At 39.2% G+C, this 144,179-nt stretch overlaps 2 protein-coding genes across 6 annotated transcripts; both read right to left on the reverse strand.

Annotated features, from left to right (window-relative positions):
* Nucleotides 1–63,995: 63,995 nt before the first annotated feature.
* On the reverse strand, nucleotides 63,996–74,906 carry FMR1NB (FMR1 neighbor). The gene is made up of 6 exons (XM_075720781.1): nucleotides 74,837–74,906; nucleotides 72,665–72,778; nucleotides 70,953–71,090; nucleotides 68,100–68,196; nucleotides 64,688–64,833; nucleotides 63,996–64,025 (listed from the first exon to the last, which is right to left on the reverse strand). Exons 1-6 carry the CDS (start codon nucleotides 74,904–74,906, stop codon nucleotides 64,012–64,014), a joined length of 579 nt encoding a protein of 192 aa, XP_075576896.1. The 3' UTR covers nucleotides 63,996–64,011.
* A 4,288-nt stretch (nucleotides 74,907–79,194) lies between these two features.
* On the reverse strand, nucleotides 79,195–113,352 carry FMR1 (fragile X messenger ribonucleoprotein 1). Of its 5 annotated transcripts, none has more exons than XM_075720889.1 (15): nucleotides 113,168–113,352; nucleotides 104,540–104,592; nucleotides 103,389–103,482; nucleotides 102,282–102,353; nucleotides 101,856–102,004; nucleotides 100,606–100,699; nucleotides 100,399–100,515; nucleotides 95,198–95,368; nucleotides 95,028–95,106; nucleotides 92,094–92,203; nucleotides 88,613–88,699; nucleotides 85,903–86,098; nucleotides 84,620–84,799; nucleotides 83,151–83,233; nucleotides 79,195–81,307 (listed from the first exon to the last, which is right to left on the reverse strand). In XM_075720889.1, exons 1-15 carry the CDS (start codon nucleotides 113,216–113,218, stop codon nucleotides 81,146–81,148), a joined length of 1,698 nt encoding a protein of 565 aa, XP_075577004.1. In that variant the 5' UTR covers nucleotides 113,219–113,352; the 3' UTR covers nucleotides 79,195–81,145. The 5 variants fall into 5 exon arrangements, with proteins under 5 accessions (XP_075577004.1, XP_075577001.1, XP_075577000.1 ...); XM_075720886.1 differs by having other exon boundaries at nucleotides 84,620–84,724; nucleotides 113,168–113,262; XM_075720885.1 differs by having other exon boundaries at nucleotides 79,195–81,256; nucleotides 113,168–113,262.
* Between the last annotated feature and the right edge of the window lie 30,827 nt (nucleotides 113,353–144,179).

Here is a 144,179-nt window from a genome sequence, read left to right on the forward strand (position 1 = left end):
CTCTGGCTGCTTCACAGATAGAGTGCAGGACCTTTTCTCCAAGTCAGTATATCATGTCCTGCATCTGTACTAGGAACAATCTGAATGGTTTCTACGGCACTGAACAAGACATAATTTCAATGAGTAAGACTGGTAAAGTCATTAGTGGCTACACACAGGCAGTATGGTGGTCAAACAGTCATTCTGTGCTCAGGATTTCTATTCTACTGCCAGTCTCTAGTGTAGACAGTATGTCACATCTCTCTGCTCTGCTCAGACAGCCATCGCCCCTGGCTACTTTTATCACCATTCTGGTAGTGTGGTACCTGCCACTTCTGTTTTACTAATTACACATGCATGGTTCAGTTATGCGATACCGATCATATATGCAAACACACACAACAGAACTGTAGCAATTAAGGGGAACAGCAGTGGTGACTTAGAAGAAGATAGAAATCTGTGTTATAGTATTTGTAATTTGTCCCCAAAATTTCTGTTCTGGAGCCACAGTTGCAAGTACCAATGGATCAGTTCCTGGGCAAGAACCACTGCACTTTCAAATTACTCTGCAGAACAGTAATGAAGAGAAAACTTAATTTATTTCAATTAAGGAGGTTTATGAGTTATTACTTACAAGGTTTGCTAGCAACCATAAGAGTGACTGCCACTATATGGGTTTTTTTTTTGAACTCCAGCTGAGCCACAGAAGCAGAAGGTTATGAAAAGCTACCTGACTGATGTGTTGAGCTCCTGGATTTCTACCATGCTAGGATTGAGTGATCTTACAGCTTAGTAATGACAGGAATGATTACCTCTCAGGATGGATGTAATGCTACATTTCAGGGCTTAGGTGCATAACTGCTTTCCTCTTATTATATCTCCCTTTTGTACTCAATGTATTCTAGTCAACGGCACTGTAATTTCCCAGGCAACTCCTGCTTTCATAAGAAGCCCTCCTAATGACTCTGCCTTGCCTCATTTTCTCCTCAAAAAAATGAATAGTTCCCCTGCCCTAAGCAAAGCCTGTTTTTATTTTCCCTCCTTTATTTTTGTGCTTGCTGTGATGGACCTTAAAGATCTGGCCATTTTCAAAAGTTAATGAATTCAGTGCTGAGGAAAAGCTCCATGCCATCAGCCTGGGATGGTGCAATACCACAGCTATCCACAGGACCCTGGTGCTGGGTTCCAGACTCTGCTGCCTGCAGTGCATTCCCCCAGCAGTAACTAGATATTACTGGGAAGAACCAGCCAGCACGAGGACGGCTAATTTCTGGCCCCTCTAATTGCAGCATGTTGTGGGGACTTTAAGCAGAGCATTGGACATGTGGACTCCAGGGCAAGAGAGGGATGTAACCTGCAGACCCCTGTAAACTGAGGCGGGTAAAATAGAGTACAGTCACCAGCCCAAAACTAAAGACAAAGTCTATGTAAGAGCTGCAGTCATTTCAGACTTGGATCAGTCACTTGGCATGAAACATCCTCTACGTCAGCCATCCTCCAACGTCAGATATTTCAAGTACACTGCCTCCTCACTTTTTTTGCTGTTCGTTATTTTAAATGTTGTCTGTGAGACTTTAGAAAGCAATTCTCATGCTGATTCTCCACAGATATTTATCAGCTACAAAATGCAGTATCAGATCTACAAGCGCTGACAGATCCCTCCGTACCAAGCTGGTTTGCCCTTGTTTGGTAAGGTATGCAAGATTTATTCCTTTAGCCACTTGTTACACAAGGCAGGTATTGAAAGGCAGTCAGCATTCCTGGATACATTCATGATGACGAGGGAAATCCTCCAAGTCACAGAAGCCAGACGGTCAAAATCAAGCACTTTACTCACTGTTGCATCTTCAAAAATCTCCTCCTATATTTCACAGAGCTTCATTATTTTCTCTCTCTCTCTACTGTGCAAAGCCATAGAATATGATAGCTACTATTTTCTTTCCCTGTTCTCCTCCGCTAATCGTTATTTCCTCCCAGTAAGTAACATTTTCAAAATGCTAGTATTTGTTTTGTACTTACTAGCTTTTTCTAACATATGCCCAAATAAAGAAGCTGACAGTATAAACGACACTTGCAACCTCATTTTTGCTTTCACTTCATGCAGAACATATTCATACTCACGGCACACTCACTAAAGCACAATGTCCCTTTAAATCACTCTTGAACATAATATCTTTAAAGCACTGATTAAGTAGTTGCCCCTATCAATGTAACTACTGCCTGCTAAGTGTGCTGTTAAATCAGCAGCTCATCAAATGGTCTAATGCTAGGATGTAACAAGTTTCTGATGGCGTTGTGCTCCTTCAAAGAAAAAGCATTTTTTTCATCACCCTCTTAGTCACCTAATTTGACTGAGATCTAAGATCCTAATGCATCAGTCTTGTTAATTCTCTTGCCAGTACATAAGAAATTGAAGCAATAAACCACAACCTGTTTGTAGTGGTGCTAACATTATTATGTAGTACACCAGCTGACAAGAGCACCGCTTTTCCATCAAACTTCAGCGAACACAACAAGCCTGTAGCTCTTGGGAGTGTCTATCTTGTCACGTCTTTTTTCTTTTCTTCTTCTTTCTAAACCACTGATGACTCACCCAAAGCGCTGACCCTACATTCACTCTACTCAGTGTTGGGTTTTGCATTGTAAAACACTGACACAGTCTCTCATTTCTATTACACTTTCTCTTTGAGTGATGCTACCATTTATGTATCACTAATGTTAAGACTCCAACTCAAATGAGCAGATGCTAAATATGCCAGGAGAACTGTCAGAAAAAATGTCTTTAAAATTTAAAAAAAAGGTTAAAACAATACTTTTCCTCTAATCTGACTCCACTAAATGGTTGAACATTTTTTGTTTAAATGTAAAAAAAAAAAAAGAAATAACTCAGGCAAATAGCATCTCTTTCAAAACGTCAGATGTAAAGCTGAAGTTTGGCAAAGTTGTATATACAACTATAAATATAACACAGCATATAATAACATGCAGCGCTGAGGAACTGTAAGCATCAGTGATAACAGCTCACCCTTGACAAACTAGCTTCATCATAAAGAAAGAAGTTCGATCTCAAAATTGGACACAAAAGCTAATGTAAGCAAAGTGCTCTGTAAAAACCTCAATGAAAAGTATACAGAATGAAAACCATAAGACAGGATTTTAATGGCAGCTTTGTCTGAATAAAGGCTACAGCATTCCAGCCCTTAGGAGTCGTGGTGGTGCTGATGCATGGGAAAAGGGAGAGAGTGAGTTCTTCTGAGGGCTTTTTTTTTCACCTCTTACATTTGGGGCAAATACTGAGTTGTTTCCTCCTTTCTGCAACCCGGTTTTCCCATCCTTAATTATAGTGCATTGTTTCCTCCCAGAAAAAAACTACACCCTTCTGCATTTGCCAAAACACGCATATTCCCCGTTGGTGGTTGTTAGAGATACCCTACTAGTATATAACTTTCCATGTGAGGGCTGCCATGGTAACACAATTTACTGTATACCAGGGTTAATATGTGCATAGACACAGAATAATGTGCAGACACACAAATTACTGCTTCCCTATGGACTGCTTCTTCTGGCACTGATTTTGTTGCTGTTGTTGGACACATGCTTTATACATTAAAGCCAGAAAAAACCTCTTTGCATTTGATCTTGTATGCTGACTGTTAGGATATATAACAGAAATGTGTTCTTTACACTTGGAGGGGGAAGAGGTTGCAAAAATCGCGAATGCATTTATGCTCATGAAAATGCTATATGCAAGAGAAGTAAATTCTGAACTGATCTCCAGGCATTTTTACATATGGCAAACAAATGGGCAATTGTTTGTTAAAGGTCCAGTCCACTCGCAACGGCAAAAAGTTTTTTATTCTAAATAAGGAAAGTATCATTTGGAAAAAATAAATGAATGAAGCAAAATAAAAGCTTTGCAAAACAGCAATGGGATTTCCTACTCTGCAGCTGTGTGCTATTACCAGCTATAGTATATCACTCAAATGCTGCTTTTAAAGGGGTAACTGGCAGCCTGCAGGGATTAAGATTGAGAATTTGCAATTCATCATCTTTATTTGGAAGTCTGGTAGCTTGCCTGCCCAAATTAAATACTTTCTCTATCACAAGTATACTTTTCAATTAGTTAGAAACATGGACTGCATTTGATTTCAATAAATAAACAAATTATAAACTCTTGAATCTTTATTAATTTAAATCAACAGTTTAAAATTCAGTCTTGCAAAGTACATGACACTCCGAAATATCTTAATATAATTATGCCAACTTACTTTTCCGATTATCAGAGTCTCAAACATTAACTCAATTGCTACAAATACAGCGTACTTCACGCAGGCTGTCAGCATCAAGCTCCTTTAGGATTTTGCCACAGAAATTTTGCTAAGGGTGACACTGAAAGCAGAATCAGGCCCACATGTTTCCACCTTCTTTCTTTTTTGTCTCCTGAGTGCAGATTTGCAGTTAGGACTAACATTATTTTTTCTGTTTAGAAGACTCCCAGTAATTTGCAGAAGTGGATTTGCAACCAGAGTAGACTGGAACTCTCACTGCTATTTTCAGCACTGTTTATAGCATTCAGGCAAGACAAGGGAGAAAGAAAAAAGAAAAAAAAAAAAGAAATCATATGAATTAAGAAACTACGACTTCTATCACAGGTTAGCTGACGTATGCATAGGCAGGAAAACAAAAATACAGTGGAGACTGGAGGAGTGGAGCCTGTTGCTTAGATTACAGGCGTTGATGCAATCACTGAAAATCCCGCTTGGCTGTCTGCACTGCAAGACCCGCTCATGCATTTAACACACAGTCCGCTCACTTTTATATGTGAATATAGGTGCACACATAGGTACTTATTTACACAGGCACAGCGGTGTGTTCATGCATCCATATACTTTTGCAGGTCCTGGACTCTACAGACCCGGTTCAGTTGCAGTAGGTGTCATGCATACGTGTGGAAAACTTGTTTCCTGAAAGGGCTTGAGAAGGTACAGAAAGTAGCAGTATCCTTGATTTAACTCAGCACCATGTTTCTAAGATGGTTATTGACATTATTGGGTGAGCAGTGTGGTTAATAACAAAAATTAATACAGTGCAAACCTCTTCTCATCTGACTGAATAATTTCTGGAGTATGAGATGGAGGCTCTGGCAGTCCTAGGAACCCTTGGAAATTTTGGTTTGCAAAGTTTCCATGGACTTTACAAGAGATTGTAAGATTCCCAAGGGTGCAAGACAACATATCATGCATCATCACGATCTCTTGCAGACAAGCGACTCATGGGTGCTTAGAAGCTATATAGCTGTGGGGGTTCAGTGTCAGCCCAAGGCGTAGTAATTCAGGTTCAATGTCATGCTGGCAATAGCTACATGATTTTCCTCGCAGATAGAGTCTTAAAAGTACAAATACCTTTTGCTTTGAGTAGGATTTAGTGTTTCTGGAAACCCCACCCCTAATTTCCACTTCACGGGTGTACAGACCTGCTTCCAACCCTGTGGCTAGACAACAGCTCCTACAAATTCCTGCATGAAGCTCTTTGCTACCGCTGAATTCTCCCAGCCCCAGGCTCCTAAGGAGATCATGGGCCCCTTTGTTTTCAGTACTGGATTCTCCATTAAAGCCATGAACACTAACGGCTTGAACTCCAGTTAATGAAACATAACCACACAACTGGAGGTATTCAGCTATCGGCACAAAGGAGAGAAGAAATAAATCCAGATAAAATGAATAAGTGCTATATTGCAGCGGTTAAATGACTAAACCAGCAAGGACCAACTGCACATCAGACTGTTCTTCCTTTAGTGAAAGGAAGTGTGCTGAGAGGAAATCTCCTTCGGTAACCATAAACACAGCGTAAAAGCACACATAGGACACCACGTATTATTCGCCAGCTATAATTGCTTCCTGTCAGAAATGGACAAACAGGCAAAAGTCATTAGTCTGACTTCTCCCTGGGTTTTACCAAGGAGACAGAAACTTAACATCCGAGGCCAAGCGTGAAGCACTCCAAGCTACCCATGGAAACGGGCAAAACGCGAGCTGGCTCCCGACGCTGCAGGGTGCCCCAGCCCGGCCTCCTCCAGGGCACCCAGCCTGCCCCGCAGCCTCTGCCCAGGGGACGAGCCAACCGCGCTGCTCCGGCAGCACAGGGCCTCATGCAAACTGCACCCCTGGGTGACACTGTGGTGCCCATCACTTTCAGTGACTGACTCTTCGGGTCAGGCCCCACAAGTGTCCCCAGCTCACAGCCCCTCGGTGCAGCCCAGCCACCGGGGAAGGTTCTTCTGTGCAGCGCTGGGGTCAGAGGTGCAAGCCAGCAGCCACTTTTGGCACATTGACTTGCAGCAGTTTGGGAATACTGTTAAACTAAACCACATACAAATGGTTTTGTCCTTTGTAGATCTCCACATGTTAGGTAGAATTTAGCCTTAATAAAAGACCATCACTTACTCAACCATGGTTTTGGAACTTATACATAATACAAACGCATGATTTGTTCCCTTTTTGCTTACGTGTAACATGACGTGATACTCATCTTCAAATAAGGAACAATAGCAACTTCATATATGGTTTTACAAAACAACACTTTTCCTTTGTCTGACACCTGCCCCCAAAACCAAACGAGAACCCAAACCAACAAGCTGACAGATCAGTCCAAACTAAGTCATATTTTTGTGTGCAAACAATTGGTTGCTCATCACTAACCTAGTCGAAAGTTTATAAATACCACAGAGAAAACAGGTTCATTCTTCCTTTTTAGTGCTGTAGAAAAACAACATGGTGGCTTGATTCCATAAATTACAAACAAAAATCATTGAAAACTGCGTGCTTTCTGTATTTTATTACACAGGAGAAATATACTCAAATGCATCAAGAAGCCCCACATATGATGGGTAGTTCTGGACTGAAATTCTTTATTGGCACGATCTAACATTCACTAGGCATTTCAAGAGAAATTCCCCGCTGGCCTTACTTGGCAGTGGCTGAGGTCGTGTTTTGTCCAAGTTGTGCCAGCCTCTCCCCAGGCGTCCCTGAGGAACGGCAGTGGCCGTGCTGGGGGGTCTGGTGCCGATCCTCCTAATGGCCACATGCGAAGCTGACAGAAATTGACCAATTTATATTTTTAACTCCATCTGTGGTTTTTAATTCATTCATAATTTTTTTTTTCTCCTGGCGAGTTTTTCAAAACTCTTTCCGGTAGTTTCTCTGGCATTTATGAAATACTGCACTAAGAATGAAAGGAGGCTTTTCAGGACATCTCTGCTGTGTATGGTAGCGCATGTGTCTGCCTGCAGACACATTGCTGTGTGGTTCATTTAAAAACTGAAACAAATGCATCGAACACATTTCAGACTAAATATGATTATTCATTTTCCCCTTTTTCCATATTCATGGATTTTTTTCTAAAAAGAACACCCCATCATCTTTCACCAGTAAAAGAAGAACTTTCCCCTGCAGAGTCATGATCCAAGAAACTACTAAACTTCAGGATGGCTTTGGTGCCACTCAGTTCAAGGTCAGGAAATGATATGTGCAGTACCTGAGTTTTCGTTGTGTTGTATACCGCCTCAGAGAGATAACTGAAAGTAACTATTTCTGCAGTTGTGAAGCCTAATAATAGAGAAATGCTTTCACAAAACAGGCAAGTGACTTCAAAATAAAAATCAAATTCAAAGCTGAAGAAACTCATTAAACCCAGGACCAGTTCCTAGGGGGATAAAAAAAAAAAAAAAAAGGAAAAAAAGCACACTGTCTCTACTGTGTGGGTATTGTACATGTTCATCCAATTTTTGAGTGCTATAAAATCGGTTTAAATATAAAGTGCAGGTTAAATTTCCAAGCTGTGTTTCAGGAAAGGCCTTTTCAATGTGTCCTCATGGGAAAATCACGCCAGAGCTTAAGTGGTGACATTTGAGAAAGCAGGAAAGTTGCACAGTATGAAATTGTCTGACTGTGGAAGAGAAGAATATGCTATTTACTATGATAAGTACTAGTTATGTCCAATCATTCAGAATTTACACTTTAATGCTTGCAAGGGGAATGCAAGCTACTTAGGTTGCAATTAAATGCACCTTAGGCTATTTAAGTGATGAAGAAATAGTAGGAGAAACGTAAAAGAAGTCCTACAAGTGAGCTATGAGAGGGGCAAAAAAGCAGCTCTTAATTTTTTATGACAGACATAACAAGGTGGATCAGAAAGCACAGACACATTGCAGACCTCAGATTCTGGAAGAATAAGGCAATGAGTTAAACACCAGCAAGCAGACTGGTCAATATTATTTCTGAAAGTGTAAACTACACCCACAATTTCTTCTAGGAGTACTGAGAAGAGGCCAAAGCCCGCTTTTAGACTGATATTGTAACAACTATTCTCATGCAAAATTTGACTCACTATCTCAGGAAAAATAAATGTTTCATACTGAAAGTCTTTTTAGAGGGGGACTCCGGCTTGACACCACTCTGGTCTGTACTCCCTCATGTACATCTCAAAGACTGCAGGAAAGGTTGCAAGAATCCGCAGAAAACAAGAGCTGCGCAGAGCATGCCAATGGAAAGCAGAACCACTTGAGCAGCAATACCGTATTCTTCCAGCTACCTACCCATTCACAAAAGGAAAAACAACTGCATTTACTGACTGCACCAAAACACAGTTTACAATAGACTCCACTTAGAAGCATGTAGATCTTCCCAAAAGTCATATCGGAAGAAATTAAAGTTACAGGTCTCAGTTTAAATATGCACATTTGCAAACTTGCCCACACTTACAGCGCCAGTGAATCTCCAGCTTCTTTCTCTTTTACAGAAAGGTGCAAGACATGTTAAGCCAAGAAAAATAAGCTTGCCTGTGATTCTTCACTCTGCTGCATGGGTACAAAATCCTCAGAACCTGAATAAATAGCATCACTTCAGAGTTACGCTATGGTAAGATCAGTCTGAGTCCCAGTAGATGTGTGTTTTGAAGCAAACCTGTTTTACAGTCATTATTTTTAATGACTATACCTGAATTAATTTCAACTGTTTGCAAAAGAATGCTATCTGTGGATTTCAGAGAACAAGTGACAGAACTGCATAGGTTTCTATGCTGTTTATGTCCTCTTACCTACTTGAATCTTCTACAGACATGGGGAGAGGGCAGAAGTGACAACGTGTACCTAAACTGTAGAGGTTCTTAGTTTTACATCTTTCATAAAATTTTCCTACTCCATGCCATCTCACTGACTATTAGACTGGTGATCTGAGTATAGTATCTGCGATTATTGCATTTGGTCTTAGTGTAGAAGTGAGAGCAGCATCCAATAAATCCGTATGTGTAAACTCCTGCACAAATATCAGACTCCTGATTCAGTGTGTGTAAACTCAAATGGTGCTAAATACTTTCTTTTGACATAACACTGTACTGACTCACTTTCCAGGCTATGCTTCTCAGGAGTAGTTGGAAGTTACACACCTCAGCTCCACAACTCTTGAGAACAAAGCCTCTGTGTAAAACAGAGGACATAGCCAGATCACAGATTAAAATAAAAAAAAGTGATTAAAACACCAACAGCATGTAAAGCTTTTCCTTATTCAGTACTACATTATGCAAACTGTAAGCATCCACGTACGGGCATGGTCGCCAATAATAAATAATGATGAGAGGTTCGGTTTTCAAGTTGTATATAATACTGAAAATTTGGCTAATAGTTTTGCACCTGTGTACTATAATTGCAGGTTTCTCTTAAATTTTAATGCAATTAATTAACATACGATTAGCATATTTTATTTAAGGAATGGAAGAAAGGTTACGTTTTGCTTCTTTTGGATTTGGAAGAGAGACACTTTACTATGAAACACTCATGGAAAAATACTGACTATCTATATCACAACTGGTTCAAAAAGAAAGTGATGTTTTTAACAGTTGTCACTCCAGCAAGAACTAGTATCAAGACTTCCATTACTTTTGTCTAATCAGTGAATATATAGTTACAAATTATTCATATACCTGCAACTACATTCATAAAGCTTCAGTAGGCACTATTTCCAACAACAGTTTAGATTGCTTAGAATAAATTATAAATGTAACATTCATTAGTTAACACAGATTCCCAGTAACATCACCACCAACAGTGTTAAAAGAAACTTCATGAAGTTTCATCATGAGATACAGCATAGCAGAATAAAGAAAACAGAGATGAGTATTTCATTACCAACTGAAAAATTGTTGAAATATAACTGATAAATTTGTCAAGGTTTGCATGCGAGTAACAGTCTTCTCATTTATTTATTTTGGTTAGCTATATTTAATGGATACAGTAAGAAGAAGTTGAGTGGCATTTCAAAGAGGAGGAGGGATCATTAGAAATAATAAGTTGCACTTCAGATAGTGGTGAAAGCTAGCATTCCAGCTTAATTTGTAAAAGCATTTAAGAGACTGGATGGTGCTTAGAAACAAAGGCAAAGTACATCAGTGTCCAGAAGCTGAATGCATTATAGACAGTCATTTTGAAAGCCCAACTCTTCCTCCTAGTTGGGTTGATAAGAGCAAGAAATACTGCAGTATCATAGACTCATAAAACTCTGGTTATAGATCTGTAAACCCAAATGTTTACCTTCCAAAGCTCATGAAGAAAAGAAAGAGGATTGTGTTTGAAAGGCTGATGTTGAGTAGGTTCAGTAGCACCTCCCACAATGGACTATTCTGCTCTTTGCTATGGATTTTATGTGTTCTGCTTAAGTTTGAGAATTGATAAACAGATGGTGAAACTGATGTTCTGCTACAGGTCTCTTCTACAATCTTCTCTTTCCCTATGTATTTCCTATGATTTTTTTTTTCTACAGTATGCTGCTCTCTTCCACTTATTTCTTCTGTTCCATTTATTTAATTTATAAAGTTGAGGGAAGGAATGAGAAGAGACAACACATGGCTAGCAGTGGTTTACTGAGAAAAATGTATCATAGAAAAGAATAATCAAAAAGAAATTGGGTTATAGTTTTCAATATATTGAAATCCATGATCACATTTTCCTCCCTCTAGCAACTATTCAAAAGGTTTGGCCAGTTCTCAGGAAAACTCCCTCATGTGCTCATGAATTTATGGCTATTTTTTAAGATTTCAATGCCCAGTGGAATACAGGTACCATGGCAAATCATGACCATAGAGGAAGAGAAGGCAGTCTTTCAATCTACTCAGGGTCACTTACTTGAAGACTGAATTAATTTGTCCTCTGTATCAACAAAGATGCAGTGAAAGAAGAGCACATGAAATTTGCTGGAACTCATTCAAGACATGGAGTTCCATTTCTAGGCCATATGCCCTGAAAATCACTGAGGCAATTTTCTCATATATAAAAGGGGTTGAATTAAACCAATCTTTCCCTCAAAGACATTATGAGGTTAAACACAATGTTATTTTCATTTAAAAAATACGTCATGCACTGAGAAAATATTGCACTTTTCCTGCAAAATATTGCATTTCTAATATGACTAGGGGTCCTAGAACAAAAGAAGAGTGCAGCAGGAATAATATTCTATTGATAGTTGTGCTTATCCCATAAAATTTCACAAGTAACACTTTTCTCCTTGATTAATACAGCCCCAAAGGCCTTTGTTTCAAATATTATTTCTAATTATTCACGGTTTGTAAATGCAATCACAAATAAAGATGTGAGGAAAGCAGGCTTACTGTTTAATGAATTGGATGGAAACACTGAACTTTAAACATGTAAAGAAATGGATATGAACACTCATATCTCCAGTCTAACAACACTCATATGTCCAGTCTAACAATTAGATTTTGTGAGAGGTAGGATTTTCTTTTGCTTGGTAATATCTCTACACACAGTGTCTTTACTCACAATGAGCAGAATACAAGATAAAAAATAAAAATTCTGTGAAAAATAGAGGTGAAGGTGCTTATTTTTTATTGAGTTTTCCTATTAACTCTGTACAGGATGAGTGCTTACCAGCAACCCCACTGAGATCTGTGGGGGTGAAATCCGTGCTAGGTCTTGGGCTGCAAGTACTACTGGGTATTTGCACACCAGCAGAGCAGGTCCAACTTCCTTGTAGCGAAGACTTAAATGCTCATGAAATCCTTGGCCTTTCTTGTTTATAGATTGAAGTGTGCTGTTCCAGACATCTTGTGCCCAAATTCCATGATGCAAGGAAAAGACAAAGTCAGGACAGAGCAACCTACAATTGTCAAGATGGAGAAACTCCAGGTATTAATTACCCCAAACCCAACTGATATAAAACACAAAGTGGTTGGTATCCAAAACTAGGTAGACTCTCAACTCTATTGTTATGGCACCATTTTGAAGATATCTGATCAGGCTTTACAGAGTGAGGTACTGACTAGCAAGATATAGGAATTCAATCAACATATGAAAGGGTTCACATTGTCACAGCCTCGTGACGTTCTTTAGTTTACAGGGAAAAAACCCTGACACCTGGTGTTAGAGCATGACACTGTTCCAGGCACAGCCCTCTGTTGTTGCTAAGCCAGAAACATGGTGTTGTGCTCTAACGCCCATTTCATTGGAGGATGGAATGGCATGGAAGATTTTCCTTAAGTACATCCACAAATCATGACACGAGGAAGAGTTTGCATGGAACATTTGTCCAGTTTTGCTGTATTGGAGGACTAAAAAAAAATTTGAAAAATAGAGTCATCTTCCTACAAAGCTTGCCTTGCCTGTGTCCTTAGACCATCATAGCTGTAATTTCACCAGATCTCGTAACCTTTTCTTTTATTATTTTTTTAATTGGTGCAGGACAGTTACTTTGTTTATAATGTGCCCATTTTTCACACATTCTTTAATGTGGACCAATTTCTGAAAGTATCTGTAATCTAGAACTCCCTGTGCAACTACTGGCTTTTCTGGATTTAGCCACGCATTAACATTATCACATTTTACTCAGCTTTCAGTGTTTTGCAAAGAGAAAAAACGATACATGAAGCAAAGACTTAAGGAAATGCCAGGCAGCCATCGTCATAGATACCAAAGTGAGATATGCTATATTAGGGTCCTGCCAACTGAGCACTAAAGCAGACACTTAAATTTACAACATGAAATACATTTCAGTTCTAAAGCAGAACTAAAGCCTTAGCTATTCTGTTACTCCAACAAATTTTATACCAGAGCAACTGCATCTGCTTCAGAATTACCTGCATTTTTGTCAGAACATGATCTGGCCCTGAAATGCATAGAGAGGTTAAACAATACATAGTGGAAAGGAACACCCAGACAGCCAACACCTCCACAACTGCCTCTGAATACTAAACAATGCATAGCAGAAACTGGAATATTCCATGTTTGTCTTTAATCACTGAGCACCACTTTTTAAAATTTAAATTCGTGCCTTTGAGTCAGTTTTTGTTGCCAAAAGCAACAGGTCTTAACAGATACAGTGTGAAACCTATTGTTTAGAACTGGCACTAACTGTTCTTCCTCCCTCTGTAGCAGTAGGGTGTTTTTCCAGGTATGTGGGAGGCAAGCGGCTTGGAGCCATTATATTGCTTGTTCTCTGCATGATCTCCTTCATTAAATAATCTTTTAATGCAACATTAATAGTAATTGCAAGATTACAGTTCAAAATATTTGATAACATCACACTATGCAGTTGAAAAGCTACGGATCTCTTCTCTAAAGCTGGCTGTGGGGGGCAAGCCTACTGTGAAACACCACCAGTCCCTTGAACTGAAGGCATTGTAATTCTCTTTGTTATTTCCGTTCCAGGTCTGGATGTCTGACAAGTGATAAGTGGTACAACCTAGGAACAGAAGGCAGAATGAAGGAAAACAACTGGTTAATTTGGTTTTTACTTCGAACTTTTTAAAGGACATGACCATAGAAGTTCTTTTTAATTGATTCACAAAGTGGAGGACTGTCGATCACCTATTAGGAGATGATATTTATGTACCAGTACTTGCATTCATGTTTGAATATCCATAGGTATTTCAGAGAAGTAAAATTATTCAATTTTTACCTATGTTGAGCCATCTGCTTCTTCTGCATATTCTTCATATATATAAAAAATGAGTCTTAAGGAGTTTGCAACCTTAGATTCTGTAAAGCATTAGCAAAAATGTGCTTAAGTCTACTATTCTGTCCGAGTCAAATATCCTTTCTACTGTTATTAGTATTGACTCTTTTTGACTGGCAGCTCCTTCAGAAGAAAGAATAAATTGTAAGCCATTGCTTACACTAAATATTTAGGTGTAGTTAAACTCTATTCTTCCATTCTCTCCCATTTAAATATTCATCAGTGTTCTCAAAATCAGTCACCTACAGGTTAAGAACTGAAAAAAAAAAAATTGGTGTCCCTCTCCTCTTTCTCCTGAATATTAATCTTCAGTATGAAGCTTTGTGTTGATTCTAACTTTGAATATCAGTAGTAGTACTGGTAACAATAAAAACACATCCTACCTGCAGAACTCATCTGGATCACAGTTAAAAGAAAACGCTAACAGTTCATTGGCTATTATTTTTGCTGTATACAAATTCCTTAACACTGGACTCGCAACTGTCCTTAAGGTGAAATAATCAAAAACTTTGCATCGGTGAGTACGACAAGATGGAAGAACCCAGGAGGCACACAGAGCAAGCCACAATTTTCACTTACACAAAGGTGTTGAGAAGAGTTCTTGCAAGGGCTTCACAACAAAACAGAGTTAGCCTGTACTGAAGACGGGCCTACAGCTAAGACCTTGTATTACTTGTAGTCACGTTAGTCCAGACGAACTGTTCAAAAATCACCAGAAACCCAGGTTGAGGATTACAGTATATCTTCCCTATAAATGAGAAGAAACATTCAGAAACTCCATAAAAAACCACTGCCTAAATTGGCTTAATTCAACATAACTCGTTCAGCATAACTCATATAACTAGAATAACCTGTCAAGAGCAGCTTTATTCTGGCGTAAGGTAACCAAACTCCTAAACTTCGCATGCAAAAGGGAGGACAAGATCTCTCCCGAGACTGTGGAACATGATCCCTCCTGGATGGACATCATTGCTGCCTTCCATTTCTGTGAGGTGGTCAGTCTTAAATTCTGAAAAAAAGGGTTTTAGAAGCCATTTCATAATAGAGACTATTTGTGATCACTTTCTCTCAGCAGGACAAAGCTGCTGTTTCATCGCTAACATAACCTACCACTTACCTATAGCAGGCTTTTACAAAAATAGCTGAACTCTGTTTTTGTTTTCTGATTCCATGTCTTGAAATAAAAACATGTGAAAACAGATATGTCCCCAATTTTCAGAAAGCTAGGATTTGGCAGTATAGCCAGACTCTCTTTATATATATGTATCAACACTCATGGTTAGCATAAAGAAACATGCCATCTGCAACATGTCTAAACATACACATAGCGGATGACATTAGAGCTGTGCATGGCATTTTCAACCAAACAGTTTTTTGGTGTTGGCAAGAATGTGCAAAAGCCAAAAACATGGATATGGGTCGAGCAGCTCCATGAACCTAGAGCAAGTGCCATTAGTATCAGGAACCTGCCAATACGGAACAGATTTGTGAACCACAGGACAGAGGCTGCAAAGGCAGCCAACAGCAGTGCAACAAAGACATGTCAGTAAAGATGCAGAGGTACAAATTCCAACCTTAGAACCATGCTGAAGCCTAATCCCAGTCAACATGGTCATATAAAGTACTTCACCACTCAGACTGTGAAGTGAGAGCTCCATCACACCCTCTGAGCTATTGTTGGCCATAAACTTGCCATGCCTAAGCCACATTGGCCCTACTAGGCCGTAAATACCACAACATTACTAGGCATGGGCAGGCTGTTAACATTGTATGGCAGGTGAAGACATTCCAATAATTGACTTACTGAGTTTCAGGCATAGACAAATAAGAAGTCATTAATAACAAAATTGCTATGAAATGACATAATTTAAATAAAATATAAATGAAAATAAATGAAATAATTGAAAGATGAACAGCAAGATTCATCACTAAAAGAAAAAAAAATTCAAATCAGAAGTAGCCAACCACCCATATCCCAGGGAACTTGTAATAACAGTGTTTTCTGCAGGACATATTAGTTAGAAATTCAGAGAAAATGTAAAACATTTTATAATTTATATGATATATACATACCGCTGAGTATGAGGAATTCTTTCTGCATGAAAAGCCAGCAAGTGGCACCTCATTAAACAGGACCTAGACTTAATCTAACTTGGAACAGATAAAAAAGAAAGGATTCATATGAAGCTATCCTGCCTGGGGGTTTAATCTCAAAGCTTTCGAGTATAATGAATGAATGAAGTAGGGCAAGTGATTAACAACAAAGAAGCGATCACATAATAAAAACAGAAATAGTACTGAATTTAGAGCAATGTTTCCATTGTTTATGGACAAGACCCTGCTGTGCTATTTTTATTGTTTTAACTCTTAAAGAATAGATGAACCATATGACAGCACATGTTCTCCAGGTTCAGATGGAAAGATGTGGGAAAAGGCCGCAAGCAAAATACTTAATAGTGTATAAATAATGGACTGTTCCGATATCAATATTTGTATCATTATGAGAATAAAATTCAGTCTGTAGGACTTGCCAATGTTTTAAAACATATTTCTCTTAATGATGTAAGTGTGGAATAAACACCATCAAAATTATGATGCTTTATATTACTGGCGTGCTACAGCTGGTTTGCCCATCAGCCGAAGCGGCATGAGGCACAGTTAGAAGAACACAACACCCTTGGAGCTCAGCGCCTGAACCTCCAGCAGGCCCCCCACGCTGCCGGTGCAGGCAGGGGTGGGAGGCAGCACTGCCTTTCTTTCAAGCTTCCTGGCTGAACTAGGAACAAGCACACACTGACAGATCACAGGGCTTTGTTTGGGCTTGTGCTTTTATGGCTGGCGTAACTCAAATTAAGCTGACTGTGAATTAATGCAAGCCAATTCCCATCAGGGTAAATATGAGGTGTAGACAGGTACAAAGCAGTGTCCCCGTCCCCTCAGCTACACCCTAAGGTAAATCATGACACACCACGGAGAGTCCAGGCTGTCAGTCCTAATTATGTTATCTAGACTGCTCTGTTCTAGAGAGTTTCTTGCATCACGTTCTTCACCCCCACTCTAGCATTACTCAGTGCTGCTTAAGTTATTTAACTCATGTTAAATCACAAGCTCTAGTTTAGGGAGATCCTGAAGGAAACCCACTGAGAAGAGGTCAAGACCACTCAGGACCAACAGGGAGAAGACTCAGGACATGTCTTCCTGGCATAGCAAACTCCCAAGTTAGCCTATGAGACACAGAGGACAAATACCCTATAGACTGCTGCAGGCACAGATAATTGCTCCTGAGTGAGCTAGGCAGCACTAAGGCAGCACTTTGCCACCCATCTTTACCTACACAGGCCAAATTTTCTTGAAGTAAGAGGGCTTAATAATTAATTCATCCTGGGTCACTGGTTCTTCTCATAGCATGTGTTGAGCAACATAATCTCTTCAGGTCTCACACACAACAACAGACAACATAAAATGGGTACCATATCAGCCAGCAGACTGAGGCTTGTGATCTCTTGGATGCCTAAGTGAAACTTCAGAACACATAACAACCAAATAGTGTATTTTCTTCTACTAAATGAAGGTACCAGTGCAAATAATGCTTCAGGGTCTAACAGGTATCAAACGAATTACACATAATCCTTCTCTTGTGGTATTAAATGACACGAAAGAATGTCTTTTTCAGTGTCTTTTCTTCTGTTGCCTTGACAAACAAATTTAGTGTATACTGAAGTATGTCTAACAGAGGGATATAAAGACAAGCAGCTTTAAATTTGAGATTTCAAGACAGAGATCGCTAGGGAAAACCCCAGATTTTTCTCAAGGCACTTGATTGGCTCATAAATTTTACTTTCCATTCACTAAAGCTTTCAGGAAAGAGAAAGAGAGGATAAAGGCTATAATTGATGGTACAATGCCCACAAGCCTCAACAGATGTGATTCCTCGTAATGAAGCATGTGGGCCTAATTTGGCATTACTTACTACCAGGAGGATCTTATGCAGGGTATCTTTCTAAATCTGTGTTTGGTTGGCACCTGTGCCTTGTTGAAACTGGCATAGCACCTTCTGAGTGGGCAGAATGCCATTCTAGCAGATGGGCATGAGAGCAGATAGGATGCCAGAGATCTAGTATTGCATTTGCAACAAACTTAAAGTAGCAGGGTCTGGGGTCTCATCACAGGACAGCTGAGGTGGGAAGACACCTCTGGAGATCAGCCAGTGCCACCCCCTGTTCAGAGCAGGATCAGCTAGAGCAGGCTGCATCCAGTTCGGTTTTGAGTATCTCCAAGGATGGAGACTCCACAGCCTCTCTGAGCAATCTGTTCTGTGTCTGACCTCCCTCACAATAAAGAAGTTTTTTCTTATGCTTGAATGGAATCTCCTGTATTTCAGTTTGTGCCCATTGCAATATTTCTGGGTCATCCCAGAGTAACAAATACAAAGTGCACACCTACACAATTCTTAGGGCTAATGTAACTCTGAAAATCTAAAAGTATCCTCTGTGCTTGGGAGATCATGGTCCTACCAGGAGGGGAGATGATCAGGGAAAGGGGGGTGAGACAGAGAGACAGTACACCTAGCACAATCCCCAGAAGGTTATACCAAGAGGGGAGAGGAGATGCCAGAACTTAGCTTGCTTCCCAGCTTAATACATGTCATACGAAAGCCATGAACTACACCTCAAACTGGAAAAAATGATAACTGGAACATTTCTAAACAGTAGAAGTGCAACCTATGGATCAGACATCACTGAACAAAAATAACTCAGCTGATGCCAATTTACAATGGCTGACAGCTAGGTTCAGTACTTTAAAATAGCCTAATGCTTTCCTCTGGTCCTTCAGACCATTAACTGATTAGCTGTCAGGTGCAATGGCACCTCCCTGTAGTGTCTGTAAAAGAAGCAATTTAGTCCATTGTGAAAAGAAATACCAGGTATGAGCCAAATCCTATTTTGTTGGGAAGACTTAACAAATGAATTAATACTTTATGGTAGATTTATGTTTTTTTCTTTTTTTACAGTAAAAACAGAACTAATTTTATTTTAAGCCTCTGAATCTATGTGCAGAATTTTCATGATATATATGCATTTGTATCAACTGACAATAACTTCACTGCGCTGAGTGATGCAAGATGTGGACCTAGTCCTCATTCTCATATATTACTGCTCAACTTCATGAATATGACAGTAGAGAGAGATAGGGTTTACCCTTTTTCCTTGCATCAGTGTTTGCTTTGGTCACAGTGCAAGCACCTGCTGAAACAAAGAGAAGACCACTGGAGCCCATAACTATTATCTTTGGGGTTTGGGGTTTGGGGTTTTTTGAACTAGTCCTTGGTGCAAAGGATGCTTCTCTGATTGAAATTTATCACCTGAAAGAGGAAATAATGCATCCTGGATGACAAAATGGTTTATGAATGGTATTCTAATAAAACATTGCACCAAACTCACAAATCACAGAAACTGCATAGATTGAAGTGACCCTGTATTTTGAAGTGTATGCATAGTGATTTGCATGATATTCATTGTGTTAAGGTTGAAAACATTATTAACATCTTTGCTCTAAACCTAACAGACCAATTTATTCTAACTGGCACTAATAAAATGTATCATTAGCAAACAGGGGTCAGTGGAAACCACAGCACAGAGAACACGCAGAAGAATAACAGATAGTTCAAGAAAAAGGATTAAATCTACTTCAAGCTGTCACTGTACAAGTGGCTCATCAGAACATTATTCTAACGAGTGTAATCTACGATGTACGAAAAGTGTAGTGATCTATTATGCTCAGTATTAAAGCAAAATAATACTTAAGGAAAGTGATGCAGAACAAAATTATATTAGCTTCTTGGATCATCTTTAATGATACCAATTCTGAAGTATGATATTTATGTGCTCATCTTCTTATCTTCTAAAAATATTCTTATACCAATTAAACTTGCATATTTAAAATCTGTATTTTGATTTGCTAGAATTTTTGTATTCAAGATTCCAATTATTACCACTTATTTCCAGCACGATAAGCTAATTTTGCTCCCTTTGCCTCTATGTCTTTAGTCATTTGTTTTTAAAACTAACCTGCAGTGTTGATAATTCCAGGAAGATAGAGGTTGCAGTGCATTATAGTACAGGCTTGGTCTTTTGTGCTGGATCCAAGTCTTTCAGCACTTTCAGTGTTTTTTAAACCTTTCAGTGATTTTTAAGTTGCGTCTCAACACACAGTATCATTTCTTCCTCTAGACCACCATGAACATCCCTACTCATCTTCCCATTTAACTTCAGTTTTCACATTGCAAAGACAAAAATATTCTGGGCTGTCGATACAATACATACATTACATATGACATACATTCATTGTTGATACAATACAAACATTTAAAACTATTTCATATAAAGAAACCCAAACTGTCTCCAAAGTTAACATCCAAAGATATTACCAGAATTAAATTTATCAAATGAAGGTTTTTGTGTGGAGTATCTGGGAGGAAGCAAATTTCTCGTAGCTGGTATGTTGAATAAATGAACATTCAAGCACAATAAAAAACATTGAATGAGCCAGATTTTTCTGTACTGGTGCAGAAGTAAAAAGTTAGACGTTATTTTTCTCTCTCTCTCTCTAGCTCAAGTGTATTTATTCCATTCTTGCACACTAGTGGACTTCCTGTGTACTAATATTTGCTACTGAACACAGTGCTTAAGAGGGTTTGGTTTAAATACACAAAACCATGAGATAGTGTTTCACACTCATAAGGAAACAAATGCAATGAAAACAGAAAACATAAGAGCTATAAGGCATCAGCAGTCTACAAAATGCAGTATAAAACCAGAGAGACAGCAGAATTTTGAAAATAGCAGATCTCCATTAGGATAATCAATTTAAACTCAATGATAATTGTACAAAAGATGGTAATTTTAGTCTCTAACTGTGTGTTTTAAGCACCCTTTCAAATACTATGAAATGGAGAGAAAGTCAGTGAATTAAATCTACTGCGAGAAAAATGTCTGCTCTTACAATATTTGGCAAAAATCTGGTACTGGATGAAAGCATGTTAGACTTCAGTTCAGTGTGGATAAGGCAGAGGTAATGCTGGCTGGCAGACGAAAGTGTTTTGAAGAATTGGCAAGGTCTAAGAGTACTCCCTTGGCTGAGAGCATCTGCTAACCCATGGTGAAAGCACTTTATAATCTCAGGGTTTCACTCTTCCTTGCTTCTGGGCTTCAGGTAGCAAGAAGAATCAATCAAACGCTGCTATATGTTTCTCTAATCAACAGGTTATATCTTTGCCCCTTGGATTCAACCTCTGTCCAGTTTACCTGTTGCCATTTTTGCATCAAAGTGGATTTCTAACTCTTGGCTATGGTTCAGTCCTACCGATAGACTTTGGCAAGAGTGCGCCAGTGCTTCTCCCTGGGAACAAGAGAGCCCGCTGAACACAAAGCTACACCTGTGTTCCCTCCTCTCCACCCCTGCGCCCAGCAAAGCAACATTTGCACCGCTGTTCACAACCAACAAACAAAAAGCAGCAGGAGCACAATAAAAAATAAGCAGCTGTTTAGAGTTGGATCCCTTTGTTTGAAGTTTATACCCAGTGACACACAGGCCTGCGGTGGGATGCTCTGGTGCCTGATGGAGCCTGCTTCCCTTCTCTGCTCTCTCCCAAGTGTTGTTTTTCTCTCCTCAGCCTCCCTTTCACTGACCCATGGACCCACTGTTTCTATTTCTGAGAAGGGCTTGGGCATAAATGTTTAGATTTTTGTCAGGTCCACACCTTTGAGGAGTAAGTGCTCCCCTTCACCCACTCCCACTGGGCCCCTCACACTCCCAACACACAATGCAGACTGTGCAGAGGATACCACATCATAGCAGGTATTTAATAAAAGTATATATATTCTAGGTGAAGTATGCATGCCTCAAATAATTTTGACCTAGATACAAGCTGCTTTTATTAAGTTGCCAGATCTATTACCAAGGAGAAAGAGTCAAGTAGGCTATAGTATTCCATGCGTTTCTTTTTACAAGCTTTGCTCTTAAAGAAGAACTTTTGAAACATTGTTCTCTCTCATCAAAGAAGATGAGAAAGAATAGGATTAAGGTGAAGAGAAGGATTTCTTTGAATAGGGAAGATATAATTACACATTTTCCATGACACATGCTGGAAAATGTAATATTGGATAATGCAAGTAACCTCAAATTTTTCATTGTATTTTAATAGAGAGCTCTCTTTTAAGATTTTTATATTATATACAGTATATAGTTACGTGTATAGACGCTTCTCTCACATAAAAAGGATTGAAAAGAAATCAAACAAGAATAAACTCTCCTCTCTAACCACTAAGGAAGCATGATAAAGAAGGACAATATCAGATTAGCTGCAAATTTTCCATCTCATTGTTTCCTGAAAAATAAAATTTTATAATGAACATACTCCATACAAGCTGTGCAGAGCAAGTATCTCTTCCAAAAATGCACAGAGCAGTAGTAAAAAATCAAGCATGGACTCAACGACATCTGTTGTGGCATTGTTATCAAATGCCATCTTTTTTACACAAATCTATAACAGTCACTACTTTTTTTGTGTGGAAATATTAGTTTGTGTGCGGCATCTAAAAGTTGGCACACAAGGACCGACAGATGCTTTGGTTTTACCTCATCTTCAACTTACTTGGCTTCTCATCGCACTAGCTACAGCTCGGCAAATTATTCCTCTGCTTTGGAAAGCCGACAAAATGCCATCTGTCTCTGCATGGTTATCAAAACTAATACTGTAATGTGAAAAAACTATGAACTGAAATTGTACCTGGCAACTACATGGCGAGGTCGAGTATCCTGTTAGATTACTCATATACACAAATTTCAGTTAGTGGACACCCACCTATCCCACTGTGTGCTCAGCCTAAGGAACAGTCAGTCTCTGACCTTTCTTGCGTGTAACTGTTTCTCATGCCATTGACATTGACTGACACTAATTATGGCTAGGAATGCAAAATGAGGTAGCTTCTCACCAACTGAGACTCCAAGGTCACTATGATTAGAGTATGAGTAGCTTTTGGTTTTTCTTATAAAAATGAGAGGCTGAATGCATGGAAGAAGGAGGTGGAAAGGTCAAGGAAAGAGAAAGAGCAAGATTACATCAGTGTGGTTCAGCATGTAATCGGTTTGGTCCAACAGCTACCAGATTCATCACTAATGCTTTAGGGAAGAGAAAACATGAACAAGGTGTCATTAGATAACACAGAAAAGAACAAAAAGGTATGAAAAGGCCTGACAGTCCTACCCTTAATCTGACAGAGAAGAAGTAGGCATCCTCAGAGCTTCTCTTCCTTTCTAAATACCACGGAAATTTGCCCATCAACTGGTGAAGTGCAGCCCAGAATAAATACCTCACACAGACACATGTAACAAAGCTTGCTTTTCTACACTGCAGAAATACTTAAATGTCACCTCCAGAGCTAGCTCCAGCCACATGCATTTTAGAGATAAAACTGAGGTGATGATCCTGTGGATCAGCAATGGAGAGGTGGTCAAAGTCCAGGCTAGTAGACACTGCCCTCTCTTTCCCGGAGCTTCTGAGCTGCACGCTGTTGAAAATGAGAGAGTAGAGTGTAGTTGCTCTCATCCTCCTCCTAAGCATCCCCTACTGCTTGTGGTCAGAGACAGCATAAAAGGTAGGCTGGTCTTTGGTCTGAAGCAATACCATGTTATATTTTGTCGCAAAGAGAAGAAGTAAGGGTAGCACAAACAAGCCCATTGCTCTGTGTCTTTATTCAGCAAAATGAGTATCAGATCCTGCCATAATGTAGGAGCAATAGAATACTCCTAGATACTCTCTGGTTAAACAACCATCCCCTAGCCAACCTTATTCATGGAACTGAGCAATTAAGCCTATACTGCACAGACCATACAATGTTAATTTTTATTTCATGTTTAAAACACTACAGAAAAAGCATCAATCTCCCTCTACCATCTGAGATACACTGAACTGAATATTAATTGTTTCCAAAATTGCATAAGCCTAGTAATATTTAATATGAGAAAGGCTGAATGCAAAATCTCCTGTCCCTTATGTATTTTCAGGCTGAAGTTAGTCATATCTTGCACTGATGTATGACAACAGTGAAGTTCCCTGTTACAAATGTGAGTTTATTTAAAGCTCTCCAAGGTAGGAGAACATTCATATGAGGAAAAAATGCTTTAGATAAATGGCTTTTCTTTTTTTTTTTTTCCTGTGGAAAGACATTTTTAAGTATAACTTAACAAAATCAACACCTAGTCCTGAGTTTCTACTGTTTTCCTCTATTATTTCCATTCCCACATTTCTTTCTTTTTTTTTTTTTTTTTTCATTTCTTAAGAAAGAATTTGCGTAAAGTACATAACACCTTCCATGGGGTTCTGGAAATGGTTACTAGAGATTCCTTACAGGCATTCATTGTCTGCTCTAGTGAGCAGTCCTATTGCACATGCCTTAAGAATGATTTTACCTTAAGTTGTGCTCTGCTACCCCTTTGAACTGGCACCATAATGTAGGACTAAGAAATCATTATATCCCACTGGAATCCCTTTCTGCAGAAGAGGCAGTGTGCATTGCCTATCAGTTACATTCACACCTCATCTAAATGAGTAGAAAAGAACAGAAAGACGGAGAAAGCTCAGAGCTTCCTCTCTTCCTTCAAGGCTCCCTTTTTTCCTTCCATACAACATTCTCCCTTGTGTTCTGGGCTACGCTGTATTATCATGAGCTCCTTGGGAAAAGACCTCTTCTCCCTATCTACAAAGAAATCATTAAAACCCAGTAAAGTCTTGGCTTCACTGTGTAGTTGGTTTCTCCTTGTATGTTCTTGCTCCCAGCAGCGTTAAGTTCATGTGTAGCTCTTATTCACAGGAAATCCTTTTAGTCTTACAATGAGGTCTTTGTAGAGAGTCTTTGGTGTTATTCTTCTGTATTTGCAAGGACTCTTGAATACTGGGCTGTCTGGGACATAGTATCTAGGGGAATAACTAATATAGGCTAAACATAAACTAATTCCAGGGAACAAAAGCATGCTTCAAGCTATGTGCAAAGTTACTACAGGCTGTTTTTTCAATGAGGGTGAGTGGAAGTGACAATTCTTTTGCACTTAATGAGCCTGAGTAGCAGAGATTAGAGAAACCGTCTAAATTATTTGGCTGTTGAATAAAAATCCAATTTAAATCTTGTGGAAAGTAAGAGCTTTGGTTCAGCTGTAGAATCAGGGTGCATAAGCAAGGAAAATAAGCAGTCTTTTAGATCCAGTCCCTAAACTAGTAACAGTTTATTATATAAAAGCCAAGCACAGATAATGAGAAAAAGAATATGTTAAGAATAAAGAAAAAAAGAAATCCTTGGGAGACCAAGAGGTTTGCTCAATGTTACCAACTACTCCATGCAAAACAGTAGCCTTTCTAGAGAAACTGATATGCCGCCTTCTTACACTCCTTTGGGCCAGGGCCTGTGAGGAGACAGCAGTTCACAGTGAAGCCAGCATAAGAGTGTCAAAAGATATTTTTGCTTACTGGTGTTGCTCAGCAGCGCCCATCGTAACTTTTCAAGCACCTAAGAGATACTCTGTGAGGACTTGGGAAAAAGAGAACGCACCGCAAGGGAGTGAAACCAGCAGAACAGCAATAGAAGAGCTAAGAAAAGATTTATAGTTTGGAGGACTTCAGTCAAATATTCTCAGTCTTTTTCATCTTGGAAAGTCCCACTTCTGCACCCGCCAGGAAAAAATTTTTCATTTCTTGTTTTGTTCACAAGCAAAAACTGTAACTTGGCAGTGGTCCATTGCAAACAATAAACACCAACAGAACTTTGCCAGTTACCACAGTGGTTATACATCTTGGAGCCTATCCTTTCCTCTTTACTTTGGCTGGCTGGCTCTGCAGTCTGCGAGCTATTCAGGCCAAGGATTGTCTACTACTTTGATGACCACATATGCCACCTCAGTGAAAAGGAATGCAAAGCTATGTGTACAAATAAATATTGACTTTTGGCCTTCTTGAAAAGTACGATTCCCTAAATGACAACCCAGTTTTAAAAAATGCAAATACACAAGTTCCTCTCTTAACACAACAAACAAAAATAACACACACACACAAATCTTCCCAGATAGTACTGTAACTGCTAGTTTAGCAGAGCTAACGAAGACGGACTTCCTGTGGATTTGTCATCCTTAGACAGATGTAGACTTTAACTAAAACTGTCTCATCGAGGAATGAGACATTCGAATCCCTCTTCTTTCTGGAAAATTTGTCATTGAAACTAAGAATCCAGATCCTATTTTAAGTGCAATGATCATCATAGTCTTCCTCACCATGTACTTTCATGAAACTTGTAACCATGCCTCATGGAGGTCTCTGCCTTTCTATTCTGTTTCATTAAAATAATCCATACAGCCAGCTAATAGGAGGATAGAAGGGAGGTTCTGTGACATGGTCACATCAACTAATATATAAAACAAATAAGGCTTAAAAATCCTAGAAAAACCCCATCATGGTGGAGTTAGCTCAGGCTACAACTGATGAGGTTTCCCAAGACAGCTGAGCTAATCTGATGCCCAGACGAGTCCAGAACACCCTCTAGCCCATTATTAAATACAAATCTATAGAGCACATCACTGTCTTCAGTCCTCAGAAGGTAGGTCTTTACAGTGACTGTAAAATTCTCATTAGGCTACTGGGATTATCTCTTCCCTTTATCTTATTTGTTTGGCTCTCTATAAATACTGAAGAAAAGACATGATGAATCAATGAGTGATTCAGATTTTGCCTTCAGTCTTTATCATCAGGCATTTATCTACTTTTTGTCTCTGGAGTTTTCCATCCTGCGGTAAATTTATTGCAGTGCTTCTGAGTGATTTTTTTTTCTTTTTCCTTTCCCTCCCTTCCCCCAATACCCTATTGATTTTCTCATTTTTACAAATAAGCATAGCAATAAATAAAATTACAAAAGCTCAGGACAGAATCATAGCTGAATAAATACACTCATCAAGAATAAAAAATTGTTGGTTAGACTGGGGAAGGTACAGTTCCCTCATGTACATTCTTTATTATGAAGTGAAAATGCAATTAGTAAAGCAGTAGAATCTCAGAGTCAGGCTTCTATTTCCCATTTTGCTACTGATGCACTGTGGTCACAGGTGGTGTATTTTAGGTAATATTACCCAATTACTTTAAGATGGAGGTGAAATAGAGGTGTTCTAACTCCACTATCACCACTGCTTGACAAGGAGGTCATTGCATCACCCTTCTGTCACCATCACAACTCCATGCAAGATCAGTTTAACTAATACCCATCTCTCAGGTTGGCTGCGAGATGGATAAATGGAACGTTGGCAAGCTGGTTTTTAACTTCTTGCATTGAAAAGCCCAGTTATATAGCACATACAGGAATGATGGATCAATATTTCTCTGAATATTCAACATACTTTAGGACGCTAAGTTCTTATTGCAAAGTATTATGGAACTATTTTGTGACCCTAGGCATTTACAAGACCACAGCATTCTGCCCGGATGCTATGGCAGGACTATTTCACAGGGCAAGAGAAGATCCAGCTTAGTACTTTCTACTGCTAGGTTTCTGCTTTCACAGATAGATTTATATGAGTGCGAATAGTCTCGTAATACTTGAAAAAAATAGGGCACCAAATATATAATAAATGTTTTCTGAAAGCAACTGCTTAGATCCATTTCATAGTCAGTTAAGGTGCTGCATATTTTGAATATCTTTATATGCTTAGAAATTTTTAAAGACTTATCCTTTTTGGAAAACAAACCAAACCAAAACAAACCCCAACCCTGTCATTTCACTGAGTCTGAAAACTAGTTATGAGAAATATTTTCAAGTAAAATATCTAATACATCACCTGTTCTTTTTCTGCATGAAGAGTGTCTCTAAACAGGTTAGGAAAATATGGTAAAAAAGTGTCAATACCTTAATATCTCTAGTATCTCAGATGTACATTTTCTATGGTGGATGAAAAGCTGGACATGAGCCAGCAACGTGCGCTTGCAGCCCAGAAAGCCAACCGTATCCTGGGCTGCATCAAAAGCAGCGTGGCCAGCAGGTCGAGGGAGGGGATTCTGCCCCTCTGCTCTGCTCTGGTGAGACCTCACCTGCAGCACTGCGTCCAGCTCTGGGGCCCTCAGCACAAGAAGGACATGGACCTGCTGGAGCGGGTCCAGAGCAGGGGCACAAAAATGATCCGAGGGCTGGAGCACCTCTCCTACGAGGCCAGGCTGAGGGAGTTGGGGTTGTTCAGCCTGGAGAAGAGAAGGCTGCGGGGAGACCTTATTGTGGCCTTTCAGCACTTAAAGGGGGCCTGTAGGAAAGATGGGGACAAGCTTTTTAGCAGGGCCTGCTGTGACAGAACAAGGACTAATGGTTTTAAACTAAAGGAGGGTAGATTTAGACCGGATATAAGGAAGAAATTTTTTACACTGAGGGTGGTGAGGCACTGCAATGGGTTGCCCAGAGAGGCAGTGGAGGCCCCATCCCTGGAAACATTCCCGGTCGGGTTGGACGGGGCTCTGAGCAGCCTGCTCTGGTCAAAGCTGTCCCTGTCACCGCAGGGGTTGGGCTGGACGGGCTCTAAGGGTCCCTTCCAGCCCAAAGCATCCTGTGGCTCTGTGACTAATGTAACACCACAGCCGGGCCCCTGCGGTACAGCAGGAAACCTCTGCCTGCACCACCAAGCAAGCCGTGGCGGCCCCCTCCCCCAGGCGCGCTGCCTGCGGCTGCCCCGCAGCGCCGGGGCCGGCGCGGGGCCGGCGCGGGGCGGGGCCGCTGCCTTGCGCGCGCCGCGGCGCCCGCTTCAGCACCTCGGCCAGCGCTGGCGGGCGGGGCGCGCTGCGTGCGCGCGGGAGCGGGCGTGCCTGCGCGCGCAGGGCCCGCGTGCCAGCGGGCAGCCCCGCGCGCTGCGGGGCGGGGCGGGGCGGGGCCGTGCCCCGAGCGGGAGCGGTTTTCAGGTGCCGTCAGAGAAGGGTGGGCACGAGCTGTGCCTCGCCCCCGCGCCTGTACCTGCGCGGCTGGCTTCAGCTGGGGCCTGGCTCAGAAAACACGGTGGCCATTCCTGTCGCGAGGCACTTCGGGGAAACTAAAAGCCCGAACAGCACAGGCGAAAAACGAACAGCGAAGAGAAAGAAATGTCAGGGAGACAAAACTGAAGGAAAGCATAAACCGAAAGCTGAGACTCGCTTCTTTGCTTCTGATTCTGGCACGAGCACCACGACACAGCCTGCCTGTGCCTTCCGTAGAGGGAGCGACAGCCGGACATGGGGGCAAGCCACAGGACAGCTGGAGGGAAAGTGCCAAGGTTCAGGGTGCTCAGGGCCCCCGCCAGCCCGACCTGCAACGTTGCCAGGGATGGGGCCTCCGCTGCCTCTCTGGGCAACCTGTGCCCGTGCTTCACCACCCTCAGCGTAAAACATTTCTTCCTTATATCCGGTCTAAATCTACCCTCCTTTAGTCTAAAACCATTACTCCTTGTCCTCTCACAACAGGCCTTGCTAAGGCCAAGGTGGACTTGCTGGGGGGAAAAAAAAAAAAAAATCTATAATCTCAGTTGAAAACAGGGTAGGCTGTGGTTGAGAAATTAACTGTGCTGGACAGCAGAGCTAGTAAATGAGAACTCCATCTGGATCGGGCTGACAGTAAAATAAGCTGCAATAAAGTCTGGCAAGTTGACTAAGCTAAGCAAAACTCCCAACAACAACAAAAATCTGAGAAAAACAAAACAGTAGAAGAATTAGAAAACCTGGACAATATGGAGACTGTGGGGTGTGGTGGTGATTTGCATCCCTGGTGTAAGCAGAAGTACAGGAATTGCATAATTGGAGGAAGAATTCATTGTGCATAAAAGTACCTGAAACCTAACTGTTGACAGAATTCCAAAGGAGATTAATATTGCAGAAGCTGCTCATGCAAAGCTGTGTGGGATGATGATATGAACAACATCATAAATGACCTCACCTATCATCAGACAAGCTACCTCTGGCATAGCAAATAAAGCAATTGCCTCTGATCATAGGCCTCGTTTGTTTTTGATAAATCTTAGTAAGATGGACAAAACAAGGGAACTTAATGGTATTTTCAAATGAGGATACCTACAACCGTATCTACATTTCAGAAAAGTTAACAGATTTAATATTTACCACTATCTAAACCAGACTTGATTTAAGCATGCTGCATCTGACAAGAAAACATTACTACTACTAGTCACTTGTAGTGTCTAGAGAGCAAATGTTGCTTATTTTATAGACTAAGCATAGAGAAATTTTACTGCTTCACAATTGTTCAACTGCCAAGGAGGAATTGAATGTTACTTAACTAATTCTGTTTTAATTCAGCGAAGTCTTTAATTTGTTTGACAGACTTCTGTCTTTGCAAGGATGGCCCAGAGTATGTCATCGAAACCTTCCACTCTACATCAAGAATTTCCAGGAGGCCCCAGAAAAGGACAGTCACAAAAAGTTAAAAGCTAAGGACATTTGGAAGGTTAAAAAAAAAAAAAAAAAAAAAAGCTGGTACAGAAGGAAAGCAATCCCACCCAAATTTGATTAAGGCTTTCAGCAAAGACTGTTCACTACATATTCCACCCTCAAGGCAAAAATAAAGTTCTTCACTTCAATCGATGATACAGGATAAATTGAAATAAATTTCATTAATTGGATATATTTGAAAAGGTCATTTAAAAATCACCACAAAGTAGACTGTATCACATGGGCCTAATCCTGCCTTCATGGAAAGCACTGGTGTTCCTAAGCTGCCTCAAGCCCTCAAAAAGAAAAAATGTCATGTAAATAAGGAGGGTCACAATATGTACTGACAGGTCAGAACAGATTATAACCAGAGATAAGTTTCAACCCCACATTCCTTTTCTATATGGGGCACTAAATTATTTTCAGTGCAGTGGTAGCTGAGAACTGATAAAACACAGAGTCCCTTTCTGTGAAAAAGTGCTTTCAAATCAGTGAAAGTAAAATATGCTCAGTGATGTATGAATACTAACCGGTCTGCTTCTCTGTATTACTACAAGAGGCTTTTCTGATTTACTTGAACACTTACCTGGGACAAACCTGATGCACTGGGAGGGAGAGAAATCCCTTGTTTTCCAGTAGCTCAAGCGTATGCAAATGCACAGCAGAATTTGGCCTTATCCTCAGCATCAACAAAAAATATCATGGTGGAGGTATTACACTTACATGTAATGTTTGGTCCAGTGTGTACAATACTGAACAAGGAACTGGTAAATCAGTAACTTCCATATAGGCAGCTCTCCATACTGTCCGGGCACCTGACTTTTTCTCCATTATTATGAGTCAGTTTGCAAGATGAACTCACGGACTGGGGCTTTTTCCCTGTCTTCTCACCCTGGACACCTGTAAACATAAAGACATCTCCTCTTGTGTTCAGTATTTGGTATTGCCTTAAATTATCCATTTCTTCAGGAATGGATAGATAGCTGCTTATTTTCCTCTGTAAGAAGCCACATGGGCTATATTCTGTGTTAAACAACAAACTTACTACTTACCACTAAGAATAAAAACAGCAGTTTTTCCTGGCAAGATGACTCCTGATGTGAAGACAGGACTGTGAGGTAAGTCAGAGCTTGTCACCTCTGTGCCACTACCTCCCTTGTAATCTTCACCAAATCCATTAAATCTGTCTGGATTCCCAGTTTCCAAGAAAGCAAAGCTTTCTTGTCTCTGGGGGACATTGAGAAGATGAATTAATTAATCTCTGTAAAATGCTGAGACGTCTGCTCACCACTGGTTTTGGAGAAGTGTCACCATGAGAGTAGATTAGCTAGAATGGAAAGAGTAAAAATTGTTTTGTTTGGATCCCACAAAAGGAATGTGAATTACCAGAGCTGATGAAGGACAAATACTTCTGGTGGAACTGGTAAAGCTGCGGGAGGGAAATACCTGCTGAACTGACCCAGAAACAGTTAAGAGCCTAATGGAAAAATCCCTACGGGTTTGAACTTAATGTGCAGTGACAATGAGGAAATCCATCTGGATGTAAAGCTGCAAGAAATACAAGGCATCAAGAAAAGGAGGCATTCATGCTTTTTATGAGTTAGGAGCTATTGTACCCAACATTTGTCATGACACCTTAGATAACATACAATTGTACTCCCGAGCGTTCTCCACAGAGCATGCATAGTGAAGCAGATTTCAGAAATGCAAGCTTTGGTGGGAAGAGAAGAGAGTGTCTCATGGCAAACATGAATGTTCCTTGCATTTCAAAAGGAGCCAGTTTCAGTAATTCAAATAATTTCTTCATACTGGTGACAGGCATGTGAACAGCCCAGATTGTATTTAAGATCAGGAAGATAATCAGAGCTCTTGTCCTGCATGATTTTAAAACCAGGGTGCTGGTCTGAGACTTGCACACAACCATCTCCAGCAAGAGCTTAGCAGGGTCAGCCGTAGTTCCTTTATAATAGAAGAGCTAGGACTTACAACAGGTGAATCAAGAATCCAGAGTAAATTAATAAAACCAGTATGGAGTCAGGTCAAGAACAGCAAAGGCAAGGAGGAGGAATTAAAACTATTTCACTTGACTTGCAAACTTTTTGAGGCAGTTGATTTTGTATCTCTGTGGTTTTGGGGGCAAAAAGGACCATTCCTTTCTTGCTTGCTTCCAGAATGCAGCTGTTCGCACGAAAGGAGATGGGAGCCACCACAGACCCAGAAAAGCACGTTACTGTAGAACTGAAAAAAGATAAGTGAGCCCAACTCCATGAAAACAGGAAAGTTCAAATGACATTGTTTGTATGAAATGGAAAAAAACTATATTTAATTGATATTCATGCCAGGGTGATGAACTGATTATGAGGCAAGCTCACAGTTCTGTCGGATACACCTGAGGACTTTGGCAAGTCATTGTCAGCATTGTCCTCACCTGTCTAAAGGAAATAATCTTTTAGTGTCTCAAAGACACAGTGAATGACCTGACTTTTATGTTGATACTTGACATGCTCTGAAACTGTATAGCATGATCATTACCACAAACTTTAAACAGATATTTTATTAAACATGTTTTTAAATAGTACTGTTTAGAGGGTGGGATTAACAGGCAAATAAAGTAGAAAAGCAAAGTCAAAATCACAACAAGCAACACACACTGGTTATTCCTTGAGGCTACTCATGTTTTAAACACCCACTCTTAGAGCTGCTCAGTACTTTCCACTGAACACGACAGCGTCCGCTGGTGATTGACACTCAGCCATTACACAGTGCAGTTTTGTCAGCAGGAACTCAACAAAAAAGTGAAGCTGAACACCTTTGGATAAGTGTGCACTCCTGAAAATGGCCATAATTTACTCAAGCCTCTTCCATTGATACTGATAGGAGTAACATTTTAAGATAAGCCTGTAGAAAAAAACTGTAATTTTCTGGTTTTTAAAAAAAAAAACAACTTGTTTCTTTCCCTATTGCTTTTGTGGGAAGAGGAAGCCCCAGGCATCTGACTGCAAGCTCTCAGTCACCCAGTGACTCTGACCTACAGAGCATAATACAGAGCAATCACACCTCCATGGGGTAGCTATTCAGAGACATTCGAGCCTATACAGGTGAACTGGGTTCCTTGCTTTTTTGGGTTGGTTTCTTTTTCTTTTTTTCTTTTTTCTTTTTTTTCCCCCTTTTCATCTCCGAGTTCCTCAGTCTGGGCCAGATTTTTTCTTCTCTTTTTCTTTATTTTATTATTTCACCTCCTCTTTGCCTTTGCCCCCCCTCAAATGTACATCAATCACCACTACCAGTCTGAGCTGGGAAAGGAAGGCTACTTCAAGGTCACTGTGTAAAAAGCCCTAATGCTTTTCAGTGAAAGGGAAGGGAAAAGAGGCCGTAAGTGGCTTCCTGTTTCTATTCATTGTTTAGGGAAACTCCTTAGGAAGGAAGGAGAAAGTACGCATGGGGGTAAGGCTGTACGGCCAGAAGAAGGGGGAAGGGCCATACACAAAAGGGCAGTCCATAAAGATAATATCCCGCAAAGAGAAAAAAACTTATTGGCATGCTAACAGATTAGTGCGAGTTGGAGAGAGATGAAGGAGACAGACGCGATTCTCCAGAGACAAGTAGTTCCCTTGAGGCCAATTGACCGTGAAAGGGGCTGGCCATCTTTGACAAGGACGGATACCACAGAAGGGAAGTGGGGGAACTGCTACAATAAATCCGGCATGTGTTTCTTCCTGGATTTTCTCCATGCTGCTGGAGGAGCAGGCTGCACGTAGCAGCTGCTCTCAGCTCAGCCCTGACACAATCTCTTGAGCTAACCAGTGCTTCTGCTTGCGCTATTCAGGTGGGTACACAGTGGGAGAGGAGCTTTTACCATGGGAGCAATGTTGTAACCTGCTTCCCCTTCCTCCTCTGCTTTCCTCCAAGCTTGTCAGTGATCTGCAAATGAGATGCTGACACCAAAGGAGCAAAGGCAGCAGAGGAGTCAGCCGTGTTGAGCCACTAGGTGCAATATTTGTCTCCTAGCATCGGCTTGAGAACCAAGTCCCCTACCCCATCTCCAAAACTGTTTCTGTTACCCAGCCCTCTGAACAGCAATTCCTGCCATTAACGTTGGTTTTGCGTGCACTATTTATATTCCATATTTAAATAAAACTATGCTAAACATGCTTCAATGTTGTTTTACAAGTGAGGAAATATCATATTCAGCCTTAACTGAAGGCTGGATTAACATGCGCGTACACAAGGGTAAAGCTATGTTACTACATACTATTTCTTGTTAGCAGAGTATTTTGTAACACTAGATTTCCTTAGGTTTAGGGTTTTATGTTTTCTTTGACTATGTGGGCACAGCAGAGGCAAGGGAAGTGTCATTTTTAAAATATATATATTGTTTACGAACTACAGACTTGCAATAGAACCTTTATATGTCATCTTTCAAAATGCATTTTGAGTACTGTCACTGTTGAAATATTAGGTTTCTATACCTATTCACCTACAGTCACTTACAATGACACTATTGTTCTAGGTATCCCACTAGCACAGAATAAAAGGCAATCTCTATCTCCAAGAATTTCTAATATACAGATTACACATAAAATTTAGGCAAATCTTTTCAAACATGTATTCTTATTTTATTGCTGGAGGATTTAGATATAAATCTTCTTTCCTCAAGTGAGATTCCTATAGGCTTCTAGAGCACAACAGTGCCATTAAGAAGAAACCGTGTTAAGAGAGTACACTGATTTTTTTAAAAGAAATGTAAATATTCATGCAGAGCCATAGAAAATACAGATTATTTTTGTCACAGAGAGAAACAATGCCAGTGATTAATAATGCAGACATTCTTGAACTTTCATTTCCTCTCGAGTACTGTGATGTTTGCTTTCTGATTCTAAAGTATTCCTACATTATGCTACAGCAACAAGCCTCTCATCTTTAATTGTCAATTCCCCCACAAAACTAGAGAGGTAAAACGTATCTGAGCCAAGATACAGAGTCAAACAATGCCCCCCAACTGCCCTATTGCGCTGTATTTCAGGGAGTCTATGGAGAGATTGCAACACAACAAGAGAGCTAAAAAAAGACAACCCTGGAACCTGAGATAAGGAAGCACTGAGAAAAACAGCAACCACAAGTTCTCATGGGATGAGGCTTGGCTGATGCTAGAGCAAGAAATACATGAAAGAAACAAGTGAACCGCACCCATGAAGTGACAGCTTCTGTTCAGTGATAAAGACCCAGATAGGCTCTTGCAAGCTGGGCCTCTGCCTTGGTTATTTATATCATTCAAATAGGAAAACCTACTAATATATAAACAAGAAGTCTTGAATCAAAAGTTGGCGGTGATTATCTATTTAATCCTCTGTACATATTTAAAAAATAGCATACCAAGCACATTCTGTGAGGAAAGTTTAAACTGTGATAAAACCAGTTTCTGACTAAAGGTTAATAAGCATATTAGTGCAAGACTATGGACAGAGTTAAAACGTGCAAAATTTTCGGTCTTGGTATCTCTGCCCCACCAGTACTTCTGGTGGTAAGGCAAAAAGATCTTGCCATCTCAAGCTTTTGTTTGCATATGTATCAATTTAATACAGACAAATAAATCAAGCACAGTGTATCCTTGGTGCGCAGCACCAAAGTACAAAATGGTGGTGGTGCCAAACAACGAATTTTGATTCAGCCTGAAACCAAACCCTTAACATTTGGGTTTTCTTTTCATTATAACTGTGCTCCTTTAGAACTTCACTTCACTGGCCCCTTGAAATCAAGCCGTTTCCCAACTGTTTTTCCTAAAGGTATGCAGAAAAAGGAAAATAAAAGAATACAATTCAACATGTCTCTAATCTCTGCTATTCCTCCAACTGATGCACTGGAGTTCTATAGACAACCACAGTACGAATCAAATTCTCATTTTGGATTGATCTCCCTTGCTATTTCAATATCACCAAGTACACGAATTAGACATCTCGATCTCCCTTGACCCCACCAGAGTCCTGTAAAGACAACTGTGCACTAGTGCTCGGCAGGCCATGCACACCTTCCATGGCTTTAAGGACTAAATAATTCCATTTTAATGAAGTTCTCATTATCAGTAAGTTTTTACGCTTAGAAAGATTCCTGTAGACCCATATCAGCCTGTTGATGCCTAGTGAGGTTGAAAGTAAGCTGACCTTTGTTGGAGAGGTCCTAAAAGGCTCATCAGTGATGAAAGGAATTCACTTGGATTAGACATTCAGAGGGATGGGTCACACACTTATTTGTTCCTACATTAATGAATATATACAGTCCATACCTACTGTTTCATCTCTCCAGAGACAGGTGTTTACACTCTTGATTCAGCTCTGTTCCTACATGTTTTCTTTTGCCTGAACCACTTGACCATCCATACATAAACCTCTCAGCCATGCACTTATTTCTGTTTTGAACCCATGTTAGGTATATGGGAGTAAGTCTCAGCTGTGATTTAGCTTCATTTGATATCTCTGCCCTGTGCAGGGAAGAGGCGGGTTAAGCAGAGCCCTTCACTTCCTTGTCCACCATTTCATTGCAGAGAGGAGAATTCTTGCCCATGTGGGAGAGGATGACAGACCATCCTGGCACAGGGAAGCACATGGATGTCCAGCCGTGCAACCACAAGAAAAGTGCACAAGAGGTGAGGTGCAGTCATAAGAGAGCAGGGGAGCTAAGAAAAATAAAATTAAAATATCTGTTTAGATCCAGCTCCAGGCACTGAGGCTTACTGTACAGCATAAACATATCTATCTTTGGATATGGCTAGGTAAGCTGCTGCTCTTACCTCCAGAAAAACTAAACTCAGGAGTTAAAGATTTTGGAGATGTACCCTTAACAGCTCCATCTATCTGCTGGATCATACAGTAAAATCAGAGCATTGACTATGTTATAGGGTGAAAAAAAACCAAAACAGCATTTGAAAACAAGCCCTTCAAGTGCAAAAAGAGTAGTGTAATTGAAAACAAGCCCTTCAAGTACAAAAAGAGTAGTGTAATTAGAAGACATGGTACGAAAAATGATGAAAACTGCAAGATGGACAGAATTGTAATGATGACATGATTTAATATGTAGATTAATGCCTTCTAAACAGAACAGGATTGAAAGTCAATACTTCAGTTTATTGATTTTGGCAATGATTTGTATTTCTTACATCTTTCAACACAGTATGAATGAAACACTCTGTATGAAATTACTGATGAAAAACAGGCTTTGTAATTTGAAAATTAATAAAAATAATTTAAGCAAACTGAAATGAAGGCAACAATGTTATGCTCTGCTCATGGTTCATCAAGGCAAATTTCAACCTTAGAAACTAAGGAAAACCATGAATGGTAAATACTATTTACAACAGATCTGTTTTTAAAGAAGGTAAGGGAAAGATAGAATGATGACCAGCAGCAGTCACACCTTTAAAATTTAAACTGTAAAGAACACTACCATGTTCTCTTTCATTTTAGGCTATATTCAAAAGTTTCAAATGTTTGCTCTTTAAAGACCCAATTGGCAAAAACAAGTGACTTTTACAAATACCTATGATGTATGCTTAAAAATGCATCAGTTTAATTCCGCACTGTGTATTGTATATATGGCTCAAACATGATATTTTCCTCATGCAATGCCCGATATTAATTCTAATCTCAGACTGCTCTCTACTGGTAATAAATTATGTTAAAACCCATTAAATATCTGCAATACCAGAGACATGTAAAGAACTGCAGTTGGCATATGTCCTATCTTCGAATCAGTGCACGAATGAGAGCCTTAAGAAGGCAACATGAATTTGAGATGAAGAGTAAAATGCAAATGCTTAAGCCAAAAAATCATTTCACTTTATACTGACCCATCATGGCCCTATTCCCGCTCCCACTGAATTTAATATCAAAACAGGCAGCTGTCCCAGATTATTTGGTAGGGGCCTGGTCTTTTGAACATAAATAATTCTTCCTGCATTCAACCAGGATGGGACTTGCAAGAACTAAATATGCTGGCTGCAAGTGGAGAACATGGAAAATTTTGTCCTTGTGCTACTTCAGCTTTTCTTGACAACCAGAGATGTCTTTGTGAAAGAACTCAAACTTGTTCTTAAATTTCTTTTCTTTTTTTTTTTTTTTTAAATTGCACCTACTGGGTGCAAAATAATTCATTGATTTCTTCTCACAATTTCATACCTTAACAAATTGTTCCGTAATACTGGAAAGCACCACTCTAAGCCTGTAATGCAGGCTAAACAGCACATACTATAGCATTGGGATTTTTCTTTTCCCTATGGCATTTTTAGTACACTGTTCATGATCTCATCTTGCTTCCACTGAAGGTAGTAGTGAAACTCCTCTTAGAACCACCGGGAGGTATACATGCTCTGAACCTCAGGGGGAAAAAAAAAAATAGACACTAAGTTTTGTTTTTTTCTTTCAGGTTACAGAGTAGTCAGACCTCAGGCCTTGCTGAGGTCCTAGATTTGAACCTCACTAGTTGCTGAGACAAGAGCTCTTGACGCAGACCAGGCGCAAATGCCAGCTGATCTGGTTCTCATTTATCTCAGACCAGCCTCCAAGAAAAAAAAAAAGCAGCAAACCAAAATAAAACCCAACTACTTTTCTGACACAAGTTGAAGTCCTTTCCCTTTGTCTCCCCTTCCTACTAACTTCAGTGTTTGACCATATCATCCCATCACTCTTTGAAACATCTCTTTCTGTCCTGGCACAGATTTGCACAGGAGGGAAAGAAGTTAATGGCAGGGATTATTCACCCTGTCCAGTGCAGCATGTGAGAGTGTTGGCCTGGATACTTCTGCTGTTCCACTTGGTGTCCTGTGCCACCTGTTGCTCATTTTGTTTTCCACATGTTCTTCAATAACTGCCCAGACTTAGCTCTACTTCTTGATAGAGTCATAACTTACCTTCTGTATTGTACCTCCCTGCAACTGTTTTTTGGTAAGGTGTTTAATTAACCAATTTTTAATGCTGAGGCATATACTATATATTGTTTTATTCATCCTTAAAGTCTGAATCTATTGCAGTCATTAAAATAAACTGAAATCTAGGATTTAAAAAAAAAAAAAAAAGAGAAAGCAGGTCACAAAACACAGTCCCACAAAATCTGGGTTATAATAGAAGTACTGGCTGATATGTTGCCTCCCTCTGTGTCAAATTAATCCAGTGTCATAATTGTTTGCAAACATATGGATCACATGAAAAAAACTGAAAACTCTTGTAGGTCTGGAGAGTTCAAAAGCATCTCTCATCATGGGATCTTGCTTCCATTGAATTGAACTGGATTCAATTCATTTCATAGTCTAGTAAGAATTTTAATGAACTAAGTCTGAGTTGCTCCATGACTCCAGAATAATTTAGTCAGTGTTTGGGACCTTCTTAAGCTGTGAGAGCCTATCCCCAAACACCACAGCATTGCGTGACACCACCCTTTCCAGCAATATCGTTAGAAGGATGATCCCAAAGGTACCCCCCTACAGCTGACAGTCTCAATAGCTGTGCTAGAGGACCCCTTCTCTGGTGGACCCTTACCCCACAGTGGTACTTTTAGCTGTGTTCAGGGAATCAAAATCAAGGCAAGATCTTACTATAGAATTGAACTGCGCTTCCTAAAAGGGAAATGGCCTTCATCTTTCTGGCCACTGAATTTCAGAGGACTGATATATACCAGCTATCACCCTGTTGAGGCAGTTTGTCCCAAAACACTTATTTCCTCTAGTGTCATTGTAAGAAATTGATGATTATTTCAAATTTCATAGACTACACAACATTATATACTGAGCTGTTCAGGAAACATGGCAATATAGAACACACAGCTCAGCACTGAGTTACACAGCAGCCCATCATAATACCAATGAAAAAAGAATGCACCGATGGAAAATTTAAAAAAATTTTAAAAAAAACCCCAACACCCCCCAAAAACCCCACAAAACCAGGCATTGTTCCAACCATCAGCCAAACAACTCAGGTTGGAGAATGTACTGCCCAATTATTGCGTGACCAGTTATTGGATAGAGTTGACAAATATTTCCTCTGCTTTCCTTTGCTTCAGAGTTGGCACTGCTCTTCTGCCTTTTGGAAGAACTGGAGCTCTTGCCAGACTGCTTGGCACTGCTCTAATTGACAATTTTAGGGCAGTAAATTAGCAGGGTTTTTCATGTTGTTTTACTTCTAATTTTAATCAGACATACAGCCACTTGGCACACTGAGCCACACACTCTTCCGTGCAAGTTCACAGTGCCTCCATAAAAATACCCTCATTGAAATGTAACTTAACTTTAAAAGAGTAACACAAAAGCAGTGTGCTGACTAAATGCGCTAGTACAGTGCATTGAGACTGTGAATTCCAATTTCAGCCATGCCAGTCATTTGGCATTAAAATATGCACCAGCTGTGAGTGTTTGGATCTCGATAAGTCAGAATGTGCTGGAAAGCTGACAAGATACTGCTGTGAAAATGTTTCCAGCCCCTAATCTCTGCTGTCTCCTCTTTTTCATATTTTGCTACCCATGTTGGTGTATAATGTAGGGAGAAATAAATGCAAAATCCAAGGAAGATGTGCATGGGGTGACACCAAGTATTTATAGAACTTGTAAGATAGTGCTGCCACTCACACAGCTCTGGACTCTTCTTTGATGAGTTGTCTCTGGTCAACCTTTCTAAATTGCTAATTTATTTTCCTTATGTGAGGAAGAGCTTTTTATTAGTAAAACTGGGAGATGTAACATTGCTGGTAAAGGGAGGAATAGGGGGAATGAAAGCCACAGAGCGCCCATCAAATTGGGACACTAGCTGCTGTCAAAGGAGCTGAAAAATGAGTCTTGATGAGGAAGTATTTTTGGACTGATTTATCAGTAGAGCATATAATTCTGTAAACTCTGTTTTGAGCAAATATTTCTTTCCCTTCTCTCTATTATTTATTCATATCCACATTAAATCTCATACACAAGCTGCCAGATTCTAACCTGCTGAGGAGGGCAAAGCGGTATGCTTCCCATCTGTTCTACTTAGCCAACAAGATGCTCTGGATCTTATCCTGCCTTTCTAGAAGGAAAATCTTCCTCCCTTGTCGCAACCATCTTCCCAGCCACACAACAGGGGTAAGCAAGGGTGGGGAAGGCTGCAACTTCACTTCAAAGCCTGAACCTTTTGTAGCAGAAAGCTGAAAAAGGACTGCTTAAAAGCAATAAGCCACTGTTCAGTTTGCAGCAGTTTTGGCCGCTTTGAGGTCGAGCTCAGCACTCTATAGTGGGTAACCACACCATTATCCTCCTCACTTCTCCGCCCGTTCCAAGGGATACAAGAAAGGACAACACACAGAACCTGAGCAGGTTGGCAGAAAGCAGGAACCCTTCAGTCTACGCCCCGATTTCCCTCCCCCACTGCTTTGCAAACATCAGACATAGAGGAAAGGCGAGGGCTGGTGAGTAGAAGGGCTAGAGCAGCAAGCCATGGCCGAGGACAGCCCTGTGCTGGCTGCAGAAGAAGGACAACCTGCAGAAGGGCAGGGGGCTGATCCAGGAGCTACAGGACTGCTCCATGCCAATGTAACACATTCAGATTCTTTACTATCTAGACGAAATTCTTGAAAGCTGGCAGGATTTTAGCTTTAGCTCAAGGATGTTTTAGTAAAGACCTCATAAACCCTCTGGCCTGGGGAGAATTTCATTCATCAAAGTGAGGCAGAGAAGTATCAGAATCATGCATTTATCCAAAGGTGCAACTACATTCCCCCTCTGGAGCCATCCCCGTTATTTCCATGAATTCAGCTTCAGCTAGGGTACCCTCACACAGACACGCACACACTCATGCTATTTAATATCAATTAATATTTTATCAAAATTCTGAGTTAGTAGAAGGAGGATACTAATTACAGAACCTGGCATTGAAGAGGAACTGCTACACTAGAACCTTTTTCCCCAAATGAGGTCTGGAGGGGAATAATGTAAATTAAGGTATATGCACAAAATTCTGAGCTAGCCAAAGCAGTGTTTTATAATCAAAATACCATTCCACAAATGCGAAGGTCACCTTACATAAACCTGAGCAAAACTGAAAAGGAGTCATTTGATAAATCAAATACAGAAGCAGATTTTTTTCTCCTTCTCATAGAAATAAAAAAACTAAGCTAAATGCCTTACGGCCGATGTCTGAAAGTAAAAAAGCAATCAGGTGCAACAGTTAAATCCAGAGGAGTTTCCCATTTCAAGTCAAGCTCACTGCAGGGAAAACAGAGCAAACTAATTATGATGTAAATCCACAATGAATGATGCAGAAATAGTGTGCAATGTAAACAATAATTTTGAAATTCCCAGTTTATATCAGCACTGATCTGTTTTATACATTCCAGAAGTATAACTCAGAAAAGATATTTTTGTACTAATGAGAGACTTCTACTTTTTAATCAAAGAATAAATTAAAACATTTTTCAAAAGCATGCCAGCCTCATTAATTAGTTCCATTAAAATGTAAAAGATGAGTACATACATTTGCCTCACTTTGCGCTTGCATCTCTTTACCTTAAATATCCTATCATGTATTATTACAGGCATGGCTGGAAATAACATCTATTATTAATATTCCTTGACACCTCTCATTAGAAGATCCTGTGTTCAATTGTTTACAATTTATCTCAATTATAACTATTTGGGCTGAAGTTTTCACAGTGGGCCTTTTAGAGAATTTCAGCCAAAGTATTTCTGCCTTTTCCAAGGATGAGATAAGGGAAAATAAAGTATTTTATTTGTGTCAAGAAATTCTAGGAATTGCTTCTTGAATGTTAAAAGCCCAGATGAATCCATTCCAGAAAACACATTTTGGAAAAGGTTTGAAATCTAAGAGAAGGCTGCTTTATGCTATCCCTATGAAAATCCATTGGCATTTAGGAAGTTAAAATCCATTCTGTTTCTCACAAACCAATTTATTCATCAAAGGTGGACTAAGTCTTTCAGCTTCATTCCTTGATTGCACCAAGCTAAAAGTGAGAAAGAGCCAGGATGGGGATATTGCTGACTGTCCACCCAGGTACAATGACTTCTTCTATAGGCTCCCTTTTCCACCAGGTTAGAAGCTCCATTTGCTCATGACAAAGCTCATATTTCCCCACATTTCCCCATGCAGAGGGTGACAGAATACCATCTGGGCAGCTTCTCTTAGCTGAAGAGAGAAAGATCTCTGGATTTAGGCATTTCAGCACTTTTAATCAACTGATACCTCCAGTAGGTATCAGGACAATGCCTCAGGACAGAATTGCTACATATTCAGTTCTCTTTTCAAAAGCTACAAAATCACCCAAATCAAATACCTACACACTATTTTCTGAAATGTCTTTGGATGACCACACTTATCACTCAAAAGTGAGGAAATGCTAAATTTAAGCTAATCTCTGCAACCATAAGTCATTCCTCTTTTTGTAAGAATTATCCTAGCTTTCTGTTTTCCCCACAGGGGTAATTTCACCCAATGCACAGCAGGAATCATGTCCACTAAATGAGCAACAATTCAATAATTTCTTCTGTTGCTCTTCGTTACTGGTCTAGAGCCTTATATTTGCATACTATTTAGACAAAGCTCTAAAGCCAGCATTGTTTTTGCGTTTACCAGTGCAGTATCAGACCATTTCCAATACACTAAGTGACTTATTTTCACAATTTCCCTTTGAGATAAGGGGGTTTATTAGTCTCATTTAGAAATGACAAACTAATGCATTGAGTCCTATTGTGTGTGTGGTGTAAGCTGAAGGAGGAGTTCTAAAGTAAAAGCCAAGTGAGTACAGGGGAGAAAAAGAGCCCTATATGTTTAACTACTGACCACACTCACAAGTTGGAGAATTGGATCCATACCTAACACTGCATTTCTACACACAACTAACTGAACCTGCAAAGATGTGGGCCCCACTATCTGCAAACACAAGATGCCAATAACTCTTGTGCACCAAGGCTAACAGGTTGGTTTGCAAAGCTCTACCAGCTTGTGAGGACACATGGTCACTTGTAGTGAGGAAATGTATTGATGTTACAAAGGGGCAGAATACAGAAAGTTGCACAAGATCTCCTACAGCCTGATAGACAGTGGTCTGCCAGCAAACATGTGCTGGGCAGTTTACAAACCAAGCTGAGCTTCCAACCAAATGGGCACCAGCATGGTTTGGTCAAAATGCTCAGTAGCTTGCTCTAGTTCTAGATGCATGTCCTAATTAAGGTCATTTCTGAAGGCAGCCCTGGCTGCTTAGGACAAGTGTTGCTGCAGCTCCAGAGCCCCCTCCCGGCCCATGCGGATGTGCATGCTGCAGGCAGGGCTGGAGCAGCTGTGCTTTTCATGAGAAAGGCAATTCCATTAAACTAACAGCTGTGAATGGAGCAAGAATTTACTTTACTGTGACTTTATTTTCTGTGATTTTATCTACTTATCTTTACTGAATAAAGCAATTTGAGTCTGATTTTATTGTCTCATCGGTCAGACTAACAGGTGTCCCAGTTGCAAGGGTTACCAGTAGATGTGTGTTTCCTCTGAAACTGAAGGAATGACTTCAGACATTTTTGGTTCTATGTCAAACAAAGGGATTCTTTAGAGAGCAAGAATCAGCAAGCAAATGTTTGTGTATTACAGTATTAGCACTAGACGTTAATTGAGAAAAGTGGCAAACGCAGCCCATTGTTATTGTAAATGTAGAAAGAGTATAAAAATGGAATTTCTCAGAGTGAGCATACAAAACACCCTCCGTGTGATACTAAGCCCTAGTCTGTGTGGGCTGACAGTACCACCACATTTACTGCATGCTGACAGCTGAGTTAAGAAGTGTAACACTATGATACAGAGGTGTCAAGATTGCTGAAATTAATACTGGGATGTGTGGTGTTTAGCTTGTTGACTCAGCTGACTTAGGTGTGTTAGAGAAGCAGTATCATATGACAGTAGAGGCACGGCAATTTAGCATAAAGTAAAGCTATTTCTTTTTGGAAAGATGCTTTCTGATGCTTTCTTTGAAAATGTATATTTTATACTAGACTTCTAGCTGAAGATATCAGTTTCCTGCACAGGCATATGTCTGTTATTACAGATGGGGAAAATGTAGCCGAGATGGAGCTACTCAGAAGGAGAGCGGCCAAGTAAATGATTTAGGATTCTGAATTACAAGGCTCTACTCCCATTCCCCCACTCTAACCAAGAGACACTAAGCCCTGGAAGACAAAAGCTTTTTACTGTTGCAGTAAGTGGTATCCTTTCAGAGCTCAGTCGTCCTCGTTGAGCTGAACAACAAGATGACTCAGAACCAGGCTGTAAGGCTGGGGAGAGATTCCAGAACCTCCTTTATCAAAAGAGCATATGTCTACTGCTTGTTCGGGGGAGAAGCTGCTCAGCACAAACAATCAAGGATATGGTTTCAAGTTGATCAGTTCCAACACCATCCAGCAGAGATAACAGTAGCTCTCTGCCATACACGTTATCAAATCCCTTGCAATGGTTTACGTACTCTGTGAAGATTAAGGGTAAAAGGACCTTGAAATTTGAAGAGACATTAATAGAATATTTTCTCTTTTTCCTTTCATAAGTTGATTTAGTCTGATGTGGGAGATTACTAGGGTATCTTGAAGTCAATAAACACACTTGAGTAACAAATCTGCTGCTCTGAACCATGTAGTAAAGACAAAATTGTCTTCTACTGAAATTGTTCCAGTATTTGGATCTAGAATTTCATATTCTTCTTTGAGGGGAGAGGAAGAGTGGAATATCCTGTCTTACCCAGAGAACTGCTAAGTGCTTTGCATTTGCTTTGCCCCAGGGACCTCTTGAGATCAACTCAAATCTTGGAAGGTTAACAGAAAGCCTCAGACATCCATGACAATGAGCATACTGAGCTACTGACACAGATACCATGGCTTCCTGCATAAACACCATTTTCTTCACATCCAAGAGCACTAAATTCTTACTGACTAAACCTTGGAGTAGGCCACAGTTTAACAAAACTAGCACGAATGCTGACCCTACTGCAATGAACTCCAGTGTTTCCTCATCAAATTGTGAACACAGCTGTGCAGATGATGGATTTCCCCAGAACACCCATGTTTCGGAATAGGCTGCTGGGGGCTGAATCACCTCAGGCTGAGCAACAAACTGAATGCAGATCTCTCATAGTTTAAGTATGTGCTCTGACTGCTGGCTGTTGTGTAAAGCCCTCTCCTCAGAACCTCTCCCTCTTGCATGTATTTTCAAGAGGGGAAGGGAGAATGTTGTCAGACCTCACCACTACCCACTGGTCTCCAAACAGCTCACCCAAAATTTATGGAGTAAATGGCAGTCTTTCCCTAGTCCCAGCAGTATTAATGTAGCCATGTTAAGCGTTTGCTTATTCAGAAGGTGTTGTAAGCTCTGCAGCTCAGTACTGCTTCAAAACAAGGACCTTGCCACCTGATCTTGTATGCATTGGAGCTAATGACAGCACTCCCATTAACCACTCGAGAACACACTAAGTCATTGTGCAAGTTCTGTATTTAGGGTCTCCATGGAATAGGATTCAACTGGAACAACCAACAAATCATTACACAAGCGCAAGCCATAACAGACGTGCCTTGCTACTGTCAATCAGGAGACTGTTGTACCATACTTTCTAAACAAAAATAATGAGAACTTTTGAAGAAGATTTGGAAGCAGAAGTTGCAAAAAGTTTTGTAAAATTGCCCCTCTTCTTTTTCTTACTATATGGAGAAAACACATTCCACTGAGAAACTCTTAGAATTGCCTCCAGAAAATATACTTCTGTCATTCGCATTTCTTAGGATAAGCTTGAGTCCAGAATGTAACCATCTCAGGAAAAGATGAGCAGATCTTGCTCCTACTAAAATTAGGGGGTTACTTAGCCTGACCAGGTACATCAGAAATTATAACACAGAGTTAAAGACAAACACATGAACATGGGACAGTTTTTAGGTTAATCTGAACTGAAGAAGGTAAGTGATTAATTTCTTGTTTCTGCTCTATACAGGTAAAGACATTATACCTTTGTATCTATCTATGCCTATATCTACATATCCCTATCTATCTATATTTAGGCTCAACTTGAATTTATCGTCTTTGTTCAAAAAGATTTCACTGGGCTACTGGTTACAGCAAAAGGAAAATTACCAAATGTCTCAAACATCCTAGGCAGCCACATGTGTTAGCTCATCGTAACATGCATACAGATATTTATGTTCCAGGCTCTGCAACAGTCACATTGTGGTTTTAAGTGCCTATCTCCTACAGACAAAGAAATCTGAGGTTGTCAGTCATTACATTCATGTTACCTGAACATCTTGCTTTTTACTAAAGTTTTCATGCACAAGCAATATTAACATCTGTTTCAAGGATCTCTGCTGGAATTGTAGCTTCACACAGCCAAATTGCCTATGCTTCCACCGAGGAAACGGCTATTTATTTCATGCAGCCATCTGGGCTCTAAATAGTATGTTTTGTCATTTGTGGTCTTGTTTTCCAGGGTTTCTTGTACGAAATTTGATTCCTTCATAACTTACTTCTTCTGTAAATGACTTTTTTTTTTAGTAATCAAACTTGTGAATGAATGTTTCATAAGAGACTTACAACATCAGTGTCAATTCATAAATATTTTGGATCTGGAGCCAAACCCTAATTACAACAGCTTTGATGGTATACTATTTTTTTTTTTTTTGGTGGAATCATATACAAAAATTGTCTTTATGAAACTCTCTCTCCATTAGATGAAGGACATATGTTGTTGCAGAATTTAATACTTCAGGATGATACCAGTCAAGTTGTTTGCATGGTTTGAACACAGACCCTTGCAGTCTCAGAGCCCAGGCCCCCTCCTTTTAAACAAAGGGACGATGGTAATGACTGACAGCAGAAATAGATATTCATAAACCTTTACCTACAGTCTACTATTTTTGCTTGGATTATGGTAGAAATGCAAATACTTCTTTCCCTCCTCATATCATACCTTCTCAGATTTCCCCTTAATTGATTTTAGTCTCAGAGTTACATGTTGCAGTCCAGAAAGTATCAGGTATCTTGGAATGCCGCTTACAGAAATGGTAAGAAATCCTGAATCACAGATGAGAACAGTTGACTCTCCCAATCTCTGTTTGCTATAGTCACAAACTGGTTTGTGTTACACCATAGAGCTCACTAACTGACACAAGGGAACCAAGAACAGGGCTCAAAGCACCCTCAAATCTGCTCATTGTTCTCTAGTTACACAAGCAACATTCCCTTTCACCCATGAGAAAGGGGGCTCTCTGTAACATAGACCTAACACCCCACCTTTACACACAAATGAGCCAAGAGATCTCTTCTCCCAGAGATCTAGCCCACCCAGGAGCCAACACCACAACAGTCTGTCCTCTGCATTTCCTGGTACACCTCTTCCCTGGCCACATCCTCCAACAAGGGGGGTGCTCTCACTTCTCACACAAAAGGTTAATTTTCTTCCCACTGTTACTTGCTCTGTCAAGGAGGCCAGCCACACAAACTAGCTAGTACTAACCAAACTGCCCTTTCCTCTTTGTGAAATGGTGAAAGGGATAAGGCAAGTAACAAGCTACACCACAAAGGAAAAATAAAGAGATTACAGGGAAGCACATAGCTAAACTAGGCAATATAAGCTCATTCACTTTACTCTCCTCCTCACCAAGCAGAAGAAACAGCCCTGTTCTCTCCCCTCTTCACCAAATATGCTATATCCACTCCTGTAGATCCTAAGCATAGGTTTCAAACTTCAGGTGATACAGAAGAACATATTGTTATCAACTCCCTAGATCAATTTCTTTTCATAGAATCATAGAATGCTTTGGGCTGGAAGGGACCTTTAGAGACCACCCAGCCCAACCCCTGCAGTGAGCAGGGACAGCTTTGACCAGATCAGGGTGCTCAGAGCCCCGTCCAACCTGACCGGGAATGTTTCCAGGGATGGGGCCTCCACTGCCTCTCTGGGCAACCCATTGCAGTGCCTCACCACCCTCATTGTAAAAAAATTTCTTCCTTATATCCGGTCTAAATCTACCCTCCTTTAGTTTAAAACCATTACTCCTTGTTCTGTCACAACAGGCCTTGCTAAAAACCTTGTCCCTATCCTTCCTGTAGGCCCCCTTTAAAGTACTAAAAGGCCACAATAAGGTCTCCCCGCAGCCTTCTCTTCCCCAGGCTGAACAACCCCAACTCTCTCAGCCTGGCCTCGTAGGAGAGGTGCTCCAGCCCTCGGATCATTTTTGTGTCCTCCCCTGGACCTCCCCTTACCTTGACCATCTCTTTATAGAATCATTTAGGTTGGAAAAGACCTTTAAGATCATCCAGTCCAACCATTAACCTAACATTACCAAATATATTATATTACATGTCTTCCTTACCAGCTCTGCACAATCCATCCTGCTTCTGCTCTCCTATCTTGTTCTTCACCTTCTTTGCACTCAGGTGCAGTGGCCTAATCATCAGGTTCATCATCTTCACCTGGATCAGTCACTAAGTGGTAAATGGCTGCTGGCAAATGTTTTCCATGCAATCTCAATCTCTTCCTCCAAGCTATTTCTTAAAATCTCTTCTTTCAAGAATACTTCTACATAATCAACATACCTTCAAAGACAAGGTACCGAGGATTAATACAGAAAATCCAAAGCCTGTTGTATTCAAACAGAATGCAAAAAAAGAAGAATATATTGAGTAACCCAAGACTGACTACACATAGTATTCAGAAATTCCACAAAGTTCCATAAAGTCTTAATTCAATACTGGCTTTTTCTGGAGCTGGCACGTGGTTTCTTTTCCTCCAAAGCATCACTCGGTTTCAAACTGTACTCTTCCAATCTATCAAACCATGACTGGGCTAGAAGAAGGAAGCTATCACAAACCCAGAGAAATGTATTAGTAGTAGGTTTGCCTACACTGTTGTCAACAGGTTCACATTTGTAAGGAGACAATCAACTCTGAAAGGAGACAAAACCTTTTTCAGCTGGTTGTCTGAATGAATCAAGAAATAATTATTCTTTCTGACAGATTGGCAGAATTCTCCCCTTGCTCAGCAGAAGTAAATATGAGTAAAACAGGTCTGAGCAGCTTTGCCATTTTAGGAGCCTTGGCTGTAGCTCTACCTCTCTTCTCTTTAGCCTGTGACACAAACCACTGGTCTCTTAAGTGCCTGACTACTTTCCTTAACTGGAGTCATCGAGCTCAGGAAGGCAACAGCTAGGAGGAGGCTAATGTTCAGTGATCATCTGTGTAGATGATTTAGTTCACACACTAGAAGACAACAGCTAGGTGACAATGTGAAAGGCACTGCATGGAGGGATGCATGATGCCTGCCAGCATGCTACCTGGTTCAGGCAAGTGTCATTCCTGCTCACTGGGAAGCATGAGCAAATTCTCCTTAAAATAAAGAAGTGGAGGAGCAAACAATGAGACTGTGCAGCTGACTGCATACATAACTTCAGCACAGGATTAGAGAACACCTTCCCTACAGTGTAATGATGAGTAAAACCAAATTTTATTACATATTATAGGGGCTTACTAAAGCAGTCTGGCCGTATGATGTACTAAGAAGAATTATGATCTACCCATCTTATTCACAGTAGTCATTAAGTTGCTGTATCTGTAACAGGCTTTATAACAAGATGAAGAGTGAACAGGAAAGAAAAAGTCATACACCTGCCTCACTGGTCATTGTTTCCTATATGCCTAGGATGTCTATGCAGGGAGAACTGTGTAATGGAGAGAGAATTAAAGCAGAGAAGATTATATTTAAAGAAAGGGAGAGTGAGGTCTGTCCTTGCACCACACTAAACCGGTGGTCTCCTAAGTGGGGTGCATGCACTCAAGGGGGTACACAAGACAGCCCATTGGAAGGAAGAAAATATTTTTCATACCATTAATAAAATGAAAAAGAATTAAAAACAGTGTTTATTCCATTGTTATCTCATCCTTTTTTAATTTTTATTTTTGTGTATGTTTTATAAGGTACATAATATATTAGTACATTAGTATGGGTACATGCTCAAAAATATTTTACTGACAGGGGCATGTGATCAAAAGGTTTGGTCTTGCAGGTAGCTCCAGGTCAGCTCTAAAACTGGAAGTAGTGGTGAAACAGCAAAACAGCTGGAGCAGGCAAGTGTTAGAGTAGCTATTCTACTCACAAAACTAGTGCTAGGACCTGAACATCCTGCCCTGTCTATCAGCTTGTGTGGACACCACAGTAAAGTGAACAATCCTCTGGATAGTAAAGATATGCCCACAAAACAAGGAAAATTCAGTTACTTGTTTTGCACCTTACTGCTGTTCCAAATAATTGCATAAATGTGAGATTCATGCTGTAACAGCTCTAACCTGTCAAGATGAGCTACAGATGATGTTTTAAGCTTACCATAGTATTTTGTGCAGACTTTGCAAATTCTAGGCGTGTCATTCAGTACTGGCTGTATACTTTTTATTAATGGCATTAAGCAAACAGAAAAGCAATTGTTCTAAGAAAAAAAGTTTGTTGAAGTATAAGAATATGAAAATTGCTGCAGTAGTTCCAATAATATAATTACTGGATAATTCCTTTGGGTTTATCCTGGTGTTCTTAACAGTATATAATACTTAATTGATAGATCATAACAGCTCATTTAGAGCTATTAGGTCTATTGCATAAATATGTGGTCAAGAGCTCTTTAATGCACACCACTGTTACTGTAGACCATAACAGCTGCTTTGGAGCTGTCAGCCTAGTTCGTCACAATCTATTTTAATCTGACAAAAAAATCTCAATTACTTTGCAGTTGCCAACGCACAATTTAAGCTAGTTGTTTGGTGCCATAGCTGAGCATTGTTTGAGCATGGGAGGTGAAATACTAAAGCAACTATGAAGAACAGACATCACTAGCATCAGGCAAATCACAGGGGACTCAAATTCAACATTAATAATGGAGATGTTTGCCATGTGTTTACAGAGGATAAACAATAAGAAAAAATAGGATGGGAGACAGATTATTTCTCTGTTCAACTGTGTACTCAGCTACTTTAAAAACCTATGAGGAACCATTAATGCTACATTTATAGTTAAAAAGCAGTATCTGCTTGCTACCCCCACTTCCCAGCTCAACTGTCTGCTGCCAGCCAGCTGAGAAAGCTCTGCCGGGACAGGGGGTGCAGCCCAGCTCATCCATCGTAGCAACAAGTTTGGATCTAACCATACTGAGAGCTTCCAGCACAGGAACCCAATGGAAAGAGTGATGCCACCTTTTCCTGTCTTTTGGCCTTTGGCACATTACATTCCCTCTCCTCTGCCCAGTAAGTACAGACAAATGGTTAAGAAGGTCAGATACAGGCGCATAACTTTGCAGGTAAGAAATGTATGGAGTTCAGGAAGTAGATTTCAGCTGTTCTTAAGTGCAGGCAAAAGCTAATATAAATGCTCAGAAAACCCAGCTGTCTGTCTCTACCAGTCTCTTTGCTCAGAACGTGATTCTCTATAATCATGTCATTCAAAGAGACTTTTGCTAAGTACTGAGGGAAAAGTGGCTTCCTTTGGTGAAGGGGGGAAAATGACTGTTGCTGCAAGCTATCCATCATCTTAAAAAAGTCCAAGATGTACTAAAGCTCCCTAAATTTTTATTCCCAACAGAGCCAGATAAGACCAGTGTTTTCTTGACAGGCACTCCTCCCACATCAAAATCTACTTCCCTGTGCAGTTTTGCAGACATCCACCTGCCTGCTAGGTTGGATAATAAATAAATGCCCATCATGTCTTTATTTGAGAAAGATTTTCTTCTTGCTGCTTTTTTTCTTTTTCTTTGCACATTTGGGAGAAGATACCCTTCCCCCCAGCCAGGAAATAGCCATTTTGAGGCAAGACCTTAAAATTGATGATTTTGAAAGTTTTCCCTATTGCCATGCTGTTCTGCTCCTGCATTCCTGTGGTGCCAACAGATGAAGTTGTAAGCCTGCTCGCCTCCCTGCATCTAATCCTCATACTACTCAGCAGCAGGGAAGGTAGGCAAATGTTCACTAGCAGTTGTTGGCAAAGAAACACAGCAGGATTTAAACTGGATGACGCCACTGCATGTGTAAAACAACCATTTGAGCAAATGCTGCTATAGTAGCATCTTTAACCAGTAAAACAGAATTTGCTGTTAACCTTTTGCTTCCTAGCTAGCTGCACTGATGAGTTATGATTAATTGTAGTTATGCTTTTTTAAAAAAAACCCAAGCTTATTGATAAAAAAAAGAAGATAAATGCTTGTAGCAGTTACTGTGACAGACTTTTATATGTGACCACACTAACAAAAATAAATTGCAAAAGCCAAACGGGAATAAGATTCTGTTGCATTCTGGTAAAGTGTTCCACGCCATTTTTCACGAGGTCATTTTTCCCATGATCTTCCTTCTCTTCCTTTCCAGCTTGCACAGTCTGGTCTTTAATTGATGTGCCCCAGCCCCAGATGTTTCATGGTTTAACCATAGTCATTTTATAGCATTCTAGGACTGTTATGAATGAGGAGGACCATAACAGTAATTTGCCATGCTTATCCACTATTCAAAAGCTAGATCTTGGTCACCTACTGTGTCATCAAAATAACTGGTCAGAACCATCCCAGTAACTGTTTTTCCCCAGGCTCTCAGGTTTCCTTGCTTCTGATAGTTGTTCATACAGACCATAAGAGCTCCCTCTCCTTCAAACTGAGCTCCCTCATTCCTTAAAGTTATCAGTTTGGTATCTGAGAAACATAACTTGAAATAACTTGAAATATCAGCTAACAATGCGCCACATGCTAGGAATGGGAATGAACTGTTTCCTGCCCTTCCTTGAAGATGATGGGAAAAGATGCATCACATAGCCAACCACAATTCCTATACGCTTAGCTACTGCAATTAATAAGGCTGTGTTTACTTGAAGAAATTGCTTTTCAGTAATGCTGCTACCTACGTGGCGCATTTAACTGAAGCAGGGCTTTTCTATTAGGAAATGTATGCAACAGCATTTTTTATCTGTGTACTGTCTTCCCAGATCTCCTAGCTGTGCAGTAAGTCCTAAGCACAGGATGTTATCTGTCCTTTTAGTTGCCTTACTTCCTCCATCCTACCTTTAGATCATGCGTGTTAGTGCTGGATCAAGTACCTTGAAGAACAAGCAAATGGTAAAAGCTTGGAGAGTCAGTAAAAACCTTAACAGGAGCCTGGGCAAGAGTGCAGTGCTAAATGGCAGGCCAAGAAGATGCATAAGAAAATTCCTTTTCTAAAAGAAAGTTGTTTTAATCATTTCACTTTAACTCAGCTGGTGATCTACACTAGGTGGAATATTGAACAGCTCTGGCCTTACAGGCTGCAAAATCACATACTTGAAAGTCAGGGAGATAGGATGCAGTAGGTCTATAACATCCGCAGCCATGCTCCCTTCTAGAGGGCAGCTCTTCGTAGAATTACCATCGTCTTTCCCGCATTGCCTGAACGTCAGCTGACACTACCAAACCCACAAAGCTACCAGGTTAGTTGATATTACAGATAAACAGCTGTTGCAGAGCGAAGCTCTATTCCACTTATCTGTACACAGAACAGAACACACACACATGCTCAAAGATTTATCCGCTTGGATGAGAGATGTGTATAGGACAGTGGATTCTGCAAGGAACCACTGCAGTAAGAAACATGCCTTTTGTGAAGGGACTTGGAAGCAGTACACAATGAAACTTAGAAGGCTAGAATAGTACAGCTGTAGACAGTTTTTCACTTTCATCTGGCAGAAGCCATTTTTTATTTTTTCCAGTGTTTTGTGAGAACAAAAAAGTTTTGGAGCCGAAAGATCAGAAGCAAAACTGAGTTGGATAGGGCCAGTCTTTCCACTGGGACCTTGCAGGAGAACATGAAACGCTTTTTCCAGGGAGACCTTTGCACTTCATTTTAGCTGGGCATCCAAGCCTAGGTCGGCAAAGGATCAGAAGAACCACAACATTTCAAAATTGCATCCCTTACATGGAGACAAGCTGGGAAAATATTTGTTGAGCAATGAAGTACATTCTCCTGCTATATCTGCACTACCTGGCATTGCATGAATCTCAGCTGGGTAAAATAGGCCCCAGAACTGAACCTCAAGCCTTCAAAAATATGAGACCAGTTCCCCAGTCACAGGGATTTTGCTTAAATACAAATTTGTATTTGGCTTTGGATTTTTGAGCTTTACGGTTCAAATCTGTTCTCTCACTATAACTCTGAGAAGCTTGGGTTTCATTCCATTGTATTTATTTTTTAAGTTCAATTCTCATGACTTTGAAAGCTTTCTAAAGGTCAGATGGCGAGAAGTACCAGATATTGCCACAACTGCCTGCAGTGTAATACAGTAATTTCATATTGTTTTAAAGCTTTCCAAAAATCATCCCAATTCTTTCTCTTCATCTTACAGGATGTGGTTAAAGGTGTGGGTTAGGTTTCAGAGGGAACAGAAAGTGAGACAAACCCTTTGCCATTAGACATGGTGCAGGCTCCAGGTGATGTAAGATGTAGGATGAAAGAGCTGTACTACTGTTGAAGCCCTATCATAGCTCCCCTCTCTAGGGTAGCGGCATCCACTCCTGGACACAACTATTGTGCATTGGGGCAGGTTGTTTAGCCTTGTATTTATTTAGTCTTTGTGAAGATAAAGAGGGATGTTCCACTGAGAGCTCTTTTGTTTCACTCTGTATCAGTTCAATAGGAGAGAGAGCAGATCTAAAGCCACAAGCAACGGTTTGTATATCTTGTAAGTCTTCTAAAGCCTTGTCATCATATGCTGTATTATGTTGTCTTTTTTACTGAGTGACCATTGCTCTATTGTACACTATCTGCCTTTTTGTGACTTGATGAACCACATTGTAAAAGGCAGAAATCAATAAAGTTCTCCAGAAACCAAAACCACTGAGGGAAAAATGTTTTCCTGCAGCACCATCTTGTGGTCCGTGATTTTAGTACTGAAGGTGTCTGTCCCTCTCCCCGGGCCTGGAAGGTCTGCTCTGCAGACTTGGGAACCGCATCCAGCCCTGAGCAGCTTCTTTTGCTAGCCACAAAGGCACTGTGAGGAGCCCTACAAGAATGCTTGTGCTGCCTTCTAGCTGACCTGGGCCCTAATCGGGATCTCTGAGGGGACACAAAGGACAAAGGAAAATCGAGTTTGGCTCAGCACCATGCAGTGTGGTATACAAGATACACACCAGCAGTTTAGGCACTGGGGAAAAGACGTGGTCCAGGTAGTTCTGGGATAACCCCATGTTGAAATTGTTCTGTAGTACACTAAGGTCCAGCAGTACAAAACCAAACAAAAAAATTATTATCAAAGGGATCTGAGTGTTTACTAGTGGAAGTAAGCAGCTGATCAAAACATACCCATTTATGTGGCAATGTCAGTACAGTTAGCATCACACACAGGCCTGTGAATGAATACCTCTAATTTGACCCTAAGGTGATAATCTTGACCTTCAATAAGAATGAAATAATAGCTCTTATGACATTTTAGGCACAGATAGCGGTTATTTATGCAAACCCATGCTTGACAGCTATTGGTTCAATGAACTCTCAGGCTACTATAGAAATTAAAATTTAAAATCAGAGCTTTTGCCTTCTCCAACTGAAAAGCCAAACCTCCAGATTTTTAGAACATTGTTATGAATGCAGATTTGTGAATACTGCTGACTATGTTAATTTCTTAATTGTGCTCCGTTCACGCCAGTAATTTTAACTCTTTGCTATCCAGGTCATATACTGAGCTTCTCCATCGTACCAATTATCATGAGCCCATTCTTCTGAGAATTTGGGACTCAGACTTATTCCATGCATTTTTAAGTAATCTGTGATACTACTTGCCATCCTACCAACTACGCCGATTTGTTGGACGGACGCAGATTTGTGAATCCTGCTGACTATGTTAATTTGTCATGAATGAGTGACTTTACACAGTTTGATTTAGTAGCCGTTTAGAATTTTCTTGTGGCAAACCACAGGATTTCATTGTGATATTTTAATAGCACTCAATCATCAGTCGATTAACAAAGTGATTAGGCAAAATTAATCAAAACAGCAACCTAGCTGAATATTCGAAGATGGCAAGGTTCACTCTATTACTACGTGGAAGAAGTGCACAAAGGAGAATTAAGTTACACTGAGTTAGAATGATTCACAGGGAGATCGTGGGTGTGGGAGATAAGGGGGACCCTCCCGTTGAGTCACAAGGTTCAAAACAGACCCCCTTGCTTTCCAAACTCCTTCTCAGAGAGGAGTCCAGCTGTGGCTGGGTCCAATCTTAGTCTCAGACTCGGTCAATGGTTTATGTGAATAAGGATAATGTATATATATAACTAGCAGTATAAGACTTACTTTGTAATTAAATCATACATTGACAAGCTAATTGATTTCTACATGCATACACACAGACATGAATATATATATATTTATATACATACATATATATAAAAAGGTATACCTGTTAAAAATTCCCCTCAAGTTGAGTGAAATATTCATGTTGAACGTCTTGGCATTTCTCAGCGGGTGAGGGTTGAGCCTCAAGGAGTGAAGGGTTTCAGCACAGGCTCCACTGTTGGTCTTCAGCAATGGACCTCCAGTTTCTGCAAACTTTAAGAGTTTGCTAGCTCCAAAGGCGTCCCGCTCAGAGGGACATGCTGGTGCAGCCTGCTGCAGTCCAGGACAGCTCAAAGGGCCCCACTTAGGACTGCTGTTTTACAGGATTGTGAGGCGATTGGCTTTAGTCATCAGTAAATTTCCATCCGAGCCACAATCCAGGTCAGTAATTACTGGAATTCCAGGAACGATGATACCACTCCACTCGGTTATGTTTCAAGGCTGTCAGGGGATAACTGATTGTTCTCACTCCCTGCGTCAACCATGTAGGAGTTTGTGATAAGGACAGGGCCGCTCTCTGCATCAACCATGTAGGAGTTTCTCGTACAATTAAGGGGCGCCTAACGGACCAACTCACTACACAAAGGCCGCAGTCTGGCAGGAATCCCAGAGGTCATAAAGTGGTCGAAGAGAGAGAAGTTGGGGTGGGGGATGCACCACCACAGTCCACCTGGTGACTAAAGTCAACCCATCTCACCCATAGAGTGGCTGCATGGTCGCCTCTTGCCTCTGTGCCTATAAATAGATTAATGCCATATTTCAATTGTAGTTTTGAAGGAAATTTTTGGTCAGTTTACTCAGTTATCAAGGTTTGGTTAAATGTGATTGAACAGTTTTATATATGCGAGGAGGTTTTTGTAACAATCTTGGCTGTCTAGCTCTTCTCCACACTCTACCATATAGAACTATATTCAACAGCAAACATCATACAGTAAAAATGGGTAAGATTACAATAGCATGCAATAGTCGATTCAGAATTCCTGTTGCAGTTGGTGACCATACAAATAAGGTATCCTACCACTGATGTTCCATCTTTTTTCACTTGTTCTAGAATATGATGTATCTTTTCTGTGTCTTGATGGATGGTAATCAGAGTTTTTTGTCCATTGTTCTGAATTTTCTTCAGCAGTTGATTCAGGTCATTATGTTGCAACATTTTCCTCACCAATGTGAGATTCACTCTGTTGTCTCACAAAGAGAGTTCGTTACCTTGTGTGCAACAGTCCAATCCACACACTGAGTCGAGATACCGATTTTATTTCATTTCTGTGCAGAGATAGGTGCTAGGTGGTAATTCCACAAAGCTAGCACACTGGACAAGACTTTCTGCGCCTTATTTATACACAAAACTTACAGAGTTAGTAACTATTCTTTTTATGATGATTGGTAGTAATTATCATCCTATCTGCTATTGGTCAACTATATTCTAATTAGCATCGCTTGCTATGTAAATTAGCACACATGCTCCTTATGGCAGGGGGAGGGTGGGGGGGTGGGAGGTGAAGGGTGGCAAATCCTTTTGGTCCTAAATTGAGTTGGTGGTTGCAATCTCCCCCTGTCAGAATTACCTTTCCCCCAGTTACTGTTTTTTGGCAATTGTCCAGTTTTTCCGGCACCTTCTGGGGTAGGATATTCCCTTTTATCAGTTTCTCAGTACTTCTTCAAGGTCTAGTTGCTCCAGGATGTCTTTGGTTAAAGGATACTAAATGTTTGTTCTTCTGATTAGGGATGATTAAGTGTCCTTTACTTGCCAGCTTACAAAAACATCTTGGCCTGATATGATGTTAGCTAAGCTTAGGAGTTAGCCTTCAACAATTCCAATGGGGGTAGGTGATAGATCTTTGACCACAGGCTAAGAGGAGCAGCATTGCTAGGGTTTGGAATAGTAACATGAATGCAGCATTTCTGTTCGCCATCCTGCGGGGTGCTGCAAAAGGAAAAAAAAACCAAAACAAAACTGTTTCAGTGGGGATAGTCTGAACAGGTTACCCCTTTTATGATACAGGATAAATCCACCTTGTAGTAATTCTGGGTTTTGTACCACTGTTATCAATGGCTTCCCAAGCAAGTGTGCCAGGAGGTTTACTCAGAGTCATAGGCACATTTCCAATTTGTGGTAAATTAACCATAACTGTTCTATTTTATTTAGGGTGTCTGGTGGGATTGTCACATTACCTGCAATACACCAAATACCCAAAAACTTTACCTCTCTGCTTGGTTTCTGACACTTCTCAGGTGGGATTTCAACTTCTGCTTTATGTAGTGCTTGCCATACTGCTGCTGCTGTTTCCCCTGCCTCCTCAGGGGAACTTCCTCCGATTAGAATATCATCTATATATTGGTATAGTTTCACATTCTGAGGAAGTGTGACTGTTTGCAACAGTTCAGCAAGCGCAGCATGAGCAATTGTAGGTGAGTGTTTACATCCCCGTGGGAGTCGGTTAAAGGTATATTGTATACCTTCCCAGGTAAATGCAAATTTTTCTTTATTGTCCTCCTGCAAGGGGACCATAAAGAACATATCTTTCACATCTAGCGCTGCCATCCACAGGTGTGCAGCTGCTTGTAGTGTGGCCATTAAGGTAGCAATATTGGGGACTGCAGCTGCTAGCGGAACTGTGTTGGCATTTAGATGCCTATAATCAATTGTCAGACGTCATCTCCCATCCGGCTTTTGGACTGGCCAGACTGGTGAATTGTATGGGGAGTGGGCTCTGGAGATAGTTTGTAATTTTTCTAAATCAGCTATAACTTTAGAAATTCCATCTCATGCTGCAGCAGAAATTGGGCACTGTGGTACGTTAGTAACTTTTGAATTAGGGAGTGCAGGGGCTGCATGGAGTAAACACCCTGTAGCCTCTTGATCTTTATCGGGGCGAGGATTACTATTTGAACCAAAGGACCATATAGTACCATCTGGGAGACACGAGGTTCAGCCATTCAAAATATCAAAGCCCAAAATATTTTTGTTATGATTTTTCACTGCAAAGTGGGTAGACAGCATGTGTTTTTCACCCAGGAGCCATAAACTAACCTTTGCAGTTTGACAAATAGCACTTGTTCCATTCACTCCAGTAATTTTAACTCTGCCATCTGGGTCATATATTGAGCTTCTCCATCATGCCAATTATCATGAGCCCATTCTTCTGAGAATTTGGGACTCAGACTTATTCCATGCGTTTTTAAGTAATCTGTGATACTACTTGCCATCCTACCAACTACGCCGATTTGTTGGACGGACGCAGATTTGTGAATCCTGCTGACTATGTTAATTTGTCATGAATGAGTGACTACACAGTTTGATTTAGTAGCCGTTTAGAATTTTCTTGTGGCAAACCACAGGATTTCATTGTGATATTTTAATAGCACTCAATCATCAGTCGATTAACAAAGTGATTAGGCAAAATTAATCAAAACAGCAACCTAGTTGAATATTCGAAGATGGCAAGGTTCACTCTATTACTACGTGGAAGAAGTGCACAAAGGAGAATTAAGTTACACTGAGTTAGAATGATTCACAGGGAGATCGTGGGTGTGGGAGATAAGGGGGACCCTCCCGTTGAGTCACAAGGTTCAAAACAGACCCCCTTGCTTTCCAAACTCCTTCTCAGAGAGGAGTCCAGCTGTGGCTGGGTCCAATCTTAGTCTCAGACTCGGTCAATGGTTTATGTGAATAAGGATAATGTATATATATAACTAGCAGTATAAGACTTACTTTGTAATTAAATCATACATTGACAAGCTAATTGATTTCTACATGCATACACACAGACATGAATATATATATATTTATATACATACATATATATAAAAAGGTATACCTGTTAAAAATTCCCCTCAAGTTGAGTGAAATATTCACGTTGAACGTCTTGGCATTTCTCAGCGGGTGAGGGTTGAGCCTCAAGGAGTGAAGGGTTTCAGCACAGGCTCCACTGTTGGTCTTCAGCAATGGACCTCCAGTTTCTGCAAACTTTAAGAGTTTGCTAGCTCCAAAGGCGTCCCGCTCAGAGGGACATGCTGGTGCAGCCTGCTGCAGTCCAGGACAGCTCAAAGGGCCCCACTTAGGACTGCTGTTTTACAGGATTGTGAGGCGATTGGCTTTAGTCATCAGTAAATTTCCATCCGAGCCACAATCCAGGTCAGTAATTACTGGAATTCCAGGAACGATGATACCACTCCACTCGGTTATGTTTCAAGGCTGTCAGGGGATAACTGATTGTTCTCACTCCCTGCGTCAACCATGTAGGAGTTTCTGGTACAATTAAGGGGCGCCTAACGGACCAACTCACTACACAAAGGCTGCAGTCTGGCAGGAATCCCAGAGGTCATAAAACAGTTGAAGAGAGAAAAGGTGGTGGAGGGATGTACCACCACAAACATCTTTACAACGAAGCTGTTACATGGAAAAGGGACAGGGCCCAAATCCATGCACTATGCTCCTGACGACTGTGCCACTAGGGGGAATATAAGCCTTGCTGTGTCTTTTTCATCTCACCTCCTCCTCTTACATTGCATATATTTTGCTTGTGCTTATCTTGTTCTGGTGCTGCTAGGTACGGTTACTGCAGATGCATTGATTTCTAACTGTTAAATACAGTTTTTTTACTAGTATGTGTCCCTTTGTCAGAATGTTATGTGACATTAAAAGCAGTTGTACTGTCAATGACATGGAAACAGAAGGAATTTATTACCCTTCAAATCAAAATCATGAAGCAACATATGAAAGCTTAACTTTCTCCAGAGCACAGCTCTCTCTCCATAATCACCATCAGCCATGAGGATCTTCATGTCACATGCACATTTCAGGTGTGACAGGGACCCAAAATTCACGTAGCAGGAACCTGGTTTTATTTTTGTCAAAATGTCTATATACATACTTCACCGTTCGTAAAAATAATATCAAGAAAGAGCAAATACACATCAGATTTGGAAGGCAAACAGAGCCCTATTCAGTCTCCATCATTCTGCTGCTCCACATCAAAAAAAATCATAATACTTTTGCTTACAAAATTATAACCAAATATTCTTTAATATAATGCTACTGGCAATGGTTGCAATATGAGGCTTCAAAGCTCCTGCATATAGTTATGCCTGACCATCAGTAAGTACTCTGACAATTTCATGAGACTGCCCATATGCATATTCTACCCCTATTATACTTGGATTTTAAGTTACGCCTTTTTTAGGACTGATGAAACTAAGAAAAATTTATTACATGGGGAATCCTTAAAGTACACATAGTTTCTAAGAATCACTCATAATATTTGTTCTCCCTCCAGCTTAGGAGCAAAGCTCCATCCCCTCCCAGTTGTAAGTCTTGGAAATTCTGCTCCATGGACTTCACAGACCCAAAGAAAAATGACCAGTGATTGCATTATTATAGAATCATCGGATCATAGAATGGGCGATACTGATTTCTGCTGACATTCTTTTAGGTACTTGCTCTTACTTTGCATTCAGCTGCTGCAAACTGTTACATGTTTGTTTCTTTTATTTTTGTTACACTACAGGGAAACAGAATGAAATTGCATTTTGAAATCACCTATCTTGGGAGACAGGTCATCCAAAGATCAAAGAAAGTTCTGTGGTGCAGTGATATACCACGGAGAGAAATGATGCCAGAGAAGACACTACCACTGTTTCCTCAAGTACTTTGTATTTTTGCCAAGCATATCTTTAAAGCAACTGCCCAACAACAGATTTCCCAAATCCTCTGCAGCCTAGTAAGGAATTAGTTGTTCTCCTCAGTGAGAGTAGCACTACTGTGCTACGGTGCTGTCCAATACTGAAACAGAGTAAGCTTGACACTTGCTACCAATTTAATGAATGACAACACTCTCTTCTTAATGCAGGTAATATTCTAAGACTGACCTCTAAGCTGAGACAGGCACTTAACTGCTATTTTTATATCCCTCCACACTGATGCTATATTAGTAAGAGAAGACTGGCTTTATTATTCAGGAGTTGCCACAAACAGTTTTGCCTTTCAGTTGTACTAGTTTTTTTGTACAGGAGATATGGAATGAGCACGAAGAACTAAAGACCTTCTATTGCAAAATCAACAGCATTATCAAGGGTTGACAACATTGTATTACTTTGATACCAAAAAAACGCATCTCATTTTCTAGGGCATACTCAAGTAATCCTGGTGTCCTTCTGCTTGAGGTCTTCAAGATCAGGTGGATGTTCCTTTACACCAAAGGGAAAAAAAAAAGTACTAAATATCAGTATAATGAGATTTAGGGACATCTTTACACTTTTGCCAAATCAATACTCTCCCTGAAATATTCCATTATTGTCTAATGACCTCACTGACACTTTTTTATTTCATTGTCACCTTTAGTAGGCTATAGTTTGGCATGCTCATGTGGAGTAGTCAACTACTCTTCAGCACTGAGGAAGAATGCCAAGACATGGAGCTATGTGAACATGTCAGCTGTAAAACACCCCTATCCATACAGGACAGATTTCTCGGTGCCTTGTAGATGGATCTGCAGCTCCTGAAAGCGGCAAAACCTTACTCTGCTTTTCCACTTTCCCATGCAACACAGTTTGCACATGGGATAAGGAACATGAAAATGGCAGAGGACCTAAACCTAGGACTGTAATATTGTCCATGGCTTGCTCTGCTGTCATTTAGCATCCCAGGACAGCAATCAAATTCTTGCAGACTCATTACTTCTCCCACAACAGAAACTGAAGTTGATCCTGGATAAACAGTGCCTTTTGACAAAGTCTACTGGACTGGGAAGCAACAGGCATTTTGTACTGCATGTGTTCATGATTCTATACAGAATTGATATAACAATCCTGAACTGAAAGAACATAAGAATACTCCAAGGTTAGTTTACCTTTTTTTTTTTTGTTCTTGGGGTCCTTAGAGTCTTTCTTAAGTGAATTCAGTGAAAGGCCATAAACGCCTTCACTATGTGCTCTTTTCTTCCGCAAAATTTGCTCTACTTCGTTGTTTGCCTTTCGTAGAGGATTGATGCAGTGACTGCAACATATTAAAACAACAGCTGAAATTGGTTGACTTCCAAAGAAAGAATTTAGAGAAGATCACCTAGACTTTAGCTGTGAAATTTTAGCTCCAGTAAAAAAACCCATAAAGCTACAGTTGATTTCGGGGGCCATCACAAGATTTCATCACTAGAACACAAACAGATTAAGGCTAGGAAAAGCATTTCAACAAGCTTTTCCCATCTCTTACATTTTCTTCATGAATTTCAGCTCACCTTCTGATTCATCTAATGCAACCATGACCAGAAATTTCCCCAGTAACTAGTCCACCAAATTCTATGGCCTGCTTCCCACAGCTATACTAGGAATTCAGCAGAAGGAAATGAAGACTTTTCCAATTCTTACTCTATTTTAAAAATCTACACAGTATTATTCAAATATAGCACTAATTAAGTGCACCTGCATTGTCCTAACCTTTAGTGTCTTAACCTACCTGTCATTGCACGTGGTTGTTAATGAAGACTAACGAAACTGAGAGAAATAAGATGGGCTAGCGCAGTTATGGACACAGCAAAAGCATCAGAGAACACAGCTCAAGAAAAGAGATATTACATTGATAGCACACAAGAGAAACTGTAAATTACCAGGGAACAGGCACATGCAGATTCTGCTTCCTGCATGAAAAATAGCATTGGAAGGAGGCAAATACACAGTTCAGTAGGGATGGGGAAGTAACAAAGCCTCACTGACTCAGGAAATTACTAGTGCTGATCAGGTGTGGCAAGGGGAGGAGTACACAGCTCCCTCTATCAATTTTACAATTTACCAATTTTCCATGCTCCTGCATGTTCTTAGACTGGCCACATTATGGAATTACCTCTGCTGTCCTAGTGCTGGGCATCTCTTGAGGAACAGCCAGCCCTAGTTACATAGCACAAGTGCCTGCAAGAGCTTTCCAGGGCTAGTTGCCTAGGTTTGGTCTCCCTCTCCTCCTCTCTCTCTCTCTCTCTTCCCCCACCCCAATATAAATACAGACTCCTATGGAAAACCTTGGAATTTGCCATAGAAGAGGCACAGTGGAAGTAATCAATTACCTCAAATTTCATCAGCAAAAGCCCTGTTATTTTTTGATAACTCTAGAGAACAATTTTTACTTTTTTGCACAGCCAACGAAGCACAGTTTTGGCATTGTATGTAGGACCCTCTCGACAATGACCATACAACATTGAAAACAAAAGAATTTCCATCCAGAGAGAAGGTTTTAGGCTCATTAAAGTAATGCTTTTCAAAACTGTATCCTCTGTCAGCTGTCTCTAAAACTGGTAAAACTCAAAGTTACAATGTTATAAGATTGCTCCTTTCCTAGAACTCAAATATATGATGTTGGAAATTAAAACCATTTAGCATCTGGTTAATCACTGCATTAAAAAACAAAGCAAAAAACAATTCATAGCTGAACAGCAATATTCCTAGTTTCACCAGCTATGAAAAAGACACAGAAATGATCATTTAAATATTAATGTGAATTCTGTCAAAATGAACACATATTAATTCATTTTCCAGAAAATTTATGATAATTTCATGTTAATTCTTTGCCTCCTGTTTTCAGAGTCACTGATGACTCAGTGCAGCTATCTGTATGCTGAACATCAGCTGTTGAGCGCAGCGTAAGATGTAATGTGGAGATTTTCACAGCATGTTTTGTCTAAATGTGGAACTCCATAGCAAATAGCCATCTGCTAAGCAGCCACATTAGTAAAGTCTATGTGTGTGTGTACGTGCATATATATGATCCCACACAGACTAATATCTTAGCAAAGCAAAAGTTTAACGCTTAGGGGAAAAAAAAAAATCTTCACAAAAAAGACAATTCTGTCATATTAACCAAGCTATAGCATTAACCATTCAACATGAACTACCACCTTAGAAAAATAAAGCACAGTTATATTAATACAATCCATCTTAGTTTAATGATTTTGATGTTGTGGAGCTTATATTTTGTCATCATTATAAGAACATATACACACACTGAAACTCTTCACAATATCAAACACTAAACTGCTTGCATAGCACTCACAGGCTGTAATGTGCCCCATACATTAAAAAAAAAAAAAAAAAAGCACTGCACATTAGAAGCATTAGGGATAATTAATTTGCCTTTCTCCCAAGCATACTCCCAGCCCATCTCTCTTACTCTATTCAGGCCTACTACTGTGTTCTTTCCTTCTGTGTCTTACTGCGTAACTCTAGGCCTGTCCCACACAGACACATTTCTACTTGTTCTTCTTTACAAACTGCTTTTTCTCATTCATTTCTTCCCTATTATCTGTCAGACGATTAATTCCTGCTTGCACATGTCATTTCCTGTGCAGCAGTCAATTGTTTACTGTAGGCAATGTCACTCTTTTGTAGAAGTTCCTTCGAAGGCAGTGGTTAAAGAACCATTTTTGTCTCCCTTCTCCCTGTGATTTTTGAGAGCTAAGGCAACCAGCAGGAAGTTTTCTCACCTGTTTCTGTTTAAACTTATGTTACAAAGTGAAATTAACTTTTCCTCAAAGCTTTCCTTTTCTTTTTTACTGATGTTCTTGGTTTTCTTTACACTCAGGACACTGTGTCCTAAAAACCTGTTCTGGGTTGAACAGGACGGGCTGCGTGCAGTGTTGCAGGCTGCCCGATAGCTTGACTTGCTCTTAAGGCTCATTTGCCACCTTTTTTTGCTCACAACTGCCAGTTGTTGGTGTTGCCTTCCTGCCAAAGAGGAGAAGAATGGAAACCAAGTTCCTTAACGTATTATGGATATACTAGCCTTTGGTGGGGAGCAGGGGCAGAAAATAGGGAAAGGTAACCGGAGAGTCAAGGGAGCAAAAGCCTGGTCTTCCATACCTCAGCATATCGGCCCAGGAGGGGATCTGCTTCCTGCAGAGCTGAACTCAAGTTCAGACACCACTGCTCAAGCACCATTCAGGGCTTTATGCACTGACTAATTTTCTAACCTGCAGGCAGTGTGCCTTCATGTTCTACATGCAACTTCCCAAGCAAGGGAAGTAAGATTAAGTCCAAGTCCTTTATAACTGGGTCTTGAAAGCGTACTGGGGCATTAACAAGCTCTTTTTCTTTAAGCCAAATTGACTCTATTTTATGTAGCTTCAAAATAGAAGGACTCATTTTTTATATTTGCATATACCTTGCCCTTTTTTCCAGTTTCTTCTCCCCTCACTGACTTCAAACATATTAGTTGTCCATATTTTCTACATTTAGTAGCAATACATCATAAATTTGGTCTGGTCATGCTCTAATGCTTACCTTCTCTGCAAACAGGCACAGCAACAGAATGGCAGACACCCCAAAATCAAAAATCCTCCTGCCGCAAGCACAAGCACGTGAAACGTCAGTTGCATATCTGTAGAGTCAGCAGAAGTTTGCATTAGTTATGAATTGTTTTGAGATATATATTGAGGTATAGATGACAGAGATCAGCCTCTAAGACAGACAGGTATGTATCTCAGCCAACAACACAATGGAAAAAAGTAGGTGTTCGAAATGAGTTCAGATGAGAAAGATCAAGTCTCAAATCTGACTTGAGTTCGAATAGCCCAAGTGTTTGGTTAGATTCAGAAGCAACTGGGGTTTGAGTGGCCCAGAGCATAGGGGGGGAAATCAAAGTCCTTTAGAAGCTTCTTTAAGAACGGAGACAAAATCATGCAAGTGAATACTATTTATCTATTTCAGTCTGTAACTTTTGTGGTATTTTCTTAAAGCCTCATTCTATTCCTAGTGAAATTCAAGACAAAACTCCCAGATAAGAGCCATTCAAGTGTGCAGCCTGTGACCATCTTACAGAAATGCAAGTGCCATGAGTCTAATATCTGCTAAGTGCTTCTATTTTGTCAACAGATTGCTACGAGGCAAACAGCATGCGCTCCCAGGGCAGTAAGTGTTTGTATTTTCTTTGGACATATGTTGTACATCCAGGAGCATTCAAGTAGCTAATTAATCTATGAACAAATAATTCTGTAAAATAGTCAGCCCTTGATATTTATGTTCAAACAATAAAAGCTTAACTGGAATGAGGAATCAAGCAGTCACAGCTGAATAAGCATATTTAATTTTAATATTTGCTTGAGCGTGTGTCCTAAAAATGAGCAGAAGAGCTATAATTTTTATTGTACAGCTTTTCTTCTTGCTATAGTGAAGTGTCTTTTATACATAATATAAAGGTCTAAGTGGGGAATGAATATTATTAAATCATTTTATTTCTGCAGTATGCCCCTAACTAACAAACAGATTCTGATGGCCTCACACTGAATGGTATTTTCTTCTATCAAAAGTTATATAGCTAGTAATAATTACAGATGCCCTAGCACTGGAATGTGGAGCTGCTCAACTACAAGAAAAATTTCAAAGTTTGATCCTGACCTCTGCTTGCTTTTGAGCAAGCACAAACAAGCAGAAAGTGAATTCATGTTAGCTTACAAGTATTCACTTGGGGTTTCATATCTGCATTAAATCAACTCTTTCTGAAAATTGGATATAATCTCCAAAATTAATGGAGGTATGCTGAATTATATCAGGAAGACCTAAACCATTAAGTTCTAGATTACAGCTTCCTTTTACTAAGTTAACATCCGTATTTGGCAAGATTGCCTGTGTCCAAGAATTCTTCCTGCTTAATTGTTGCTGAAAGAAAGGATACAATATGAACAAGAATTGCTGTTCGAAAAAACATGGGAATATTTGGCTCCATTCCTGTTCAAGTCTATGATGAGTCTGCAAATATGACCCTAATATCTTGACATTGTTCTTGACAGAAAACCATGAGATATGTGTCTAGTGTCAGGGCATGAGGCAAAGGACACAAATTAAGATGGAAAATTCCATTTGAATGCAAGACTTTTTTTTTTTTTTTTTTTTTTACTGTGAGGGTTCAGACAGTAAACGCTGGAACAGGTTGCCAGGGAGGTTGAGCAGTCTCTGCCCCTGGACATAGTCAAAACTTGACTGGACACAGCCCTGGGAAACCTGTTGGAGCTGACCCTGCTTGAGCAGGGAGGATTGGACTTGAGACATCCCTTCCAAAACCAATAATTCTGTGTCTAATAAAAAGCCTCTAGCTTTTTTGCATTTTTCACTTTGTTGAAGCAACTTCACCATGAAAAGCAACAATTGTTTCTACAAAGCTGTATAAACAAAAAAAAAAGTTATGACAAAAATTAAGATTTCATTCAACCCTTTCAGTAAAGCAGAGATTACCACGGAGTTACATGCAAAGGTAGGACATACAAAACCAGTTTGCTGCATTCTTTCATATGAGAGTGTTTAAAAAAAAAAAAAAAAAGAAATCATGCACACCAAGTCTATGCTCAAAGAAAAAAGGAAGGTAAAAATATGTTGTTAAGGCTAGAATTTGAGAACACAGAACCACAGAAATTTTGGTTGTAAGAGCCTTCTGCACATGATGTAGACCAACCTTCTTCCTGAAGCAAGGCTGCCACCAACATGAAGTCAAGTACGTTGTGTCTTTGCCTAGCCAAGCCTGGAAATCCTCCAAGGATGGTGACTCCACCACCTTTCTGATGACTTATTCTAGAGTTGCACTACTTTCCTAATGATTCCATACCCCCCACCCCCGCTGTCTGAGCTAAATTTCCCAAGCATCAATTAATGGCAATTCCCACTTGTTGTAGGATCTGGTTCTAGCAAGAATTTGTGGCTCCCTCATCTTAGTAACCGCCCTTCTAAACAGGCTTCAGTAGCTATTAAATAACCAATCAGCCCCCTCTTCACCAGATTAAATACATCCCGTTCCTTCACCTTTTCTTCATAGCACTTTCAGAGTCACTACTACTTTGGATTAAGCCCCCCTTTCCACAAATAAAGCCTTCACTCTGTTCTTCATACTAACATACATGACTATGTTTATTTGCATCACATCACTTGTTCTTTGCTTGTGCTGGGGTTGACAAGATATCCAGACAATTCTTTATCAATTAATTGTTTTCTGCATTAATATATATGCAGAAAGAAATGCAAACTTACACTTACTTTGAAGAGAGTGGTGGCCTGAAAAACTAAAGGAAGAAACAGAAATGAAAATCACATTGTCAGACCAGAAGCAGCATTTGTCTATGAAGCAGTAATCTACAGAAGTATACTTACTGTCTTTAAATGGCATGTAACATTTCAGTTCATGGCTGGTTTTGGAAGGACAACATTTATTTTCCAGGCATTCAGTTGTGTTAAGGCCCTCTCCTGCATGACACGGAATTAAGTTTTGTTCACCTTTGTGACGGCATGCTTAAAAAAAAAAGAAATAATACGTAAGAACTCTATTCTAGGACCAATGCTCAAGTAGAGGGAAGTTATCATTTTGGTATCCCTAGTATTTTTCGATAGGGTACGTCTGCCAGAAAGCAACATCATTGACTTTCATGTATGTTCTTTCCCAAAAACTAATCAATCTTTGTATTAAAATTAACAGAAAAGCTAAAATCATGTAATACAAAATCTTAAGTAATCTGCTTTGTTTCAGTAAGATTCACAAAAGTGAATCTAAACACCATTGTACCACTTTTTTTGTACTTAGGTTTATAAAGTAAGTGGGAAAGACAAACTAAATTTTCTGACTGGACTGTTTCTAGTTAAAAAAGAAAACAGAAATGTAGGTCAATTAATTTTTTTTTTTTTTGAAGGGCCCAGCATAGAATATATTGCAACTAACCATCTCTCCATTTGACACTAATTGGATGTTTCTACAAGCAGCTGAAAATCGGCTGATAGAAAGAAAACCTATTCAATTCAAGATATCCAATTCAGTTATTGGACAAAATATTTAAGCAATTTTAAAAAGTTGCTATTTAATAACACATTTATCGATAATCATGAGATCCTCTGTGGGAAGGGCTTCAATGTGTAAGATAGTTCTAAATAGTACATGTCTCTATATATTTAATCCCTGTAAAACTTGGTATCGCATCCCTTACGTGACACTTTCACAGCAGCTGCAAACATCATTTGGTTCCAACAACACCCCCAAGACTGGATGCATTGTCAGTTCATGTTTATCACACACATTACTAGTAGCCAAATTCAGTTTATTAAATGGGGGATCAGGCATTTCATGAGACCTCTGTGTTTACTTAGGGCTAGGTGGTAGTAATAACAGTGGAGGTACACTGATATTAAGGTACTACAGAAACATCCTAAGTGAAAAGTGGCATCTCTGCTGCTCCTTTCTCTTTGTCTGTGATCCAGCTATGGAATCAGGCTTACAATTTTTGTACATGCCAAGCCCTTCCTGTATTCACAGATACTATCTTTCTTACTGATATTAGCAAATTAGCATTGTGATTTCTTTCTCAATAATTTTATGAAATAATGTAGTTCTTGTCATTTAGCTTCAGCAGGCCAAAAGGTGAGTGGCTCAGTCTAAGCTAATGACCCTGGAGCCTTCCCAGGGAGTGGGAGACACACTACTGTGGGGCAAAAACCTCCTCTCACTTAGGATGTGCTAAATAGCTCTTTTCTCCCTACATGTACATGGGAAGACTAGAAAACTAGTTCAGATCCGGTACAAAGCTAGGCAAGGCAGATCCTACGCCTAACTGTCCAGCATTTCTAGCACAATCACATCACTGACGATGAAGGGTTTTGCAGGAGGGCGGTATCGCAGTGGAAGCAGATTTATGATTGTTCCAAAGGGGCATTTAAACAATACTATTTTGAAGAGACCTAGTGAGATTTACAGTAACAGACCGAGGGTTTTAAATACACAAAATGCTGACAGGTAGGGGTAGGAGTGTGGACTGGAAACAAGGCACAAGGGGAAAGGGAAGAGAGAAACAATGCTGCGGCGACAAAGTGACACTTACTCACTGGGCTGAAGAAGCTTAGAAGAGGTTCAAGTGCATCTTTCAGTTTCACGTTAAGTTTGCTGGGTGCCACTTCACTTTTTCCTAAAACATGCTGAGTTGGTGGTGCAAAGCCTGAAAGCTCATAATGATTAGCTCATTACCATCAAAATATCTGTAATTAATTAAATGCAACGACATTTTCATACTGATTATCTTTCTTTATGAAGGCATTTATAGTCATTATGAATTGTGACTACTGATGGCTAACAAGGTTAAGCATAGCTATCTTTCTGTTGTATTCACTTATATTACTTCAAATTGCTTCATGAACCACAATGAGTAAAGAACTAAAGCTATGAAATTTAAATTAAAGAATCCATTCAGGTGGAAATTGTCAAGATAAAAAGCCCTGTTGTTCACCTATAAGGTGCAGGTTACATGAAAACTCTATCTATAGATGTATTCATTTCTCTTATGCATGCAAGCAGAACTTTCAGCCTTTTAGATAAAGTTCAGACCCCAACTGAAACACAGAAACATGGTGAAAGGCACCTTTATCATATAAAACCAAACACGCATCTATCCCAACGCCCTGTTTCAGATAAGAAAAGAAAAGAGCAAAACATCCCTGAATATAGAGCTACTGCAGTATTTTCCCAAACCCTAGTGATTTGTGGCTCTGGGACTTCTCAATCACCTTTCATTTGCACTACTTTGAAAAATGTGGCATCAGTAAACCTTGCTGCCTCACTAGCATCGCTTTTTCATTAAACCAAAAGTGCAAATCACAGTGGGACTCCACTGGCAATTGACCACTCTACAATGGGAGTGTGTGTGTGTGTGCAGGGAGAAACCCAGTATTCCTATTTGCTTGCCTTTTTTCTCTCCATATGAGAAACTTACAGTGTCACAACTTGAGCAGCTTTCAGTGATGCAGTTTATTAAAAGCCATTTCATGGCTTTATAGTTCCTTGTGAACAGAAGTGAGATTACAGCCTAACCAAAACCTAAGCTATTGAACAACTTCAGTCTTTTGCATGATTCTTCAGGTAGCAGCATCAGGACCATAAATTCTCTATTTGTCCTGGGGCACAACTTGCCTCTTCCGTGCCATACAAACTCCCTTGGGAAAAAGAAGCCTCAGAGTAGGAAGAATTGAATGTATGTCAGAACGGAGAGTCTGAAACTAATGTGCCACAGAAATGAAACCAGCAAAGTTCACACAAACAGTTATGTCATGGTCCCCCTCCCCGCTGGTAAACAGGAAAAAAGAACAGAAAATTTTAAAGATTTTGTAATGATTTCACAGGAAGCTCATGAGATGAAGTATCTGACAATCTGTTTGGTAAGAATTAATCTGAAAATACAACCATGGTTGTCCTACGCCTTAACTTTCTCATATTAAAGAGACACAAGCCATATACGTATGTTTAATGGGCACTGCTGATATAAGCTGCATCACGTACTTATGAATCACATTTATATCTATGTTAGAGCTCACACACTGTGGAAAAATGTTTTTGCTCTTTTTTTTTTTTTTTTTTTAGACAGAACAACTTCCTCATCTAGATATTGTAGAAGCATTCTACAATGACACTTGCAGCAACAGACAGCCTTTCACCAAGATCTGAAAAGGTAGTCTCTAAAGTCTGGTTTCATAACGCACAAAGGATCAAATGCAAGCTTAATGTGTGGGCTGATCCTTACACACGTCAGATGACCAAATTTAACTTCTGGTACGAGTGCAAGTTATCAGCCAAAAACCTTTGCTAACTATTTTGAGCCACCTGCTGTAGTAAGCAAATACATCAAATCTCAACAGATTGTAAGAACACCTTTAACTGTATGCTGGGAAAGAAAAGTCAAAGTGGGGGAAAAAAAAAAAAGAAGAATCTACAATCAAAGGTAAAATAAAAGCAAGATAACACTGCCAGGGATGAAACAGGCAGCATGTGTTTCTCATACAGATATACAAAGAGGGAAATGGGAAATATAGTTGGGGGAAAACCCCCATATTTTGCTGTATTTAAGTGTCAGGACTCATCAAACCCATCTGGAGTGATTAACCATTTGTAATATTTTTCAGTATTTTTCAATCATTACCAAGACAACAAAATGGTAAACTTAACTTCTTGCTAGTAAAAATACTTGCTGCTTCTATGAAAATGCTTTTCTCCTTGCAATACTCACTTGAATTGATGTTATAAAGCAGTATCAGTACCACATAGTTCCACACTAGACGGGTGCCAATTAGCAGCATTACTACAATAAAACCAACAGTAATAATAGGTATGTGGTTATGCATAAAAAGTTATTGAATCTTAATTTCATATTTATGTATTAGAACAAACATGACAGCAGGTTGCTGCACAAAGCAGGATTGCCTTTTTTTGCAATAACAAGGAGGCCAAACCCAGTAAAAAACTTTTTTTGCAATGAGTGATTTTGAAGAAATTACTCATTTAAAGAGAGCTTAAAGGGAGGCATCTTGTTAACAGAGACTAGCCAAAAAATGGTGTCCCTGAAGTGTCCCAGAGCTGGACACCTCACACCTTGAAAAGATCACTTTTAGCTAAAAAATTTAATCCAGGTTTAATGAACAGGATCAGGACTGAAGAACTAAAAATTGTTGGAAGCTTACAACTGAATTCTAGTATAGCTCGCTGAACTCTTCAGTCTTTTCAAAATCAGAGCGTACGAGATGCTTTGGATAAAAACAATTTTAAAAGGTCATTCAAAAAGATATTATGGATAAAAATACATTTAGAAATCCCCAACTCATTCATAGTAATTTAACAGCAGGTTTAAACAGGGTTTTTTACCTCCAACCAACCCCTGAAGATTGCTTTGCCAGATGCTGTATTTCACTTTGCCTGCTGCTCCTGTTGTTACCCTAAGAAGGTCTTTTTCAATTATTACCACATATATTTAGTTGTTAAGACAGCTTCAACCTAGAGATTATTTTGTTAGTATTGGTAAGGCAGGAGAACCCCATTTTCTGAAGTGCTATACAGGGAAAAGATAGATTGAATTTTACACAGGTATTGGCCTTTGAAAGGTCTGTTCTCTTTGCACTCCTGCTGCTAAATGAGGAAAGCTTTCCTGCTGTTAGACTGTACCTGTTCTGTAGAGTAATACACACATCCATTCTGTCCCACAGAGAAACTTTGTTTTGGTAGTTAAATGTGAAATTATTTCTTAAGAGGACAGGAATCATATTTTCCAAGACACCTATTAAAGTCTAATGCCATCCAGGACAAATTGGGAAGAGGAAAACAAAGGGAGACACAGAGTCAATTCCAGTTTTCCCCATTACGTACTTCTTTTGCCGTCTTCTCTGCTACTGTCGGAACAGGAAAACCACAGCTACCCAAAGCACAGCAACTACAGACTTGTTTCGCACGACGACATGGAATCAAAGCTCATCACAATGGGCTCCCCATTACTATGATGCAGCTCAGAATGAACAGTACAGATGTGATAAATGCATCAGAGGGGCCAGAGAAAGCTGCACACACATTTTGAAAAAAGTCAGCCCCCCCCCCCGAAGACTGTTACAAAGCCCCAGTCCTCTAATTCACAAAGTTAAAACCAAGTTTATGCTAGTACCAATCACCCTTCAGCGTGCAACACAGAAACACCGCCTGGTTGTGCAGAGCAGGTAATAGATACCTCAGGACATCAAAGTACACGCCTCTCAAAACAGACAAAGCTTGGTCAGAGTGCTTAAGTTAGAGCTTCCCAATAATCCATTATATGTGAATTAATTAATTAACAGGATCATCCTGCAGGTTCACCAAATATCTGCATACTTGAAGGAAAAGCAGTCTGACAAATCTTACACACTTCCATTCCTTTTATTAAGGAAAGGTTGTTTGAATTGACTAAGAACAGTGTTTTAAAAAATACAGAAACCTAAGTAAATGCAGACACCCCAAATCAGCAGTTCTCCAAACAGCTGAGCTGCCTAAAGCAGTTTATGTTTTAGAAAAACTGTATGCTGCAACAGCCATCTGAACGGACAAGTGATCTTGAAAAAAAGTTATATATTCACATGCAAATTTTTTTTATTTCAGTTAATTGAGTTTAAAGGGTGACTCTTTTTAACCTAATTTGTATGCAGCATTAGCTTGCTAATATAAGCAACAATATACAGTATCCTCAATTTCATTGTTTTATTCTATACAGAGACCAGACACAGCCACTCTCAATAGTACCAATGAGGAGATACTTAGAAATGTCTAATACAGACCAAACATTCTTCATTTTCTGAAGCATTTCACATACAATTAAGATTTTCCACATTGATTTCTCTCATGGAACACTGCATTTCCGATGCACAAATATGGAACTTTTCAGACTGCTAAGAGAATGTGTTGACCACTTAACTGTTTCTATTAAGTTTAGGACTGTTGACTCTCCTTGCTATAACTGTAGTTTATGCCTAAGGCTCAACCTGAGTGTGCTAGCCAAAAAAGCACATCCAATACCCAAACCACCCCAAACAATTGTTACACCATTTCTGCAACAGTCAAGTTCCTAGTCATTTATACAGACTACATCCATGGGATTTTTTTTTTTTTTCTTTAAATTAACTGCTTTTATTGGAAATCAATTTCTTATACTCAGTGCAAAAATGTAAGAAAAAGTCTTGCCCTATTGAACGCTCAGCAGAAATACAAAGCAATCATCTACGATTGTTGCTTTTTTATTATCCACTTCCATACGGCACTCAAAGCACACAAAAAACACTACTTTGAAGCCTATTGTAAGGAAATTTTTAAGCAACAAAAAAATATTAGTGGCAACTAATTCATATGCATGGTTTAGGAGCAATTATTTATCTCCATCATGAACTGCTCAAGATAGATGATCTTCATAACCATGAAAGCAGGAATGACAGAGGTGGGATACATCTAAAAAAGCTGTTAGGAGTAGAAAAGAGATTCATCCCCTGATGCAGGCAGAAGATCCACAGGCTGCTGTGAGAGACTCATACATACGCTCTTTTGATGGCGAAAACAGCATAGAAATGATGTGAAGCTACACTGCACCGAAGCCTGAAACAGGCAAGGAGAACCTCACAGATCAAACTGGAATCTATTCAGGGCACTTAACTCAGAAGAACTAACCTCACTTTTTGTAACATATATAAAGCTGTCTTGCACTGTTAAGGTATTAGAAGTTCTTGTAGTCACCCTGCTTTTCATGGATGTGAAGACAGCTAGAAAAGACTCTTTGACTAGCATCTTTTAGGATGAAAACCTAAGTACTGTTAAGTTCAAGCAGACGATGAACAAACTTGTTACACACCACTGCAAAAACTACCTCAAGCTAAGCCTTGTCACTTTTAAAAAAATTCTTTGAAGTAGCTACCTGAACCAATAAACATCTCCCCCCACCCCTGTATACAGGTATTCAACTACAAGTCTTACTGTTTCTGGAAGTAGACAAAATCTTTAACAATACACAAGATAAAAAACAAATTTGAGACCCACCTTTCCTCTTTCAGATTAATACAGAATGCCACTTAGAACCAGACAGCAGGGTTCCTGAAGTGACTGAGAAACACTCACTGGAGGCTAATTAATCTATTCCCTTTTGACATTCAATACTAAAGGGTTTTGCAGAGAAACTTATTTTCAGGAAAGTAAGTTATCTTTCACAAAAAGTGCTCCTATGAAGAACACAGAGTCTACCCTCAGTATTAATACCTGCAGTACTTAATTTTGTTTCTGGATTGTTGAAAGCAAGCATGGTACACAATACTTGATATAAGAGACACAAAGGGCTGAAAAAGCTCATCTGTATCTAAATAATTGAAGTAATTTCTGTATTCAAGAAACTAAACCTATTTGCTTCTTGCACTCATGAATGCTCATAAAGAAGGGATTTTTATCTGTTTCAAAAAAGCTGTATAAAAAGTTTTTCCTTGGTAAGGTCTTACAGCACCTCTGAAAATCTTAGCTTCCCACCATCATTAACAAAAAAAACATTTAGTAAAGAAAGGAAACCCAAACTTTCCATTTTTATAAGCACTTGTTAATTCATAGGCTTTGAGCTTAACCCTGGTGAATTTAGACCCTGGCATCATTCACAAATACCTCTCACTCTTTTTAAAGAACTTTATTTTTAAAATAATTCATTAGACCATACTTTATAAGTTACCAATAGGACGGACCTGAACTCAAGCATCAGACATTTGTTGCACTTTTAAGTTTCGTAACAACATGACTTTTCAAAATAAAATCGTACATTTAGATTCACAGTTTAATTTGTTGAAATTTAATAACATTCAAAAACACTGGAATTTGAATTGAAAGGGATACATGTTAAGCACACAAATACTGAAAAAGATCATAACCCCAAAATGTACTTGAAAATGGAATGCAGCTAATTAGTCAGAATGTAGTTTAGTAATTTCACATTTAACCTAGTTAGCACCTTAGTGAACTCAACCACTGAATGTGAGAAATATAGTGCATGTAGTGTGACAACTCAACAGGTACTGTACCATTTCATAATAGATTGCGTTTTCTTGAGCATTATGTGCCATATTTTTGAAAACTGGTAATATTTTAGAAGTCCTAAAATGTGTAAATAAACAATGGCTACAGTTAAAGTCTAAACAAAGAAATACTTTCTCTACCTTAAGTTGAGATTTTTAAAAGCAATCATTTATAAAGATTGCATCAACATCAGTTAGCAGAGGAAGATCAAACTTTATTGAAACTGCTTGCATACAAAATATATTGCACTATAACCAAACAAATGTCAACATAAAATCCAATCTGTTGTAGCTAATATGTACAGAGAATATTGCCCAAGAGCAGTTACATTACAAGGTCAGTCTACCTTGGTTAATTATCTACAGTATTTTAAACCAAACAGCTTACAGATGATGTGTGCAAGGTACCAATTTCTGTTTTCAAATACTATACATTCCCAAAATAAATAACTAGAAATCAACATTAATGTTTGGCAATACTTTTTAAGACATTTTTATATTTGTTAAATCATGTGCAGTTCGTTGCCATTTTTAGTATGCTCACCTGTATGCAAGGGAAAAAAAAATGGAAAAAAGCAAAGAAACAAAACTCACAAAATACATCAGAGGCAAGGTCAAGTTTGTACAATTCTGTACATAAACAGTGGCTCTCCTTCTGGAGTAATCTGAGTAAAAATGGATTAAAATGAAGGTCCTTATACAGTTTTGCCCAGTAAGTTTAATGTGTGATCAGAAATAAAGGAAAGCACAGTTCTTCCCACCACTTCCCACCCTTCCCTGGTGTACGACTGTACTTTGGATCAATTATGTGACACCTTCGAATTGGTTGGTAATTCAGACTTTGTACCTCAAAATATGATAAATTTTTGTTCTACCTCCAATACCTCCGACTACTATATCTGTACTTTCCAGGATGTTACACACGGTGATTTTCTTCCTACCTCTCCTGAGATAGTACCCAAATTAAAATAAACAATTCAAAAAATTTTGGGAGGATGAAAAACATCAGCACTTTAAACTGGTCATCTGGCCAAATAGCAGGCACACATTACTAGCTTGTGAACATGTTACAATTGTTCCCTCAGTAACAATGAGTTTTTTAATTTTCCACAATGGAAAGGTTTTTTTTTTAAATTTTTTTTTTTTAAAAAAAAGCTTCTGTACTGCCTACAAAGAAAAAAATTACACCCCTTTTTCAATAACACTATTTGCCAAATCTTCAGTGCAAAATAAATTTCCTATTCTTATAACTGCCTAACTCAATGTTTATGTAAGGAAAAAATTATGGAAAGCATGCACTTGTCTATAAAGTACTAACGTCTGACAAGGATTGCTACATATATTTTACATTTAGTGTTACCAACTCATCTTCCCTGATTTCTGCATCCAAATATAATATTCCTACCTGCCAAGATATAAAAAAGGCACAGATCATACAACTTTTTTGCTAATGAAAATGACAATTGTTACATCACACATATTTCAGGGTCCACTAAAATATTGAAAAAGGTGGACCAGAATGTGAACTGACACAGGACATAAAACGACATAGCATTTCATGAAGAACTTGTAAGTTAGATTGAAAACAGAAGCCAATTTGATTACTGCAAACACTATTTATTCTGAAAATTGAAATTGAGCAGTGAATTTGACCCGATGTGTTAAAATGGTACAACTGAACAGAAAGTTTACCAATGCACAGCTCAGTATTTTTAAAACAAACAAACAAAATCTTTCATTGTTTGAACTGCAATATGTACTTGAAAGCGATTTTCGGAAATTCAGATATTTTTATGCAAGTATTTGAACAACTTCTTATTCTGAAAAGAACTGCATACTGTTGATGTTAAAAAAGTCTAACAGAGAACATATGTTCATTTCATGCCCTGCGCCATCTTGCCTACTATTTGTCTTTGGCCTAACAAGTTTCTCTAACATGGAATAGGAGTTACGGAAACAGTATAGGAAACATGACTTCAGATTTATGCAGTTTAGGGTACTCCATTCACCAGCGGCTGTTGACCATCTGCGCTGTCCGTTTTCTCTTTCTTCTGATTACGTTCTTTACCCGTGCGCAGCCGACTACCTTCATTGGAGGTATTCTGTAATGTTTTAGTGTGGACACTCCTTTCATTATTGCAGTCAATTCTGATCTGGAACAAGTCAGAGTTATATAAAGCATTCTCTTCCTTTCATCCACCCCTTATGCATTCACTACCTTAGCAGCCTGGAAGGAGCATTATTTATTAATGAGTCAGAAGACACAAGTAGTACCACACCCCTATGGCTTTGTTAAACGTATCCAGCTGAGATGGAGAGTGTGTGAATTCTTTTCTGTTCAAAGATGTCACATACTTGTGACCTAAGAAACTCCAAACCAAAAAACCTCCTGTCTACCTAGCCTTAGAAGCTAAAAAAATTCTTTCCAGTGTGTTTGTGTAAGAGAAAGTTGAAGAATTAATAGCAGATGGAACTTTGAGACACCATTTCACTTTCAATAATTCAACTTTCTACTTGTTGTATAGATTGTTTTGAAAAAAAAAAAAAAAACAAAAAACCCCAAAGAAACTCAAACATAGAAAAGCTGCCATGAAATGATACTAACACTTGAACGAAAAGAAAAAGAATCTACTCAGCCACCTTCTGAATCTGAAAAAAAAATAATTTAATCCACCAAAAAGGCTTCTGTGGCCTTTTTAAATGGTCATAAAAAATTTCAAAAAAGCATTTTGAAAGCAAAATTTTTATTCTTGTAAAGGGGGTAAGCCCTTATTCCTTGAAATATTACAAAATTTTTTACAACGTGATCAGTCAGGTTTCAACAATATGCAAGTACTTATTTTCATACAGAATATTATATCATCCAAATCTCACAGCAACAGAAAAAAAAAATCATGACTTGTTGATAAGTGCCTTCGTTTCTTTTTCAGCACCAAAATTCTCCACTGTCTACTTCAAACTTTGTAAGTTAATTACTGATTAACTATAAAAGTTATGTGGCCATAAAAAAAATTTTTTGGCATGTTGTTTGCATTTCAGATGTGTATTCAGGTACTACACCTTCAAGTTCAGCACTTCCACTTGGAAAACTAAGCATTTGGTCACTTGTTCCATTCCCCGCCCCCACCCCCGTTTTCTAAAACCAGTCCAAGAGTCATCTCAATCTCCCACCAGAACCATGACTGCTGGTAACATCACACAGAAGGCAGCAGCTTGCAGCCGCTCCCTATTTCTTCCTCCCAACATAACTCACCCTATGCGGTAAGAGATGGTAGAAGATTTGCATGTTAACATTTGAAGCAAGAACACTTTCTATGTGGGGAAACTTAACACATATACATAAAATATCAGCCTGAATAACTTTACACAAAAGAACATATTTGAAAAAATTGTAGAGCTATCTTTATAAAAGGCTATAAAATATTTAAGGTTATAAAATATTTCAATATATGACTTGAACAGTTTCTTGATGTGCATTTTTAACTTACTTTCTAGATTGCATAGCCTTCAATTGCAAATGTTTCATTTAGTAGTGAAGGTAGTTTCTGAAGTTTAATCTTTCTTACTCTGAAGATTCTGGCTACAACACACTCTCTCTTTTTACATAAAGCGTTAAGGATTCTCCTCCCTCAGGTATATAGGCGACAGACAACAATACACAACGCAGCAAGAAAGAAAAGCTAAAAACAAAAAGCTAGTAAGAACAAAGACTGAAATCAAGCTGGTTAGTAAATCCTTGGGACTTGTGATCAGATTTCTAACCAAAGGGAGATCTAAGCTAACATTAAGAAGTTGCATCTTTACACAAGTTGATGTATTGAGATTCCTGTGTATATGTTCAAAAATGACACAGAACTCTTGTAGATCTGATTAGGGAATTAGGGAATAAGGAACCACAAGGCTACTGTGTTGCTTGTGGCTTTGAAGACTCTAATGTCAGTATATGACACTTACTCAATTTTAAACAGTGCAGAGTTCCAATAAGAGAAAAATTACCTCAAGAGATCCATCTGCTGTTCTCCCTTTCGCATCTCTTGAGTTACGCTGACGGTTATCTGTTCGTGACTGTTCATCATTTCCTGTAAGGAGAATTAATCAACTAAGTTGTTCAACAAGGACATATGATCTTCTTTTACTTAACATTTATGCAAGCATAATAGGGAATGACTTCAAAATTTCCATACTAAAGAACATTAAACAAATATTCTTAGTAACATGTAACAATAATTCTTAAACTATGGACCAAGAATTACTAAAGAAAATGTTCTCAGGTGTTAATCAAAGTAGACAAACTCACAGTGTTTAAAGCCACCACAGCTTAAGAGACTGTCTACTGACTGAAGAAAAAACATCTCTCAAAATGATTAATCATAGGAGAGAAGTACAGTCAACTTTAGTAAGGTTTAACATGTTCACATTTTTTCTAATGGCTTATGAGCTTTCTAAATTCCACATTACCTTTTTTCAAAAAATCTTAGTAAATTAAGCAATACCCATATTTTGAAAAAAAAAATCAAGAAATAAGCAGTTGTAGACAAAAAATATTAAAATATTTAAACAAATAAATATAATGAAATATCACATTATAAAATGTATGTATCTAACTTAAGTTCTCCCATCTTACTTTTGCCTAGTCCTTTCCATTGAACACATAAATTACAAGCTTATATAATCCTGTTGCATGAAAATCAAGTACAAGAAGATGGGAATATCGATAGTTGAATGACTAAGACAGATTATAAAAATTTTTCCACACCACTGACAAACTAGAACTTGATTCCTTGACCTCCACATGGGATGGCACAGCCCACAAACTTGAGTCAAGAAGCGTATTAGGAAATCAAATGATTTAGAATGCTACCTCAATTTAATTATATAGGGAGGAGAGGCTTTATATAATGTATGAAGAGACACTGGGATAGAAGGCCTCCTTCGCAATTCTGCAGATGACACCAAACTGTGCAAAGTGGTTTGATACACTGGAGGTCAGGGCTGCTAATCACAAGGATCTCAACAATCTGAAGGAATGGCCTGACAGAAAACTCACTAGCTTTAAAGAAGAATCCCAAGTCCGACAGCTTCAACAGGATAACCCCATGCAATAGCATATGCTGTGGACTGACTGCGTATGCGGCAGCTCCACACAAAAGGAGCTGGCCTGGCAGACAACTTGAGTAAGGCAAGAGTGTGCTCTTGCAATAATGACAGCTGACTGAATAATGGGTTGTGTTAGCAGAAGCATGGCCAGCAGGTCAAAAGAAGGGATTATGCCCCTCTCCTCAACTTTCAACACATCTGAAATAAATTATTCAATTTAAGAGATTGACAAAGTGGAGAGAATTCAGGAGAGGGACACCAGGATGGCTAGGAGGCTGGAGCAGGTGACAAAACAAGACACTGACAGAAGTGAGTTTGCTTAAGGATTCCAACACTGACCTCTTTTTCAAAATTAAGTCTACATTTACCTTTGAATCCTCCACGTCCCCTCCCTCCTTGCCCTCTTGCACCACCTCCACGTCTTCGCCCATCTCCTCTACGAAGGTAGTTGTCTCGCTCCTCTTCTGCTGGGGCTGCTGACCAATCGCTAAGTTCATCTCTGTGATCAGATTCTGTTTCAGAAGCATTTGATGCTTCAGAATTAGTTCCTATCAAGAGGATAAAAAAAATCCAAACATGCCAGTGTAGCTTAGCATGAAAATACTATAGTAGAATGAAAATAGAATATATCTAGAAATTTTCTTTTTTTTTCTTCCATAAACAGTTCTCGAATTTGTTGCCTCCCAACCTCTATAACATACATCATACAGAAATGCGTCTAATATACATTACTTCTTCAAAAAGTCATAAGTAAAAGTTAGAAGTGTGTTTAAGGTTAAATAATTGTGCCACGTGTTCATAGTTACTTGGTGTTATCAGCCTATCAATATATTACTGAATCTACTATGCAAAAGTCTAGCAAAACGTGAGGTCTAATAGACCAGACTTTCTTTCAAATTTCTAAAACTGAAAGTTCTGAATATAACGTGTCCTGTCTCCCCTCACCACAACTCCTCTATGAAAAGAAACAAATTCCATCATGAAAAAGCCTGTAACACACTACAAAAGCACAGAACAAAGTTAGAATGCTAGAAATGTATCAGATACAAAATAACTGGAAAAATTGTGATGGCCAGTTAACACATCACCTTCACTGGTAAAAGCTGGTTCTTTTCCCCAATTTTTTTCCCCCATAAACTATTCATTAATGAATTACACAAGGTTTTAAAGAGGAAGACCATATTTTGGTGACTATGCTCTTCTAGTAAAAACATAAAAGTTCAATTTAATATGAGGAAAACAGCTTTTCTGCTAATTGAGCTACATGTATTTTCACTTATAAACATTTATATTAAGATAGCCTCTTACAGGCTCAAATGAAAACTGAAGCTTTATTATTAGGAATTGTTCAAAATACAGACAAAATAACAAACCTTGCCCTAAAGAATTTATAATGTAGAAGACATAAGCATGCTGTAAGGGACAGGAACTGCACAGAAGTAAGTTTAGATTACATATAAGCTCTACATTTTACTTCAGAATATTTTCTACAGCTTACAGCTCTAGATAATCTTCAAATATTAATACTCAATATTAACCGAATTTCTGTTTTAACAGCTCTGTTTCTAAGTCCAGTCTTTTTCAAGAAATCAAAAGATCAATAGGCCACTAGGCCACTCTTAAAACTGTAAACATACTTCTAGTTACCTACCTGAAGCATAGCCTGGACCACGTCTGCTATGCCCTCTGTTTCTGTAAGGTCGACTACCGCGTCCAAGTCCTGGACCATCATCAGTCATGTACCCTTTTTCCTTATCTGTACGATTTGGTGGTGGCCTAGAAGTAGCTCCAATCTGTCGAAGCTGTTCATCAATTTGCAATCTTTCCAAACGCAGCTGGTCCACTTCCTACACAAACACAAGCATAGCAAGTCATATGTAACCACTATTTAATCATCTGAATGTACAGACATGCAGTTCTCAGACAGAAAGAGCACTTAAATATTGCAACTAATAATCTATTTAATACTTAAATAGTAACTCAGCTTTGAGAATAATTTGTTTACCAAAAAAAAAAAAAGAACCCCCCCCCAAAACCCAAATCCACTTCCAAATGTTCAAATCTGTTACCAATACAGTTCTCCCTGTGGCACAGTTGGCAAGTTTAGGTTTGTTTAAAATAGATGTATCAAGAAAAAGCACTCAGATCAACTGTTTTCATGAGATATAATTAACTATACTTCAGTATTAAATTTATGAGATCTTTACCCTTAAGGAAGTTAAACGTTCTTTAAACAGAGAAATTAACATTCCTTTAATGTTGAACACGCTAGTATCATCCATTTATAGTACTCCAACAACAGCATAATTTAAACTTTTTAGATTACAACACAAGCTTCTTACACTGTTGCACATAATAAATATCTAAGTTGTTAAACAATTACGATGTAATAATACTGTTTCATAAAAAGGCCTAGAGTCTACACTGCTGTTGAATTCTACTTAATTATAATGAATAATAATACCAGGGAAGTTAGGAAGCATGAAAGCATAGAGAGCAAAGTGCTGTAACTCAGGCATAGAAAGACAGCCAGCACACAGAATTCTTACCACACATAACTACTAAAAGAGATAAACACGAACAATAATTATCTACAGCAACACAGATTCAGAGAGTACTTTTGTTGGTTTGAGATGTTTTCTAGCTAACATAGAAAACTGGCAACCTTTTTTTTTCTTTCTTTCTTTCTCTTTTTAAATCAGGGAGAAAGCTATTTATGAAAGTTTCAGTGTGATATTGGAAGGGACCTCTGGATGCCACCTAGTCTGGCCAGGACTTTGAAAAGATCCCTTGGCACTCAGGGATGCATCCCATCAGGTCCCAATGATTTGTGTACATCCCTTTCATTTTTTTCACCCAGATGTTCCTTAACTCAAACTTCTTTTAGGAATGTCAAGTCTTCATTGCTCCATTATGAGTTGACATAGTACATTTGATGTTGATGACCCATTGTTTATCTTTTACAAAAAGTTTCTTTAAACTTGCCTGAAGGCACAGAAAATCTTCAAGAACAAGCCATTTCCACTTCTTGTCAGGCGAACTGGAGGACATACATTATTCTGAAACTGAACTGTAAGGCAAGAGGCCACTAAGATGACAACGTTTTGTGTGTTAAATGGGATGATAAGGCCGAGATCAAAGCCTCCCAGATAAGAATCTATCCTCCAGCTGTTACACAGACTGATGAACACTGCCATATGTACCCTTCTGTTCAGAAAGGTTAGAAGGACAGTACTAAGAGAAAGTGACCCTAATTGACAATGAACTGAAGAATCTAAAAAAATGCTGGGCTATTAAGCACTTCCACTCACATGTCAGTACCTATTTAAGTACTGACACTCATGCAAGTACCCATTTAAGGTGGCCAAAGAAGTTAAACCAGAAATATCTTCTGAAATAATAGTGAGAATGCAAGAAAGGAGCTTCATTTTTAGTACTAGTTTTCATGTGGTCCTTCTCTGCCTCTACTACCCAATAGCTGCAGAGCTGCTCTATCTCTGCTCCAAAACACTGATAAATCCAAGTGCTCCACAAGCAGGATTAAAAGGTACAGTTATTGAGTAGGTAAGTAAAGGAACAAAAGTAATTTCTTTTAACTCCTCTGATACCTGTACTGAGAAGTTTCTTTTAGCTATGTACAGCAATTTTAGCATTCTAGAAGATTCAATGATAGCTACCGCACAGACTGGACATGTATCAAATTATGATTAGTCTGGAGGTTTCAGAAGAGATGCAAGAATATATTTAATTAATGAACTCAAAGCAGTCCCTACTGTCAGCATCTAGCCCCACCACCAAACATTGAGCATCTGGCTGTAATAACTATAAGCAAAAGTAACTTATAAGCAATGATATGGGATTTTTTTTTTTTTCTCCCTATACAAAAGACAACAAGCACTGCAGACTACTGGAGAAGTTACAGAGCCAAGAGGCAAACACAACATAGAAAGCTGAACTGCCTACAAAACATCCTCAAGTATGAAAAGTCAATTAACTACAGAAAAATAAGTTGAGAAGTTTCATTTTAAAATGAAATGCCCACTGTATACAAGATTCTGCAGTTGCATGAGGGACTGACTATTCCTTGTATATAAAGTTGTCAGCATTTTTTGAGAAAGTTTTTTTATTTTTTCTTATTCCTTTGTATTTTGCTTTCTGAAGAAAATTGGTTTTCACCCCATCCTTCAAATAAATGATTCTTTTATTAAAACACAGCCTTTACAAGAAGCCTTTGTAGACTGAAAACCTGTTATAACACCAATTTTTCAGCTGCCAAACAGATTTTGATCATCATCTTATTGTTACCATCTTAAGTATTGATAGAAAAATTTCAGTGGTAAAAGCAGCATCATTTTCCTCACCTTTAGATAATTAAGATGATAATCCAGAAGAACAGTTGCATTAGTGATGCTATCCTTGGTTCCCACAAACACAAATGGTACCATTCCCTAAAACACAGTAACAGTAGTCCTATGGTTATTGATTAGGTATCAAACACTGAAGAGAACCAAACATATTACTGTAAAACTTGAAAACAATTTTTACAACATGATAAGCATAAATTAAAAAAAATGAGACAACAGCCTGTTTAAATTTTGATGTGGACTGGATCATGCAGACTAATTCCCTTTATGCAAAGAGCTTTTTTTTTTAAACAAGAAAATTTATAGATCGTATGCATCACAATGCCAACATTCATGTTCCTGAACAAGTGAAGAAAAGGGTCAATTCAAAACACTTCAGGTTTCCTCTCTTCAAAATTAGTACCACCTTTGCTGATCATGTCTACTTTCTCACACCAGGTTCTTTTAGGCTATGCGTCAGTAAAGAAACCTTTGATCTTTTAAAAAAGTAAATCAAAATTAACACCATGTCATAAAACAAAACTTGATCCTTCTTGAGGGTCTCTCAGTTTGTAAAAGGCAAACGAAAAAATATTCAAGGAATAGAGTTAGTACTTCAGGTAACGGTTGCTAACTTACATTTGTTTTTCCTTTCAAGCATTTTGTTGAAGTATATTCAAATACCTGAAAAATGTAAAGCTGGAAATTCTAATGCCTGAAATTATGACACTTGGAGATAAAATATGTCAAGACTAACTTAGGCAGCCAAAGCCGGCTAGGAAATCTATCTAAAAGGGCCCCCGAGTGCTGAAAACAACTAAACTTTAGCAGATACAAGGATAATTTCCACACCAAAACTCCTGACACTAAAATAGGTCCATGCAGCATTTCAGAGGTGTGACTGCAGCCCACACAGATCCAGTGAGCTAGCTCTGAACTGCTTGACTCTTGTACCAGCTGCAGCCTCGCCGTGGCAGTATAAGCTTCACTGTGGACTGCAGAAGTCAACCCGAAAGTCTCATAAACACTCAGCGGGTGAAACCTATGCCATTGCAGACCCAAAGCTTAGCTACACCTACTGAATTAATTTAAATTTTGCTTTGGTATCTCATCATGACCTCTAAAGACACCTTTAATTTTCACTGTACACATACCCTTTACAGGACTGCATTCCAAAGGAGGGTTTTTTTGCAAATGTGATTTGAGACACTATCGTCTGAAAAAAAATAATACAAGCGCAGCATGCTGAGGTTCCCTAAGAGTGACAAGTCTACAATTTCTCTCTGCTTTTTTTTTTTTTCCTTTTTTCTTTTACATACAAACAACTTGTTTAATGCAGATGTATAAGATCTAACAACAAGGAAAAAAATTACAAAATCCTCTAATCCTAAGAAAACTCTACAGTAACTTTCATGAGCATTAGCAATCCATTAGCCACAGGCATCATTGAAAGCAATGTTTTGTTACCTAGGCTATTTTAAAGTTTCATAAATAACCTGATAAAAAGCAATGAAATTTCTACTTAACTGGTATTAACTAGCACACAGTATCAATTATTGAAAATCACAAGACAACTGACTTAGAAAGGCATTTAAGGAAACGGTATGTTGTTGCTTTTAGCAGTGGATTCTAGGTATAGCAATGCCAACTATTAAGAATATGAGCTGGTAACAGTGTCAAGCAATTTTAGCCATGCAAAACCATCAAAGTGCTTATTTATTGAACCTTATTTCTGTCTTCAAAGCAGAAGAACCACTCTTCAACTTAGTTTCAGTGGTGAATACTGAGCAGACCTTACGTGCATAAGAAATTTAGAGATAAAAATAATATCTAATACTATAACAAACAGTACCTATCTCATTTTAAAAAATGAAAATCCTGAAGACCCTGTTATAAAATTACAGGAGTTATGCAATTGCACCTGAAACTTACAGGCAGTATTCTAACACCTCAGTCATAACAAAAAGAATGGTATCAAAATTTAAAACCAAACTGTTTGTTACAAAAAGAAGGGCTGTAATAATCAAGTTCACACATGGGAAGATTAATGTGCATTTATTTCAAATATGAAATACAAATAAACTTACACGAACTAACTCTTACCTGCCTCAGGTTTCTGTGTTGCTCCTGGTATGACACAACTAACACGTGAAGCAGTGTAAGCAATACCAGTGTTAGCAATGTCATTAACAGGTAAAATAGAGAAGTATGAATACAGAGCTCGGCAGGTAAAAAAAATGAACTTTCAAGTTAATCTTTATAAGCTGCATTTTGGATTGAAGAACATCAACAAATAAGCTTTTTCAAGCCAGAAGAAAAAAGAAAACCCAACATACTAATTGCAGCCATGACTACTTGTTCTTTTACCCTTCTATTATTCTGTAGGCTGACATACTAAAAATGTTGAAAGTTTCAGCCTGCAGCATAATGGCACCCTCTGGCTTATTAAGCCAGTTCAAGAATTTTATGCTGCAAGAATTTATCATTAGAAATTTAATATGACATAGCAGTGAATCCTTTAAATCTAAACATTGACTATATAACCTTTTCAGATAGATGTAAAACTAGTAAAAAAGACTTACGTATTTGCTCAGCCACCATTTACAGAAAGATGGAAATTGGATTGTGGGTCTTCAGTAATAGTTTTACAGTGATAATACAAAAGATAAAATAACTACTCAAGCAAGAACGTAAGGATTCCAGAAACATATTTCATATCTTATTCAAAGTAGCAAAGGTCCCTTACCTAGTACATATTTAGATTGCCAGGTAAATTACAGACAGTTCAGTTTTCTTCAAGCACATCTCACATTTGAAATTGCAGGAAATCTTTTTGCATTGAGATGTTAAAAGTTTAATGCCTGAAGCTTTTCTTGCAAACCTGCAACCTTTCCCCTCAACACAGCCCTACATAAAAGCGCCTCAAATTACAAAGTTCAAGATTTCATTAAGGACCTTTACAAGGCAGTCCTGTGCAAACCTGGAGTACCACATTGTTCATGCTTATTTTTTCTTTAGGTTACAATTTACAGGCTATTGTGAATTTAGGTAATATTAAAAGAAAAAAAAAAGTTTATACCTAAAGCACAAGCTTTTCATTACAATGTAAGAATTTACTAATAAAATTTTTAACCAGGTAAAACCCTAAGAGATCAAACTCAAAGCAAATCAATGAATGAAAACAGCAAGTTTCACATATATTGACTTACAGCTTAGCAAGTGCTGGGAAACAGTGTTACTGCTTCTAACAGGAATAAAATGAAATCTCTAAGAAGATGCATCACCAAAAAATTTCACAAAGCATTCTTCAAACACAGATAAGTCAAATTTATATAAAAATGTCCCTCCGCATTAATAGGGAAATAGAAACCATCAGAAAACACACACATTAATCAAAACTTTATCTTAGCACTGCAAAGATACAAGGAAGAATTTATTTTATCACTGGGTAGAACATAACCACCAATTAACACATACAGAGCATTAACTGAAAACGTACCTCTTCTTGTGGAATATTTTTATCATTTTCAGCCTCAATTCTCACTCTTACAACACCAGATTTGTCCACTATCTCCTGAATCAGTTTTCCGTTTTTTCCTATTACTTTTCCTACAGAAAGAACATACAGAACATTCCACCTTTAGGGTTTTCCCCCAAACCTGAGAGTATTACTACACTCTAATTAAACAAGTGTATTTAGTACCAGTGCAAAAACTTGTCAAAAATGACTTAACACCCCGCAACAAAGATTTAGTTAACGAGCCATGAGCTAAAATGTCTAAGTAACTTTGGGGCATTAAGTTTGGTAATGTTCCAAAGCAACCAGTGCAGCATACAGGAAGAGAGGTACTTCATTATGAAAGTTTGTTACTGAGTATAGTTTCCTTCTTTTTCAAAGCTCCTATAAGAGAACAAAGGAAATTCAATCACAAATGCCTTACCTTTGTATAAAATTATTTGAAATTACACATCTCCATTACAGAAATACTCAATATCTTGCATACTTCTTTGGCTTTGCTTTGGTAGGTTTAAAATAACTTCAGTGATTTACAAATGAACATTGCTGGTTGCATTTAAAGAAAAAAAATCCACCCTTTTACAATGCCCTAGTATTTGCTGTAACTCCCTTTTGGGTAAAGAACAAACCAAAACTCTTAGTTTGTTCACAAAAATTTTAGTTGATGAAGTTTTCTGATACTACCAAAGCTACTGTTTGAGCCAGATGCAAAATTCTCTTCTCTGAAACTGAGCTTTTTTAGAGATACTTGAAAATAGTTTATAATTCATTAAAAAGCCAAAGATGAAAATGGAAATAAATTATACTCTAATGCCAGTAATGCATGCATTTATCTTCGGAACCAGACATTCTAATTTAAGACAATGAAAATGAAAACTTTAGCTTTCTCCAACCTAAGCAAAATAACTTGCTGTATGAAAATTGACAGGAAAAGTGAGCTGCTTGGGAGGTAATGAGGAAAGGCCATATCCTTCAATCATAGCATTAAAAGGAAAGCTTAAAAGAGTGATGTAACAGATGTTTTCTGCATGTAACAAAGATATTTTTTTTTTTTAACAAAACTGCCTGTGAAAAAGGTTATGTTACAAGTTTTCCAGCAGATCACTGAAATAAAGGCGAAAAAATACTAGAGTGCATGACAGCTACTGTTTTGCTGACAAAATCAATCCACTAAGAGCAAATTAAACCCACTTTTAATCACATGGGACATTGTTCCTACTGTTCAAAGCTAAGTAATTTTTTTCTGTCACAATTTTTCTACCATGAATTTTAAAATCCTACATATTTGTAGAAAACATGAGAAAAGATGGCAAATAAGTTCTTCCTTGATGACAAAGGCTGCTCTGAGAGTCAAAAGCTTCCTCCAAGTACTTTATTCCGTTACACATCACTGGCAAATGTAACAGCAGTTTACTAATAAATGTAAAAAAAGACTTGGTACTGATTTAAAGAAGTCAAGTAAACCAAACAAAAAAAAGAGAAAAAAGAAAAAATAGGAAAGAACCTTAACATTGGTTATCCCAATGAAAGAAATACATCTTTTTAAATATTTGTTTTTAGTTAGAATTCAGCAACATACATAAAAACCTTAATTATTTTTAAAGGACTGTATGCATGTATTTTTAACCTATGTTTCAGGTTATAAATTTCTATTCAGCCTTTAAAAAAAGGCAACATCTTGGGTGTGGTTTTTTGTTGTTTTTAAAGGATAGTTAAGTAGAAAAAGCCAGATATTTGCATTTCCTTTAGATAAAAAAAATCAGCATATCAATAATGTAGTAAAAGGAAAAAAGCCTTCTGCCTTTTTAAAGCAAATTATTTAGTTCTCTGGCAAACTATTAGAAATTTTAAAAAGCAAATTATCAAACATAGCTTATTTTGGATATAACATATGGTTCAGCCAATTTTATATTCTAAAGGATCCAGGCCAAGAAGCAGAGTAGAAATGAAAACTGCCAAAACAGAAATAATTGCAAAGTTCTAAACAGAAACAAAGAAATTAAAACCTCAAGTTAAAATAATGACAGCAGCTTATCATTTTTACTTCTCACCAGTGGAATCAGGAGGGAGTGGGGAAGGGAAAACTACTGTTTTTAAATCAATTACAGAGCTGAGGTGCCGTATTTCTAAGTACTTGTCCCATTGCAGAATTTCACACTGCTTCAACACCAGCTTTCATACACTATTTGACAACCTATTAAAGTATTTGCTTTTAAAGGTATGTCATACCACGTAGTATTTTCCTGTTCTTCTCTTATCTACTGAGTTAAGCCATGTATTTTTATGTTGCTTTTTAGCATCAAAAGCTCATTAAAAGACTTCCCCACACACAAGGGCTGCATGCATTCTTGAGGAATTTTTTCAGGGTGTTTGATAATGGAAATGTATTAGATTGTCTTTGGGGTATTTTCTTAATCACTGGGTACCTTAACTAGGCATTCAGTTCATCCCACAGTGCTGCTTCTAAACAAACTGTACTTCAGATGTAAAAGGACAAGAAAAAAGACAAATACAAGTCAAAGAAATTATTCAAAATATACTAGGAAAATATGAGACTGCAGATTTATCTGTTGTATAGCTGAACTAATCTCTGGACATCTTTGGAGGAAGTAATTTAATTCTTTGGCTCAATCCAGAAGCTGTTCTACTTTGTATTTAAACATCAGCACATTGCTTCTAGTTTAAGATATCCCTGTACTGCAAACCAGGAGGTAATTTCTTACAATACACTGAAGCTAAATGTGTCTGTAAAAATTCTGCATGGAGCTGGAAAACAGAAAAAGCCCCAACCTCCAAAACTCTGTACCACCCAGAACCCTTTCAGAAAGAGGACTTCTGCAAACTTTCACACTGCCACCCTTCAGTTCTCAGAAGGCATTTTTCCTCACTATCATACAACCTCCAGAATTGACATACCTACTAAATTTCTTGGGACTTGTATGACATCTTCAGCAAATTCAAGGTAACTTCTTGCCTTTTTCACTGCATCTTGATCCTAAAACAGACAGACGTATGAGACAAATGAGATCCGTTTTCCTAAGGGTTTTTGGTTTTTTTTTTTTGGAAGGCTAAAGAACGGAACCTACCTCTCCATAAATATGGAATGTGCAAGTATCTTCATCAAGATCAATAGCAGTCACTCCAGGGACTTTTCTGGCTTGCTGAATATTAGCACCATGAGTGCCAATGGCCAAACCCATTAGGTCTTCACGTACAACAAACTGTTCATGAAATCGTGATGCAAGTTGTCTAGAACTCTGAAGAAAAATACAGTGTTAGCTTACTTTGATTTTTCAGTACACTGGAGAGAGAAATCAACACAAGTTTAGAGCTAATTCTTTAATCAGGTACTTAGCCTACTTTTTATTTCAATCAATCCTTTTAATGCACTGATTTTCACTTCAAAACCACTGAAGTCTTCTTCACAAGTCCTAATATTGCCTTTTAAATATTAATATAAGGCTAGCCTCTAGTTGTGTGGACACCTCTGGACACCTCTATATTTTGAATTACCACAGAATATCTACAGCTATCAAGTGTAACTAGGTAAGACAGCACTTGTGTAGGTTAACAAAATCGGAGCTGTGTTGATTATTAAAGCAAACCCTACGATTTCTGAGAAAAAACACTGCATCCATTCCAAGAGGTAGGGGGAAACAGCAATAACTCAATCAGGGGTCACAAAAATTACATAGAAGACATAGTAACTATGGTTATCTACTGCACTTAAAAAATAAAATGAAGAATCCACGCCTATGCAAGACAACACAAAATTAAAGTATAACATCAATATATTGCTTGAATTCAGAGAACAAGTATGTTAAGAACTTCACGAGGAATCACACTTCTACCAAGACAGACGAGTCAATCTGAGAACTTGAGATTGTCACATGCTATCAAGACAAAATTCCTCACTTACGACTAAAGACTATACTATTAAAATGACTTTCAATCACATGTTTAAGGCTCAGTTACTCTGGAATTAAACACCTGCTTACTGTTTTGCAACTCTCATCACCTTTGCATGCAACTGCTATGGTGTAACCAAAGAATACAAAATGGCTTACAGAATCTTCATGAGGATCTCCTATATGAAATAAGATACCAAGAAAGAAAAAGAAAAACCAACAAAACACTAACCAACTTTTGGACCTGGAAGAGGATTTAAAAAAAAAAAGGGGGGGGGGGGGGGGGGGGGGAAGTATCACTAGAAACCTGGATAAAACTTGCAAAAAATAAACAAAACAAGGAAAAAACCCAAAGAGACTATAACTCCAATGGCCATAGTAAACAATTTCCTAAAGCAGTCCTGAGCTTCCCAGAGAACTACATTAGTGAGCTCTGATTTGATGCACAAGTATGCATATACATGCCCATATGTAAAATACAGTTTCAGTACTTTCTTTTGTATGAAGCTTCCACCACATAGCAAGCACGCAGAAGAGAGCTGGGAACAGAGGGAAGCTTTTGAGAAGTATCTTGTAGCACACTGTGGAGTTGGATGGTCCTGAAAATACTCAAACATGCAGGAAGCTTAGGTTTTCTCAATACCCGTACAATCCTGCATTGATATGAACAGCCTCTGTCAGTCCCAGGTGGCTTACATTATTAGCATGAACAGACCTCATGAGTGCAAGGAAAGACACTTGGGAAATGCTGAATTGCATGCAGTCAGAACCTGCAAGCAAGTGGGGGGAAAAAAAGATAACTGGGCACATTTTTTTTAAAAAAACAAAACCACATGTTTAAAAAGACTAAAACAATGACTGGTAAGTTTCTCCTGCACAGCCTCTTCATGCTTTGAAAAAACAGACAGTTTTCTTATAGGATGCTTGTACTATATGAAGCAGGAAGATCACTAAGTTTGGTCACCCTGAGAACTAAAAGAAGCATACAGAGAGAAATCAGTAAGATATAAACATACAGAACAAAATATATATTATTTATGATAATGAAGTTTCCATACATTTAAAGGAAGTTGTAGTACTTAAATCTACAGAGAAGAGCAAATATAAAATGCGTAAAAAAGTCATTATTTACCATAGTAAAATTCCTACATAAAAATGTGGACACTATCCACAAGCATCTGAGCATAAAACGGAACACAGGAAAGTAACAATAGTTTCATGCATCAAGAGACGATAATAGATTATCACAGTTGGAAATTCGCTAAGTAAAATGGAAAGAGTGTTTTGCAAGGAAGAAAAAAGATAAAAGCTGTATATTATCTTTCCAGGGCCAAGATAAATAATCCTATATGTGTTTCTGCATTGCAATCAAAGCTGTAACTACTGTGGAGACATACACAAGCACACTTTAAATTAGCCGTTTAACCTCAGCAACATGACACCCTACAGAGGTTGAGAAAACATCAAGACAGCGTCCACAGCAAGCCCCACTCTGTCCCAGCTAAACTGCTACCGTTATCTGACCTGCTCCTGTCTAAAGCCGTTGATAAATATCCTGTGCTAAATCACTGTCATAGAGAATTGGCTACAGCAGATAGTGGTGTAAGTATCCAAGTGTCATGAAATACTGCATATACTCAGGGACCTCTATCAAGCATTTTATTAACTAGAATACAGACAACTCAGAAAGCAAACATTATTTTAAACGCTCACAGATCTACATTCTAACAGATAATCCAAATGCTGACTTACTAGTTGCCATCTATTATAGACCACCACATGAGAGCAGAGAACAGGATGATCATGTCAATGATCAGTTATTAACACAACTATCTACAATATGTAGAAAAAGGTGACGCTACATCATCGCTGGGGACCTTGGCTATGACAGTCAAACTGTAGTTATATTGCCTGTACTAAAATATCATTAGCTTTTCTGTAAATTATAGAGTCATAGAATCATAGAATCGTTTAGGTTGGAAAAGACCTTTAAGATCATCCAGTCCAACCATTAACCTACACTACCAAGTCCACACTAAACTAATCAAGGGTAGACTAGACTAAACCATGTCCCAAAGTGCCACATCTACCTGGTTTTTGAATGCTTCCAGGGATTTAGACTCCACCACCTCTCTGAGCAGCCTGTTCCAATGCTTGACTACTCCTTCCATGAAGAAGTTTTTCCTAATATCCAATCTAAACTTCCCCAGGCGCAGCTTGAGCCCAAGATGTATTTTACTTAAACATAATCTTGTTTAATCTACTTCCCTCCAATAAATTAGTAAGAAACAACTATGCAAATAATGTATTATACCTATTTAGAAGCCATGACTGAACTGCATTTACATAGAATAAAATACAAACCAGAATGCAAAAGTACACTTGTAAATTCAGGCTTTTTAGTATGTCAAAGTAGCAACTAAGCCACACCTACTGGGAAAGAATGCAAACAAAAAATCATGGTTTATTTTACTTGATGCTCTAAAAGCCACATTTGAGAAGCAGAGCCATGCACGTCAAGAAGCTAATATGCAGAAAGAAGGTACAAGATGGAAAGAAACAAACAAACAAGCAGCAGCTCATCTAGTGATTATGGCTCAGAAAGCAGGAAAGGTAAAACTGCTAGAAGAAAGAATGGCAGACATTTAAAGTTCAGAGAGTATAAGACACAGAAAAGAGTTTATTTAATGGAAACAATGAACTATTAATAATAACGCAGTAAAGCCTAAAGCATTCATTGAGTATGTCTTCTGCAGATGGACATGTGCAGTTTGTTTCTATGTCAATGTCTCAACAGAAGTCATGACTATGATTTTTACTATCCAAAGCTTTTCAGGTTTGGCTGAAATTGATTTTATATTTATTATAGTACAGGAAGCACAAATACCAACATGAAAAATGCCAGCCAACTTTTGTCACGCCAATTATAACTGTATATATTTATCTCACAACAACCTTCACTTAAGTACTGCTCAGGTAGAAACTAAAGCCCAATAATGGCTTTCTAGTGAGAACCAAATCAAATTCTCGAGTCCTTCACAGCAGCAGAAAGGTTCAGCCTTACAACGACAGCAAGAATCCAAGATTAGTTTGGGAAAGGAATCAATGACAACAGCTGTTAGTGCATGCATTTGTGGGGGCATGTAAAGAGAATTAGCTCTAAAGAGGCTGTTGTTCTTCCCACCTCCAAAATAATACTTTGCACTTCAAGAGGTAAACTGCCCACACAATTGTCAGTTCTGGAGGAAGACAGAGAAGAATGGATTACTGAAGAGCAACAGTGGGGTGCTCAGAAGGAACACCAATGAGAAGAAACTGGTCCTTTCTTGGTCTTGAGAAAAATCAAGACCCAAACAAACTTGTATTACAGCTCTGAGATAGAGAATTCAAGAGACTAAAAAGAGAACAGAAGAAGAGGGAACGTCTTGTAACAGTGAGTACACCTACTGGATACAAGAGGCCTGAACTAGTACACCACATCCCACTTGAAGCTAAAACCAAATAGATGTAACCCTTGGGGTGGCAGGGAACAAAACCTGGCTCTAAAGTAACAGAGCTGGTATACACCCATGTAAGAGTGAATTACAGTAGTTCAAGTGGTACTTCTAGTTCTTGACAGTGAATCTAAAAAGAAGTTTTCAGAAATGTTGCTATTTTTCCTGATCTGTAGACAGAAGAGAAACCATGAAGAAGTGTTAATTCTACTGTATAAAGAGCCCCTTATTTCCTAGCCTACTCTTTTTTTTTTTTTTCCTCTCCCATGGACAAGTATGAGTCAAGCTTCTTGCCAGTCAACACCCACCCTCCAGTCACAGGAATATCAGAAGCTTTATCTCTGTAAGATGATTTCCTAACATTTTATCTATAGACAAGCCCATTCCTTCATACATCCTACCAACATCAGTCTCATCCTTTCCATCTCTTTTTCACTGTGGTGTTTTGCAAGGTCCAGTTCTAGTCCACCTCAGTATCATGCCACATTCACTCCCATCTGTTTTTAAAAAAAGTAATTCAAAGCTATCGAATATGTGGCACTATTTGTGCAACAATGGCTAATTATGTTATGCTTCAAACTATGAAAGAAATATATGTGTATGTGTGTGTGTATATATATATTTGTATTTAATCCCACATAAAATCCTGCTGAATAAAATGGGATCAGATAAAAATGAGTCTTTGCAAGAACAGGCCCTTTAACCGTAAACTTTGTTGGGTTGCATCTGCTTCTTAACACCAAGAATAGTATCAATACGTAATAATTACTTTCACCCCAATGCAAGTCCTACCAGCTAACAAATGCACGAGGTTGTTTTTTTGTTTTGTTTTGTTTTTTTTTTTTTAAAACACTCAAATTACTTCAGGGAAAACAAACAACATACCTCCAGCTGTTTGCTAGCTTCTTCATTTCTCAGTATCAGGGATAACTTGGTACGAAGACTTCGAAAGTGCATATCAATCAGCATATTTGCCCTCTTTGTTGTTACATCATTGATTGACTAAATTTTTAATAAAGAAAACACAGTGGTTTACACATGAACTTTTGAAACAAACCATTGCCAATGGTATGGTTAGACATTTGTACTTACCAAAATAATAAGCTGGTGGTTTTCAGAATCATATGTTACAGAAAAAGCTCCAACTGCCTTTTTGAAGTCCTTATGTGCAGATTCTTTGGCACACCTAGGAATAAAAATGCTACAAAGTTAAAAATAAAACCTGCTGCATTTATGGTTAAAAATAACAACTGCTGCATTTATGGTTCACAGCCAAGAAGATTAATTTCTTAATACAAAGAATCTAAATAAATATATCCGAGTATTCTCTTTTAATGCAGGTGTTATTTTGTTCTGTTATCATAATTTATTTTACTCATTTTTCTTTGTTTTCACATGAGTAGGATTAGAAATATTTCAGAAGTTTTCTTTCTGTATGTACCTCTACCAAATGACAAACCAGTGAAGTAAAGCTACATTAAAAAGCTATAATCGTTACACTCGTCACATCCAAAATTTCAAACACACCATGAACCAGTATGATGTGTGACTTCACTGTAACCACTGCAGCATTCTAATGACCTTATGCTCATCTCATGCTGTATTTTGCTTCTCCAGGCTTCTTCTGTCCACTCGCTACTTAGTGAACTTGTGTACTGTAACATTAACTTCAGAAATTCTTAGTTTAACCTGAATTTATAGCTTATTCCACATTAAGGCAATAACATGTATCTCAAAAATGCAGAAAGTGATCTGAAGCTAAAAAAGGGAAGTCAGTATTAATCTGAGTTTTAGAGCTATATTTACATGAGAATAACATGTCTGTGTTCTAGGAGAAAACTAGCCGTTTCTGTATCATACTGTGGGAGGTTTGGTTATTGCACAACTATTCCCACAGCCATCATCAAAACGCCTTGTGCCCTACAATATAAGGCAGCGTTTTCTTTTGTCATTAGATACCAACTTCCATAGATTGTCAGATAGTCAGTCTATCGATGAAAGAGTGACCACTTGAAAATTATCAATAAAGTTGATGAAGAATGGATTCAGATTAGTCTGTGCACATCACTGAACAGCTATAAGAATAAAAATCTTAATCTATACTGCACACAAACCTTAAAAACTTGAAGAAAGTATTTCCTCCTCTAGGACTAAGCTGCGTTTTAAAAATAATCTTTTCTATTTCTGAAGTATGAGCATGTCCACATTTGTATCTTCTACATTCTTATACGAAAATTTTAAAAGTTAATTTAGAGCATTAAAAAGCATTTTTATTCCTTCTTGTCTCTGTCTCAAGAAGTTACCTACATTTTGAAGCAAGTTATAGAAACACTTGTACTCACATTTGCCTTAAATCTTCTGGAACTGCCAGTTTGATTTTATGAAAAGTATCCTTTGTTGCAGGTTTATTGGGGTTCACAGATCTCAAACGCTCAATTGTGACAATTTCGTTGTATGTAGCATCACAGGCTGCATATTCTATTACGTAGAACTGATATAAAAATAATAAAATCATCCAAGCCACACATTTTATGACAAGAGCGAGCATCACACTATTAAGTATAGGCACTTTTGTTAACCATACAAGTCAAATTTGAACTTTTCAGATTTAATTTAATGGTAATTGCAAGAGTCCTAATCAAGAAACTCTTTGAAAATGAAGAGGTGCAAGTTAAAAACACTGTCCACATCAATATAAAAAAAACATAAGAAAAATAAAATACAAATAAATATAAAAGATATATATATGTATATATGCATATTCCTACCTCACCCTTTATCATTCTCACTTTAGCCAACCACCAACAGCAGGGTTCTTTTTCATTTGCCCTGGAATAAACCTAAACAAAATACATATGTTATATATCTGTAGCATTCTTAAAGGACATCTCAGAAGCCGACACTAACTAATATGATCAGGAACTCTGCTATAGGAACAAAATCTGGCAAAACATATTAATACGTAAAGTCTCTAATCTAAGCACTACATAGCAAGCATGTAACAGCCAAAATGTGTATTGCAAATACAGGTAGGATATAAAATTACACATGTAAGATTGGGTACAATATTATTTATCTGTACAATCTACTGGCATTAGTTGCTTCAGTCTTGCATACAGTCAGAAGCCCTTTACATCTGTTAATATTTAATCAACAATATTTCTAATTGTGTGTAGGTCTGATGAGGTCCAACCAGTGGGTGGAAGGGAGATGACACATATCTACACTTCTTTAGCACATACATGATACTGGCCACATCCACACCAAAGAAGTTTTGCCATTTTCTTATCTTTCAAATCAAAATAAACTTAAATAGCATGCAAGCAAAATGTAAATCTTGAAAGTTCTCTTTTAAAAAAGTAATTCTAAAAACCAATTTTATAATTTTATAAAATAAGGCAGTTTTAGGAATGTGTTATATTAAAGCCAGTCTCTCTCTACAGATATATAAGTATTTACATATACACATATATTTTTATACTTTTATGTACACACACAGAATGCAAATCATCTCATTCAGCTTGAAGTTTTGGTAATACAGACATTATTAACTTACAGCTGAAGAACTGCAGTCCAGCATCTATTTCTAGATTAATTCAGTTCTGATAAAGAACTGATCTATGATCAAAGAAATGCTGCTCATGTTTGTAAATCAGCACGGAGGTCATGGTACACGGAATTCCAAAACATCTGTATTGTTTACAACTGTCAAAATCTCTTTTTGATGACATGCTTGGCATTGTGTTTTGTGTAGTAGTAGGAATCAAAAAAGGTGACAGCTTATGACATACAAGCAAGCCTTCCACTGGCTTGGCTGAAATTTTCACCCAGAGTTCTCTCACTTCTCAAAACAAATGTTAATGGAGCATACATACCTCTACTTCATCACTTTCATTTATATCTTTATTATAGCCTGCAGGTGGTGGAAACCTCACATCATGGAATGGTATTTGTCTCTCTGGCTGCCAGCTAGAAATAAAAATACAGTGAATGGCCTAAACATTTTCACCTTCCTTGTGAACAGAAATCAGAAACATTTTCAATCCATTAATTTTACATTTTTAAATTCTGTGGAGCTTTTGTGCATATATGTATTATAAGGTAACATGATCCAATATATATGTAATAAGAAGAAGCACACCTAAGTGACCATTAAGCATCTTAAATGAATCCCTGATGCTACCTGCACTGTTTTGAAATCTTCCAGCAGCAGTTTTTACTCTGTTTACAGTTATAGATTTCAACCTCAACATTAGAAACACAGGTTAAAACACATAACATGCTTGGACACTTCCTTCAAAACAAGCCTGTTTCTTCTTTGGTTCTACTACAGATTCAGAAAACTTGATCAGGATTCAGTCTGAATACAGTTTTAATTTACAGTTTCTTTAACAGAGACTGGATAAAATACGCATGACAAGAAAAGATAATTTTTAAAGAAGCTAGAAAACAATTTCCAAAATACAACAGATGATGCCATAACAAAGATTCACAGAAAAAAGTATATAGCAGTGTGTTATTTCTGTCCTGAAGGAAATGAAATCTGAACTAAATGGTATAATGGAAGGTTAAGTTTTTATGCTCTTAAATGATGGGAAAGGAACATAATTTCATTTCTAGCTTAGAAAACTAGTATTTATCACGTATCTTTAAAACAAATTTTGTAATGATGTAGTCCGCTAAATCTAAAATAAGACATTCACATTGGAAAGAGGCAGTCATGGTACCACTGCTGACTTATTCAAACATGGGTTGTCACCAGGTAAATTCAGTAATAACATGCTTATCTTCCCAACAAAACCCATGTTACTATAGTTTTGTACTTAAAAATACTTAAACTATTAAAAGCTTATATACAGAAATGTCACAACATAGTAAATATAAAAAATAATTCTAAAAAACATGCTAGCAGCAAGCTTAGAGTATCTAAACAATGCTACTTTACATTATTAAGTTATATTTAGGTTAATCAAATGCAAGGTTGATACTCTATCGTTTATAGGTATAACATCAACAATACACTTACTTGTTTTCAAATGCAACGGTTATAGAATCTTCATGCACATCCTTCACAAATGCCTGTGTAGAAAAAAAAAAGTATAATTATGGTCAGCTTATGGATATTTTAAAAAAATAATTTTTAACTTGCACAACACCTTCCTTTCAGATATTGATGAAATTCAAAATTTAAGTATGCCTTCAAGTCAGCCTTTTTAATTTTGCAATAGACTTACATAAAACACATACTGAAAGCTGATAACCTCCTTGGGTTCATGACTGCCAGAGTACTGATACACAGACAGAACACCCAAGCTATCCATGCCTTCTTCCTACTTTTTAGGAGTAACAGGAGAGGTTACTAACAAATGACAAGATCATTCCAAATAGTTTTATAACTATAGTTTAAAATGTTTTATTTTATAATCCCATTTTGTGTATTTTGACAGGTGTAGAAATTAGACCCACATCAGTACTCCTAAAAAAACCCCAACCTGCCTCTTCTCTCTTACTACAAGTTTGAGTATCGCACTAGCAAAACTCACCTATATCCATTTCAGCAGAGTTTTCCCCTTATTTACTTCATCACACTTAACTTCCATAGTGAACAAACTTAAGATAAATGCCCCACAGCCTTCCTTCAGTTTTCTCCTGGGGGATGGAGAGCAGTTGTGCTAAGTCTCCCATGCAACCACAAAGCAGAGTACAGAACTAAGATTTAGCACCTGCCTTATGCTACTCAACTGACTGACCTTCAATCAATTTTCAGCTTTATGCCCAAATGTCTCCCCCATCTACAAAACTGCAAGACCAATATTCAAAGAACTTGCAGATTTACTAATGAAAATACTTTTCATAGCCTCAAATGATGGAGTTCACAGGGCAACCAAGGATTAAAAGACTGTAGGTTTTTTTGTTTCTTTCATTTTAAAAATATCTCTACGAACTTCTGAAACAGATAAACATTGGTGAAGTACTGAGTATTCCACTAATATTTGTCCATATATAGTATATCCTTGCAAGGTAGGTAGATAAAAGCCCACATGCAAGACTGACTGTAAAAAAGTTCGTTCTACCAATGGAGATCCATCTTATTAAATTGAAAAATTCTCAGTAAATTGAAAATAATTTAGCAGTAATTACTGCTTCTGAAGAAGAGTTAATGAACTATGGAACATTTTATTCTCCTTGCATTTCAAGCTTCCAAGACAAGAACAGCCCTTATCTCTTACAAGAAGGTAAGAGTTTCTTTCTCATATGGAATCTAAATGGTTTTAAGATATTCTTCTGATATTTTTCCTTCATAAAGTATTCCAAAGTATTTCCAGCAGTATCTCAGTATCAAACAAGAGCAATACCTGATTGCTGATACAGAGCTCCAAGAACTGGTTATACTGAAATTAAGCAGTACATGCGCACAAGTGTCACTACTCAGAGACATTCAGTACAAGAAAGACGTAAATCTGAAATATGTGAAAGTAACTAATGCTACCTTGAAGAGAAGTCAAAGCAAAGCCACAATGACAACAGCAAAAAATGGTTTTATACCTTGCTCACCTCTCAATACTGTAAGAATAAGGTTACCGGAAGGTTTATTATTGCTAGCATCCAAAGGAGATTTAAAACAGTCTCTAATAGTATTTACATAGTCACATGTTTCAAAATTCCAAGATACTCCTTCCAAGGGGATAACAAGCATAGTTGGTATTTTTTAATGACATGATACAAAACAGATTTAAGACCACATCTCAGGATCATGTTGATAGTAGTACAGAAATGCTATTTACATGAAGAAGCAACACACCCCCCAGTTGATCAATACAGATACTGAACATTTATCTAATGCTTCATATTGCTGTGTCTTCCGTAAAACAATTCCAGAACTGGATATGCGCTTGACAAATACTATGGTAGTCCTGACTGATTTCGCAACATCACACATACCACCTTCAAAGGCTCCACCCACATCTCTTCCAACCTTTGTCATGTGCAGCTCTGAGGCACCTATTCCTATAGATGTAGCAGAAATGGATGCCTTTAATACCTGAAAAATACTGTAATCACTACCAAGTATTTGGTATGACTCCTTCATGCCACAGACTGGAAAAGGATAAGACTTAGTATTATTAGTAGCATTTGAGTATGCAAAAGCAGAGATTATTTTATAAAGCAAATCCATCAGAAAGGACACCAAGAACACTTAACAGCCTTGAGGAAAACAAGTAAGAGTAACAGAAGACCACGCCCTGAGAAAGTATTGATACTTAATTTTCTCATATTCATCAAATAACAAAAAAAATGACTTCTCCTGCTATGAAAGACATTTTTGGAGAAGTCATCTCCTCTATAGTGACAAAAACACCAAAAGACGCTCTAAATAGCACTCTGTAAGAGTTACAGGAAATGACAGAAAAATACCCAAGCCAGCAGCAAAGTGCAAGACTACCTCTCCTATTCAGAGCTGATAGCTCATAACATCCAAGTCATCTTGAGTAGAATCCTAGTGACTACAGCAATATATGTAACTAGTGGCAATAATGCTAAAACCTACCATTAATAAGTAAACCAGATAGTGACACAAATAAATGTAAAGTTATCAAGCTGAAGACTAGCCTAAGACCTCTAAATGGTCTAGTACTTATGTTATCTGGAAAAGTAAAACCTGGGGCACATAACTAACTGAAAGAGTATTGAACTATGGGCAATTCTTGTCTTCGATTTGCATCCCATCCTAGTTTAAAAACTGAAGATCTAGCACAGGGGATGGAGTGCTCTTGTCATCGTTACTGTGTCTGCCACCATAAAAAGAGCAATGAACTTCATTAGTCTGAAGACAATTCCAACGATGTGCAAAGGTTTTCATGTCAATTACTTTAGGATCTTACTGCTTTCCAGTTACAAAAGCTCTCCTTAAACAGGTCTTCAACACTGCTTCGGTCACAATCCAAGAAACCTGAAGAAACCTGAACCAGGAACATTAAGGATAACTGTTCACCATACACGGGTAGCATCAATACAGACACTGCTAGTGAAAATTGTAAAACTGACATAATTTCTTTAGTTTATACCAAGATTCAACCACAGAAACAGATGGAATACCTGGTTTTCACTCCAGCCTGGCCAAAAAAGTTGATGTCGTAACACTGTTGTTTGCCTTTTCATTTCCAACAAAATGAATGATGCCTTGCCAAATACCTAATTAATTTCAAATATGCAATATATACAACATGTCTGCCTACCTCTATGTGAGATTTATGCTTAAAAAATAAACCACACAATATATTAATAGACTAAATATTTGCTTATCCCATCTACCCACAGAAAGGTGGTCTTCCTTGTTCTTTAATTTCTTGTGACACAGAAAAACATCAGAGGCACTTGATCACATCAGTTTTTCATAGTCTGTATCATTGCATTATTTCAATTTTCCTCCGGTATAAATATTTAATCAGATCTGTAGTAAGTAAAATGTATTTGGACTCTACAGCACTATGGTTTTGTACACTTCTAAGTACAAACAGAAACGTTTTGAAATATTTCTAAGTTCCCATTAAAAAAAAAAAATACTTAACCATTAATGCCTTTGGAAAACCAAAGTTAAAGCTTATCAGAACCGCTTAGTTTTCTTTGTGGTATGTGTAAAATTACATACAATGCTAAAAAATGAAACCTTTAAGGCCACAAGCCAAATTCACAGACGCAGGACAAGCCAGCCCCAGATGTCAGTAAAGGCAGAGATGACGTACTGATTTCACACACAGTGTTATGAAAAGTACAATAAGCATTCACCAGTCTTTTTTTGAAATAAAGAGTATAAGTTGGGCATAGAAATTCAAACATAAAGGTGCATATATACAAGTTTGAAATGCACATCCAAGAAGGGACAGAACACTGACTATGATCAATGTGAACACACAGATGAAAAGCATTAAAAACATAGTGAAACTAGATAGAAGTAAAATGAGGGAACAGGACAGCGAAAGACTATAGCAGCTGGGAAATCACTATCACTAATAGCAGAGATACCACATAAGAGTACACAAAAAGAAATCAGAATCAGTGAAAAAGGTTTGCTTCTACTTCTGTAAACAGAAGCGTGTTCTACAATGGCTAAGGTTGATTCTTCTTCTCTAATGTGGAAAAAAAAATTAAGTGTGATAAGTTTTCTACACTAAATTTGACTTTTAGTCACATAAACTATTAACATTTCTCTCCATGCTTCAGACATAATTAAGTGAAAAAGTTTACAATCCAACATTGACATGTCATGGCATTTCTCAAACACATGACCATTCACATTCTAAGAAGGGTTATATGCTGAAGACATGGTCTAAATTTTACAAATTACTTGATACAAAATAAGAATTATTGGAAACAACAGTATATTTGTTATTTTTGTGCTAAATGGAATGACAGACACTTCAAAGGAACAAATAAAGGCTCCAGCTGCCATGAAGTTTTGTTGCTTTTTTTAAAGTCTGCTCACATAATCAGATGTGAGCATTGTCAACCATTTTAATAAAGAAGGATAATTAACTGTAAGGAGTGAAAGCAGGGAAAATATGCTTTTTAAGATTAAAAAAAATGCTATGTTGCTACAAATGTGCATCTACTATTTGCATAACAGTTCTGTAAGATTTCATACCTGTTGGAAGAAGAAAGGCAAAAGGGAACTCACATGCCTTATCAAATCTGAGACAGGCAGGCCACACAAAGAAACAGAAGAGGGAAAGAAGAATAGTCACAGAAATGGTAACCAAACGAGGGAAAAGGGTACAGCTATCATCCTCAGAAGGACTGAGTAGACCAGCTTCTGAATGTGCGCAGAGACTGGAGATATTTGCTGAGGGTACGTCTGTGTGGAACAGTGAAACAAAAGAAAAAGTTCATACGGAACGCAACAGGAGGCCAAGGGAACAGTTGTTCATAGCAAGACCTGAAGTAATAAAGAATGAAGATGAATGATTTTGTCAATTGTAGCTTCAACGAAAAAACGTGCAGTATCAAAACAATGGCAAAGTGCTGAAACTACTGGGATAGAAAGGGGAAGATTTTTTTGAGCAAGAAGTGGCAAAAATTGATTACAAACAACACATAGTTTTAGAATGATGTTTGCTGTTAACGTCTATCTGCCTCAAACAGGATGCTTTCCATCTTTAGCAGAGGATACAAGAGAGAATCACTCCCAAACTGGAAAAGAAAAATCAATCCCATGCTGGAAAGGCATCCAGCATGTCCCCTTTTAGAGGGAAATAGTATCTAAAGCTAGTCTCAGAAAGATTAGACAAAGGACTGTCTATTAGTCCTCTGAGAATAAGAACTTCAAAACCCAATTTACTACACCTATACAAGAAAAGATGTGAAAAGATATGCCCTGACAGCACCCATCTTCAAGATGTAGTCACTTAGCTGTGAGCTGCAAAAAGGCAGTTCCTTCCCCTTAGGATTCACAGTCCTGGGGGTTTGTTGGACCAGTGTTCTTAAAATAAATAGGGAAATGTAATCTTTTATTTCCAAGGATTCTGGGCCCAGCAACATGTCATGACTAAGCATCTCTAGGTACCAGATTGTCAATTATCCCTGAATCATACTCATTGATTGCACTGCACTTTCCATGGAATAATTCATCTTAGCCAAGGAGAAAAAAATTCATGAAAGTACGAAGCATTCACCAAGCAATATTCTAATTCCATTCAGAAAGAACTAGCGTCCACTACAGCGATCACACCAACACACTCCAGTACTCTGTGAAACGCAGTGCACCTGATCAGTATGAAATTTTAATTCAAGTCTTACAGTTGAGTATGAATGCACCCCCAAACCATCTCCTATGTTTTGTGTGGAACATGATCACTCTAGATGTATCTCAGAATGTGTTCTGGATACAGTCCCACAGGTAATACAAGCAGAGAAAAGACTGGTTTATTACTCGCAGTAGGGCTTAGGTGACAATTAGGCACCGGTTTTGTACTGTTGAGATCAAGATGCTGCTGGGTACACTCAAAAATGAAACTAAGTGCTTAGGGACCTGAATTTATAAGGTCCTCAAAGAGAGCTACAAGGAAGATACGAAAACCTGAAGTGGCAATTAGGTGCCTACTTCTGCTACTTAATCCCTTCATGACTCTAGCAGCCTCATATTCCTCCCCTCCATGTCTTAATATCAACAGAGGTGTATTTTTCCAAAACATTTACATATTCTGAAGATCTTCAGAATGATTCAAAGCCAAAGAAATTATCACAAGTTATCAGTAAACCATGAGATTTATATAACATAATTGTTTTGCTTTTGATTTCTTTGCAGTGTTACTGTTGTAAAACAGTTCTCAAGAAGCTGCTTAAAGAAACTTTTTAAATGAAAAAAAAAAAAAAAATCTTGCAATTAAATCCACACTTGACATCATCACACAATTCTTGTTATGCTAGGTCAACCAATTCATTTTATAATCAGATTCCCCATCTGCAACACAGGCATAAAACTCAAAAGAAAACATTTAGATAAATTACTTAATAACAGAGTGGTACTCAGACACTACGAAGAAAGAAAAAATTGTACCTAAAATTCAAGTAATTCAGGCTAGAGGAAAATTGCTGATTTACACTGAAAATTATTGCATGAGGGATTTTATTTAAAAAAAAAAAACCCAAAAACCCCAAACTTTCTTTAGTTAAAAAAAAGTTACTGCATTTATCTTAAGTGTGATGTTCCATCTAGACAGGTAATACAGGTGAAGACCAATAAATATATGTGCCCCGTTTGTCCCTTAGACAATTTAACCAAGTCCATTTGGTTAGATATTAAGAAGAGACAAAAAACCTCCTATGTTTAAATTTCTGAAAGTTAAAATGGAAACATAATATGCAACTTGGAGACAACGTCTGTGTTATAACTTGGATACACTAAATAATGCTTAATAAATAAGCTCCCATGAACATATGCTCAAATGAAATTTTCACCTATACTACAACCAGAAATGTCAGTATGTTATGGACAAAAGGGGTAGAGGACCCCAAGATGTCAAAATTGAATGTAACAACAACAATGAAAAAGTTACAGAGCTTTCAATTCTCCCAGGTTTCTTTGATAATTTTTGTCACTAAAGAATGCACAATGTCATTTTTATCATCATTTATTTTGCACGATTCTGTAAATACTCTCATAAAATCTGATAAAAGCCTCATTAAAAGTTCTCACACAACGTATTTTTGACTTCTGTTCCTGAGCAAATACCGTATCTTTAAAAATGTAAAAATGATTTTTGAAAGTGCTAAATAATTTAATTCCAGAAAGCAATATACAGATCTAGGATTTTGGCTACAACACTGGAAACCCACAGGATGCTTATTTACCACATTTACAGACTTGCTTCATACATACTTTTTTAAAAAAAAAAATGTATTATTTTCAGAATAAGAGATTATCACGTTTTTTAAAAATAAGCTTTCAAGAGGTCACTTTTCTTTGAAACACTCAGAACTGCTGGAACTGTATCATTTGGATACCAACCTGCCCTACCACACTAACATCAGAGTGTGAAATTCTACTTGTTCCTTCATTGCTAACATAAATATTGGACGTTGCACAATAACTAGGCCCAATTTTTAAAGCACTAGGAACATTTAAACAGTGGAAAACTTGCAGAAACTGATCCATGACTGCTTCTGGTATGTTGATAACACGTCCACGGTAGTAGGCCCAAACCAACTGTGTCCAAATTGCATTTTTCTGTGAATATGGTAAACCCGCAAATTATACTCTATTAATGTGCTGATTAATATACCCCAACTCATGCAAAGCCACAGCATTACTACATAGTATTAATAAAAATATTAAGTACTCAGAATATATGTTCAAGGCTCAGAGATGGCTTTATTCAGCACCAGCACAAGGGCTTGGAAACAAACATGGAATGCCATTAAGTAGTCTCAGTAAGAAGTACATTTGATACTTAAATGTATTTAGCAACTCAGCACATACATTTGGTCAAGCAATGCTCTTTAACATCAGCAGGCAGCGTCCCCTGCCATGGCATTAAAAGCAGGAATCCATGACAGTATTTTATCAGGAACGTGTATTTAACAAGGCTGCCCGCCCCCCCCCCCGCCTTAAACGCCGTGCGCTAGCAGTGCAGCTCTCCTGGAAACCTAGAGAGCGAGAAAGACTTTCCTTAAGTAGCGACAAAAGCTGAGGATTTAGCAATTAACGCCCCGTCCCCAGGCCTGATCCGCGCTTCGGCGCCAAAGAGAAGGCGGCCCAGGGCTCTCCTCGCCTCCCCTCACGCAGCGGCAGCGCGCGGGCCTCCCCTTCCCACAATAGGGGGAAGGCCCAAGGCCTCCGCGGACGCCGGGCCCGCTCTCGCCTTCCCTCGCTCCCTCCTCGCCAGGCCTCGAGCTCCCTCAGCCCCGGGGCGGCGGCGGCCCCCGGCTCCTCTTACCCCGGAGGCCCGGCTGCCTCTCCCCAGACGGCGAGAGGGACCCGCCGGGGCCTCCACCCCTGCCCCACTCTTCCTCCTCCTCTCCTTCCAGCCCCGGGGCCCCCGCTTTCCCTCAGAGCGGGGAGGAGGAGCCGCCACCGCCGCCGCCTCCTCCTCCTCCCGTCCCAGGCCCCACTCCCTCCCCTGAGGCCCAGCCCGACCCAGCCGCGAGCACTCGGTACCTTGTAGAAGGCCCCGTTGGAGCCCCGCACCTCCACCACCAGCTCCTCCATGTTGTGCCGCGGCGGCTCGGTGCCGGAGACCCAGGCCCGGCGCCTCCTCCCTTCCCTTTCTCTCTCTCGGCGCAGGAGGGGGAAGAGGAGGAGGAGGGGTGCGTGTGCCGGGGCGGGGGAGGGGAAGGGGAATCTCGGTTCACGCCGAGCCGAGGGGGTGGGGCCGCGCGAGGGGCGGCGGGCAGGGCCGCGCGAGGGGAGGCGGGGGGGGACGCGGGGACGCGCGGCGCCGCCGCTCCTCGCCCTCGGCCGCCCGGAAATGAAAGCGAAACGGTCACCGCCGGGCGGCGCGCGCGGGGGTGCGGGGCGCCCGTTTCGGATGTAAACGCTAAATCCGCGTCACGTGACGAGCCGCGCCGCGGGGGGGCGGGGCGGGGCGCTGGCCCCAGCCAGCACGCGCCGGTCGCCCACCGCCTAACGGCCGGGCCGCGCGCCGCGCCGCTCAGCGCCCTTCCCGCGCGCTCGCGCGCGCACGTAGCCGCCGCGGCCAGGGGCGACGGCACCCGGCAGTTGGGACCGGGGTCCCGCCTCCCCTCCGGGCGCGCGCCTGAGTGACAGCCCCGCCGACCAATCAGGTTGCGCGCTGCGCGGCGCGTTCCGACCGGAGGGGGGCGGGGCGCGCGGCCCCCGCGCCGCCAGGCCCGCGTGACGGGGGGCGGGGCGGGGCCCGCGCGGTTCCGGCGGCCTGGGCGGGGCGGGGGCAGCGCGGCGGCCCCTGGGCGGACGGAGGGGGCGAGCGGCGGCCCCTGGCAGCGGGGGGGGGCGGCCCGGGCCTGTGGGGCCTCGGCTCGAGGCCCTGAGGGGCGCTGCGAGAGATGGCTGCCGAGGCGCGGCGGGGTAGGCTCAGACCCGCGGTGCTCTCTGCCTCACTGGCTGCCGTCAGGAGCCAAGAATAAAGTGTGGCTCGGTGTGGCAGTTCTTAACGAGTCCTGCACTAACGAACGGTCTGGTTGTTGTGGTTGTGCTGGAGACCTAGAGACCTCGCAAGGGAATAGTGTGGCCAGCAGGAGCAGGGAGGTGATTGTGCCCCTGTACTCGGTGCTGGTGAGGCCGCACCTGGAATACTGTGTCCAGTTTTGGGCCCCTCGATACAAGAAAGACATTGAGGTGCTGGAGCGTGTCCAGAGAAGGGCAACGAAGCTGGTGAAGGGTCTGGAGCACAGGCCTTATGAGGAGCGGCTGAGGGAGCTGGGGTTGTTTAGTCTGGAGGAGTGTGAGGGGAGACCTTATTGCTCTCTACAGCTACCTGAAAGGAGGTTGTAGTGAGGTGGGTGTTGGTCTCTTCTCCCAAGTAGTTAGCGATAGGACAAGAGGAAATGGGCTTAAGTTGCGCCAGGGGAGGTTTAGGTTGGAAATTAGGAAAAATTTCTTTACGGAAAGGGTTGTCAAGCATTGGAACAGGCTGCCCAGAGAGGTGGTGGAGTCACCCTCCCTGGAAGTGTTCAAAAAACGGGTAGATGTGGCACTTGGGGACATGGTTTAGTCTAGTCTACCCTTGATTGGTTTAGAGTAGACTTGGTAGTGTAGGTTAATGGTTGGACTGGATGATCTTAAAGGTCTTTTCCAACCTAAACGATTCTATGATTCTGTAACAGACCACTGGCCTGCAAGGCTGACGAGCGAGCCCCGCTGCCTCCATGTCAGGGTTGAGGTGGTTGGTCAACAACCTAACAAGTTTGCCGTGTAACACATATTACTGTTTTAGCTACATGTGAACACTTCAGCGACATTCAAACTCCTAAACTTTTCTGACAGCAAAGTGTAACACCGTGCATACGGTTTACCGTAGAACCTGGTGGTGAATATTTCAAAGAGCTGCTGTCGCCATGATGGCGCATTTATGACTGAAGGTACACCGGCGCAAAAGCTGCTTCTTCAGCCTTTCATTAGACCTGCACAAACATCAACATGATCTTCCTATGTGCTTTTTTTTCCTACTAACCACAAAGAATAAGAAAAGAACAAAAATAATTCTACTGTTACCCTCAAAAATCACAATTACAATGTATTACCATGGCTGTGATTTCTCTGAATAAGTGTGCGATGCTCTCCTCACATAAGTCATGGGGTGAAATTCTGCACCTACTCATGAATTTTCAAAACTCTTTAATCAGTCAGCCTATGACTTCACATCTTTCCTCTTGTTTTTTACATTATTGTGTTTCAAACCTTGCAAATTATTTTTTCTTCGGTATGCTGCATTTTACATTTCAGCTATGAAAGGGTGTACGGTATTTCTTGTTAGCCACCAAAACTTTTCTGTTTATTTTTCTAATGTGCGAGACAGAGAGAGTTGCCTGTAGCAATCCCTCTATGTGTTCACCTGCTTATTGAGATGTTTATTGTATGCATATGCAGTATTGAAGTAAATTTAATAGTATGATTGCTATGCAGTGTACCTTGAAGGGAAGGCGTTTGATTCTGTTTTCATCAGATTTGGGTACTCTTTTCAACAAATTCTTGAGTACGATGAGGGGTCAATTCAATCTAATGATTCAGTTTGACAGCCTGCTGTGCTCGGTAAACAGGCAGTCACAGCACTGACTTGCTTGGCAGCGGCAGAGAGGGTCCAAGAGGACAGAAGGAGGAAAAATTTAAAGACGAGGAGCAATGACACAAGATTTGTGTATGAATAAAAACACATTGGAGATTAGATCTTACAGAGTCTCCATAAAGAAATTTAGGTTAAAAAAACCTCTCCTGTGACTTGTTCATGTTAGAAATATTTTTTTAAAAACTAGAAACCGTATAAATGGTTCAACTTGGAATTTCAACGGTCTGCTGGGAGAGATGATGCCCAGCTCTAAAACAAAGTTAGCTGAAGATTTTTTTTGCATTCATTATTTGTCACAATTACTGTCTTGTTAATAAAATAGGTTGCTGTCATGCAGGCAGATTATCTCTGAGCGGCCAGAATATAAAGGTGTCTAATTTAGCTTAATCATCACTTCCAGTGATGATTCTACCACTTCCCTAAGCTAACCACTGCTGTACTGTATAATCTTCCCTAATGCTTAACTTAAATTTTCCTTGCTATTGCTTAAATTCAACATTTTTTATTTTGCCCTGACTACTGAATGTTCTAATCCTTGTCTACTTAATGAGACAATTTACATACTTCCAGAGCGCACTCTCTAGTTTTTCTGATTGACTCTTAACCTTGCCTGTAATTTTTCAAATTATTTACTGTTTTTGCTATTTTACTTTGAACTATCTTCAGACTGAACTCTCCATCCCTTCTGAAATGTGTTCACAAATTATGTAACCAGTTCTTATGTAGACTTAAACTAGATCCTTTTAAATGTGTCTATATTTCAAACGCAGTGACACTATAAAAATACATCTCAGTAATTCCATTAGTCTTATAATATTAAAGGTAAAATGTTATTTCATTCAAATGTTAGACTTCACTTCTTGTATGTAATCCTAGTGTTCAGTTACACTATGCAGTGGCTGTGGGGTTATAATTCAACCAAAATTCCCCACCCCTCTACCTCCCCGGATTCTTTCATAGTCCCCAACAATCTCAGCTCATCTGTTCCAAGTCTTGGGTTTGGTCCTACAGATGCTCAGTGCTTCTATTTCTTACGCAGATCTACACTATTTGGTGTTTGCAGGCTGATCTGCTAACTTGAAGGTATTTCAGGCACTCTGCATTTGGAATACCTCTTTTCATCATCAAAATAATTTTAAAAAAAACCCAACTTTGACTTTTATTCAATAATGGTTTTACTCAAATGCTTTCTTAAATATTTGTAGAGCATATAAGAAAAAGGTTTCCTCCCATCTTGTCCTCCTTAGGAAAGTTGGAAGGACAGAAAGCTGTGGTAAGTGGCACTCCTCAGGGCATATCAGAGTCCTGTATCCTTGATCATCCATACCAGTTTATCTAATACTATTTCCCTAGGATTTGTCTATTTGGTGTTCCAGTTCTTTGTCTATTGATCTTCACCAGGAAATGCTAGCTTTGATTCAGTACATTGAAGGAATTAAGCATTTAAAATGTAGCTATTGGCACAAGACTTTCAGAACAATACCAAGACTCACAGCCTTTCCTAGCATCATGAATTGCTCATTAATTGACTTGTTAAAGACCCTTCCTATAGACACTGGGGTAAGAGTGACAGGAACAACTGACTATTTTTCCCACCTTGTGCTATTTACTTTAAGGCTTGGTCAGGGACTACAGATAAGAGTTACTCATGAAACATTCTTTTTAGAAGATGGTAGTCCAATTAACTATCAAAGTCTCTTAATGGAATTTTATACAATTCTCCTTATTTACGCACCCATTTTGGGCTTCAGCTTAGTCTTGCTGAGATTCATAGAGATTTTAATACAACCTTTCAAATTTTTATCTGCTGGTTTTCCTTATGCATCACTTCAGAGAAGAGCCTCTCCTGGCTGACTTCTTTTCCCCTACATTGTGGCTTTCAGCATGTCGTACAAGTGGTAGAGGGAACTGCACAGGCAGTGGAAGCAGGGACAGGTGTCCTGGGAAGAGTACAGGGAAGCTGCCTGGTTGTGTAGGGAGGGGGTCAGGAAGGCCAAGGCGCAGCTGGAGCTGAATTTGGCAAGGGGTGTAAAGAATAACAAGAAGGGCTTCTACAGGTACGTCAACCAGAAAAGGAAGGTTAAAGAAAGTGTACCCCCCGTGACGAACAAGAATGGCGACCTAGTATCAACAGATGACAAGGAAGTGGAGGTGCTCAACAACTTCTTTGCCTCAGTCTTCACTGGCAGCCTCTCTCCTCACCCCTCCCGAGTCGATGGACCGCAAGATGGGGAGCAGGGGGCTAAAGCCCCTCCCACTGTAAGGGAAGATCAGGTTCGAGACCACCTGAGGAACCTGAACATACATAAGTCTATGGGACCTGACGAGATGCATCCCAGAGTCCTGAGGGAAGTGGCTGATGTAGTTGCCAAGCCACTCTCCATGATATTTGAAAAGTCATGGCAGTCAGGTGAAGTCCCTGGTGACTGGAAGAAGGGGAATGTTGTGCCCATTTTTAAAAAGGGAAGAAAGGAGGACCCTGGGAACTACTGACCTGTCAGCCTCACCTCTGTGCCTGGGAAGATCATGGAACAGATCCTCCTAGAAGCCATGCTCAAGCACATGGAAGACAGGGAGGTGATTCAAGACAGCCAGCATGGATTCACCAAGGGGAAGTCCTGCCTGACCAACCTAGTGGCTTTCTATGGAGGACTGACTGCATCAGTGGACAAGGGAAAAGCAACGGATGTCATCTATTTGGATTTCTGTAAAGTGTTTGACACAGTCCCCCACAACATCCTTCTCTCTAAATTGGGGAGATATGGATTTGATAGGTGGACTGTTCAGTGGATAAGGAGTTGGCTGGATGGTCGCATCTAGAGAGTAGTGGTCAATGGCTCAATGTCCACATGGAGACCAGTGACAAGTGGAGTTCCTCAGGGGTCCGTACTGGGACCAGTGCTGTTTAACATATTCATCAAAAACATAGACAGTGGGATTGAGTGCACCCTCATCAAGTTGGCAGACAACACCAAGCTGAGTGGTGCGGTTGACACACCAGAAGGATGAGATGTCATCCAAAGGGACGTGGACAAGCTGGAGAGATGGGCCTGTGTGAACCTCATGAGGTTCAACAAGGCCAAGTGCAAGGTCCTGCACTTGGGACGGGGCAACCCCCGATATCAATACAGGCTGTGGGATGAAGGGATTGAGAGCAGCCCTGCAGAGAAGGACTTGGGGGTACTGGTGGATGAAAAGCTGGACATGAGCCAGCAATGTGCACTTGCAGCCCAGAAAGCCAACCGTATCCTGGGCTGCATCAAAAGCAGCGTGGCCAGCAGGTCGAGGGAGGTGATTCTGCCGCTCTACTCTGCTCTGGTGAGACCTCACCTGCAGCACTGCGTCCAGCTCTGGGGCCTTCAGCACAAGAAGGACATGGACCTGTTGGAGTGGGTCCAGAGGAGGCCACAAAAATGATCCGAGGGCTGAAGCACCTCTCCTACGAGGACAGGCTGAAAGAGTTGGGGTTGTTCATCCTGGAGAAGAGAAGGCTGTGGGGAGACCTTATTGCGGCCTTTCAGTACTTAAAGGGGGCCTATAGGAAGGATGGGGACAATCTTCTTAGCAAGGCCTGTTGTGACAGGACAAGGAATAATGGTTTTAAACTAAAGAAGAATAGATTTAGACTGGATATAAGGAAGAAATTTTTTACAGTGAGGGTGGTGAAGTACTGGCACAGGTTGCCCAGAGAGGCAGTGGAGGCCCCATCCCTGGAAACATTCAAGATCAGGCTGGATGGGGCTCTGAGCACCCTGATCTGGTCAAAGCTGTCCCTGCTCACTGCAGGGGGGTTGGGCTAGATGACCTGTAAAGGTCCCTTCTAGCCCAAAGCATTCTATGTTTCTATGATTCTGTGATATTTAGACTTCTGTATTTCCATCTAAGCCTGGTATTCACAATATGTGATTCTTATTTCTGACACTGTATTTGATACTGAGAAAAAAAGACTTTGCATTCATCTGAGATACATAGGATTTTGGGTTATTTCAATTAGACCGAACAGTTCAGATTGTTGTCTTGCCAGTTTATAGCTGTAGCCAAAAGTTTCAGAGGGCAAGAGACTATCATGCTAGTTTAAAGATGGTCAGATTCTCTTTTCTTGTTGGTTTACACTGTAGTCTCAATAAAGTGCCTTCCAGTAATCTAACTGAAATGGTGATGTTAGAATAACTAGGTCGGCAATTGGAAGAAGCGGTTACAATCAATAGAGATATAAAGATGAAAAACTTCTTAGACAAGGCTGCTTTATGATTAATCAATAATAGCTGAACATTGAATATCATAGAATCATTTAGGTTGGAAAAGACCTTTAAGATCATTGACCGTAAACCTAACACTGCCAAGTCCACCACTAAACCATGTCCCTAAGCACCACATCTACATGTCTTTTAAATGCCTCTGGGGATGGGGACTCAACCACTTCCCTGGGCAGCCTGTTCCAGTGCTTGACAACCCTTTCCGTAAAGAAATTTTTCCTAATATCCAATCTAAACCTCCCCTGGCGCAGCTTAAGCCCATTTCCTCTTGTCCTATCGCTAGCTACTTGGGAGAAGAGACCAACACCCACCTCACTACAACCTCCTTTCAGGTAGTTGTAGAGAGCGATAAGGTCTCCCCTCAGCCTCCTCTTCTCCAGACTAAACAACCCCAGTTCCCTCAGCCACTCCTCATAAGACTTGTGCTCTAGATCCTTCATCAGCTTCGTTGCCCTTCTTTGGACACGCTCCAGCACCTCAATGTCTTTCTTATACTGAGGGGCTCAAAACTGAACACAGTATTCCAGGTGCGGCCTCACCAGAGCAGAGTATGGGGGGACAATCACTTCCTTAGTCCTGCTGGCCACACTATTTCTGATACAAGCCAAAATATAACCAAAATATTGCGGTTTTATTAGCTTGCCCTTGACTAAAGTGATACCCAGAAATGACATGTATCAAAATCAGGGTGTAGAACAGTTCCCAGAAAAGCTGAGCTAAACCAGGGAAGATTTGCAAATGCTACTCTGTGTGTACAAGAAATCAGATTATGCTATGCCTGTTCATTCAGTTCATTGAATAGTTAATGTGAACTTTATCTGGGAGTCCCAATAAAATGCTCTAAAAGGTAGTGCTCACATGGAGAGGCAATGAAAGTATAACCATTACAAAAAGACAAAACTGATAATGTAAAATGATTAAAACCAAAAATCCTTCATTACATGTATTAGACTGTTGGGTAATCTCCTTTGATCTTGTAAAAATATATTAGTGAGAAGAGCCAACTAATGTCTATTGATTTTCTATCTTAATTACTTATGCTGACCTTCAGTTAAATTTGACTGTTACTTTGTTTCTTTTATAAGTCATTACTCCACCTTCTCCTCCTCCAAATGTAGTTTTCTATACATTTTGGAATAGATAGGCATCCAAGATTCATTTTGTCACAGATTCTACTTTAGTGTAGATATATGTTTCTATTAGTGGGTTTCAGTTTCTACAGTATACTGTATCTTCCTGACCTGAACATGGGGGGAAGCCTGAGGGATTTAAGTCTACTTTGCGCCTGCAGTACAGAAGCTTTCCAGTTTCACAGAGAAGAGTCAAAGAAGTAAAGACTGGAATCTAAACTTCAGAAGGTTATTAAACTTTGTAGCTTATAAAAAATATAATCTTCTAAAAATACATATTTTTAAAATACTACCTAGTAACTATCAAGCTCTAGCTCAGTTTGGTCATCCATAAAACAACTGTCAATGTCATTCAACTCACCTGTGAAATAATTGTCTTTGTGGGTAATCTCTTTCTTATTTGCTCCAGGTTATGTGATTTGTTGGAAAAATGGGTCTCATTTAAAATTAATAGTAATTTCTGCATTCTTCCAGAACAGTATCTCTATATCCCATTGTTGGTCTACAACTCTCAGTAACACATTTCCTTTTGTCTTTTTGAATATCAGTAGTGACTTTGAAAACATACATAAGCATTTTGCTGCTTAATTACTCAGTTTCATTTCCCACTCATGAATTTCTATCCATTTTTCTTGTAACCCCACAAATGCATTTATTAGTACTAAGCCTGCACATTATTTCATCTGCAGAAGTATATTGGTATTGTAAACAGTCCATGTTAATAGATGACACTCGCATTCATATGTAAAATGGCACATTACTTTATTCAGCTAATTTGTTTTTCTTAATCATTAATGAAATCGTATTTGGGATGAAAGTTAAAAGATTCCTTGAATTATGTGGGTCTTTAAAATGAATGAATTAAACCAGAAAAAAATTACAGAAAACTTGGGAGTACAACTGGTTAGAATGCAGCGCAAGGAAAATGTTCTGTTCTTTTCATCTGGTCGGACAGCTGGATGGTTATGTATGAATACTGTATGGTAATCCATACAGTAATCCTCATTTCAGTTAAGTGAGTTTTAGTATGAACATATAGCACTTTAGTAATAGTTTATGCCTCTGGAAGCTATAAGCCTTAATCTTCTACAAGCCTCATGAGTTAGGCATTGAAGTTGCCACTTAGAAAAGAAAAGATTGGTGCATTTGGAGTTAACTCACCAGCGATGGCTTTGGTTTATGGAATTAAGAATCATATGAAAAAGTTACTGGTTGTGATTCACTTGACCATCTTGAGAGTGAGGCAAGTAAAGTCCTACATTTCAGTGGCCATAAGCAGAACATTAGATAACAATTCCGATGAAGACACCTACACTGTAGACATCTACACTTTCTTAGATGAATTCCACATTATGAGCCCTTACTGAGTTTTCAACCAGCTCTTGTATATTTGTTAAAGGGCAGTATTCATCAGTATCAATGTCCAAGATGGAACTCATGAGCTTATAAGGTCTAGTCAATCTAGAACATCGAGTTATTTGTACAATACGTAGATATTTCTAGAATATTTCACATCTAATTCTGTAACACAGAATGCAAGCATGTTTTTCTAGCAGCCATGGTAAATCAATTGAGCCATCATCAGGTAGTGATTTGAGCAGCGCATTCATTCAGTTGGGTGTACAAACAGGATGCTTCAATACTGAAGCTAGTACAGAGAATTATGAAGGTTGATTACTGCCTCTTTTGAACACGTTGCAGTTTTCACTGAGGTTAATCTGAAAAGATCACATGAGTTTCCCCAATCCATAGCAGAATTCCCATGTTGGGCAGCAATAGGTGTATATTTCAAAGGCTGTATATGCTAGTACATTTATATGGCCTTAACATTATTTGTATTGACCCCGATGGTGAGTGCTATGGAAGTACTGTATAAAATGTCATAATCCTGACAGACTGTGATATTTAATTTCCTATTACAAGCATATATAACTTAAAAGATTTGTATTTTTCCACTAAATTGTTATAGAAAACAACACTGTAATCTTATACTGTGGCAACAGGTAAATAGTATGAAAAAAAGTAAACAGCAAAGGAAGCAATCAGCCTGTAATAATAGTCTTTTAGTCCTGCTTTCTGGTGTTTTTTTCAGCTAACATAGCTGACACTTTTGTCACAATAGCTAACATTTTATCCTTTACTAGTTTGAAAAAGTCTTTGACCTACCATTTATAGGTTTATATCCTGGACATATTTGGCATAGATATACTTTTACCTTTCTTTTTTTTTTCCCTGTGGGTTTCAAAAATCACTTAATATTAACTTGCATTTTCTATACCTTCACAAACTGCAGAAAATAATGTTTGAACACAGATCAGTTTAAAGATTTCCTGAACGCCTCTAAGATTTTAAGTGCAATAATTAAGTTTTACCACAAGAGGACCCCCAAAGACAATTGGTGCTGTAGTGTGGAAAACGAGGTGATACAAATTTGTCTTCAGACTACTGATGCGTGCTGTACATTCAATTATGCTTTAAGATAGCTTATACATTTCACTGTAATTTTGAAAGAAGCCATGATATTAGCTCATTAAATACTGTACAGACTATGTTAGGACTAATAATATTTCACATAAACCCAGGAACCATATTTGAACCAAATTAAACACTAAGAACATATCATGCCTTTTGTTATTATTTTTGTTAGTAGTACAATTAAACACTTATAAAGGATTACTTTTTATTAATGCTAAATTTATTTTAATTTTGAGAACTGTCTTGTATACCATGATCTAGATTGTTCTTCCATTACTTTCATGCCCTCAGAAGACTATGAAACACACAGTACATATGTTGAATCCTGAAGTTCCCTTATGTACCCTTTAACTAGACTATACTTATTCTACTTTAATGGTCCTGTCCCTTTCAGCTTAGAGTTCTTTTTCATTTTCCCAGACTTTCAAAGAAAATCGTACATACTGAAAGTGGAGAGTGAGGTTGTGCTCTCTTGGATTATAATGAAAAGTCAACTAAATGTTCTCATTCTACAGGAAGGACTTTGGTGCTGTACTCTTTACTCTTCAAAAAGCTCCACTTCAATAATATGTTGCTGAACCAAATCAAATGAGATTTCTCAGCAAAACCATCATGATATTAGATGGAAGGCTGCTAAAGGAACGTCCCCTCTAATTTAATCTCAAAAAAAATAAAAAAAGGGAGTATTAAACAAGGAGTGGAAACTTACTTGAAACTTTTAAACTGTCTTTTAATGGCAAGTTAGAAAAGTCAATCTTTACAAAACAACAGAAAAATTAAGGTCATAACTTTAGAAAGATAGTCTACTTAGTGTTCAGAAAATTTTAAATCAGGACACTTAGGTGAATAAATATATATGTAAAAATTAGCTTCAGTAACCCATTAGAATGGTCTAATTTTGACTACAGAAGAGATGAATCTCGATTATGAAAGTATATGGTATAAAACCAAGGCCCTGGCTTTATAGATAGACAAAACCAGGACATTTTGCCATTACTTTTTAGAAAAAACAAGAAGTGCAAATAGTTTATGATGGTTCAACCAAATATAGTTCCACAGAAAGTAAGACACATTTTGATACTATAAAAGAAGGCGATATTCTACTTACAATGATAATCAAGCTAAATGGCAATTAATTATCATGAAAATTCATAGACTCATTTAGGTTGGAAAAGACCTTTAAGATCATCCAGTCCAACCATTAACCTAACACTACCAAGTCCACCACTAAACCAATTAAGGGTAGAGTAGTAATTTCATGTTTCCTGGCTTGGTGGCTGGATTATTTTTTAATGAAACTAGGAATCATTAAGGCTGGAAAGGATCTCTAAGATCATCAGTCCAACCATCAACTGAACACCACCATGCCTACTAAACCATGTCCCAAACTGCCACATCTACCTGTTTTTTGAACACTTCCAGGGAGGGTGACTCCACCACCTCTCTGGGCAGCCTGTTCCAATGCTTGACCACTATTTCCGTGAAGAAATTTTTCCTAATATCCAATCTAAACCTCCCCTGACACAGCTTGAAGCCATTTCCTCTCATCCTATCACTTGTTACTTGGGAGAAGAGACCAACACCCACCTCACTACAACCTCCTTTCAGGTAGCTGTAGAGAGCAATAAGGTCTCCCCTCAGCCTCCTCTAGGCTAAACAATCCCAGTTCCCTCAGCTGCTTCTCATAAGACTTGTTCTCCAGACCCTTCACCAGCTTTGTTGCCCTTCTCTGAACATGCTCCAGCACCTCAATGTCCTTCTTGTATTGAGGGGCCCAAAACTGGACACAGTATTCCAGGTGCGGCCTCACCAGTGCCAAGTACAGGGGGACAATCACTCCCCTGCTCCTGCTGGCCACACTATTCCTGATACAAGCCAGGATGCTGTTGGCCGCCTTGGCCACCTGGGCACACTGCTGGCTCATGTTCAGCCGGCTGTCGACCAACACCCCCAGGTCCTTTTCGGCCAGGCAGCTTTCCAACCACTCTTTCCCAAGCCTGCAGCGTTGCATGGGGTTGTTGTGACCCAAGTGCAGGACCTGGCACTTGGCCTTGTTGAACCTCATACAATTGGCCTCGGCCCATCGGTCCAGCCTGTCCAGATCCCTCTGCAGGGCCTTCCTAACCTCCAGCAGATCGACACTCCTACCCAATTTGGTGTCATCTGCAAACTTACTGAGGACCTCATCCAGATCATTGATAAAGATATTAAACAAGACTGGCCCCAAAACAGAGCCCTGGGGAACACCACTCCTGACCAGCTGCCAACTGGATTTAACTCCATTCACCACAACTCTCTGGGCTTGGATACCCAACCAGTTTTTTACCCAGCGAAGGCTACTCCCGTCCAAGCCATGAGCTGCCAGCTTCCTTAGGAGAATGCTGTGGGAGACTGTGTCAAAGGCTTTACTGAAGTCCAGGTAGATGATGTCCACAGCCTTTGCCTCATCCACTAGGCAGGTCACCAGGTCATAGAAGGAGATCAGATTGGTCAAGCAGGACCTGCCTTTCATGAACCCATGCTGGCTGGGCCCAATCCCCTGGTTGACCTGCACATGCCTCTTGAGCGCACTCAGGATGAACCACTCCATAATCTTCCCTGGCACCAAGGCCAGGCTGACAGGCCTGTAGTTCCCCGGGTCCTCCTTCCAGCCCTTCTTGTAGATGGGTGTCACATTGGCAAGCCTCCAGTCATCTGGGACCTCCCCTGTTAACCAGGACTGCTGATAGATGATGGAAAGTGGCTTGGCAAGCTCCTTCACCAGCTCCCTCAGTAGTCTTGGGTGGATCCCATCCAGTCCCATAGACTTGTGAGTGTCCAGGTGTCATAGCAGGTCATTAACTGCTTCCTCCTGGATTATGGGCGTTCCATTCTGCTCCCCGTCTCTGTCTTCCAGCTCAGGGGGCTGAATACCCTGGGGATAACTGGTCTGGCTATTAAAGACAGAGGCAAAGAAGGCATTAAGTACCTCTCCTTCCTTGCCTATCCCTTCAGAAGACCTTATAGCCATCCAGTGCAGCACTCCAGTCATGAGAGTCATCCCACCATGTTTCTGTCGTGGCGACTAAGTCGTAGCTATCCTGCTGCACAATGGCTTCCAGCTCCTCCTGTTTGTTGCCCATGCTGCGTGCATTGGTGTAGATGCACTTGGGCCGGGCTATCGATTTCCTACCATTCTGTATCAAGTTATACAGTCACTTCAGCTCAGGTAACAATCAAAGGCCTGTGTTCAACACAAGCAACACTTAGGTATTCTTAAAACCAGTGTGGACTGGGTTTACTGAAATGTCACAGAGAACAGTTTCCTCAAATCTCTTAATCTGTGTATGAAAGTATTGGTGACATATCTTTGAGCTTAGACTTGAATAAGCTTGAGTTTGGATAATTCATCACTACAATAATCAGTCTGCTTTTATTCACAAAGATACATCTAGGTAGATTGTCCAGTATTAATCAGTACTTCCTCAATAGCAAAGCACCTGAAAAACTAACATAAATCTTATGAAGGTGTATCATCACGTTAGTAGGAAGCCAGGTTCTTGTATGTGTAAATATCAATGAAGTATTTTACTCCATTGGCTGGTCTTTTCTCTGTCACTATGGAAAATACCAGACAGCAAGCAGAAGCACTGCTGGACCTAATCTAATGTAATTAAAATTATTTCCTTTATAAATGATGGTATTGTACCTGAAGGGAATTCAGCCCCAAACGTATATGTTATACTCACCAATAAGAAAATAGAAATTAACTTCACTGCTTATTTGTTCCTATATTTACATATTCTACTGTAGGCAAAAGCCTGTGAGTGTATGTTCTGGTTTTGAAATTACAGTTTGAGAGGCTCTTGCATCACAACTTGTGTGACAGGGATTCAACACCATGGACATAACATGGTGTCTGTTTTCCCACCCACTCCCTGCCCTAAAAAGAAGAAGATCATGAGACTAAATAGATGATTTTGTGGTCTTTTAGTTTGTGATTACCATACGTTTCAGCAAAACTCATTTGTCTCCCTGCTTTATACATCTTCTGCTTTTGTTAACAGTATTGCCAAAACATCTAGTCCTGCACTAAGTTAGAATAGCAATTCACACCTTTATAAAAGATTTGGCAGAACTCCAGTGTTTTGATGTCAGACATGATTATTGATTTGCATTTTAGAGAGGTGTCATTCACTCAATGCATCATTTTTCCTTTTGTACTTGTAACTTTTTTCAGAAGAGATGGAAAAAAGAAGTGTAAATTTATTTTATGAGTGTTCTCTGAATCTCTTGGAACAACAGACATTGCTGAATCTGGGAGTTGCTGGAAGAAATGTTCAGCTGTGGAAGGAAAGTTACAGATTTCAGTGAGTGAAAGACATGGTTATTCTTGCAAAGATGTTGTGACTCTGCAGCAGTTGCAGGCGGCTGTTTTTCTGTTGGCTGCCTGAGAGCGTAGGCTACTTGGCATCACCTAGTCTGCATGCAGAATGACAGCTTGGGTTGGTGGCATGCAAGAAGTCATCACTAGGAATCACAAGTTGTTTTCTCACTTTGTATCACAAACTAAACCACACCACAAATACTGAGGTCCTGTGATAAGATTAATTTTGGTGAAGTGCTCTGCTGAACAGAAGTACCAAGGAGCTTTGCTACTGGTTTCAGTGAGGTCAGGATTTCTCCTGTCATCTACCACTTCAGGCTTCAGGATCTAAGCTGGCCGGCTATGAATGGAGTTGCACTGCATGCCCTTCAGACTTGCCTTCCAACATAAATTTTTCCATGATTCTGTAATGGTGCAGTAATTCTGCATTTCAAGCATGTTTAGATATTCATGCTATTTGGTGGAACAAGAAGCGATGTCCTTGTGGCCAGTTTTCATTAAATATTAAAGTGTGACATCTGTGGTTAAAAATAAAGCTTAGGAGACAATATTTTTCTTCTTTATTGACTCTTTCAGTGCCTTCTCAAAGCTCACCTGCTACGGAGAGCATTGCAGCAGATCTCTGAGTTGGAAACTATGCCACAGAAAGGTTGTAATGTGGACACAGGTTCTGCCACACAGGCTTTATAGGTATGTCAGGTATTGCCAAAAGGTAGCTGATGAACATGGAGGGATAAAATAACAGAGAAGACACAGTTAACCAACAGCTGAGAAAAAGCATCTCTGAATAAAAGGAAAATGTCTCTGAAAGGACTGTCTAACATATCCCAGGAAGAGATAAGTATTATCAGTCAGAATCACAAGAGACCAATTGTTCTTATATGACATTATGATGGTAGGCATCTTAAACCCTGAAGGAATTTGTCTCAATGAAGTAGTGTGGCAGTTGCATGTAAAGCAGCTTCCAAATGGTATAAACACAATTTGTTGTACCAGTTCATATGAATGGAAATGTTTCTGTAGTAAACTGTAAAGGCTATCAATGGCTTTAGTTGTGTTACTCATGAAAGAGAAGAAAATAAACTAGTCAAAGCTTTTTGCCCATTGAAAACCCATTATGCTTTTTTACAACAGCCCGAGAAAGAACAGCAGGACTGTGGTTAGTTGAGGACAGGATATGAAACAATATTGTTCATCAGGTAATTTCTCAACTATTTGTTATCAACTGGACAAAGAATAAATAAATCTCAACCTCTGGGCTAAAGTGTTAGGGAAGATGACTCTATTGTCAAAATGATAATAAGAGTTTTGTAGAGGAGACAGGAAGAAAAATTAAGAACTCCTGCTCTGAATGGTGCAATCGAGAGGAGGATGAAATGCCAAGGAGGAGATATCACCAAAGCAGATGAAAATATGATCCTGGATGTGGAGAGAATAGTTACTGGTGAGCCAAGATATGCACTGAAAAGAGTAACGGCCTGAAGCCTGTTTCCACCCTCTCCCTGCCCTCTGCCCTGCAAGAGCGTGGGGGAGGACAGGAGGAAAAGCCGCTGAGTGTGACCCTGATGGAGGACAGGAAGGGCGCGGGCAGGCTGCGTGGCCCAGCATCTTTCTCCTTTATCTCTGAGGCCTATCATAATAGGCCAACAATGTTAGTTAAGCACTCCAGTAAGACTAATACCAAGTAAGAATGATTCCTATTAAAGTCAAGAACAAGTTTTGTTTGTTACCTGAAAAGGAGCAGGGTAGACCCAATGATGCTCTGTGCATGAAACAGGTCTATCAAATCTCAGCAATGCTTGGATATGTAGTAATTAGCTATTGCTGATGTGTTCACTTGATTTGATTTTAGCTTTGACAGCTTCCCAACATGAAAAAGAGTGATTAAAATAAGTCATTCAGAGGTAGTATTTAATGATAAAAAGGAGAGGCTGTATGTGCCCCTGTGGATAAAACGATTGTATATCAATTCTGAGGAGAAAAGTAAGGATCTATGTTCAAATAAAAATTATTTAGTGTATTAGGAAGACAAATAAGGAACTACAACTGAGGTATCTCTTTTCAAGTCTGTTTTCAGTCTAAATTAAGTAAACAGTGAGGTAGGTAGCATCCTTCTTGGTCCGTCCACCAGTAAGAGACATTCCCCATCTCTCTTAGAGCCTGAAGCACATGCTGTGCAAGTCATTCAAAGCTCTCAACGATTAAAGATCTTATCTGGTTTCCACAGACATGAAGACAAATTTCCCAATGATTTAGATGGAAACTAGAAAGACTCTGAGAAAACAGGTAGAAAAATGCTCCAATTTTACCACATAAAAGAACAGAACCTAGCCTGTTGTGGTTTTTTGGGGAATTTCTTTTTTTTAAGATCTGAATCTATACAGATAGAAGAAAATCAGTATGGTGTTCTTCAATAGCTATTGTTAGTGCGATATATGTTAAAAATCTGAGCTCCCTGAAAATTTTTCTTTATTTGTTCTATGTCAAATTAATCAGCATTAACATTTTATCCAAGCTGAGTAAATAAAGTGGTGTGTCTGTCAAAACCTGAAGCCTTGGTTCCTAACCAGTATTCTTGGTCTCTTGAAAAACGAGTGCTTATCAGATGACAGTCTTAATGAAAGAGTAATAGGTACTCATTTTTAACTCTCTAGCTACTATACAGAAGAATGGTTTTCTGGGAAATTTGTATTTTGTTACAGTTGTTTGCTGTCTCCTAGAACTGCTTGCTTGACCAGCTATTCTTGTGCAAAGCTAAAAAGAAAAGCTTTTTCAGCTAGCAAATTTCCTTTTCGGTCAGTACCATAAAACAGAACAGCTTACATTAGTTCCCTTTTTCCCTTATCACACCATAGTTTCAGATACACCATAGTGCAAAAACATTGGTTTTCCTATCTTGGTGCGAAAGCCTGTCATTAACAAGTGATTATTCAATTTATTTTTCCTTTTTTCCCTAAAATATGGCATAAGCCTGCTAATCTTTCACTCACATGAATCAGAATAATTAAAACTGATAATAAAATGCTGAAGGTATTTTGTCCCCTTTGATAGGCTAGGGGTGATTGATGCTTGGAGGTTTGGGGATTTTTTTTAGAAGCTGGATTAATTTATGGATTTTTGGTCACTTTCTTACTGTGAGTGTTGATAATAGAGGCTAAACACAGGAAGGTTTTATCCCTGTTAGAACTAAAAAATGTAAAGCAGAATTCTTCTTTTTATTAGAGTTTGGCTCCTGAACCAGAGGCTATAGCAATAAAACTAAGTGAGATAATTTTATAAGCATTATCTGTAGGAAATGTAATAAAACAGCTACAAAAGGAAACATGTTTGGAATTATCTTATTGAAAATATTATTCAATATGTTAGAGATTAGAAACAATAACATCTTGTTTCCTGTGGTAAAAATGTGCTAAGAAGAATGGTTATATTAATAGCATTGTTGCAGTCAGCCTGAAAAAGACCAACTTTTTTAGCCTACTTGTATTTAGATTTTGCCATTAAAAAAATAATCAAGGTTCCTTCCTTTTTATCCTAAGTTTGCATTGCAGGTTGTTGTGGTTTAACACAGTAGGCAGCTAAATGCCACACAGCTGTTGACTCACTTCCCCCCGTCCCCAGTGGGATGGGGGAGAATATTGAGAAAAAAAAAAAGTAAAATTCCTGGGTTGAGATAAAGACAGTTTAATAGGACAGAAAAGGAAGGAATAATAATAATATACAAATATCTATACAAGATAAGTGATGCACAGTGCAATTGCTCACCACCCGCCAAACGATGGCCAGCCAGTTCCCGAGCAGCAGTTCTCCATCCCCCTGGTCCCCCAGTTTCTATACTGAGCATGACGTCATATGGTATGGAATAGCCCTTTGGTCAGTTTGGGTCAGCCGGCCTGGCTGTGCCCCCTCCCAGCTTCTTGTGCACCTGGCAGAGCATGGGAAGCTGAAAGGTCCTTGACTAGTGTAAGCAGTACTTAGCAACAACAAAAACATCAGTGCGTTATCAGCATTATCCTCATCCTAAATCCAAAACACAGCACTATGCCAGCTACTAGCAAGAAAATGAACTCTATCCCAGCCAAAACCAGGACACAGGTGCTTTTGAGTGCCATGAAGTTTGAGATTTCATTTTGCAGACTGCATCCATATCTGAGACTCTTTTCTTTTAAGGGCAATGTTTGTTGATCTGTTTGATCCTACGTGAAGGCTTGAGTCTGCTATCATTCCTGGGAAGTACATCGGAGACTGGGTTGGAAAAGAATTATATGGAATGGGTGGTGGTCCTTTGCTGTGCTAGTAACACCAAAATCTGTTTTATTGCACCAGATACCAACTTGGTTTTCTGAGTGCATGGTTGAGGTAGCGGCTTAGAAAAGAGAAAGATGACCTCATGATTAAACAACAAGCCCTTCTTGGTACGAAGAATGTAAGAACCAAAGAAATAAAAATAATCAGTACTGGACTGAGTCTAGAATATCTGCAAGAATATGAAATTTTTAACAAATATATTGAGTTTAAAAAACTGACTTGCCTTGATCTCTTTGTCAGGTTCTTGATTTCTGCTGCTGTCTTTGGTCTACCATTCCATTTTTACTTTTCTATTAAAGAAATCTATTTCAGATTTCTTTGAACTTTACCTGCAAATGTATTGCCTTTGTTTTCTCTTTTGTTCTTTCAGTTGTCTAGCAACCAGCTTCTCAGTGACTTTCACTGCAGTTTCCTCTTACTACATTTGCTGTCTTACTGCATTGGATAGAGCCTAGAGTAACAGCTCACTTGGTTGGCATGGTACAGTTAGAGTAGCAGGTTTGACCTTGCTCCAAATCATTGACAAGATGAGGAGGCAAAATGGTTTTAGAGAAAGGGTATAAGGCATAAGCAATATAAACTACACGATTTCAACATTTATCAAATTTATGCCATAACTTTAAAAGAAGGAATTCTGGGTGTGAGTAAGACTGTTAAATTAAATAGAAAGTGGAAAAATACTGAGCTGCTAAAGGAGGCAGATAATAGAAAAAACTATTTTTCAGTTTTCACAGTTGTAGAACATAAAGTCTTTAACAGAGCAAAGCATCTGTGAAGAGACCTTGAGGCTGAGTACAGTACCTGTGGAAATCATTGAGTAGAAGCAGGATATTTAATCAGAAAAGACAAATGAAAAGCAACAAAAACTACAAACCACCTTAATGCTTTCCACATACTTGTCAGCATTCATTAAGACAGTATTCAGTGTTTTCCAAACAGAAGGACATAGGTAGACAGAAACATTGGTAGGCTAATGCCTACGTCTTGAAGTTTGTAATCAATACTGAAGCCAAGTTTGAGGCATGTGGAGTCAAAGTTTTAAGGTGCTCTCAACACCTCAGGCTCCAACTTCGGATAATTATTGGCAGTGTCTCAAAGATTACAGTATAGGCATGTTAATATGAGCAGGCCAAGATTGAAGGAGCCCCTTTTGAGCATAATAGAGAATTTCTCACAGGTAACACAAGAAATATACTGGAAAGTGAAGGCTAGAACTCATCTACTGTTACTGTTACCATTTCACCAGGTAGCTGTAAGACCTCCCCCCTGCCCTGCCCTGCCCCGTTGATATTAGAGATGTAGGACTTCACGTTTGTGTGGAATCAAATTAGAGTGATATAAAAACGAAGAACTCCTCAGCTCATATGGGGTAGGTAGCAAAATGCATGCACTGTAAGCATGCTAATCCACTATACCAAAATAAACTGCTTAAACTAATTGAAGCTGGTTCTAGTTAGAACGTACAGAGTGTCAAGTACTGCAGGTTGCAGGTAGTAGAATAGTACAACGTAGCAGGTAGTAAGAGTGACAGCAAAACTGGTCTTGTTGCTAAACGGTGCGATAGATTTGAAGCCAATGAGTGGCATAACAAATGAAGAAGTCTGTTAGATATTCTGTTTGTGAAGACCGAAATTTAAAAATAACTAGCCATCAGCTTGTTTCTTGGGCTGAGTGACATGTTTTGAAATTTTCTCTGTACACAGAGAAGGGAAAAAGCTGACTAAAGAGTTCCTATTGACCTGTAATGCAGAGACGTTTCAGGCACTAAATGGCTTGCTTGTCTGCAAATCCAAAATATCTTCTACTACATGAAATGCTGAGCATGTCCTAGAAGGCAGAAAGTAGCAATGTATTCAGAAGTATAAAATTAAATAGGTCTTACTGACTGACTACCACACCATGTGTAACAAATGTGCAGCTTTGTTTTCCCAGGCAGTAGGGGCATTGTGGACTTCAGGGTGATCCAAGCTAAGGACATTTATTGAGCGTTTATGTCCATGGTTTTATGCATACAGATTGCATATCATCCTGAATTTCCTGCTGGGTTTTAGTCTTCTCCAAGGAAAGAGAGCTAAAGCTATTAATTTTAAACACTGTACATTGCTTCTTACTGATTAGTCACTGAAGGGTTAGGTGTTCATTGAAAAGTACTTCTCCCTAATTCCCTTCTTAATACCAGCAGGTTTTGGTATTCAGACACCCCTAGAATTCAGACAGACTCCTAGTTTAATAGCGTTAATCCTTATATTCATTACAACAGTTATTTACATGAATTGTACTCTTCTCCTGTCTATGTACATAAATGTGTGAAGAGAGCACCCAAAATCACTGCATGGTTTTGTCTTTTATTGTCACACTTCTCTCTGCTCTGCTTCCAAAGCCACTATTATTCACAGCAAATTGATTTTTATATAAACACGTGCCAGAAGCAAGCAGCAGTTCCCTTCTATGCTCTTTATGCCCCCTTCCCCCAATTTTGACATCTATCAGTTCAGAATTGCGCCTCGTGGGGGTGCTATCCCACCTAAAATAAATTGCATTGCCTTACACTGTGAAAAGCCTCTATAGATCAGAATAATAGTGACACATATTTGGAGACATTTCCTTTCCTCCCCTCCTTTCAGCATACTCTGTTCCTTTATTTCCCACAGGATCCTAAGAGCAACTACAAGTGAGTTTCTTTTCTGCCAAAGAAATCTTCAAATAAAAAATAGATTTTTCTTTCCAGAATAAAGTAGCACCTTTCTACGTGTAGGTGAAAAACTTCCTCAGGTGAAAGAAAGAAAAATGCATACTTCAAGAAACAGTCTTTTCTAAATCATACCAGGATAAATAGTTTTAGCAGATTTCAGCAAAGTTACTAAAGATTTACACCTGCTTGTGTGACTAGCATCCATCTTCACAAGGTAGAATGCCAAAAGCTAGCTTTGATGGTACCTATTCAGGACATTATTTGAAGTATTTTCCCATCTTTTTCCAAGTAACCTACAGTCGTCTTCTGTTCTTGTCATAATTCACAAGCAGTAAGACACAGTAACAATTCTTATGACACTTCACATCTTCAAAGCACCAAAAAGAATCTAAGAATATTTGTATAACATGTAGGTTTTCCTTCCATTATTAAGGAAAAGATGCAAGTAGCTATGGACCTTAAACCCGTGCATAGATACATCAATGACAATATTGATCTTTTTTATATATGTGCCAGTCATGAGTGTATTCATGCTCAAAGCTGAAGAGCTCTATCAAATTGGGAACTACATTTTTTGCTTCACGAAATCTGTAGTAAAGGCTCGGTCTATTCTGTCACTTGAATCCTTCTAGTTTTCTTAGAATCGTACCATTTAAGGCTGAACTTTCAATGTCCAGGGTGAATTCATTAGAAGCCTCAAAAAAGTAATGTAGATACTTTGGAACAACAAACCAGAAAGCAAGTTTTGTGGTTAGTGGGAAATGAGGTTGTATAAGGCTTTATACAACTGTCATTCATTTTTTTGTTTGCTGCTAATCTCAGACTGACTAAGGGAAAAAAATTCCAGGGTTGATATGTAGTTAAGAATTGCTTTTTGAAGTTAGGAAGAGAAATCTATGCTTCATTCAAAGCACGATCAGTAACACTTCCTAAGATTTTAAACAGAAAATAATATCTTGCTGCTTCTATCATGTTGCAAAGGCTTCCTTTACATTCTCCCTCAGCAGCCTGAGAAAGAAAAGCTGCTGGTTTCAAGCTGCTACTGTGACAACAAGTAAATATCTTACTCAAAGCAATAGAGCAAAGTCCTGAAGAAATTCCTCAACTTCACTGAAAAAAAGAAAAACATGCAAATAGGGAAAAAAAGAAAAATCTGTAGCTCTGAGAGTGCACCAAGATGCACACTGGCAATGGAAAGGCATTATTAAATCTAATAAGAAGTTAAAATAAAGAGTCAGAACTAATCAGTAGACACATTGAACTTGGATTCACAAGGAAAACCAGCAGGACCTGGGAATCTTTGAACACAGGACAGAGATCCCAAACTCACATTGGCCTGAAGCTGTTAGTCCATGCAATGTAGCGTATTGCTGGGTAGGTATAGCATCTCAGCTTGAAAGCAGAAAAGCCACATGTGAACTGATAGTCCACCCCCAAGTCAGGTTCGCACAGTACTTTGCCTTTCTCAGCACCTGCTTCCCAGTTCTGCACACATAAAACCAATAACAAGATATCTTAAAACATACTCGGGAATCTACCTTGGATGAAACACTAGTATTTTTTGAAAATCTCATCCTTGGCTGTAAATTTCTCTCTTTTTCTAGCAGAGACAAAGCTTTCATTATCAAACTGCTGAAGCTCTTTCTGCAGCAAGTTGCAAACCTGGCTCCAGTACTGAGAGTCCAGCGACCCACCGCAGTGAAGCACCTATTCCCCAGGGCACGTTGCTAATGGCTTCCCATGGCACAGCAAGGCTAAAGACAAGGATGGGGTTCTGGAAGGAGCCCTGAGCAAGTTGGCAGCAAAGCTTACAGGAACTGTAATTGTGCAAAGGCCTTTGTTTCTAGTTCACTATTTATGACTCGCAATAATAAGTCTGCCTTGCTGGCAGTTAAAATTTTTTATATATGTGGTTACAGAATTCAAACTAAGAAAAAGGACAAATGTGACAAAACTAGTCTGAAAATTCAAATATTGTTGGGAATTCATTATATATTTATATATTTAGTTCTGTCTAATGCCCTTCAGGGCTTCTTAACTTCCAGATTCTTCCCCTAGTATCTTCCTCTAATTTAGGTTCAGTTTTAAATGAAAAACCATGTTTTGTAATGAAAACTTTCATTTAGAAAATATAAGAGTGAAGCAATTCAAGTTTTTCAAATAAATAATTTTGAAAAATGTGTTATTAACATAAACTGGAAAATGCTTTTGTCCATTTTCCAGGCAGAATTATTTACTGAGTTTAATCGGAATTCGTAAATAATTTTGATCCCTCAAAACCCAATATCATAGGATTACAAGGTATTTCAGGTTGGAAGGGATCTCTGGAACTCATCTAGACCAACCTCTTGCTGAAAGCAGGGTCAATTGTAAGGTCAGACCATGCTGCTCAGGGCAAACTGAAACTGGGCAAACCTGAGATCAGGTTGCTCAATTTCAATATATTTACTGTTTGTCAAGAAAAAACTAAATGAATCTGAATCTACCTGATACCATTGAGTTTTGAATCTAAATTCTCAACATAGGTAAGCTGAAGAGCATTTGTAGGTGGGGAGCTGTGTCAAAGAGCAATTCTGAGGCAACAAGCGGAATTTAATCCATATTGGGCAACCAGTGCCTAACCTTTCAAACTGTCTTTTCTCTGTGCTGGGTTATAGGTTCCTCACTACAGACCAGGCTGGCCCATGGACTGTGTTAGCTCTGTGCTTTTATCATTTCTAGTGTATGATGTGTAGCTATCAGCACATACTGAAAAGTCTTGTTTGCAACCACCAAAATATTAGTGAGAAATTTTATACAGGTAAGTACACTTTCATTTAATTTTTAATCAAGACAGATATTCAGACTAAAAATAAGGATTCATCTTTCTCAGCAGAGACAGGTACAATGAGTGTGTGCCCAGTGAGTAAGAGTACAATGAAAAACAACATTGATCACAGGGTGGAAATAAAATAATCATGCAGTAGCCCACCCGGAGTTTGGAGAGACATTTCTGTCAGAGGAAGGATGACCCAACCTGCAGCTATGGCTGCCCACCTCAGCCCAGTTAAGGCTTAAAGGCTGGCAATCAGGTGACATTTTGATGATCATTTTTGAAAGCTAGTAAGAAGCTAAGAGAAGCTATGGGAAAAAGGTAGACTATCATAACAAGCCTTGTTCAAGCAACCTGGAAAGTAAGAACAAGACTAAACAAGACTCATATGGAAGACGAGGAATAATGGATTTAAACTAAAGAAGAATAGATTTAGACTAGACGTAAGAAAGAAATTTTTTACAATGAGGGTGGTGAGGCACTGGCACAGGTTGCCCAGAGAGGTAGCGGAGGCCCCATCCCTGGAAACATTCCAGGTCAGGTTGGACGGGGCTCTGAGCACCCTGATCTGGTCAAAGCTGTCCCTGCTTACTGCAGGGGTTGGGCTGGATGGGCTCTAAAGGTCCCTTCCAACCCAAAGCATTCTATGATTCTATGACCCTCAGTTAGGGCAAGGATTTGAAGTGGTTGATGTACATGTGGAACAAATATCTAGCTGCTCCATGCTGGAAAAAAATACTTGTTTTTGTCTAGGGGCTTGGGTTATTCACTACCTTCTGCCTGAAAACGCTAGGGCTCGAGATGATCTCTGGGGTGCCATTACGCCTTATACTGCAGTGGGATGGTGCAGCTCATTGCACCAGGAGCCACGGAAGCAGGATGTAGCTTGGGGTATCAAAGAGCAAGTCCTAGCATCTATAGTGCTTTACCTGTGAACCAGGAGATGGCAACAAAGTGACTACAACCCCACAGAGAGCCTTCCAATTATTTCTGCTATGTGCAGGTCCGATTTGTAAACAGAAGCCCAGGTAGCCAGCAAAATACAAATTAGGTTTGCTCTTCTCCCTGCAAATGAGAGGCAAATTGAGCAGTCAAACAAAGTTTCAACATTTAGGCTGAAAAGCAGATCTTGTTTAGGGAGGTATTACTTGTACCCTCTCAAACTCATGTCTCCTCCCTAGGCTTTAAACTTTCTGGATTGTGAGTGCCTGTTGTAACTCTCTGCAATGTACCTTAATGGGAGAAAATAATTTCCTTGCTTTGTTAAATGCTCCAGGAGTTAAAAATCCTGCAAGATCTGCCTTTTTTTTTTTTTTTTCTTTTTTTTTTTGAGGAGTGTTACTTTTGCTATGTAACAGCAGATTTATTAAAAAGGTATTATTAAGAGAAACACCACTGGAATGGCAAGCAGCTTGCAAAAGCAACAAAACGCATCTTTCCTGTAAGACAAATTCATGGCTTTTAGGAATCAATTTTCTTTTTCCATGGTCTATCTTTGTTTGAGCCTGGGTCCCCTTGAAGACATCACACTACATATCTTATTTTACCTCAGATCCTAGTCCTTGTTTTCTCCAAATAATTCTGTTGGACACTGCTTCTAGTGTGACATTTCCTTTATGGTTTCAAGTGCATGTTGTTTTGACTATAACTTTGTGCATTAGGAAGTGTTACAACAGCAACTATTAATTTCTAGCTTGAAATTCAGTTTCTTAGTCTACTACAGCATTTTGCCATGCCTGAACTTCACATTACCTGGAACCCTAGCTACCTGCATTTGTTTAGCTGCAGATGGCAACACCTCCACAAATGCCTTTCATACAGGTATTTTACTTTTAGAAGAGCTAATGGTAATCACCATATGATCCTTCCTCTTCTTTTTTGTTATGTGAAAGAGCTAGTAATGAGCACATTCAGAAAAATCACTATATGGAATTAGCCCTCATAAATGGAGCAGTCGGGCTCCTAGCAAGGATAGGATACATTGCTTGTTTGCTATTTCCTCTCCCAATCCCAAACAAAGCTAATTCAGCTTGTATAAATTAATGTAGTGCACGATTCAGTGGTGCAACAGGAGCTCAGTTCAGGTGTCAGCCCTCATGTACTTTTAAATTAGTTCTATAGAAAGTTTGACTGGTGCAGAATACCACAGAGAAGCAATTGAATAGCATAGGAAACAAGGTTGTTAGAACAGAAATTAAAGATAGGGGAATCCATATCACCTGATGCCCTGATTTTTCATTTTGGGCCTCAATGATCCTCCTGCCAAAGTAAAAAACTTTGTTGCATAGCAGGATTCAAATAGGGTGGTTGTGGAAGTAGGAAAAACATACCCTGAAAGCAGAATGAATGCAAGTGAGTATTAATAACTCTAGATCAGTGATTACTGGTCTCTCAAAAAGGCAGAAGAGTGAACATAATTATAAACAGTCACGCAGAAGACAACAGAAGCACTGAAGAATTCCCATGGAAGCATGTGGATTTTACCCTGAGAAAAATCTGCAACCTTTTTGAGAAACACTGCTATAAATTAACGATGCTTTTTTCCTAGAAATGAAAAAATCTCCCTTTGCTCCATTGCAAGTTCATCACTTCTGCAATAAAGCTGATAAACTCTGGGGAAAATGTATCCATGTTCCTTTATATCTCAAACAGCAATGTTCACAAGGTTCAGTTATTTTCTGATCGTGATTCATTGTAAAACAATACCTTGTGCTTCTTCCAAACATTGTTATAAACACAAAAGACTCTGCATTTAGCATTTTTAAAACAGCCCCTAGAAAATACGCATCACTGAAAACCCTTAGATGCTTATCTCTGTCTGCAAAAGGTCAACACTGGAATTTTGTTATTTACTTCTTTCGTTCCTCATCTTCTATTCTTTTTCTTAATCCACTATCATAGAATCATAGAATCACAGAATCATAGAATGCTTTGGGTTGGAAGGGACCTTTAGAGGTCATCTAGCCCAACCCCTGCAGTGAGCAGGGACAGCTTTAACCAGATCAGGGTGCTCACAGCCCCGTCCAACCTGACCTGGAATGTTTCCAGGGATGGGGCCTCCACTGCCTCTCTGGGCAACCTGTGCCAGTGCCTCACCACCCTCAGTGTAAAAAACTTCTTTCTAATGTCTAGTCTAAATCTATTCTTCTTTAGTTTAAATCGTTATTCCTTGTCCTGTCACAACAGAACTTATTAAAAAGATTCTCCCCATCTTTCCTGTAGGCTCCCTTTAGGCTCCCTTTTCACTGAAAAATACTATCACTAGTATTGGAAAAATACTATCCGCTATTTTGTGGACTACCTGCATAGAATGAGAAATATTTTGCACTTTCGTATTTAGTGTTTCAACCATTGCTACTCTTCAGAGACAGGTTTCATTAACAGAAACCACACAACTTCTTTCAGCTGCTCTACATGCTTGTAAGCAGCTACTCCTTCACCTGTGGAAAAGTTTGGTTTGGGGGAGCTGTGGCAGGTAGGATGAGCTGTTCAGTATTTTATTCCTTTCTACATGCTTGTTAGGAACAGGGTATTAATCATACTAAGATACAGATTGCATTCAGTAAGTCTCTAGCTATCACGGTGGAGGCAGAGGAAGGATGTTTCTTGCTTCTGGCTCCCTTTGTGACCAGCCTGTTTCTGGAGCATCAGGAAGAGCCTTTGTGTAGAATGAAAATCTATTCTCATCCCAAACATTTACGAGTCAGACTGGATTTTATCATGATTCTCCAGGTTTCTAAAGGACTGCAGCACTACTAGTTTCAGTGACAAGGTTAGCTCAGTTTCCCAGTTTGAGTCTCCCCTAAGGGTAAGGCACTGTGCTCCACAGCCTTGGTGAGAGATCAAGTAGCACAGTGCAAAGTCAGACATCAGAACAGCACAGGTGCAATGCTGGGGGCGGGCTGTATTGGTTAGCAGTTATTACCACTTCTACTTATTACCAGACCAACTGAGGCCAAATAATTGCATCATGAATTCTGCTTTTAAGGATATTGAAAACTAACAACTTGACGTAGCCTAGTATGGCAGTGAACCTTTGAAAGTTTCCAAATGCAGGTAATCAACTGTTAAATCAGAAATAGCAGACAGGATTTCACACACTAACCATTCCTTAGGGCTTCCTAAAAGATGGACTAATAAATTATATTAACTTTCCCCATGACGACTGTCTCATATCCCTGGTATATGTGGATATATCAAAGTTGGAATATGCTCAGATCAAGAGATTTGAGTTGTCTACCTCTGTTGTAAGTCACCACTTCAGCAAAAGGACGAAGTAGAAAAGGAGGAGAGATTCTGTAATAGCAGCTGTACTGGTAAGTCCCTCAGACTGAGAAGTTACTTTCCTTCAGAGAAACAGTGTTCAATATAGCACTTGCATTTTTAAGTACCACATATTCCATCACGCATATATGATTTCTGAATAATATCATAGGTAAAAAGATCAGGCATCATTTCTTCTTCTCCTGCCAATGCAGCTTGTGCATTGTTGAGCTTCAATTCTGCAAACACATCCTTGACTTTACAACCTTGAGCGGTCCCAAAACAATCAAGACAATTAGCCACAGGAATAGAGTTCAGCAATTGTAGAAGTGTTGCTAGACTGAGGCCTAAAGTCCACGTTTTCACCTAACTGACTAAATAAGTCTCATACTTGCTTTTGGGCACTGAGCAGAATATTCTTGAGGTCCAGGTGAGGTGTGTAGCATGATGGGTCACTTCTGAAACCATTCTCTTGGCTCAGCGTACATCAGCCACACTTGGTCAGGTTTTAGACTCTGGAAAATATTACAGAGCTGTTCTGCAACTGTCACTGAGGGTCAGGTAAGACAACACTTGCCTTCTTCTAAATACTGTGTGTCCATGTCAGCTAGACTTCTGTTTGGGACTAAATCACATCTTCCCTGCCCTACTCTTTCTGCAGACTCCTGGTTCACATGCATATTACAGTGCAAGTCCTCAGTCTTTTTGGTTGGAGTGAGAGGCACTGAGCTCACAATATTCCACCTCTCATTCCTGCAGCAAGTTGTTTTCCAGTTAGGTGCCAGAGCAAATAAATGGTATTTAAGGAGGAAGAAAAGGAAAATTAAAATTCAGATCAACTTGGAAGAGTTTTGGATGAAGATATTGGCGGATCAATAACGTTTTGAGTTTTGTATTTTGTTTAAAAAAGTTGATTCATACATGTAAGTTTAAGGAAGTGTAAAACCCTCCAAAACAAGATCTGTCAGGCCAAACAGTCCATTTAATTTAACCAGAAACTCCTTTGATTGTGCCTCAAGACAGTTATTTGCATAGATGTGATTTCTTTATTTACATAGATTTGTATTCTTACAGCTCCTTCAGATTCTGTATTATCTTAATTATATATATTATATAAATAATAATCAGTCTATCTGTATCGTCTGGCTTTATTTAACCAGCAATTTAGGGACTGTTCAATATTAAGATACAATCAAGCTAACAGTCCCTGCTCATGCAAATCGTTCCTACTCTCTGGAGAAGAACTTGCTGACATGAAATCTGCATTTCTATTTTTTATTTTCTAAATAAATATATATTTAGTCTTCATAGGGGGAAAATCTTTTGCAGTGAAGCAGATGGTAGGAGATACTGTGAAATTTACCATTGAACAAAGTGCATGAACATTTTATCATCAAAACTTCAAAGGGAAAACAGCTTTTAATAGGGTGGAAAGTTTTCTGGAAAAAAACAATATCTGGGGTAAGAGGCTGACAGATGAGACAGAACAATTTTCCCTTGTCTTTGGCAATAACATTTTTGTGTGTGTGATTTGACTGCTGAAGGCACAGGAAAATTTGTTTTCTAATAACTTGATAAAAACCTCCAAAAACACAAGGAAGAGTTTTAAATAACTGTAGAAAATAAGTGGCAAAACTCATTTGGTTTTGGAGGAAAAAGAACAACCAGGCTTTCCCAAATCAACCCAGCCTTATATATTAGGCTCTCCTTGTTTAGGAGAGGAGCTGTCTCAGAACTTGGGAAGGCTGCATTTTTGCTAGACTCAAGCCAGCTCTCGGGGCTGCAGCATGCACGATGCTTGCATCTTCTCCTAGGGTTTTCTGTAAGGAGATGGTTTTCAAATGCCCCACATATTTACCCTGTTAAGAACAGCATCAAAACCCTGTTGCAGAGCTGACTGCAAGTAATCAGAGGAAACTGCAGAGCAGTGACATAATAAGCTCCCCTTGGCTTGTCCTACCTCATAACTGTCTGCCATCTCTCATCCCCATCAAAGCTGATATGACTGAGCTTCTTACTCTGGCACAAATAAAGAAAAATAATCCAGGCAAGAGCTGTCATAGGCCTGGATGGCTATAGCCAACTCGCTGCAGGACAGGAAAGGGCAG

The sequence above is a fragment of the Pelecanus crispus genome, chromosome 13 (assembly GCF_030463565.1).
Source record: "Pelecanus crispus isolate bPelCri1 chromosome 13, bPelCri1.pri, whole genome shotgun sequence".
Lineage (NCBI taxonomy): Eukaryota > Metazoa > Chordata > Aves > Pelecaniformes > Pelecanidae > Pelecanus > Pelecanus crispus.

What these genes read in the sequence shown, in the direction of transcription:
- FMR1 (XM_075720889.1), bottom strand. Translation starts at nt 113,218, where the DNA reads ATGGAGGAGCTGGTGGTGGAGGTGCGGGGCTCCAACGGGGCCTTCTAC. An exon ending in TGAGAATGATAAAGGGTGAG is followed by an intron (nt 102,005 to 102,281) that starts GTAGGAATATGC and finishes TTTTTATATCAG; the next exon opens with TTCTACGTAATAGAATATGC. An exon ending in CCAGAAGATTTAAGGCAAAT is followed by an intron (nt 100,700 to 101,855) that starts GTGAGTACAAGT and finishes TTTTATTCCTAG; the next exon opens with GTGTGCCAAAGAATCTGCAC.
- FMR1NB (XM_075720781.1), bottom strand. Translation starts at nt 74,906, where the DNA reads ATGCTGCTAATTGGCACCCGTCTAGTGTGGAACTATGTGGTACTGATA. An exon ending in GCTTTATAACATCAATTCAA is followed by an intron (nt 72,779 to 74,836) that starts GTGAGTATTGCA and finishes ATGAGCTTTCAG; the next exon opens with GCTTTGCACCACCAACTCAG. An exon ending in TTACATGCCATTTAAAGACA is followed by an intron (nt 68,197 to 70,952) that starts GTAAGTATACTT and finishes CTGACTCTACAG; the next exon opens with ATATGCAACTGACGTTTCAC.